Below are 132770 nucleotides of genomic sequence, written 5' to 3'. Positions count from 1 at the left end.
AAATCAACTAAAACATATTACACATTCATAAACGACATTCAAAAAACCAAAATATAACATGGGCAACTAAAACTAAAGTTAAAAAACATCGACACTTTAACAAAACACTATAATTTTAAATCAAAAAGGATCAATTAAATATAAAACGACGAAGACAAAGATATCAATTCAACAAACAACAATTTAACATAAAAACAAATATTCGAAACGACAAAAGATCCAAATTGTACTTAAATTTTGGAACGAAAGACATACCAAAAAAGAGGAGGAACGAAGAAGCAACAAAAGAAAAGAAAAGGGCAAATGACGAAATAAAAAGGGGTTTTAAGGTAAGGGTAATTTCGAAAAATTTCATTAAACAAGGGCAGGGCAAAAATTAAAGAAGGCATAAATAGGCAAAATATAAAACGCCCAAAAAAAAAAAAGAAAATTAGTCCATAAACTATTCCCATCCATTTTTTCCGGAGTGCCCTTCTTTTAGTGGTCTTAATTTTGCCCTCATATTTGGTCTTTAAATTATGCCCTCATATTGTCAGTCTTAATTTGCCCTTCGTTGTAACTTTGAGCTTTCGTCTGAAATAATGAGGTTCAGTTCGAACCCCGCTAGATAAATTAAAAAAAAAATCGCAATAAGATTTGTTGCGTTAAAAGCGGACTCGATACTTTTTTTAAGGAATTACACATTTTAGCGGACGCATACTCATGCCTTATGGGCGGACTTGGCATAAGTATCGGTCCGGGATAACTTTGATAATTTCCTCACAAAGTTAGCCCGGGGGCATACTTTTAATGGGCAAACTTTATCATCGCATAACTTTGTGAAGGAATTATCAAAGTTATGCGGGCCGCAAATACATGCGTCCGTCCATAAGGGAAGAGTACGGTCCGATAACTTAATCCTTCAAGTTTTGCTGGGGATACTTTAATGGGCAACGCATACGATCCGGGCATAAACTTTTGAACGAATTATTATCAAAGTTATTTTAATTTATTACCTATGCCAAGTTCCACGATAAGGCATAAAGATGTACCGCATAACTTTGTACCCTTCACAAAGTTATGCCGCGCATACTTAATGGGCAAACTTTTGAAATGAATTATCAAAGTTGTCTTTAATTCGCATAACTTGGTAATTCCTTCACAAGTGTATGCCGTCAGGCATAGGCGAAATTTAAACTTGCCTGCAATTTTTTTTTTAAAATTTTGACCGCGCGTGGGTTCGAACCTCGGAACCTATGGGTTTTAGCCATGGCAAAATTTAAAGATTAAATACGAGTGGTAATTAAAGACCACCCCACATCCATGGCAATTTCGCGAATTGCCCATTCCTATCCGGGTAGCCAAAATTCTGTAGCAGTCTTTTTGCAGCATTTAAAAGTCGCCACGAAGGGCCTGTCAGAAAATCAGGCTTTTTAGTGGCAATTAAAAAAGTCGCCACTAAAGGTTAAATATCCCAAAACATGTATAATATGTGTATATTTAGTAAGAAATATCCCAAAAAACTCTGAGGCGATTTTTGTATATAATGTGTATCGTTTGTGTGTAAAAATATGTATCATTACCTATTTGTAATGTATAGAAACTATATAAAATATGAATCACTACGGTATGTATCATTTTTGTATATAATATGTATCATTTCATGCAGATATACGTGTATTATGATTAAAAATTGTATCATATTTGTATATAATATGTATCATTTTTACAGAAAGTGTATATATAATTCCAAAGACATATATAAACTATATCACCTTTGTATAGAAAGTGTCATACGTATAAAAAGTATCATAAAAACCGTATCATTGTGGTATATAACATGTATCACTATTGTATATATTAAAAATAAATATCATATCATTATTATATAATATATATAATAAATGTATAATTAACGTATAATTTATTTATAATAAATGTATGATTAATTCTATATATGTATATAAAATGTATAATTTCAGATATAAAGTGTATATATAATTCCCAACATATATATATATATATATATATATATATATGTTGTAGCAGCCCTTTAGTAGCGACTTTGTCGCCACAAAAAGTTCTTTTTTTTTTTAAGCACCTGTTGGGCCGACCAGCCCTGGAATTATTTTGGGCCGAACGGACACCTAGTGGAATTAAGCCCAAACAAAAGGGTTAAATGAAATTAGTTTGAAATGACACACACATGTCCTTTTCCCTATTTTTTAATGGTAATATAATTAAGAATTTCATTTAATACGTGTCTATGATTAACCTAAACTAATTAAATCTCAACCCAGAACTCGGATCCACCTAATAACCCGTACCCGCCCCGATTAAAATCCAATGAACCATGGAGAAAACCTCCAATTGCCGGAGACCAGTCACTACCTCCGACGAACAACTCCGTCTCCTACCGCCCCATGACCGCCTTACAAGGATACTAGAATTGAAAACAAACTGAAGTAATGAACCAGAAACAACAGTTAATTGCCAACACCAGTATCTTTTATTTTCTCTTTTTATTATTGGGAGCTTCAAAATCGAGAAGTTAAACTTAGAATTTTTCGAGGTTTTATTTTGAGCTTATTTGTGTTGAAATTTAGTTGAATACTGGGAAAAAAATACTCTTTGTTTAAATTCATGAAACCTCCACAAAATCCAGACATCCACCGATGAACATTGATCTCAATTTGAAAATTTGATTTCAAGATTTGTTGGCGATTTGAACATGGTCTGTTGGAAATTGGTTCTTAAGGTGAAGTGTGATTGAGCATACTTGGAAAAAAACTCCACCGAAGAAATGAACTAAACCAGCGATTGAAGGAGCTTTTCGAAGCTTGCCTCGAAATTTCCAGATTTGTGAATTTGTGTGTTAAAATCAATTTCTATCTCGCCGAGTTACGGGCAGCCTTTAGGGGTTGTTTGGTAGCCAGTTAGAATTATGCAGACATTAGTTATGAGGAAATTTATGTACCATTATTTTATGCATATTTTAATTATTTATATATTAGTTATTTTATCTTCTATCATGTGTAAAATAATATATAGATTTCCTCATAAATTATACATTTATTAATTATTAAACTAAATACCACATTAGGTGTGTTGAATTGTATATATAATAAAAGAATGCTACCAAGCATAGTATTACTTATGAAGGATTTAATAAATGAATATATTAGCTCTTAACTAGCTACCAAACGCCTCTAATGGTAAATTCTTATTTTGGAGCGGTCTGGTCATGGTAAAGTACTCCAAACTTATTTTCCAACTCTATCTTCATAAATTTCAAATAGAGTGTTGTCTTCTTTCCCTTGCAAAAACTATAACCAAAGATAACTTCATCTTTAACTCTAACTTCATAAATTTCAAATAAAGTGAAAAATACTGAGAATCTATGGCCAAGCAGCTACTTTAATTTTCACCATGTTTGAGTATGGTTCTCAGTAGGGTTGTACATTCAGTTTTTCGAATTTTTATTTAATTTTTCAGTATTCCTGTTTTACTTTTTTGATTTTTGATTTAAAAATTATCATCCAATTCGAACCAAATTAAAATTGGTTTGGTTTGATTTTTTGGTTACTCAGTTGTCATATTTAAATGACGAAAAAAGAGTAACTATTATAAACCACGAGAATATTAATGTCAAATTTACTAAATATTTTATCTAAACTTAACTTATGTAATTAAAACAATGAGCACTACTGATACGACGCTTCGTATTACTTTTGTAGTTTCTTGTCCCTTGATTTCTTTTATTATTTGTTGTGTTATGTACTTCAATTGTCGAATGATTGTGTGGTAGTCAAGCACCATGAAGAAAAGTAGCAGTGAATGTAGCAAACTAATAAGATAATCGAAGTACAAGAGATAACAGATAGTAACAGAAAATCGAAAGACAAGAAACTATAAAGGTAATACCACGTCTACTAGTATAGAAGGATACACGAGACACGTTCTACTACCTACTAACCTTCTACCCTAACTTGCGTCCTTCACAACCTTGTTTCTAAGGTCATGTCCTCAATAAGCTACAACTATGTCATGCCCTGCCTAAACACTTCACCTCAATACTTCTTTGACCTACATCTACTTCTCCTGAAACCATCCATAGCCAACCTCTTACACCTCCGCACAGGGGTACTCAGAATTCAAATTTATCAAATGTTTTCACTTTTCTATCTCTCTTCTTGCTCCACACTTGAAAGATTTGAAAGAAATACGTATAACTACTCTTATTACCAAACATACAACTAAAAGGGGAAAGAAATAATAGAAAGAGATCCATTTGCCTACTCCGCCTCGAAGAAGTGAGATATTTTGTCCTCTTACAATTTGAATAAAAGAAAGTAGCCTTTCATCTCTTGTGTGTTTTTTTCGGGTCTCTTATGTGTAAAAAATGAAGACCTCTTGTAAAAAGATCATAAAACTAAATAAAAAAAAAAATTGTAATAGCTGAAAAGTCATTTCTCCCCTCTGCCTCTCCTGCTTCCTCCCTATAACCATTTTTTTTTTTAGCAGAGGCTCGAAATAAGACTATGATTATAAAGAAGAGAAAGCAAAAAATACTTCAAAGCTGATGTTGATTTCTCAGTTCTCCATATACTCCAAATTAGTTAAGTAACTCGCGCTTCGAACGGTGTGACATTCCTTTTATAAATTTAGTTATAAAAATTTATAATATTACAGTAAAACAAACTATACAATATAATTCATATATCAATATACCTATGCCTTGGTCCCAGCAACTCGAGAGAAAACACAAAAAGTATGAATAAAATATTCGAGGATTGAAATATATAAGGACAAAAAAAATCTCCTTGTTGTTGAGAACACTAGTTAGCCTTATGACCAAGTTTCCCGCACACATAGCAAGCTCCTTTCGCCTTCTGAATCTGACTCTTTCGTTTCTTGAAAATTGTAGTAACATTTATTAGTGACAATAAATAAAAAGAATTATACAAATTAAATATAAAACAATAATTCTGATATATCTGATAATAGAGTAAGAATAATACCCTCATCCTATTTACAACACACAATTATATAACGTATCGTGTATGCAATATTTGAACAATAGTTATTACTACATTTTCTTCCTTACTTCTAGCTCCATTTTGTTCTTGACTCATCGTTTCAAGTTCCACCTCTTTATATAATAATTACTATCAGAAAATTATAATAAGAAAATCAAAATTAATGCCGCTACTTCACTAAATAAGCATTATTATTGTCACCTCCGCTACTTCAATAATGATAGTTGGATGTATGTATAACGTTGACTCAACTTCACGACTAAAATCTCTTCACCGCTTATAGTTACATCCAATGATCTGTCTTGGATTTCCATGAACCTATCCTCGTGCATCTGCAACATGTCATGACAATAAAATACAATAGTACATTTAAAATATTTCAGGGCAAATTAAGCTCAACTAAAAACTAATAAGCCTGATTGAAAAACATTTGTCTGGATATATAGAATGAAATAGTCATCTATAACTAATTTTATGGGTACATATCACTTTTGACTTGCTATTTATTACACCCCGTATCTTAGAACTAAGGTTATACTCGTATCGTTAGAGTTTTAGTGGAAAAACTGAAAGTTTGAACGTTTTGCGAAAATGGTTGATAGGCCTACTTCGGGCAGCTGTAACCCCTTGATTAGTTGGGAATGTGGGGACGTACCCTTAATGAGAGTTGTAGTACGTGTAGTACGTAGAAATATCTTTCCAACCATATAAGGACCAGGCCAATCAGAGATCGGAGCAGTGAGATATGATCGTCGCAAGATGGTTAATAGTAAGGCGCTTAAGATTCGATAGAATCGGCTAAGTTTTCGATACGTCTGCATTCCAGCCCAAGTTAGTGAAAATCAGTTGAGAATTTGAGAAAACTTAAACATGAAAGTTGTATCTTTGAAATAGCTTTCCAACGATATGTTGTGCAGGCTGAACTGAGCTCTGTACAAGAAGTTATACCCATTTTACCGGACACTGTGCATAACCGACACAGGCCGCGGGTGAGGGCACGTGCGATGGCCCCGCGTAGCAGCCGAACACACAAAAACACCCTCTCTGACCAGGGACCTGCAGAGGGTCCCGTTGGACGTGCGATGTGGGCCCAATGCGGATGGGTCTGGTTTGGGTCAAAACCTCATATTTTCGCCTTTTTCTTATATTTAAGCTTAGGATTTATTTTCCTAACACCCCTAATCGCAAAAAATCATCCCAAGGCAAAAGAGAACAAGTCCCAAGAACCCTCCAAGGTAAGTTTTCCCAATGATTCTAGCATGAATTCAACTTCTAAATATCATTCTAACATGATTAAACCCTTCTCATACGTAGAACCTTGATTCAGACGTTGTTCGACGAGAAACCATAGCTTTCGAATTCAATTCTCGTGAACATCAAAAAGGTATGGTCTTTATCCCCAAATTGATTATAGCATTAGAGTTATGATTATAAACCATGGATTCTTGGAATAAGCTAATGGGTTTGATGAAGAAAACCTTATGAATTATTGTATGGGTTGGATTGTTGACTTAAGGTTGTTGAAATCATTTGGGCAATGAAGAATGATGTTAACTATACCTAATTAAGATTGTAGAATCACCTAAAAGTAATAGAATGAGAATTGGGTGAAGGAAAAACCATTAAAGAAGGTTGTGGAGCTTTATGCCCACCAAATGTTTTATAAAATGCTTATGTAACCAATGGATTGATATTATTGCTAATATAGAATCCCTTTGATTTGTGTTGCTAGAGTTGAAAGGGTTGACTAACGTTGTATTACGCTCAAAGGCCGGAATTAAGGCATGTGAGGCTAACTCTCTACGTTTGGGAATGTTGATGATTCTCTCTACGATACTGCTTATTGACTATTACGATTTGCCTCAGAATTACAGTTATACCTTAGTTCCATGAATAGTTACAGAACCTCTATTCTCTAGTTTCGTAATTCGTTCGTGACTTTTATTTTGAATGTTGTGAACTCAGAATGTAATCTATATAGACTCGTATTTGATACCCATGAGTCTCGGTCTAGAAACTTAGGATGCTTAGAAACAGTTAAGGCTTCAGACCTCATAATCAGTCCTTGAATACATGTCTCAGTTTAGCAATGTTCACTATTCCAGTTATCTCAGTTTTTTAATAATAATTAATGAATATTGAACATATGTATTCTGCCCGAGGGCACAGTCTCATGTATACGTATACTTGGCCGAGGCCATTGACTGACGCACTTACTTGGCCAAGGCCACTGATTTATGCACTTATATTGGGCCGAGGCCCCACATATGATTAACTCAATTAAAACAGGTGAATTCATATTCGGAACATGGAGTACCTTTTACTTTACTTCTTTTGTTCTGTTCAGTTATCAATTTCAGTTTAAGATTATATATACATGTTTATTAATTTGGGTCGCTCTTTTCCCGAGCACCCCACTTACGCTTCTTTTCCTTTAGTTGCTTTACACATACTCGCTAAATTCAAATGTACTGACGTCCCTTTTGCCTGGGGCCTGCATCGCAACGATTCTACTTGCTAGGACATTCTCGTATCGTTCGCTCGCGAGCCTGGGCTTCCTCGGGCGTTATCATGATTTCGCCTTTTTATAGTAGTTCGGGCCGGGCCGAGGTATGCCGGGGCCTTGTCCCGGTAAATGCTTTAAGAATTTAGTACTCTTTAGAGGCTTGGTAGACTATAGTCCAATGGCCGCCGATGTTGGGTGTTTTATGTGTTAGCCTTTTCGCTACTCGTTTATACTTGCGTACTTTTCGACTTTCCCGCATTTATGATATTTCAGTTAGACTCTTTAGTAGATTAGCATGTCGTGTGATTATGTTTATCTTACAGTTATACTACATGTTGATCCAGCCAGCCTGTTGGTTCATTCGGTCACATGCAGTCAGGCAACGAGTGCCGTGTTACGCCCAGGTCATGATTCGGGGCGTGACACTATTATAGAGATAGCGTTTATTTCCACTTATTCCCAGTTCTTCATCTGTATCATTTAAGTTCGAAGCATCTACATTCTTTACTTTCTTTCACTAATTTAGCGGCTAGGGACTCTAGTTCTAGGCCATTGACTTTTTGTTTTATTTGCCTTATTTCCTACTTCAAAAATTTTATCTCACCTTTTAGGTCTGATTTTTTTGGATTCAAATTTTCTAATATTCATTTCATACTAAATGGCTCTACTTTTTGTAGTGGATTGTTCCTGCAAGACAATATCTTTTAACTTTAATAGGTATTCTCTTTTAATGTCTTCATCTTCAATTTGATCTATTATTTCAAAGAAAAATTCCTTATTTTCTCTAGTTATTACATTAATGGATCCTACTTCACATGTACATATTTCTCCTTTACAGTCACAATCATTATCACTGCTCTCATTACTACTATTTTCTGATTCGTATGCTATATTTATCTGTTCCTCTTCACTAATTTCTTGATCTGGGGAGGAATATTCTTCACTACAATCATTTTCATCTACTACAGAAGATATCTTCTAAATTCAACATGTTAATCTTATTTTTCTTTTTCTTTTTTACTCTACATTCGTTTGTTCTATGTCCCCTTTTCCCACAATTGAGTTCAGTTTTAGAAGATGCACATCACATCACAATAATACTTATCAACTAAAAGCTCTACTAAATCAGGATGCACTACAAATTAGAGGCAAATAAAATCAAAAGTCCAAATATTTAAGAGGTGAAAAAAGTACGCGAAAGGAATCTCTAGGAAAGATTCTCGAAATATGCTATTGTCAAATAAAAATAATAATTATTGTTGGTGTGGAGAACTAATCTAAATTTACGAAAGAAACATAATACATAATTTGGAGTATGATTTTGTTGATATAGGTCCAAAGACACCATATAAAACATAACAGATTTCACATACGACTTAATTATATGTATATATCTTCTATTATTACTAATTAGTTTACACAATTAAAACAAGGAGGAGGTTTATATAAGTAAAATTTTAATTGATTTTAAATTCCCAAATAATAGGAGTTTCTACATAGTTCAAATAAGGAAAGTTGGTTTAAAATAATCAAAATTTTAGTTAATTTGTAAATTTTTAATATTAGAAAAGTAATTAAATTACAATTCTATTTCTAACTAATGTGAGATATATTTTTAAATGATAAAAAAAGGGGAATGATATTTCGTTATAAATAATTTTAAGTTCAACTTTGTATAGTAATGCCAATGATCAAGCAGAAAGGAGGATGAACGTGCAAATATAACCAAATATAAAAAAGGAAAAATTTATTTAGATAGTTAATTATTGCCTTTTGAAGATCGAGGGTGTTGTTCTTCTTACAATATCTTAATCATATTCAACATAACAATTGAATTTCTTTCATTCTTTTAATTTCCTCGTTGCCACTTTTTATTCTAGCTTATGGTTCCCTTTTAGCTATAAATTTAACACGACTTGAAGACGCAACCACCAAATAATAAGATTTCTCTATCACCAGACTCTCAAATATTTTTGTGATAGTGTTTTATATAATTAATTAAATCTTTTTCTTTTTGTTTGAGAATTACGTGCTAGTGAGAGATTGTATTTACTCGATAAAGTCAAGATGCATGCAACTGATCCAGACATCACAATCATAAAATACGGTATATAGAACAAAATATATATATAGTAGATAATTTTTTTCCCTACAGAATGATCATATCATAACATGAAGAAATCATTAGTAGTATTCAACGAACGAAAACAACATTAATTACACTTCTATACTTCTACAAATAAATGAATAGCCTTAGATTTACAAGAAATATCTCAAACAAGTTTGAACTCAAACTTTCTTATGAAAACAACAAATAACAACTTCAATCTGCAAAAAAGAAAAACACAGTCAAATAATTATAAACATATTATAAAGTACAAAACTACAAACTCGATTGATCCATTCTTGAAATACATAAAAATATGAAGTCAATTATCATAGAAAACAGGGCCATTGTAGTTTGAGTGTACAATACACAAGTAATGAATCTTTACTGTTGAAGAAAGGGGTATATTATATAGGGCTAGGAAAAAATACCAAAAATCAAAATTTCAGTTCTTCGGTTTCGGTTTTCGGTTCGGTTACACTTCTTTTTTTCTTCTAAAATTCAATGTTCAGTTCGGTGTTCAGTTATGGAGTTCCAATTTTTCGGTATTTGCTTTACCTGAACTTTTACAATATGAGTACAGTTGAATAAGATCACAACTGTTTGTCATCATCTTGTGATACCGAACGCCCACCCGTACTTATTATATACTCGTCTGCATCATACGTTATGATGACTAATTTATACTATATTAAAAGCACGAAAGACCTTAGAAATGTTGATTGAACTTTTTGTCCTTCATTAAAAGACTTTGCAATAGACAAAATTGTCATTTACTATTTTCTTCAAATTAATATACATATATAAAAACTAATAATATGTATTTCCTTTCAAATAAAAATCTGCCGTTATTTTTGATAATTTTTCCCTGTTTCCTTTTCTATTTAAACTATGTAACAAATAAACGTCTCATTATTAAACTACAATTCTATTTAAGTAAAACTTGGAAATCCTTTTCAATTTAAGCTATAGACGTAAATAAACTCCCATTATTGAACTACATTCTTTTTATATCTAACTTTAATTAACAGAGTGTTACAAGTCAATAAATTCCCCGTGCTCTCTTGGATGTTGGCCTCATAAGAACTACCACAGGAAATCATGTTTTTGGTGCTTTCAAGGTATTATATTTCCTCCTTTTGGCTTCCTTTCTTTATTTCTTTTAGTTAATGGCTTTTAAGATTATGAATTATGTGAGATTGAAGATTATGTTTTACTGATTAACTCACAATTGTAGAATGTCCAGGATATCTTAATATTTGTGTACATTGTAATTGCTCAATATCAATACTCTGAGAGCTTGTGTTGGCATGTTGTGTTGTAAAGTGATTTACTTTTGGAACTCTATGAAGTCAATGTAAGATGATTTGTCCATATCAATTGCTCTAATAATGCAAGTACATAACTAAAAATCAACAATTGAAAATGTTTTCTCCTCTTTTGATAATTTTTTGTATTTTTCTTTCAGTTGAAATCTTTTGATCAAAAAGATGTGAAGAAACAAGCAATGTTGCCAACAAATTCTAGATTTAAATTCAATTTATGGTTGACCTCTAAGATTTGTAGATTGAATTGTATTCTTTAGGTCAGGGCTCATCTACTATTTTTTTTTTTTTTTTATTTTTTTTTTTAGCATTTCTACACATGTTTATATTTAATGTCAAATATTGATTCGATTAACACTTGGTGATGCCGCATCCGCCTGGACGAGATGGTGTCAACTCACATGTAAAATGGAAAAATCAACCTAAAACTTAGGTTGAATAGTTCTTTTTGTTCGTTAAACCTTAATTATTTCTTTGATGTTTATGTACGAAATCATAAATTTAAAATTGTCATGGAATTTTTATTGTTTCTTTGAAATTTAAAAGATTCATATTAAATAGCTAAATCTGGGCACTTTTCCGATTCTTTATTCCTAGTTATAGATTTATATTGGTCATAGAATAAAAATCAATTAGTTACTATAATATAATTGTCTTCTTAGAAATAAAAAAGAGAAACCAAGAAGATTTTTTGGTGAAAGTTGTGTTTTGTAAAAAAGGAAAATAATTACAATTTCAACCATCTAATAATCTCTAAATATTGTAGGTAAATATTTATATTTTGGAATTTGACAGGTAAAAGTCTAACTATTGCTATGTTATAATTTCATTGATTAATTCACTGCTGTAAAACGTGATATTGAAAGACAATTATATCACTTTCGCTAGAGGAAAAAAAATACATTTTTGCTTTTGAATCAAATTAGACTTACTTTTAAAAGGTTTTAATTTAAAAAGGAACAGACTAAGGACTCTGTTAGATTTAGCTAAAAGATCAAATTCATCTTCATTTAGGACATGAATTTCATAATACTCCTTTTAGGTTTCTGTTAACGTAGTAATTACAGTTCTGAAAGAATTCTAAAACTAAAAACATTTGACTTATATTTTCAAAGGACATTGAGTTAATTAAGGACTCCTTTCAACTCATTATCAGGCAAATTAGGTTCATGTTGGAAACAAATTCGTAAAACCTCTTTGCACATTTATAGAACTCGATGGCTACATATGTTGTGTAAGCGCACAACAAATTTTTGACTATTTGTACTATTTAGAATAAGTTTTGTGTTTCTCTTTTTCTACTCAGTTTTTTTACCCCAACTCACTGTTTTTTTTTTTTTTTTTTACGTTAACTTAATCTCATGTGGTGTTGCTTTGTTATAGGTTATCAATAACTTCAAGCTATTCTTTCCCAGCTGCTTTCTAAAAAAAGTTTAAAAGCCATGAAGAACATATATATTGTTTTTTTTTCTATATTTTTTTCAAATGAACGCTTTTCTATAGTGTTTGTGTTGTCGCAAAGACATTGTGCTGAGTAAAGCTAGTTTGATTAAAAACCGAAAGACTCCTAAACCTAAATAATTTCAAATACAATTTTAATTAATTTAATAGTTAAAATATTAGGGAATATAATTATATAAGGTAGAAATTTAGTTGGTTTTAAATTCCTAAATATTAGAATTTCCTACCTAGAAATAAGGAAGGATTTAATAACCAAAATTTAGTTAGATTTTAAAGTCCTAAATATTAGAAAAATTATTAAATGACTATTTTGTCTATTATAGAGTATTTGAATGAAGGGCAAAAAGTTGAATAAACATCTCTAAGGCCTTTCGTGATAGACAGATAGATTAATTTATCCGTTCTTATTGTAATTGATTTAAAGAGAGGACAGGCGTCTAGGGTCCGTTTTGAACCATTAAAATGTTGCCCTGATATTAAACATAACTATTAAGCTCCAGTATTGATTTTGGAGCATATTTAGAAGATTTGAAACAAATCTTTGTTTGGACATAAAAATTTGACAGTTTTGAAGATAAATCTTCAAATCTCAAATTACGCTCAAACCTATTTTTGGGCCAAGATCTATATTTTGGCCTTTTTAAAACTTTTAAAAACTACCCCAAATTTTTATATTTTATAAAAAAAATCTCTGCGATTTTTGACCCAACTAATTCTATCTACCATGTTCCTCCATTAAAGCCATATCTTTCATATTTTCACAATTAAAGCAGTTTCTTTTATAAAGTGAACGAGCTAAGCTAGTTACTACCCTTTTTTTTTCTTGAACGGATGGATCTTTGTATTGTAATTTGAATTGTAGTAGCTAGTAAGTGTATTATTAGCAATTGTTATTAAAATATCATGTTCTGCATAATTTGAGATTAACAGGTATGTATGTTTAGTATGGTTGGGTAGCCTTGATAGTTTTTACCCTCTCCGGATAAAAAAAAGAGCTCACTTAGCCATTTGCATACCCCTTAAGAAATTACTAACTCCTAGATAAAAATAGGTAATTTGACTAAACTACCCTTAATTAAATAAGCATTGGGATTTAATCATATAACACTTAATAGGGGCAAATCTGAAAAATCAAGGTTAATTCTTTCTTGATTTGATAAGTGGACACTTTTTTTGATTAAAAAAAAGGGCTAAGTGAACACTTTTTTGATCCGAAGGGAGTAGAATTTATAGGGATAAGTAATGTTTCATGCTTTTGCAAAATAAAAAGTGAAATATATTATGAAAAACTATAGCCAAACACATTTTCAAAACTTGAAAAACTTCACCCAAATCAAGTTTTTCAATTTTTTTGGGGATCTATGGCCAAACGCTAGCTAAGAGTTCAAAAAAGAAAAAAAGAAAAAAAAAAAAAAAGTGGCTGAAACGTTGCGAGCAGGAATCGAACCCATGATGCTTACATAAGTGGCTAAAATGTAAACCACAAATACCAGCTGATCTACAAGAACATTTGGTATCGCCGCCTTTGTAACATATACAAGGCACTTAGGGTTTGTCTACACTCCATATTTAAGCTTGTCACACGTTGTCACTTGCGCCCCATAAACCCCTCCTTAAACCCCACACTACCAAAAAAACGGTTCTTTTGGGTTTCTTGATTCAGTTTTCTTACAAAAAAAACAGTTCTTTTGGGTTTCTTGATTCAGTTTCTTACAAAAAAACAGTTCTTTTTTGGTTTCTTGATCTCAGTTTCTTACAAAAAAACAGTTCTTTTTTGGTTTCTTGATCTCAGTTTTCTTGAATTGATGCAAGTGGAAAGATGAGGAGAACACAAGAGACAATACAAGTTACTAAACAGCCCTACATTGAAGATGTTGGTCCTAGAAAGATGTAAGTTGGTTGGTTAATTTTCTTGATTTTGTTTTCTGGTTTTTGAGTGTTATGGTTAATGTTTTATCCATTATTATTGATAAAAAGATTTGTTTTTTGTTGGAGAGGGATAAGAAGAGTTATGAAAACGAGGAAAATAGTGTAAAACAGATTATCTTTTATTTAGTTATGTACTTTGTCACATACTAGCATTCATTCATATGTTGATTCTTTTTTCTTATTAAAAAACTTTTTTTGAATGTTTGTTTAATGTTAATTTTGATTGCTTTCATAAAAAAATGTTTTTGTTGGAGAGGGATAAGAAGAGTCATGAAAACGAGGAAAATAGTGTAAAACAGATAATCTTCTATTTAGAGCCCGTTTGGATTAGCCGAAAAAAAGCGGCTTTTAAGCATAAGTGCTTAAAGTACTTTTAAGTGCTGAAAGTTATTTTATAAATAAGTAGTTACATTATTTTATAAATAAGCAGTTACGTGTTTGGATAAAAGTGCTTAAAGGGTTTTTAGAAGTAAGGGTAGTATTGGAATTAACAGAAAATATAAGGGATAAAAGGATAAAGTTGTTGGTCAAACCAAAATGGCTTTTAAGCCAAAAAAATAAGTTGAGGTTGAGCAACTTCTTGGTTTTGGCTTATTTTAAGCACTTTTAAACTTATTTTAAGCTATTTTCTATTGTTGCCAAACACTCAAATAAGTTAAAAATGGCTTATAAGCTGGTTTGACCAACTTATAAGCCAATCCAAACGGGCTCTTAGTTATGTACCTTGTCACATACTAGCATTCATTCATATATTGATATTTTTTGTTGATTTTTCTTATTAATAGAACTTTTGTCTTCTGGTATTTGAATGTTTGGTTAATGTTTCATCAATTAATTTTGATTGCTTTTTTGTTTATTGTTGGAACAGAAAAAGCATTCAATTTTCTCTGTTCTCAGAGGCTGAAGTTTTGAAACAAGCTGAAGTTGAAGTGTACAAAGGGGTTTATTATGAATCTACTAAAAAGCCTATTCCAAATGGCTTGTTAGACCCCCGAATGGTAACCGTCTTATCTTCCTTTAAATTCTAATTCACTTGTCCATTCGAAAACCAGCTGATTTCATGGACTAGTACCAATTTTTAGATTTTTATACATATAGGATTCTTACATTCTACAGGATGACGTTGGTGTCATCATTATCGATGGATTCTTACAATTGGTAAAACTTGAGGAAATAGGTTTTCGTTTGCAGTGCAGGGTGAAAAAGGGGGGAAATATCTCAAAATAGGATAAATGTGCTAAGATATAACATGTCTATTTGATTTTGGAGGCTAGCGTATGCAACCTTTTCGGAGACCAATAATTTCAGAAATGCTGAGAGATGTCTTTATATATTCTCTTTCGACCAATTACTTTTTTATGTCTTTGATGCTGATTTCCATATCGTGATTATAGGAAGTTTTGGATTTCAGGGGCCTCCAAACAAGAATGGATGTTGTGAAACATGTCATGGTAACTTTAGAGAGTGTCCAGGTCATTACGGGTACTTTGTTCTTGCTCTACCAGTTTATAATGTTGGATATTTAGGCGCTGTGGTGCACATCTTGAAGTGCATTTGCAAGGTGATATCTTGTTTGAACTTAACTTTTTTAATCTTATATACAACAATGTGCTATTTGTGGTTTAACGATGAAAAAAGCTATTTGTAGTTTTCAGTTAATCTTTTCTGGTATATCAACTTTTCAAGAAAGCACTTTGACTGGTACAGTGGCTGAAAATTTAATCTTTCTTCCACATCATATTGGTAGTAGTGAGGAAAATTAGTACCCAAATTATTAGAAGTTACTTTGGTTGAAAGAGAGTCATTTATAACTTTAAGTTTAAGTTGTTGAATGATTAAATTTTGTGATAGTTTTATTCTAAATTATAGTTTTAGGCGTGTAAAAAGTTTTTAGAGACATAAAATAGCATAATGAGAAAAAACACCTACTTCCCTTTACCCTCGAGACAAAAAAAGCAGTAAAAAAAGCAGTATATGGATTGACGCTCTAGATAATTGAGGTAATACTTGTACTGTAACCATTCTCAAAAATAAAATTAAAAATTGATGTAACACTTGTGCAAATTGCCAAATTACAAGCAAAATATTCAGTTTAGCATAGACAGAGTAGTAGGTCATTTATTAGAATTAGACCTTTCCAATTAATATGACATAAATATTTCAGATAATTGCAGTTGTCATAAACACTGCTATGTCCCATCAATACAGGAAAAAGATAAGAAAACATGGGTTGTTGTATAAGGAGAGGTTTAAGGTGAATTAATTTGGGGGCAAGGTAAAGGATGCCTGGTGCTGGTTAAGGTGGATCAACAATGGTGAAGGTTTAAAACGTGTTCTCTACATGTGCAAACACCAAATTGCCTGTATTATGAATATAAAGAAAAAAATACTGCAACGGATTTCATCTGCTGATGGTAAAGTTAGTATCTTCTGGTGGAGAGTTGTCACTGCAAAAGTTAACTCAGATTGAGATATAGCACCGGTCAGTAATAAAAATAAATATGAACAGTGATTAAGTAAGTAGAAATTGAACAATCCTAATAGGCTTCAAAAGCCAATTGGTAAGATTCCACGTCAGGACAATAATTTATTTGAGTCTGATAATTTCGCCTTGTTTCCTGTGTAATGATGGTTAGGTGATAGTAAACTAATGTTAGTGAAGTTTATGATGCTTTACTAGAGTTTTATTTTCTTTTGGCTCTTTTCCCTTGCACTTGCCTTGCTCAAGAGCTTGGTATCTACTTTGCTTGTAGTGCTTTAATTTTTTTCCTTGTGCAACTGCTTTCTTGATCAGTGCTGCTCCTCGATACTTCTAAATGACAAGGACCGTCGGGACTTTTTGAAGAAGATGAGAAATCCAAGAACTGAGTTTTTGAAGAAGAGTGAACTCCAAAAAAAGGTTGTGGATAAGTGTAATGCCATGACAAATAGCCAGAAGACTGTCAAATGTTCCAAATGCGGATACATGAATGGTTTGATATTCTTCTCCATCTCCATCTCCATCTCCATCATTTTGTCTAAAACTAGTCCTTTGTTCAATCTAGATTCCATCTACATTTCTATTGACTAGTCATTATCCATTTGCATTCCACATGTATTTCACGTGATTATAAAGAGCATTAATTTGAAAATATTTATGAAACTTGTTGTATCTATAACCTAATGCAGAATTCAAAATGATCGGATATTATTTGAACTCATAAATATGAAAAAACATTATTTGGTTAATATTATTGTGATGCACTTTTATTACAACTTTTTAAAGATCAGCCAGATGACCACAATATATCTTAACATTTCTGTATAAACACAAAATAATACTAAGAAGTAAAGAGAATGTGTATGAGAGATTTTCCCATTATTAATAAAATTATTTACCTTTAAAAATATATCAAAGTATATATAACGTTTGTTAAACCGTGTAACCATCTCACACAAAGCTTAAGTTGTTAGTCAGAACACACTTTTATTTACTTAACTATGTCTCTAGACGCCCTCTCACGTGAGGGCCTGATTCTTTTTTCATAAGCCAAACACGTTAATTTTTTTTACATAATGGGAACCAGTAAAACTCGAACCCAGGATCTCTATCTGCTCTGCTACCATGTTGAAGTATGCCACCATCTCATCTAAACGCTTAATCTGTTAGAAAGATCGCAATTATATTATTTTGATATGCACTAAGAGATTTTATAAATACGTGCACTAAGCCATTGCAGCAGGCGTAGTTACAAAATTGTGCAATCTTCTATTGTTTCTAACATTGCATCTATATTATGTACAATAATTAGTTTGCACCAAAAAGCTACCAAAAAATATACATCTAATACATCTAATATTTAAGGCTATGAATGTATTTCCTTTTGCTTAATTATGTCTTCAACAATTTCAAACGATTAATTTGAGACTTTGATTAGATAGTAGGGGAGGCTGCGTTGCTCTATGGTCTTTGCATGGTGACAGTACCCTCACAATCTCATTATTTGTCTTATTCTTTTATTTTTGTTAATTGTAGGTGTGGTGAAAAAGGGCCAGTTAACAATCATACATGAACGAGGAAATCGTTTCTTGGATGAGGTTGATGTAGCTCTCTCTCACAAGAAAGAGCTCAGGTCATCTGTCAGTGTGCCTCCAGAAATTGACCCAAAAGCAGTTTACTCCCTTTTTAAGAATATGTCTGATGAGGTATTGTTTAATATGTGTTAATTTGTACTTCTTCTACGCTCTTTCATTCTTCTTCTGAAGTAATTCACTTGGTTGTCTAGTCCTACATTTTTTTTTTTTTTTTTTTTTTGAGAAGGTAACATTTTGTATTAAATCCAAAAGGGGCTGTGAAGCCATAATTATAGAGATTGTAAGCAAACTGATCTATGCAAAAATTGCTCTATAAAGAAGACCTACTTTCTTATAATCTTTTCTACCATTGTTCTCTCATGGTTGTGCATGCAGGATTGTGAGTTACTCTACCTTAGTGATAGACCAGAAAAACTCCTTGTTACAAGTATTCCGGTGCCACCAATAGCTATTCGCCCTTCAGTATTTGTGGATGGTGGAACACAGAGGTCATATGCACAGCTTCTTTGTCTTCCCACTTTTACATTGATCTGGAATGTTTGTTGACAATGGAAGATATTTTATTGCACATGTTTTTCCACACTTGAAAGTATTTTAGTTATTTTCAAGTTTTGTTTTTTCTGTCAATTTTGGTCCATAGGTAGCTGCGCTACTTGTTTTGGGATGTGGACTTTTTGAGGTGTTGGTTGTTGGTGATCTTGTGTTTGCCCCAAATATAAGAGTATGACAAACAACCATTTAGTGTTGAAGGATATTTAGCAGGAATCAGGATATGGTTTCATATTTGGTGACAAATTGTTACATCGTTGACCAAACATAGGCTAAATAAGTTCTAATTTGACAATTCACATAGTTTTATTGCATTGTGATATTGATCAACAATTTTCAGTGTTAATTTTGATTCTATGAAAATTCAAACCCGATTATTGCCAATATTCCTCTTTTGTAGCTTTACATGATTGACATGTTGATATTCTGATAGATTATCAGTTACCACTTGAAGCCTTGCTTTGTCCTTTGCAGTGTTATTATCTAGCATGTTAAGATTCAAATACTTTTGATAAATCCCTGAAGTTGTTTAGTTGCCTGTTGCAGCAATGAGAATGACATCACGGAGAGGCTTAAGCGCATTATTCAAACAAATGCCAGTCTTCGTCAAGAGATGTCTGATACCAACAGCAATAAGAGTCTGGTATTTTTTGATTGACTCCCTGCTCTTTATGAAAGTCAATGATTCAGTGTTCTCAATCATCACCTTTTTGTAAATCTTTTTTTTTTTTGGTTGTTAATGAGATCGAATATTTAACATGTTTCTCCTGGACTTTATATTCAGTATGTGCTGCATAGCTGTTACGTTATAGTCGAATTGTGTACTTGATGAGATGTATTAAGGAGTCTATTTTTTTTTTTTTTTTAAGTGATGTTGAGAAGCCTAATAGTATTATAACTCCCGTTCCATAATTGTGGGTGGCTATGTGTGATTGTTTTTTCTTGCAACAAGTATAGTTTGGAGTTTTAACACGAATCTCAATTAGTCACACTCCTTATTGAAGTTTTTGAGTTATATAAAATCCCGCATTAGACATACGACCGAATGAAGTTCTATAAAGATCATGGGCCACTTCACCCTCTGCATGAAGACAACAACAACATACCTAGTGACCTCTGCATGAAGGTTTCAGTGAAATTGTTATGTCTTTAATGTGGTATCTCACCCAGTCTTTGTTGGTCCTGAAGAAAATTAACATTGGGTTTAATTCAACCTCAAAAGCTAATTAATCCAACGAAGATTGTACATGACACATATGAGAAGACAAACAACGAATTTTCTCACCAATGTGTAGCACTCTTTAACACCTCCTCCCCCGGGGCATGCTCGGGATTGGACATGTGAAGCATTTATAAAACAATATGGGGCCCAACATTAATGGGCCTGACACCTATACCAAGGGAAAAAATGGAGCTTGGGGCGTGATTCAACCCCGGAATTTAACTAATAAGGTGAGAATTGTCCAAAATGATATGAAGACAATGGCACATTCTCTCACCTAGTGTATGGTGCTCTAACATATTCACGTCTCCCATTTGTAGGTCCACATTCAGTCCACTCGTGAACCTCGAAAATCGAGTCTTGTGTGAGTAATATAGAGCCTCATATTTGACAAATAAAGGCATCCAAATGGGGCTTTTAAAGGTTTTGGGTTCGCTTCACCTATTGATTTGAGGTTTTAGGTTGGACATACTAGTTCTTTCACCCTCGATACGTGGGGTCTAGTGGCGTATCCAGGATTTTCACTCAGGGGGTTCGGGAAAAACAACAAAAGCTAAATATAAAAAATAATGTTGTCCCTTGAAATTGAACCTAGGAAGCTAGAGACAATTTTGAACACCCTGGACCGGTTGAGCTTACCTTTTGCATTTGTTCAGGGTATTCAAAAGTTAATATATGTACGTAAACACAGAAAATCTACCCTATATATACAATGTATTTTTTGGCCGAGGGTGTTAGTCTGAACACTCTCCACCCTCTAAATCTGCCCCTGGTGGGGTCATATACTAGCAGCACATCATGTCAAGGTCCAAGAAAAAGAATTAGACCCACGTGTTTTGGGGTGTGTTACATAGCTACCTAAATAATTTAAGTGTTCCTTTTTAGCAAACTAGATGAAGCAATTCACACTCTTCAAAAAAAAGTTGATGGAACATGCATTATTGTTTATGTTTGAACTGCGTACAGCTGCCGCGGGGTGTGTGCCGCAATCAGAATAGTAGAAGACCTCTGCTTAGTAACTCGTAGTAGATTAACTGGGAGATCATCTCAAGATATGGGGTTGTAGAGAAAGGCAGTGAAAAAGATGCAATCTTGTTAAGAAACCAAGAGCGTAGAAAATGGCAAGTTTATTCTTGTATTGCACATCCAAGCGACAGTTGCAGTAGTTAGTTGCTGGTTGCAAATTTCTATTTCTGCTTCTGGTCAGCTCGTTTTCAGTTTTCACCATGCCATTTCTGTCAATTTGTTATCAGGTTGTAGTTGCTGTGTTTTATTTTCTAACATCAGGTTTTGCCCACGGTAGAAAAGAACCAGTTGATAACTTTATATCCAAGTCAGACACGTTCTTTAAGATATTCAGGATGCAATAGCATGCACATTACAACTGATGGGAATACTTTCATATATTGTGCACTTCTTGCACCTTTTGGGTTAGTCCTTTTGTACTGTCTGTCTTAGCAGATAAAATTTTCCTCGATGGTGAATACTAATACTAGGATTACATTCTCCCATCCAAATTGTCCTTCTTACCTCCTTAATATGAATTGGAGAATTTATCCATATATACATGTGGAGAGGGCTTCTACAGTAGATTTTTAACCTATGGTAGGTAAATTCTTTGAGAATGTACCTATGTTAGGTAAATTATTGATCAAATAGTTTTCAACTGTTGAAATGGAAAAAAAAACTTGTGCTGTTGTTAAATCTTGGTATTTTCAGACACAGCATTGCAAATTACTGTCTCTTCAAGATTAAATGGCTAGGATAGTGTAGGGAAGATTTTTTTTTTTGTTTTTTTTTGAGACTGGTAACATGTATATTTATATATATATATTAAACCTGCACCATAACAGTGCAGCCATACTTACAAAAACCCCACCATGCTTAGGACTACTGCTTCACAAGGAACCTATCATATCAACTAGTGATTCAGCCTCCTCTACATTTCTTTACACCAAAAGTGAAACAAAATGACACAATTCATCTTGATTTTCTGCACAGAATTGCATTTGTCTTCAAAAACTCTATTGTTCCTCTCCTTCCAAATTATCCACCAAATAACTGCCGGGATAAGTTTCCACCAACTCTTTTGTCTTACTGCTCCCCCATTATAGTTCCAGCACTTCAATAGTTCACAGCTGTTTGCCGGCATAGTCCAACTTAGTCCTACCATGTTCAAGAAAAATTGCCACAATTGTATTGTGAAAGGACAATGTATAAATAAATGGGAGTTACTTTCTCTGGCTGCATCACACAGAACACATCTAGTACATAGATGAAAACCCCTTCTCCTTAAGTTTTCCTGGGTGAGACATGCTTCTCTTGCTACCAGCCAAGAGAAACATGAAACCTTATACGGGGCCTTAGTCTTCCAAATGGATTTCCATGGCCACTGATCGGATTGTGTATATTGCCTAAGCTGATAATTGTATGCTGATTTGACAGTAAAAACACCATTATTGCCATGGTTCCAGTACAAAGAATCCTCCGATGCTTTAAAACCTTGAAATTGTTCCAAGGTCTTGAATAATTCCACAGCTCTTTCCAATTCCCAATCATGTAGTAATCTTCTGAAAGTAATATTCCATCCATGTACTCCTTTAAAGTGTAGGGAAGATTTTGAAATCTAACTATTGTATTGTTGATTTTGACTTGATTTGTCTGGCAGTTCTGTTAGTTCTGATAAATCTTAGCACTACCCCATCCATTTTTCTTCTTTTGAAATATGTGCTTATTTCTCTTTATGGTCTTATTGAACACTACAACCATCACTGGAGAGTCTAGATATCAATCCCACTAATTGTGTGTTCCCTGGTGAAACACTAGAAATTGATCTTGAATTTTTTGACATTGGTTTGATATAGTTACTTGATGTTTAGTGTGAGCTTTTCCTGTGAGAGATATAATATGCCAGCAAACCTCTATTTAGGCTGCACTCAAGGTGTGTAACACGCAGGGTTTTTCCAAACCTCAGAGCTATTTGAAATTTATGTCCTGTGCATACTGCATCGATTATTGTCAATTTGCTGATGCATATGGACCAGATATTTTCTGTCTATTTATGCTACTTCATACCTGTTTTTTAAGCTTACTCGATGTTACAATATTGATATAGAGTCTTTGGGTTGATCTGCAAATGGAAGTTGCACAGTATATAAACAGTGATGTTCGTGGAGTGCCACTACATATGCAAACTCCTAGACCATTGAGTGGTTTCACTCAACGTCTTAAAGGAAAGCAGGGACGATTCCGTGGAAATCTCTCAGGAAAGCGTGTGGAATATACTGGCCGAACTGTTATATCTCCTGATCCAAATTTGAAAATTACAGAGGTCTGGCATGGACCTAGTGTTTGATCGATGTTAATCATTTTATTTCACTATGAAGGGAGAATCACAAATATATATGCAGGTTGCCATTCCAATACTGATGGCTCGAATTTTAACATATCCTGAGCGAGTTTCACAGCACAATATAGAGAAGTTGAGGCAATGTGTTCGTAATGGACCAAATAAGTATCCTGGTGCAAAGTTTATTAGGCATCCTGATGGAACTGAGATGTAAGAACTATGCTTTTTTTAACCTTTCCTGTAAATCGCATGCATAAATCTTCTAAAGTCTGTCTTAATTGTATAATGCAGATCGTTGATGTTCTCTTCTAGAAAGCGTCATGCTGATGAATTGAAATTTGGTTATATTGTTGATCGACATTTAGAAGATGGAGATATAGTCCTGTTTAACAGACAGCCAAGTCTGCATAGAATGTCAATCATGTCTCATCGGGTGACTATTATTTGATCAAAATGCGTCAATGAATATTTTGCTGACTCACGTATGGGCAGTGGAGCTTTGGATCATTCTATCTTTAAATTTTAAATTTTTATTTTTTCCGGCAGGCAAGGATAATGCCATGGCGCACATTGAGATTTAATGAATCTGTATGCAACCCTTATAATGCTGATTTTGATGGTGATGAGATGAATATGCATGTGCCACAAACAGAAGAGGCGAGGACAGAAGCTCTTATGTTAATGGGCGTAAGTTTACTCCTTCGGCCATCTTTACTTGACATATGTGGATAACGAGTAAAATGGTAGTATTTTGAGTTAGCTAGACAAGTGTGTGAAATAATAGTAATGTGTAAAATAGAAGTCCAGTTGAGAAAGTCCGCATCCTTGTTCATTGTGAGGGTAAACATTTGTTGCATTGCAAAAATGCCAGCCTTTTGGGGTGGACTAATAAATCAATATGGTCAATACTATCCAACCGATACAAAACTTATTTCGACTAATATTTTCACTTGTATTCAGATTTAAAAGAAGTAATTTGCTTGGTATAGTGTTTACGATCAAAATTTGCTTGGGATAGTCTTCAGTTCTATTTTATATACATTATGAAGTACTCCCTCCATTTCAGTTTATGTGGCAAAGTTAGGAGTGCGATGGTCAATGTACTTTATTTTGGGCATTAATTCGAACATAGATTCATCAATTTTTGGAATGAAAATTTACATATTTGGAAACTACATAAAAATAGGCGGAATGGCCCGGGAGACCCTTGTACTTGTTCTGGATTGTCATCCCGGTCCCTGTACTTCACGGGGTTTCATCTAGACACTTCAACTTGGTCAAAACAAGACTCTTAACCCCTCCTACATTGTGTGTAGCTCACTCGCCCTGACATAAATGACATGTCGCATCCACGTCACATAAATTAATGCCACGTCATAATTGTCTTCATTAACTTTTTTTAATCATTAACTCTTCTTCAACTGGAAAAGAGCTGACCTGCCAGATTTGGTTTATCTACTAAATTGCTCAATCGGAACTTCCAGTACATGTCTCAATTGGTCCAACCCCCTATAATTCACAAACAATAATTTGGATCAGGTTTCTCAAAGAAACGGTTGTAGCTGCTACATAAATATCACCATTAAATCTAGAAAGTTTCAACGTATGGGTTAAAAATTGGGGGTCAAGTAAAATGGTGAATTCTACAATATCACATCTTAAAACCATGGGCAAACACCTTAAAAACCAGCAAAACTCATTTTTAAATTTTATTAAATATTCTCCGAGTTGATGAACTCTATCCAAATTTGAGATACTTTCAATTTTGTTAAATCACTGATAGGATTTTTATGGTCAATCGAGCTTCTTTTAATGTGGGTTAATCTCGAGGGAGAAGAAAGTTTTCCGTTCGATGGTCACCTAAACTTTTGGTGTTTCACAATGGACTCAGATAGTGGAGAGAGAGAAGGGACGGTGATAACGGCGGTGAATGGATTGAAGTGTGAAGAGGAAGCTAGGATTGGAAGAGCTTGGTGGCGGCGTTGTGTTTTAAGTTTGGAAAGGGTGAAATTTAGAGATGGTGATTAGACCCGCATTGTTGTATGGGGCAGAGTGTTGGCCAGTCAAGAGCGCCCACGTTCAAAAGATGAAGGTAGTGGAGATGAAGATGCTCAGATGGGTGTGCGGGCATACTGGAGAGATATGATTAGGAACGAAGTTATACGGGACAAGGTGGGAGTGGCATCATCGGCAGACAAGATGAGAGAAGTGAGGCTGAGGTGGTTCGGGCATGTGAAAGGTAGTGCGAGGATGTGCCAGTAAGGAGGCGCGAGAGGTTGGTTGTAGCAGGAGTTAGAAGAGGTAGAGTTAGGCCGAAGAAGAACTGGGGAGGTGATTAGGTAGGACGTGACACATCTTCAGCTGACCCTAGATAGGAACGTATGGAGGTCGAGGATTAGGGTAGAAGACTAGTAGGTAGCTAAGTGTTGTCGCCTTCTGTGTGGGGAGGTAGGGGACGAGTCTCCTCCTCTCCCCTTTTCTTTTTAGTAGTAGTATTCCGTTATCAGTTAGTTTCTTATTTCTTGATGTGTATTACTATCTGTTGCCACATTTGTTTTGTATCTTGTTATTTTGCTATCGCTTTTCTGACATTACTGTGCTAGGTACTTTTTCTGAGCCGAGGGTCTACCGGAAACAGCCTCTCTACCTCACAAAGGTAGGGGTAAGGTCTCCGTACATCCTACCCTCCCTAGACCCCACTTGTGGGATCACACTGGGGTTGTTTTTGAAATTTAGGGATGAGGATATGGCATAGACGCTGGAGGAGGAACAAGGGTTCTTTTTAGCCCTTTTTCTTTTACTTCCCTTTTATTTTAACTTTATTATTTGCCTTTTCTTTTCTTTCTTATTTTAATCTATTTTCATCAAAATCACTTAGTCACTCTCTGTATTCGCGTGTATCACACACATTTTGTCCAACTCAGTCAAGACAATGCCACATAAGCCGGTCAAAGGTATCTAAAAGTCTTGTTTTAATCAAGTTGAAGTGTCTATAGATGAAACCCCCTGAAGTACAGGGACCAGGATGACAATCCGGAACAAGTACTAGGGTCTCCCAAACCATTCCTAAAAAATACTATAAGTCATAATAGTTAATAATTCAAAATATTTAAAATTAATTTAGAGAAGCATGGTTAATTAGCAACCTCTTTGACTCCCTAATATGGGACGACTTAATATATTCGAGCTGTATGCTGGTTTTGGGTGTTTTCTGCTGCATTTATGCAGCTTAGAGTCTACTGCTTAAGGTCATCTATTTGAAAGATTACCGTGATGTCTCAAGGGCTCCATTTCCTTGATGTAGTTTGCTTTGCTTTTTCCCTTTTCCAAAGCGAGGAAACTTTTCTTTTTCCCCTTTCTACTTGATCTCTTTGTGATCAGTACTCTCCTTTCTTGTTGAGGATACAACATAGATTTGCTTGTTCCATTGTCAATATTGTTGTCTCTCTGAAAGGTCCATTGGCATATCAGAATGGTGTCTTCTTAAAATCATGAAGACACCCCACCTGCTTATTAGCTGAAGTTATTTTATTGGATCTATAGGCGTATCTTACAAGATCGACGGGGTGGGATATCTGGTTCTGCTTGTATTTATTCCAATGAAGCATCTTATCTTCAGTTCCTTTATTTGAGATTCTTGCTTAAGGCTTTCTAAGCGAGGTCAAGGTTTTGTCATCTATGCTTTAGTAAAATGCTTTACTAATTTTACATTTCGGATTGAAAGTTTCCTTAAAGTCATAACAGGAAACCTGAAAAGCGGATCTTCCAAACTCTTTATCTTTTCAATGATATTTTATTGCAAAAATGTGGGAGAAATTGCATCTGTCTGTCCTCTAACTGTGACCAAAACAGGCTATGAAGAAATACCAAACTTGTCTTTAATTGTTTCCATGTTAGTTTTCTCCTTCATGTGCTTGTTGATGAAAATGCAGGTTCAAAACAATTTATGCACTCCGAAGAGTGGAGAAATTTTGGTTGCTTCTACCCAGGATTTTCTGACGTCTTCCTTTCTCATTACGAGGAAGGACACATTCTACAATCGTGCTTCCTTTTCACTTATATGCTCATATATGGGCGACGCAATGGATCCTACAGATTTACCGACTCCAGCATTTATTAAGGTTTGGTCAAAACCTTAAAAGAGTGTGAACTTTTACTTCCATTTGTTGCCTGATTGATGAAGTTCTCTTTTCTTTGATCCTCTTTCTATTCCTCTATGTGCTCCTTTCATGTCTCCAACTTTCTTGATGATTGGTCAGACATAAGGCTTTACAAGCCGATGAATTGTTCAGGCAGGACTTTAAAAAATCCAAAGTAGCACTTGCGCAGATTCAACATTTGAACAGTTGCGGTTATCAATAATAAATCAATTATGAAATACTTTTCTGGGGAAGTGCATTTCGCAAATATTAAGCATAAGTGAACCTGCATTTTTACATTATGGCAACGACCTTTTAGGGATTTGCTGCTTATGGCGCTTTCTTACCCACACCATAAGCTGATTTCCACTCTTTAGCTTTTGCAAGTATGTGTTGGCACCTCTTTCCATCTGTTAGTAAAGGTGAGGCCTTTATAAAAAAGGAATACTCTGGAATTAGTTATTTTGGTCCTGTGTCTCGTGAGGGCATGTAGGTGGCGGAATTTGTGGGTGGAATAGTCCACACATGACCATACTTTCTTTCCCCCTTAATGCTCTCTCTCTTACACATAGATTATGTTAGGCCAAGTAGTGGATAAGTGTCTAATTGAGAGGAAGAAAAGGAAACAAGGTGTTATTGGGGATGTGATTCTTGAGAGGGGTGCCTAGAGAAAGGATGGGTGCAGTTAAGTTGCTTTGACAATTTCTTTCCTTATTTTTTTTAACATCCTTTTGTTTATTTGATTCTTAGGCAACATAGAGTAAGTGAAGAGGGTTGTTGCCCTAATAAAGGAAACTATTAATGACATTTGAACCTTATGTGTTAATACTGCTAAAATTAAAAAAATATCATTTGATTGAAATTTTGATCTTTGAAGCCTTTTGGCCAAAGCAACAGAATCTTCTTTCTAGATTTTTGATTTGGACTGGAATATGGATAGTAACACTAACCAAAATCATCGCATATTCCCTTCTTTTTTTATTAGTTGGTGTGTTTATTGAGTTCTGTTTCCATCTTTATTGAGTTCTGTTTCCATCTTTCTTGAAATGCTGAAGCCAGTAGAATTTACTCCTTGTCTTGTCTTTGGATCTTCAAATGACTGAGATGGCCTTTTACAGCCGGTTGAGCTTTGGACTGGGAAACAACTCTTTGGTGTGCTACTGCGTCCATATTCAAAGATGAGAGTCTATGTAAATCTAACAGTCACAGAAAAGAGTTACAGTGGGAAAGGGGAAACAATGTGCCAAAGTGATGGATTTGTTTATTTCCGTAATAGTGAACTGATCAGCGGGCAACTGGGGAAGGCTACATTAGGTCAGTTTACCTTAAGTTCCCACTTGTCGAAACTGACATGATGTTTTTCTTATTTGCTAAATAATTTGATTCTGTTGATCCTCCTGAGGTACATGTGGCATTTCATGCATGGCAAGGAGCTTTATTGGTTTGAAATTATGATCTGCAAATGTTTAAATAAATGCTTTCATTTCATGCATGGCAATATAACTTATCTCTAATTTATGATATTTCAATACCATTGCTCGTGAAATTGGATCTTTTGGTGCCTTCACCTGCAAATCATTTTCTTCTTCTTAATCCATTCAAATGCTCATAGGTCGCTTGGTAGTACCTTAGATATTGTCTCAAGATTAAAAATTATATGCGTGATTAGATATAAATAATTCTATTTTTATCGAATCTTTTTTATTTGGGGACATTTGGATTGTTTTACAACATATCCAATTGCTAGTGGCTTGGGCTCAATTTTGGCTCCTAATTACATTTTAAAACAAATTTTAGTCAGGTTTTCTTTACCATTCATTGTCCATGCCATGTATCATACGGGCTGATCATCATTAAGCATACCATTTACGGGAAAAAGATTGCTTTTAACCTAAATTTACAGGGAGCCCATATATGTCTTAAGAAACCACCAGAATTACCCTCAAAAGCTCCAATTGTCTCATTTTGGATTTTACAGCTTTTTGATTGCAGCCACGAGCCATTTCATAATGGTGAATTGGCAATCTGCTTACTCCCGCATTTACCTAGTCTTCAATCTTGGCTAACCTACCATCCTTTTTCATGCATCTTGTTGTTCTTCTCTTAAACTCGTTTGCATCCCATGAGAAGGAGGTCATTCAAAGGGAGAAAGACAAGACCCAAGGCATGGGATGTAGCCCCACTAGCTCTAATGTGGGTTGGTGGGAGGGAGAGGATAGGAGAGTGTTTGAAGGGGTTAAGAGTGATTTTGTACATGCGAGGAATAGCGAGTCTATAGTTTCTTCTTGGTGCACCCATGAGGTTCTTGTTTGTATAGATGAGTAGGTGACTTTCATAGAGAATTATATCTTGTTGTAGGTTTTTCTACTTTTTGGTATACTTCTTGTATACAGGGATTCACCCACATTAATGGTTAAGAGTGATTTTGTTCATGCGAGGAATAGCCTCTTGTCTATAGTTTCTTCTTGGCGCACCCATGGGTTCTTGTTTGTATAGATGAGTAGGTGACTTTTGTAGAGAATCATATTTTGGTGTAGGTTTCTCTACTTTTTGGTATACTTCTTGTATACAGGGATTCCCTCACATTAATAAAATTATTTACCTTGTCAAAAAAAAGTAGGAGGTCGTTCATATATTTACTTGCAAGTGTGTGAGATGTCTTTCTATCTTGTTTCAAGAACTCATATCTGATTATGCTGAATTCACTTCTTTATTTTGTTTTGATATGAGAAGAATGTTAAAGGACACCTACTTATGCACTAATGTTACAGGCAGCACAGCCTTAATCTTTTCTCATACCCTTTGATTACTTTGGAAGGGGTGTATTGTCCAATTGACGCATGGTCTGTATTTTTTTTTCCGGATTTTAAGACCGTAAGCAATAATGAGTTAACGATAGTTGTTATTTGTGTGAGAGGACAACAGGAAATGGAAATAAGGATGGTCTATACTCTGTTCTGTTGAGGGACTACAAGTCCCATGCTGCCGCAACATGCATGAATCGGCTTGCAAAGTTAAGGTGTGTTAGATTCAGATCAGCCCTTTACTTCTGCTTTTGTTGTCAATTGAAATTTCTTTTTTAAGCTGTCATTAAAGGAGTATATTTCATCTTTGTAGTTGGTCCTCAGACTTTTGGAGAAATAAATGATTTAGAGGCTTTCAATTTTTCATGGACTAAGTTCAAATGCTACACGCACTTTATGTCCTTATTACTTGGTGTTGGTTCTGCATGAAGTTGAAACTTCTTTCTGGTTTCCATTGGGTTACAGTAGGTGAATGAAAAATTTCCTTAAGTGATTCTTTGGCTATTTAAGCTTTAAAAAGTCCCTTTCTCCAATATTGGATGCTGAAATTAGTTACTTTGATTGGAAGTTGACTATTCTAGCACTAAGTCTGTATGCAGTTGGTATTTTTGAATTTTCAGTAAATTGTGTGCTCACTTCAAAGAAGCACACACTTTCAGTTCTCTTTCCACTTCAAGCACCATGGACATTTTCGTTTTGTTGCGTTTTTCATTTTCTAGAAACACTGACTTTATCACTGTTCATGTCTTGTTAGTGCACGGTGGATTGGAAATCATGGATTTTCCATAGGGATTGATGATGTCACGCCTGGGGAAAACTTAGTTAAGCAAAAACAAGGAGAGATTCATCGAAATTACAAGAAATGTGAAGATTGTATTCAACAATTTAATGAAGGAAAGCTTGCTGTGGCACCAGGGTGTGATGCTGCACAGACTCTGGAGGCTGAAGTAACCATGTCGCTGAATAAAGTTCGTGACGACATAGGAAAAGTAAGAGATATGTATCTTTTAATTTGCTGCCTGTTTTCTCTTAAAGTCGTCACTTGCAGGGCTTTTATCTATCCAAAGCAGGTATATTGCTTGTGAACTCTTTCATGCTTAGTAGAACCTTCCTGTCTTTGATCTCTTCCTAGCTCTCCTGACAGATAAAAGGAGGGAAAACATGGATAAGGAGCGCTTAGCCACAATCTTCAAACATTTAACACTTCAAGGCTAACTTCTAAACTTGTGAACTAGAGTAGTAATTATAGAACGAAAAGAGTTACTCTTGGCTGCTGACTGAATTGCTGATCCTGTAATAGCAACTCGAATGGAACACCACTAGCCAATTTGCATAAACCATATCTGATGATGTTAAAGTTCAATTCATCAGTTACCTAAGAGTTGTGCTACCCATATAAAGTGTAAGGGAACCTCTGCACCAAAGCCTTCTTTCAAATTGTTGTCTATTCGCTGGATTAGATTCTTAACATCGTCTGGCTGCTAACAGACTTCCAGTTCTTTCCCTAACATCTTACGATCTGCTATTCAGGTTTACATACACATTTTCCCTCCACTTTGTATTATTTGCACTTGTAGGACACTTCCCTCTATAATCTTTGATGGCCAGTTATGGCAGAATAGCTCTTTTTCAGCTTCTAAAGTTCAATTGCAGGTTGGTTTTCAACTATTGATTATAACCTGTTTAGTGGTCAGCCTTCACTGTTGAATTCATCTTTCATCATCTGTAAAGAAAGCAGGTCGATATCATCATGCCATATTCTTGTTACAGATTCCTTTTTTTTTTTTTCTGTAGATTTTGGTTCCCGTTGATTTTACAAATTGGCAAAAAAGAAACATCTAGCATGACCCAATACAAAGTTGAAAGTGGAGGAAGCTCGTCTTATCTGCTATTATATGGCTCTGAAGCACATTTTCTATTATTTTAAACAACGATCAGTAAGACATTTGGGAAAAATCCAAACTACCTTTCTGCTAAAGCTCTAAAAATTCACCCTATTATGCGTCATTTGACTGATTCCATTGTTCTCTTCTAAATTCACATTTTACTTCAGATAACTCCTCTCCTATTTTTGCCAGGAAATATAAAAAAACTGAGCTGGATCCTCATCATAAACAAAATGCAAAGGAGATAAAAATTAAGTTTCTGATCTCCAGAGTGGGTGTGCGAATAGTTCGGATATCTTCACCCATTTCCCAATTGACACAGGCCTTCTGCTTACCATTACACTGTCTCCAGACTGTCTGTTTTTAATTAAAAAATCAAAAAACTAAGTTCCACAGTTCACTACATATCTCTTCCATTGAATTTTCACCCACCTTGCACCTGCATGGTCGGAATTCTGATGGTTCTGTTCATCATCAGTTTCTGTTGCTATGAAATGTCTTAATTGAAAGCTTGACCATATAACTTTTAACTTATAGGGAGAACCACTTTTCCATGTGTAAATCTGGCTTTCCTAAAATCTTCGTACTGTCCAGCATCTCCACCATTTTGAATTTGCCTTTCATTATAATGTCTGAGTGTCCATCCTGTCCAATGACTGAAGGCAGTAATTGTAACTTTTCTAAGAAGCATCCTATATTTTCTCCTTCACCCTTCCATCGAATTCCAGCTGTACTACATCCTGCTGAAACCTGAATGCTTTGCTGCTGTCTCACAATTTGTTACATCCCCACTGAACCTCCCTTTGCTTAGTAACCCTTTCTTTTTCATTTTCCATCTTCATTGTGGATTGCCTGAATTCTCTTTAATTGTTCTCTTAACCAGTCTAAATCTTCTGGGTAAACCCCAATTTCCCTGACACTGCGAAATCCTGTCTCGGTAAGTAAAAGGAAGTATCTTATCCAAGTTGTCATTCCTTTGTTCGAGATTCTTCCGCTCAATCTGAGCAATAATGAAGCTGTGAAACCTTTGCATCTTCTGGATGCCTTGAATAGAATCAATTACTTCATCAAAAATAAATAAATAATGAAGCAGTGAAACCCCTATTTAGAGAATATGATGGAGAGTTTGGTGCATTCAAACTCAACAACAACAACATACCCAGTGTAATCCCACAGGTGGGGTCTGGGGAAGGTAGAGTGTATGTAGATTTCACTGGAGGTAGATAGGCTGTTTCCGATAGACCCTCGGCTCTGGAAAAACATATCAAAGCAGCTTGAAAAAGGAAATGCGGCAATAAAAGAAGACATGACAACTAATAAGGAAAGCAGTAATAGCATTCAGAAAAAAGGAACAATAACAACATCGAAATAATGCAGAAACACAAGTGGTAACAGAAATTGAAGAACAGGAAACTAAGTAACTACGAGAATAATGCTAATACTATTGTAAGAAAGTGGAAACAGATACGACAGATATGATGCTCCAATCTACCACCAAGCATATCCCGCTGAAAAGCGAGACAACACTCAACTAACTAGTACCTTATCCGCAATCTCCATACCTTCTTATCTAAGGTCACGTACTCGGTAGCGGAAGATGAGCCATGTCCTGTCTAATGCGCCATGTCCTGTCTAATCACCTCCCCCCAATACTTCTTCGGCCTACCTCTACCTCTACCTCTCCTTACACCCACCTTTGCCAACCTCTCACACCTCCTCATTGGGGCATTAAGCATCTCCTTTTCACATTCCCAAACCATCTCAGCCTCACTTCCCTCATCTTGTCTGCATTCAAGCTCATTTTGGAAAATACATGCTTGTGTTTATTTGAATTTGGGGTTGGGGCAATTGGAACCCTTGCCAAATTGCATAAACGATTTTAAGATATCTTTAAATTTTGGCCAATTATATGTGGATTCTTACATGCAACAATATCTTTTTTGCATAAAAAAGAGAGCCCATCCAGTGAAAGTGCCAACTTGTAATGAGAATCTTCTTCCCTAAAACAAGTTGTCGTTTTATGGTCCCACCTATCTGAGGAAAAAAGAAATGAAGTGGTCATTTTGCATAAGGCCTATAGCAAATAATTTTGAGTGTTAGAAGACATGCTTCGTTGAAGTCTCTTTCTTTCCTCTTGAACCTTTCTCCCAGAAATATAGTTGTACTTCTTGTGATGTTTAATAATTAGTTTAATGCCACATTTTGATACGAGAAGATGGAACAAATTTGCCTGAATATCATTTTTTTGACAGATTTGTATGAGAGCACTAGACTGGAGGAATAGTCCTCTAATCATGTCACAGTGTGGTTCAAAAGGATCCCCAATTAACATAAGCCAGATGATTGCGTGTGTTGGTCAGCAGTCAGTCGGCGGCCGTCGTGCTCCTGATGGATTCATAGATCGAAGTCTTCCTCATTTTCCTTTCAAATCAAAATTTCCAGCTGTGAGTACTTCATGCTACATTTTAGTTTTTTTTTTTATGCTCTGGATCGTTAAGTCATTTGCTCTTATGACAAGAGCTCAAGGTTTTTCCTTATACGCCTACCTGTATTAGTTGGTGGAATCACTGAGAGCATCCCTCCTATTCCTGTCGTTAACCTTCTTTACTTTCTTCTTTTTGTTAATGTTAATCTTCTCAGTTCAATTAATTTAGCGGCATCAATGTATTGCTGTCATACAGTTATGATGGTTCCGTATCTAATTTTTCAGTTATGCATCTTCATCTATAGTTATTCCAGTGGACCACATGTTACAGGTGTTTCTCGCTCACATTGATGGTTATACTTGTACTATTAAATGATTGCCTGAATGCCTTAGGTGAGATATGTATTTAGCAGATAGTGGTAGTGACCATTTGTCTGTCTATTCTACCAATGTAGCTTCACACCTGCCTACTTGTTGACTATTGGTTTATCTATTCTACCAAAGTAAGTTCATTCCTGCATGCCTCTTTTATAGTAGTTACTTTGACTTGGCTGAAGAAAAAGTAATGAACTGGTAACCTAATAAAAGTGGATAAATGTGATGCTTTTGAACACATAATGTTGATTCGGGAATTTGACAAAGGAACATACTCTGTGTTGGCTGCCATCTGTTGTGGGGAGAACAACATTTCTTTGGTGGGGGACATATATCCTAGGGACTAGGCACATTTATCATGTTCTGCAGTGGAAGTAGATGGTTCCATGTTACAGCTGTTTCTACAATGAGATCCCAGACTATGCCCTGCAATAAGCCACTGTATGTTAAGTGGTCTTGCAGTGCACTATGTTTGGTTTCAGGACTGGGAAAGGAATGGGGACGAATTGAGAAAATGGCTGGTTTACTTAGGTTAAAGTATTGATGATGTTAAAAAAAGAGAGAAGCAGATACTTTGATGGTTTAAATTGATTTATGAAGAATGTAAAAAGTTACCACCTATGGACTTAAAATGCTCCCAGGCACTAAAATCGAGGTTGCACCTAAAATAACCTTTTCCGACACTCTCTCTCTTCAAACCTTCACGCCGACAGTAGCAACCACTGTTCCGACATGACCCAGCCTCCTCTCTTCTTTTCTCTCTCCTCCCTAGACTATTCCGACATAACCCAGCCCTTTTCTTATCTTCTCTCTCCTCTCTAGCATCGAGTCTGCCTCTCGTCGTCACTCTCTCTCTCCGGCGAGGCCTCTTCTAGGTTCAGCCATCTTTTGGGATGGGGGATAGGCTGATTTTCCCATCAGGAGAAAAATCTTTTGAGATTTTAGACATTAGTGAAGGGCAATTCCGATGGTTCCTTATTACAGAGAAAAGCAATCGTTTTGTTAGCAAGATTAAGCTTGATGAAAGCAACCTTCGATGGGTATGTGACTCTTTGAAGCAAGCATCAAAAGGGGCGGGGAATTTATATAGAAGATGGGGAAGAAAGCAGCAAAACATATTACATAGGGTGTACCAAAATTACAATATTTATGGGCGATTCACTCGAATCGAGAAATGGAATGGGGCAAGGAAAACCGCAATCATCCTTCCAGAAAAGGATTACAATGCAGGCTGGTGCGATTTTGCTGAAAAGGTGCTCAAATTTCTGGGCAAGTCAAAGCCGGTATTTCAAAGGTTTGTCTCACCGGAGATATCCTACACTCAAGCTGCTAGCATCCAATCTTGGCCTGTTATGAATGGTCAGTCCACTTCGGAGAGCGGAAACAAACACATTCTGAGCCGATGTTTGGTGGGGGCTTTCAATGACTCTTTTAGTGCTAATCCGACACTGGATGTTATCCAGAAATGGTTCTATAGTCGCTGGTCGATGACAGCTGGGTTGAAGGTCTCAGCTCTTGCTCACAACCTCTTCCTTTTCGAACTGCCATCGAGGCAAGAGGCTGAGCGGGTCAAGATTGGCGACTGGTTCTACAACGGGAGAAGGCTCTCACTCGACTGGTGGTCGCCGGTCTTGAGGAACAATAAGGTGGCAGAAGAGCAGGGGAGAAAATGGATAAGGGTCTTTGGAATCCCTTTGCATGAATGGTCTGAGGAAAACCTTAGGTTCATTGGTGGTAAATGCGGTGGATATGTCGATGCTGACGAGGATACCAAGAAAAGAAGCAATCTCCTATGGGCTCGTATCCTTGTTAAGGATTCGGATCTCGTTCTTCCTTGCAAATTGGAACTTCCGTCTGGGGATTGCTCCTTTGAACTTTCCATTATCATGGATAGCCCCTCGAAAGTTGTTGCTAATCGGAGTATGGCTGGAAGAGACAAAAGAACTTACCCTAATAACCTTTGGTCCATGGACCTTCGGTCCAAAGAAGGGGATGAGCCTGTTCAAATTTTGAATTCCAAAAACTGTCAGTGGGCCGGATCTTTATTTGATTCAGCCCAACAAGTGGTCAACTGTGAAGTCAATATTTCTAACTCCCTTAATAGGGACCACCCCTATTATTATTATAACAACAAGAGCAGCAAGCCCAAAAGGAAAAGGCCCAAATCAAGAGCAAAGCCCAGACAGATAAAGAGTTGGAAAGCAAAAGGGCCAGCCCAAATTCAACATTATCCCAGAAGTTTCATTAACGACCCCACCATTGAGAAGGCTGTGGTAGCCCTTTCTGATCAAAATACAGAGAACTTCGGAGCAGAGGATGCAGATGATGAAGCCGACCCCCCTCTTTACTCTATTCCGACATCACTAAACGACTATCCTATCGACAACTCCATGGATTTTGAAATCTCTTCCTTCTCTGGCAGCGAGACACACTCGTTAGTTCTACATGATGGGTTAAATAATGGGAATTGTTTAATCAACACACCTATGGTAATCGAGACTTCTCACTGGACCAAGCTGTTTATGACTAAGGCTTGCAAAGCCTTTGGAGTTAATTTGGCTGGATTCGAGCACGAGATGTTCGATATGATCCTCAGGATGGAACAGAGAAGACAAGCTCAATTAATGCTACAAAAAGAAAAGAAGAATGGGGGAAGGAGCTCTGCAAAGAAAGGGGTAAGAGAGGCCAGGAATATGGAATGCACTGTTACTTATGAAAAAGGGGAAGGATCAGCTAGGGGCAGGTTTCAAAAAGCTTTCTCTGAATGAAATTAAAACTTATTAGCTGGAACGTGAGGGGGCTCAACGATATGAGCAAAAGGAGTACTATCAGGGCTCTTATGCAAAAATGGAAACCAGACATTTTGTGCTTGCAAGAGACCAAAACAGATGGCTGTCCAGTGGCTACTATCACACAAATTTGGGGTTCTAGATGGGTTGGTTGGGCTGAATTGAGGGCTCGTGGTACTAGAGGAGGCGTAATTATTATATGGGACAAGAGACAATGGAACTGTCTTGACTCCCAGCAAGGTCAGTTTACTATCACAACTATGTTGGAAGGGGTGCATACTAATTTTAGGTTTTGCTTTACTGGAGTTTATGGACCCCACACTAATTGGGAGAGGGCTGAATTATGGGAGGAACTGGCTGATGTTAGAGGATTATGGGATGAAGGCTGGGTGGTTGGTGGGGACTTCAATGTTTGTAGATTCGAGAATGAAAGATACAATTGCATCAGGAGATCCAGGGCAATGAGTGCTTTCTCTGATTTCATTCAAGATATGGGACTGATTGACCTTCCTCTTCAAGGGGCATTCTACACTTGGACCAGGAATGCTGATTTTCTTCAAGCCTCCAGAATTGATAGGTTTCTTGTCTCTTCTGAATGGAGTGATCACTTTGGGGTTATTTCTCAAAAAGCTCTACCCAAAGTTGTCTCTGATCATTGCCCTATAGCGCTAGAATGTGGGGATTGGACATCTGAACCTTCCTACTTTAAGTTTGAGAACATGTGGTTGCAACATGAAGGCTTTGGTGATCTGGTGAAACAGTGGTGGCAGGGGTATGAAGTGAATGGATCCTCAGATTTTGTGCTCTCTCAGAAGCTCAGAATGCTCAAAAAGGACCTGGTCGCTTGGAACAAGGAAGTATTTGGTAGCGTCAACACTAAGATCAACAAGGCTTTGGAGGAGCTGCAAATGTTGGATCAGGTTGCTGAAAATAGAGTGTTGACTCAAGACGAGACTAACAAATCCTTGACACTAAAATTGGAACTTCAACAACTAGCCAAGGCTGAGGAAATCTCATGGAGGCAGAAATCTAGATGCTTGTGGTTGAAGGAAGGGGATAGAAATACTAAGTACTTTCAGAGAATTGCCAATTCTCATAGGAGGTACAACTGTATCGACAGGCTGCAAGTGGTTGATGACATTATTGAGGATAAAGAACATATTAAGCAAGTGATCTTGGACTTCTACCAAGAACTATACTCTGAGAATGAAGAATGGAGGCCTACCGCTGATTTTGAAGGTTTGAATTGTCTTGACAATGAAGACAAAGAAACCTTAGAATGTTCTTTTGAAGAAGAAGAAGTCCTCAATGCTATCAACTCTTGTGCTCCAGATAAGAGTCCTGGACCAGATGGATTTACTATGGCTTTTTTTCAGAAATGCTGGTCCACTATCAAGCAGGATGTCATGAACACCTTCAACCATTTCCACACCAACTGTCATATGGTGAAATCCTTTAATGCCTCATTCATAGCCCTTATCCCTAAAAGGAAAGGGGCAATTGAACTAAAGGACTTCAGACCCATCAGCTTGATAGGCAGTGTGTACAAGATAGTGGCTAAAGTGCTCTCTGAAAGACTCAAAAGGGTAATTTGGAAGTTGGTCTCAGGCTATCAAAATGCATTCATAAAAGGTAGACAGATAACTGATGCTTCCCTTATTGCCAATGAAGTATTAGATTGGAGACTAAAAAGTGGTGTTCCTGGTCTGCTTTTTAAACTGGACATAGAAAAGGCTTTTGACAAACTTAACTGGAAATACCTAATCTCTATTTTGAGGCAAATGGGATTTGGAGACAGGTGGATCAGATGGATCAGGTTCTCCTTTTCTACTGTTAAATACTCCGTTCTTATTAACAGGAGTCCAGTTGGATTTTTTTCTCCCAAGAGAGGAATAAGGCAAGGGGATCCTCTGTCCCCTTTCCTTTTTATCATAGCAATGGAGGGACTTAGCAGGATGCTTGACAAGGCAAAAGAACTTCACTGGTTGGAGGGATTTGATGTGGGCAACAGGATTGGTCAATCAATCTCTATCTCCCACCTCCTATTTGCTGATGATACCCTTATATTTTGTGGTGCTGAGAGGTCCCAGGTTCAACATCTTAATATTTCCTTAATGATCTTTGAGACTATATCTGGACTTCACATCAATATGTCTAAGAGTGTAATCTATCCGGTGAATATGGTTAATGGTTTGGAAGATCTGGCCAAGATAATGTGTTGCAGTACAGGGACCTTCCCAACTACCTATCTGGGACTTCCTTTGGGTGCTAGCTACAAATCTGTTGAAGCTTGGAATGGGGTGGTTGAAAATTTGAAAAAAGATTGGCCTCTTGGCAACAACAATATCTCTCTCTCGGAGGCAGAATTACACTGATCAACAGTGTATTGGACAGCATCCCAACTTATTTCATGTCATTATTTCCCGTACCAGGTGAAGTCTTGAAGCAGCTTGACAGGCTTAGGTGCTTATTCTTATGGGATGACAAAGATGAGAACCACAAACTTCATTTGGTAAATTGGGACAAGGTCACCATCCCAAAATCTCTTGGTGGGCTAGGAGTGAAGGATTTGGCACTCCATAGCAAAAGCATGCTTATGAAATGGCATTGGAGGTACAACCAAGAGAATATGGGATTGTGGAAGGAAGTGGTCCAGGCTAAATATGGAAATGATAGCCATTGGGTTTCTAGTCTCAGCAGATCACCTCATGGCTGCGGATTGTGGAAAGAAATTAGGAAGTTGTGGACTGATTTTTCTTCTAACTCATCTTTACATGTAGGCAATGGGAACCGCATTCGCTTCTGGGAAGACAACTGGCTAGGGCAGAATCCCTTGAAGGAGCTCTATCCTATGATTTTTTCCATTGCCTCTAATCCTAACTCTACTGTCTCTCAAAACTGGGAGGGGCATACTTGGTGCCCCAACTTGAGAAGGAACCTGAATGACTGGGAATTTGATGAACTCGCAGCGCTTCTGGGAAGATTGCATTCCAGTGTTGTTAACCCACTGAGAAATGACATGCTCAAATGGGGCACTAGCATGGATGGATCATACTCAGTTAAGGCAAATTATCAGCTCTTGAATTCCAACAAAATTCTGATTGACCAGTGGCCATGGAAGCTGATATGGAAGGTCAAATTGCCCCCCAAGATCAGTGCTTTCTGCTGGATAGCTTTGAACAACTCTTGTTCCACTATAGATAATCTTAACAGGAAAGGCTTCAATACAGTTAACAGATGCTATATGTGTTTGAACAGGCTTGAAACTGTCAACCACCTTTTTTTGCACTGCCCGATTGCTAGAGACATCTGGTCAATGTTTTTCTCCCTTTTTGGTCTCCAGTGGGTTTTGCCAAATAGCCTCAGGGAAGTTTTTGTAAGTTGGGGCAATTGGAAAGTTGAGAAGTCCATCAGAAGAATCTGGTCTATGGTTCCCGCTGTTGTTGTGTGGGGTTTATGGACAGAAAGGAACCAAAGATGTTTTGATGGCATCGCAACTAACAGCTCCAATTTTAAAGGCAGATGCCTAGTCTTACTTTTTAGTTGGGTTAACCATACTCCTTTGTATGACCCTGATCAATTCTTGGATTTTGTCAGCTCTCTAGTTTTATGATAGGTTTTTATTTTTGCCTTTTCTAGAGCTGACTTTCCTACTTTTGTAAATCTCGCATCCCCTGGATGCCTTGTTATTATTATACCACTTATTTCATCAAAAAAAAATTGATTTATGAATACAAGACACCTATTTATTGTTGTCGAACCAAGACTTCCAACTTCTTTGTTGTTTTCCCGTAAGACATTCCTTTTCAGATTTGGTTATTCTTTATTTTTATTCAATCATTTAATTAAATGATGGGTTAAAAACTGAGATTAGAAGAATATACTTCATTGGTTGGAATAGATTATATGACATTACATGAAACATTAATGACACAGAAGCCTGGTATGAGTGGGTTGAGAGAAGGAAAAATACTTTATGCTGCAAGGTAGTGAGTAGGAAGGTGCTTTTAGCGTTGTGGCAACTACTTCACAAAGCCTTGGATGGCTTGCTTAATAATTTAAGAGATGCAAGAGGTAAGCGATGCCATGAAAAATATGAGGATTAGAAAAGCTTGTGATCCAGATGGTATCGCCATAGAGGTTTGTAAGCATCTTGGGAGGTTGGAGTAGGATGACTTACCAAACTATTTAATTCTATATTTAGAAGTGGTATGATGACTGGTGAGTGGACAAGAGTACCATGGTTTCAATTTATAAAACCAAAGGCGACACTCAAAGTTGTGTGAACTGTCATGGTGGTAAACTTATGAGTCATACAATGAAACCAGTGTGTTGCGAAAAGCTCTAAAAAGCGCTCAAGGTCTATTGGAGCTTTAAGCGCAAAGTGCAGTTGAAGTGTGGGTTTTAGTGAAGGAAGTGCAATGAAGATATATATACATATATATATATATATAATTCAAGAAAAAGTAATAAATTCATTCATAATGTTTTCCTCAGATTCATCAATTGCAGTTGTTTCCCTTTTTTTTAGGAAGAGATGCTTAAAGTTAAAGTAACTATTGCAGTTACTTGCACACTCAGTTTTAGAAAATGCATATATGTACACTCATGGAGTGCTGAGTACACTTCTGTTTATGATCCAGGCTAAAGGGTTTGTAGCCCATTCCTTTTTTGACGGTTTGTCAGCAACTGAGTTCTTTTTTCACACAATGGGAGGAAGAGAAGGCCTTGTTGATACTGCGGTATGGATCTCCTCTTTCGAATTATTTGTTGGTGGTATTATTTTACATAATATATGTTTACGTGAATTCTTCATTTATTTGCCTTGACTTACTTCTATCTAACGGGTATGATATGAGTGTGGGATACTTTGGGTAGTTTCTTTGAGATACACCAAAAATTGACAAAAAGACTGCACATACCCGTATCGGATATTTAACACACCCGTATCAAATATGAGAGTGCATGTAACATTGGATTCCCTATATTGTTGCTGATGTCTCCTTTGAAGTATAAGGCTAAAGTTTTGTCAGTGTTGGATGTTCATCCATTTTGATTGCTACAGGTTAAAACTGCTGACACCGGATACATGTCTCGTCGGCTTATGAAAGCTTTAGAGGACCTTGCTGTTTATTATGACAACACTGTACGAAATGCTAGCACATGTATAATTCAGTTCATGTATGGTGATGATGGCATGGATCCTTCACAGATGGAAGAGAAAAAAGGACGTCCTCTGAACTTTAGCAGATTATTTATGAAAGTTAAGGTATGAACTTCAATTGAATGAAGAACTTACCAAAAAAAAATTCAATTTTCAATTGTCTTATGGTGAAGGTTAGAAAATTTTGATAATAATGAATATTTACAGGCAACATGTCCTCCTGGAGATGAGAAGAGTTTGTCTTACTCAGAAATCTGCGAGATAGTAAATGAAAGGCTCTCTTGTCATGATATGAGTCCCGAAGGGGGATGCTCGGAGGCATTCCGTGCTTCGCTGTCAGATTTTTTGATTAAAAATTTAGCAGAAACCTTGAAAAAATTATGGGAAGCCCTATTATTGGGTGAAGAGCAGTATGCAGGGGATGACCGTGAATATCTTGAACACATTGCGTTAAACATATCTGGTATTACTAAGAAGCAACTGCAGGTAAATAGCTTCACAATTTCCTTGTTGCCTGTTCAGAGGATTGTTGGTTAATTGCTTGCTCCAACTATAAGTGGTTTATTGACAGAACTGCATACAACAATTAAGTTGCTACCTGATGTTTTTTCCTTCATTTTTTATTGGTTATCCTTTAAGATAAGAAGTTTCGTTATAATATGTCGTCATTGAGGATGATGCAAATTAGTTATTCAGAAGTGACTTATTATTCTGATAGGAGTTCAATGACATGTTTTCCATTACTGCTAGACGTAAATTCTTATTGGTACTATAGTACTCGATAGATGTTTTCCGATTGACAAAAATAAAAATATAAATGAATAGCAAGGACAAGCAAGATTTAAATCTTTGTTGCTCCTTAGTGGAAACTTCATATAGTTTGATCTTAACATTAAGTGGCATGGTTTGGTTTGCCAAGTGGTGGTGAATTTTTATTTGCAGCACACTCTAATAATACAAAATAGAACATATAGATTCAAAATCTTTTTCAAAAGTATTATATGCTAATGAGTGATGAAAAATGTAGTATGTGCAATGGAATATAATAGTTCTTCTACACATTTAAAATATAGTTGTAAAGGAGATACAATTTTGACTATTGAGAAGAATTACATAGCACCAAATGAGACATAGAAAGTAGTTTATTTTCAATAAGTTCAGCAAACTAATTGGTCAGAAGTATGTAACAAGCTATCTTGCTTAATCGTGAATACTGAAATTCAAGATTAACTGGTTCAATCCCTGGGAGTAATTGCTTGATGGTATGTATTTGCTTAACCAATTAGATTTTATTTGTTCTCTATTTCAGAAAATGCTCCTCTTTCGAGTGAATTTATGTTTTACTTTCAGATTAGTAAAGATAAGTTTTTTTTTTTTTTTTTTAACTGGGGTGTCCGGGCCAGCTTGGGCGCACCTCGACTAATTCCACGGGATACCTGCCACCTAAGAATTAAGTTCTGCAATGAAAAAAAAACCAAAATTTAAATTTAATTGGTAATTGAATATGTGAATTGCGCCCAAGGATGTGACCTAGTTGTCAATGAAGTGGGTTGAGAATCATGAGGTTTCAGGTTCAAATTTTAGCAGAGGCAAAAATACTAGGTGATTTTATTCCCGTCTGTCAAGCTCTAGTGGACAGAGTTATGTACTTGAGTTGGTGGAAGGTAGCAAGCACCCCATGGAATATGAATATGAATTCTCAAATTTGAAAGTTATATACAACAAGCTGTTTACTTGAAGTGTGTCAAATATTTAGGGAAGTCCAAAAATAGAAAGTGTCATGTAAATTTGAGCAAAGGGATCATTTCCTAGACTTTGATACGTCACATTTGCTTCAAACTATCTTACATTGTACCTGTTCCGTCAGTATTTCTAAAATCCTAGCTCCCTCCATGTAATAACACAAGAATGTTTTCCTATATTAATTGTTATTCTAACGGAAGTTATTTAAATTGGAAACACAGAGGAATTCTATGTTATCCCCTGTAGTGTGACTACATAAAGCTATAAAAAAGGGCAGCCCGGTGCACTAAGCTCCCGCTATGCGCGGGGTCCGGGGAAGGGCCGGACCACACGGGTCTATTGTACGCAGCCTTACCTTGCATTTCTGCAAGAGGCTGTTTCCACGGCTCGAACCCGTGACCTCCTGGTCACATGGCAGCAACTTTACCAGTTACGCCAAGGCTCCCCTTCTGACTACATAAAGCTATAGTATGTAAAATTGACATGAAATCTGTGTCCGGTACAAGAATTACTAGCAGTACTTCATTGAGGAAATAATTTCAACGGGAACTTAGGAAAAAAGGGCAAAACGAAACTAAGGGATAATCTTTTCTACTTATATTGAAAGAACAAGATAATCTTAAATTATCTCCAGACCATAAAGTTACTAATAGCATTGTGCATATGTGTGGGTTTTTAATTTCCTTGCTTGTTTGTAGGTGTTCCTCAACACTTGCATCTCTCGATATCACCTGAAAAGACTAGAATCTGGAACTGCAATTGGTGCAATTGGAGCTCAGAGTATTGGGGAACCTGGGACACAGATGACACTGAAAACCTTTCACTTTGCTGGAGTTGCAAGCATGAGTATCCTTGTTTATTTGGAGCTTAAATTTGCATCATCAAAATGGTTTTTGGCTAGGCTAACTGAGTTTTTATCATATATCCTGTTTCTTTAACTCTTTGGTAGATGTTACACTTGGAGTTCCTCGAATAAAAGAAATCATAAATGCAGCAAAAAAGATCACTACTCCTATAATTACTGCAAAACTACTGTCTGCTGCTAATTTAACTGCAGCAAGAATGATTAAAGCCCGTATTGAAAAAACTCTTTTGGGTCAGGTAAGTTGCTTGTGTTTACGATAAATTTGCAAAGCTCTTATAATGGCGTTGAACTAAGTTCATTGTGAACGGAACATTTATTTCCTATGCAGGTGGCTAAGAGTGTAAAGATTGTGATGGCATCTCGATTAGCATCAATTATTATTTCACTTGATATGGAGACAATTCAGGTGTCACAACTGTGTATTGATGCTTATACTGTCAAGCGATCGATTTTGCAGACCTCAAAAATAAAATTGAAGGAACATGTAAGATAAGTTGTGTTTCTGTATCTGCTGCTTATCAATCAAAATGACTTCTTGTTGAGTGAAATTCCTATTTGCTGCAGCAAGTAAAAGTTTTGAATCCCAGGAAGCTGGAAGTTTTTCCTCAGGCTGGTAAAGATAAACTGCACTTTGAACTGCACCGGCTGAAAAATATGCTGCCTGCTGTTGTTGTGAAGGTATGACAATCATCAAGATTTAAATTAAATTATATTTGTGGGTTTTCAGATGAGAATGGACTAATCTGTTTTATCTGAACTAGTCTGTCGACTTATATTTGTAAACCTTCTTGGGATATCAGGGTATTACTACGGTTCAAAGGGCCGTGGTGAACAAAGAACAACAAAAAGATCGTAAAAGTGATGTCAAAGGAGAAACATATGAGTTACTTGTTGAAGGGTAAGTTTTATGCATAGCTTCTTCCACTTGCTACATCATTAGCTTGTGCTTAGTTTGGTGTAGCAAGCCTGTAATTTTCTACAATATTCTTGTAACTAAATGCATTCACTATCTCATAACTTATTTCTCTTTTATGGGAGAGATTCCAATAATTATCTAAGAGGGCTAATTAGGTTATCGAAAACGTTAGACTAATCCAGAGAATTTAACACCCCACTTCTCAAACAGTTGCTTAAAAGTGGAGTAGAATGGAACTTGGGAAAATCTAAGTCCTTGTAACTTCCTTTTCGGACAAATCCTTTACGAGCACGATGGCGTTTATGTTCGGATGTGGGTTCATATTCTCATTGGCGGCCCAAGACCATGTATGGTCTAGGTCTGTCCATGAGTTCAAGTTTAAGCACAACCTACTTGGGCGAGGGTAGAGTCACAGATCGAAAATGGCCCCCCTACCAATTTGATTATCTTCAATTATTTATAGCTGTATTTCTCAACAGAATAATCATTTATAACTGCAACATTAGATATTCGTCTAATCTTGTATGTATCAAAATAAATTGTTATTCAATAGCAAACATAATCTATTTATCTAGTCAATGGCTACAAACGCACATTAAGTCCAGTAAAGGTGTTTTGTTTCTTATTTTTAAATTTTGTGACCTACAAATGCATCCTATGTGTGCTTTTACAGCTTTTAGACATAAGCTCTATATCATAATAATACATCAAACTAATTGAAATATTAAAATGCAATTATGATGTAGAATATATGAAAAGAGGACCCCAGAGGCTGTATTTTATGTCTATGCTTGCAGCATAAGGCTGTCGGCTGGTACATGAAAATTACTTGGTATCTACCAAGATTCTAGAGGCTCTGATTCCATATTGAAGGGTATCACCTATCTCATCTAAAAGTTTAAGTTGTTAGGAAGAGGGAGAAGTGTAAAATATTTATTTTATCTATTTAGGTTGTAACTTTGCAACATTAAAATAAGGAACAACTTTGAAATTATCTTTTCAATCGGAAAACAAGGTATTTATGAACTACTATTTGAGAAACGCAACAATTAATGCAACAATATTAAACACAAGAACATGAGTTGGAGCTTTTATGACCGGCTTGTTGCAGGTAGATCATTTAAAAAATATTAGAAGGATTTTAAAAACATGCAGACAATCTGTATTTTATTGTCTCATTGAGAGGTTAATTGGAAGACTAGCGACTCATCTAATCAAAATGATATTGTCAAACTAATGTTGTCTGATATAGTTTCAAGGATTCTGTGAAGAAATGTACAAGAGAAATACAGTAGGACTGTAATTTGTTTTATTTTTTTTTTTAATTTTTTTTACCTCAAAGAAAATTACAGTCTTACTCTACTGTGTTGGTTCAGTTTTCAGCAACTTGGGCTTTTGGATTTCTTCTCTGGGATTTCATGCTCCAATGAGTTGCTATAAAATAGAACTTCTACATGATACCTGCTCTTTCCATTCTGCAGTACGGGTCTCCTAGCCGTAATGGGCATTGAAGGAGTTGATGGACGTCATACAAAGAGCAATCATATAATGGAGGTGCAGCAAACTCTGGGCATTGAAGCAGCAAGGGTCTCTATAATTGATGAGATTAATTATACCATGTCAAGTCATGGAATGACAATAGACTTGCGGCATATGATGCTTCTTGCAGATCTGATGACATATAAGGTTAGTTGTATTGTAATTTTTTCCTCATCCAAAAACATGCTAAATGCCTTTAATATCCGGGTATCGAGTTTAATTGACATTCTTTGTCACTATCGTAGGGTGAAGTCCTGGGAATAACCAGACACGGCGTTCAGAAAATGAAAGATAGCGTACTGATGTTAGCTTCATTTGAGAAGACAACCGATCACTTGTTTAATGCATCTGTAAATGGAAGGGATGATAAGATAGAAGGAGTAAGCGAATGTATCATCATGGGCATACCAATGCAGATAGGCACTGGGATGTTTAAACTTCGGCAATGGTATTTGTTTGACTTTTGGAATGAATTTTTTTTCTTGAACCTTAATAATATTCTCTCTGTGCGCCGTAATTATTTGAATAAGCTAACACATTGAAAGCTACAAAGGGAGAAAACAGATTAGTCTATGAAATTGCTAGATCAGGTCATGCAGGTGTGGTGGAACTCTTAACATCCAATGAAACCCAGACTTCTGCCTAGCGATAATGTCAGAATAATTTGGTTACTTTGATCCCACAAATAATCATATTTTATGCTTTCATTCGTGCCCTTTTTTTCTCGTCGAGTCTTTAAAGTTCGATGTTCATCTTGCCTTCCTAGATAACTAATCCCTTATTTCCTGGTGTTTTGTCTTCTCCTTTCTTTGTGCCAGTGTTGAGCAGGTCGAGCTGAATTATCAATCAGAACCTATGATATCCTAGGAGTTCTAAATGTATTTTCTGATTCTGCAAATTTATACTTGAGGCACTGCTGGATTCTGGTGTAAGGATAATAGCAGAGGTAAAGAATTTAATATGAGGAGAATAAGCACTCGTTTGTGGCATGAGCTGCTTGTTTTCTGCCCCCATTGCATAGTGTGCATCAAAATTTCTTCTTTTAGTTCCCAATCTGGTTACTTTTCGTCAAAATTTTAGTTCCCACCTTTCTTGATTAACCATCTTACCTGTATTGTCTTTGGGACCGATTTTACAGGTAGGCAACTTGCAAATATTTCTTCGTGTGGCGTGATTTGCAGATCCTAGCATTGACCATGCGAGACATCAGGCGAATATAAAAGAAGTCATTGAAGGAGACAGTCTTACCAACACCTGAAAGATTGGTTTCACCAACTTATAATGTTGGAAGTCACTTTGGCCACTGTTTTGTCATGTTTACGGGTTACATTATTTGTTTTCATCAAGGTGAAACGTATCGTCGAGCTTTCTGCCTCCAGCTTGTGTAACATATCATTATGTTGCTCCATAGTTTCTGATGCAGATTTTGTTGGTAGTTTTTATGATTCATTCATTTGCAAAAAGTCAATAGGGCATATTGATACCTCATATTGGCCATTCTCCATCTGGGAATTGCAGAATATTTAACTATCCAACCATTTGTTAAAGAGGAACTAGTATATAATATATATGCATAAAATAATATTTAAAGATTGATGTGAAACTTCTTACATGGTGACATGCTTTTGGCATAAAGTTATAATTTCCTAGTCTACCTTTTATCTATAATCAAATTTCCTAGTTTACGTATGTTATCTGTGGGATTTTTGGGTTTTTGCTGTTTTTTAAAGGTATATAGTATCAAAATATTCACATATCATAAGAGGTAAGTAAAAATTAAACAGAATAAATATATTGATTTAGCTCTTCATCCTAACAAAGTATTCCCATAAAGCAATTTTATAGAAATCAAGATGAGAAATATGGTGATCGTTTTAGGAGTGTAACGGGATATGAAGATAAAAGGTAACCTATGATACATGAAATTATACTTTTAATCCTGAGTACATTTTCTAACCTTAAATTTAGGACTCCGTCTGTCCCAATGTCATTTGGGATAGACTGAAACAGAAAGTGTGTTACATAAATTGAGACAGAGCAACACTTCACTCATGTTTGAAGAGCACGATGACTAACGTGTTGTTGCACTAGTCGGTTCTATCTCTTTTAAGTTCTTCCGATGAGAAGTAAATCGTGGAGCTACTGTAGCTTTACTTAATTATTTGGTACACTCCACTATAATTGTAAATATAGTTCTTCTTCCCTTTTTTAACAATTGTTGAAATTGTATTCTAAATGAGTTTACTTGTTATCCTAAAATTTTGAGGATCAAGTTATTAATTATTACATGTTATTTAAACAAATATTTTATATTTACTTATCAATCAACTTATAACTTAAAATGGATTGAGACAATAATTTGTATTTGAGTTAAATTAAATTTTAAAAAATTGCCTTATTAAATTATTTTTGGTGTTACCGGTATATGAGCATCTAAGTCATTTTAACAAATAAGGTGCTCATTAGCATCATTTTGTCAAACACATCAACCGTTTATTTTCAGCTTCAAACACTCGTGCTTAAAAACTACTTAAATTCAGGTAATCCAAATGTGTTCGTCTGGACATCAAAACATGCTTTCTTAAAGAGTTGTTTTGAGGAGGATGGATCCTTTAATAGTGAAGAAAATAGAAGAGAATTTTGGTGGATTCGAGACCAACAGGTTATATTGTTCCATTTTCGAGAGAAAATGCTACAAATTTGCAAAGTGAATGTCAATAAGTATATTTACAATACTAGAATCAATATTGGGCCGATTTTTGGTGGTTGTGTATTCAAGTTACTGCCATCTTTATACAACTAGATAGATTTGATTACGAGTACATTATTTTCTGCTACTCTGACCCTCTTTAGATAAATCATCAGACAAGCTGAAAATACAAATTTACAGCAGAAAAAACTCCACAATTGTTTGAAAGAATCACGGCATTTCATATATACATTGGTGTACAGGAGCACGTAACAAACCAAGATTGATATTATACAGTGTTCAAATCACTCTGTATAATCACAGAGAGCTAATTGTAACTCAGAATCAACCGTATATTGCTTTACAAATGATCTTTTCCACCAAACTTCAAAAGCTCTTTGGATATTAGGACAGTCATCACCTTTGTTAAGAAATCGATCGAACCAGTTAAGCAGAATAGTTTGTTGTTGAGCTAATGGCAGTGTCAGAATAGTCTGGCCTAGTCCTTCCTCAACCAGGTTCTTATCTATTGATCTACCAGCCCTTTTCATCCACCCAAAATCATCATATAGACTTTCTAGCCACGTCGATAACAGACAATATCTAACATCTTTTGGTACTAACAAATTTCCCCTGCCAATTGCAACACAAAGTTGTGCAGTGATCTTACTGATCTCATGGCGATACATGGTGGGAATTTTGGAGTGGAGAACCGAGAGTTCTTTTTGTTCTGCCCAAAGTTTCACAAACTCATCCCCCATTTTCCTGTCAATTAGTATATCAACTAGCCACTGCAGATTGTCTGCTTCACGAGCAATATCACCCATTAGTACCCCTCGGTCCTGCCTGTTATCGTCTACAGATGTAGCTTCGGACAAGCAAAGTATTAGAGAAGTGAGGCATTTGTGACAAAGATGATACAAAGTATCCCGGGAGATATCAAGGTTACTTTCATGACTCTTATTATTGCAACTGTTTTCTCTTAGCAAACGAGATATCACTTTTTTCATCTCTCTGCGGGCTTTATCATCCTTGGCCTGTAAAACACCGGTAAGTAGTCGCTGAAGAATGTCATCGGATCTTGAAGATGTTGATGGTTCAGCGACAAGTCTCTGAAGTATATTATCAGCTGCTGAATCAGGAAGCTGAAGTTGACTGAGATGAGATACTACTTTTTCCTCTTCTTGTTGGGACCAAGGAACAGCCTCCAGATACTCCAAACAAGCCAATACTCCATCATCAAACATAATTGCTGAAGCTACCTGTGATAAAACATGACAAAAGAATATATTAATACAGAAAATAAGATCATTAAAAGAAACTTTAAGTCGCAAGTTCATGGGTGTAGTTAAAACATTGCCGCACAGGAAGAATGGAGCTTGGTAACTGTTTTCTACTCATTCTGCTAGCTGCCAAGATATCTATTCACACATTTGCAATAGTTTCTTTTACAATGTTTGGCTCTGTATTCTGATTTTTCATTTACTGAAGGAGCACCCAAAACAAAGAAGAGAAGAAGATGATTTCCATAAGATTTCCTCTCCAACAGACTTAAACTTTTACCATGTAAAGAAATGAACCTTGGGTCTAATTCAATCCAAAAAGCTAATTCAGGAGAGGAAGATTGTCAAAGATCTTATAAGAAGACCACAATCCATTCCCTCAATTAATGTGGGACTACACTCCCTCACACGCCTCGGATTGGACAACACGATCGTGGTAATATAACACGGGGTCCCAACATTGCCAACACAATAACAAGAATCAATCGATCTGAATCTACACCATGTGAAAAATGGACCTTGCACCTAACTCAAGCTCAAAAGTTAGCTCACGAGGGGAGGATAGTCCAAGAGCTAGCTTATATGGTCTTGTTTACTTGTTCTAGTCATGAGAATTTGGTAGCGAGATTCTTTTCTTCTGTTTTCTTGTTGACTTTTTCAATGGGGAAAGAAAAATGAACTTTCATGAAAAACTTGCTAAGACAGAGTTATATTTGAAGACCTGTTTCCAAATGCCGTATTTTGTTTATTTTTTTTCCAACATGTCATTTTATAGCTTGGCATTGGTCTCTTACATAAATGATACTCCTAATTTATTGTATTCAACTCAAGTTCCTATGGAGATCATCTTTCCTCCTAATATCTTACTCATCAATCTAGACATTAATAAGATCTTGCAACTCATCAAACAAACTTAAAAATATGAATATACATCTGTAGAGTACAAATGTGTCTTCACTGGGTATGTTGTTTGTTGTTGTTGTAGAGTATAAATGTGTCTTAACAAGCTCTTTCATTGGCAGGTCATAGCTTGTCATAGGACAACTTGCAACTTACAAGGGGCCCTTAGCTTCACAGACTAATTATAAAGCGATTATAATTCTGGATTGTTATGCAGTAATAATAACATGGATTGACATAAGCTGACTTCCAATAGATACATTATTATGCAACAATATTGATACCAAAGTCAATAATTAGTAACAAATACTGACTATACCTTAAATTAGTACATAGATTTTCTTTATAAAAATTTTAAGTACTTGTTCTGCGGAACAGTGTTTTAAAAGGCGGGGGCGTAAGGCGAGGCGTTTTACGTCTGCCTCAGCGAGGCGTAAGCCCCGAGGCACGGGGCGTAAGCCTCATGGGACTTTAATTTTTAGTATTTCATAAAAGGATATAATTATAATAAATACTTTTAAATAGGTAAAATAGCGTAAAAATTTGAAGAAAACTATAAATATATGCTCCATCCCCACAAAAAACCTAATCAGAACAATCTATTACACGCTACTTACAAGCACAAGTGACTGCTCGTTACCTTTTTGAGATAGTAGAAGACAAGATAAATAATTGAAAAAGAACATATATTGGGCATTCTAGCAATAAAAAAAGGTCGTGACTTTTAAATTTAATGTTTCGGTTCCTTTTTTAAATATTTGAGTCATTACTAGTTGACTTTTGAGAATTTAGGCATTATATGAAGGACTTATTTAACAAATTTTGTTTTAATTTGAAGAAGTTTTTTGGGCTTACGCCCCAACAACAAAAACTCTCCCCAAACGCCCAGATGTACGCCCCGAATTGCTGGGCGTATGCCTTTTGAGACTTTCGCCTCAAACCATCGCCCCGGGGCATTTTTGATACGCCCCGCCCCGGGGCTCGCCTTTTAAAACACTGCTGCGGAATTATATACAGTATATCAAATGTTTGTACTTGTAAGTAGAGTATGCTGTATTTGTGATGTTGAGTTTTATACTGGAAAACAAACATCATTTAATAGTAGAGAATTCCATCCCTAGATTAAACTTTCATTATACAGCAAACGAAACAAGCCCAAAGTGTTCTAAATAGAGTAAAAATTGATGATGTTAACACAAAAAGAACTACTCCCTCCATCCCAATGTAAGTGTCTTAGTTTGACCGGACACAAAGTTTAAGGAATAAAAAGAGACTTTTGAAACTAAAATGTTTAAGGAAAGTAAGACACTTAAATTGAGACTGTTGAAGTAAAAGATATACCTTAAGCAATCCGAGGACCTTGGTAACATGCTCACCAATCAATCTCTTCTTCAAATCATCACAATACATAAGCACTAACGTCTCCACATAAACCTCTACGTCATCACAATCAAGAATCTCAACCGAATGTGACCCATTTCTCTTAAGCTTCTCAGCAAAAAACCTACTCCTTTCAACAAGCACGTGCCCGTGAACATCCATCGAAACCTTAAACCCATCACGCGCTGCTATCGTCAGCCTGACGTCACCCACTGCTGGAAATGGTGCATCAGCCAAAACCTATTGGGATCGAAAAAATCAGGGCGTCATGAGGAAACAAACAATTGCAAACCTTTGAAAGATAAATCAGAAACAACAAAAGAGACTATTCTAAAATATGCATAATAAATTTAATATGGTTTGCCAATTGGCCTACACATATGAGAATACTAGTAAAAAAACATACTCCCTCCGTTTCAAAATGTTTATCTTTCTTTCCTTTTAGTCCTTTTAAAAAAGAACGTCTCTTTCCTTTTTTGACAACTCTTTAATTCTAACTTTCCACATAAGATGTTTAAGACCACAAGTATTAAAAGATATTTTGATACATTATACACATCTTTAATTTAAGACCACAAAATTCAAAAGTCTTCTTTAATTTCTTAAACTTCATGCCATGTCAAAACCAAACAAATGTTTTGAAATGGAAGGAAGTAAAATAATTGAGAGAGAATCTCCCCCTAAATAAGACTCTTTAAACGACTACATTGTAAATGTTATTGTGTTGTGATTGTGGGAAGCAGGTTTTAAACTATTCCTCCAAAACAAGGAATACCCAAATATGAAGAAAATTACTCCCTCCGACTCAGATTATCTGTCGTGATTACTAAAAGATTTGTCACTTTAAAAATTTAAGGTACAATTAATTATTTTTTCTTCACTTTACACTTTATAGAATTTTGTCATAATGACGCATAAATAAAGTAAACATTTAATAAAAAGCGATAACAACTTACATAAATAAGAGTAAAGTTAGTCAAACAACCATCATATTTAATATTTTTCTAGGGGCGTGTAAAAAACAAAATTTGAGACGAAGGGAGTATATTTTTCTTTAAAATAAAAGTATAAAACAGTTACGGTCAAACTTTGACTTTACTCCGAGAGAAAAGTAAAACTCAAAGAAAATCAGGACAAAACCTTAAAAACTCTGTCGCGAGCTCTGTGACGCGATTCAAGCGAGTGTTTGGACTCGCGGGTCTGTTCCTCAGACATAATTTCAAAAAGGGTCGGGTTTGGATTAATGGCTCGGGTCGGAATTTGGGTAGGTGAAGTTGGGTTGGAGACACGTGGCGGCGAAGGAGAAGGAGAAGGAGAGTTATATGGGTTGGAAATAAAGCCTTGTTTGATCATAGTTGAAACTAATTGGTTCTTGGATTTGTTATTAGGAGAAGAAGCCATTAAAGAAGCTAAAATTTGAGGTGCCCTTTCTTTAATATTATGGTATATTGTATGTTGTTAGAGCATACAAGAAAATTTGAGCAATGGGGGGAGGTTTTGGGAAAGGAAAAACAGAGGAGAGTGGGTGTTGGATCTGAAGTTGGTGAGTGACAGAGTGTATAATGGGAAATCTAGTGGAAAAGTAGTTAATTATTTTTTGGGATTGAATAAAAAAACTATATTAACTGCTTCTCAAAAAGTGGGGAATTTTTTTAATCATGCTGAAAGGATTAAAGGAGCCTGATTAGGAGAAATTTCAATAATGTACAATTCAAAGATATAAAATTACATCCATGTAGCAGTATTTTTAATTTATATTTGCATACCCAATTTTTCGCGCTTTTACACTGATATACAATAATACAAACTTATATAAGAGGTGTTTATAGACACTTCTACACTGTGTAAAATTATATAATAATGTATAAGAGGTGTCGACCCTTAAACCGTTTACCGGCTACCCCGCAGCCGCCCCACCTCCCACAATCGCCTACCCTTATGCCTCACCACCGTATTACCAAATCTACCCTCACCCAGACCCTTACACAAAGACAACGCAACACCGACCGCTAACTGGGATCTCCGTTTTACTGCACGGAATCCCAACAAGAAGATTACCAACGGCTAACTAAAAATGAGTCTCAGCGGAGCAGACCGACAGCGATAGTGGGTAAAAAGAAATATTGACTTAATCGGATAATTATTTTACCCCGATTAACATAGAGTATAAGAATCCTCACTATTAAAGGACTGAGATGGTTCGTGCATGTGAAGATTAGTTGCACAGATATCCTAGTAAGTAGGTGGGAAAGGTTTCATATCATCATTATTTTCTACAACCGTATTTTCTTTTCGTACTGATTTTGATATGTTTTACTTGAGTCGAAGGACTACCAAGAATAACTTCTTTACCTTCATAAAGTAGGCTAAGATTGCGTACATACCACTCTCTATAGACGCCACTTATGAAATTACACTGAATATGCTGTTATTGTCGTAATTGATGTGAAAAATGCAACACTTTGTAGGATTGAATATCTGGAACATGAAAATATTACATGATGAATGTTCAATATTATAGTAAATTAAAAATGCCATTGACTCACATATCTAATAAAAATCCCAAAAAATAACTCATGAGATAAGAATTTTTCAAAACCATTTGAAAAATCTAATATTTAATCTCATAATCGATGTGAGAACTCAACAACCTTTCATTGTAAACTATGTTTGTACAATTAAATCTTTTGAAAAAATAATTCACGTTAATTTTTTTTATATTAAGTAAAAGGTGGAAATATTTTGTGAAAAAATATTTACTAAAAATTGATAATAATGTTAGTAAATCAAATAATTTTGTGATGAGATTTTTGAGTGCGAAAGATTGATATCAGTAGCTTTTTATAATCACTCGATATTTAAAATTGGCTCAACTAATACCAATTCACACCCTGTAGAACTTATTAAAGAAGAAATCCTTGCTATCAGAAAATTTTCCATTCTCAAGACTTCAATCCGAAAAATCTAATTAAGAGTGAACGAATTCTACCACACTTTTTGGTTATATTAATATTAGTTTATATAAGTGTTGGTTGGAATTTCAAATAATTATGAAGGACAATGATTTTCTAAAAATGAGGGAAGTCTTTCTCTCTCATTTGAAAGAAAGTTTTCCTCATAAACTATTTTCCGCAGTCACGCACCTAGAAATGATATTTATTTTGAGAAATAAACATTTTCCATCATAACTAACACATAGACAATGAATATATGACGTGTGTCTGTTACATATATTATCAATTAGCATATATTTTTTATATAAATTTATTACTTAATTATAAAAAATAATTTAGTGTAAATACAAAGTGTGAATATTTTTTTTTTTTTAGTTCATCACTTCTCTTTTACACGAAGTCAGAACATTTATGTTGGTTTGTACATTGCAGTAAAGTACTTTGCACCGAGCAAGTCTTATGTGGAAACTGGAAAGGATTTAAGGTTAAATTGTGATTTTCTTCTTCTTTTCTTTTCTTTAAGTTTTTTTCCTTCTTAAGATGAGGTGAGTGAGTGAAAAGTAATGGAAAGAAAAAGTAAGAGAATATAAACTTTGTCAGAATTGAAGTGACATATGTGAAGTTGCAATAATTGCAATTGCAAGTGCTTCCTTCTCATATTTCATAGATTTTGGTTCTCACTTTTCTTGGCCAAAGGATGTGGTGAAAAATATTTCAGGTGATAATGAAATATATTAGTATCTTTTTGGTGATTTTTCATCCGATGTCTGATATTCGTATTGGAGTCCGATTAAATTTGAATTCATACTATGAATACCCACATTGGGAAATAAAACGCTCTCTAACAAAGGCAATTTTATAGGACCCCAACCCAATACCTCTAATAAAGGATGAATGAAAGATACTTACAGCCACTCCACTACGACCATTATTGGTAATGTAGGTATTGTTATAATAATGCTAGAGAATGTTGTGTAGGTATTATTTACTTAAGGTTATTTTCATTTTTCAATATTTTTTAAACTGGATCAAATTACAGAAGTGCTTAATGTAATTAACTAAAAGAAAAGTACAATGAATATGTGCACAGTGAGTCATACTACACGAGATACTTTTCTCAAGGGAATTTGCTGTATTATTCGAAGTCGTTAATTCTTTGCTCCTCCAATTCTTATTTTATAGGTGTCCCCTACCCTCTTTATTGTTTTCTTTAAGTAGAATATGGTTTTAAATCAAATTGGTAAAAGTAAAAATAAAAGTAGCTAAGAAAAGATTGGAAATAAGTGCATTTAGGACACATGATTATTACCTTGGCAGTATCATGTTCCCCTTCTGCGAGGATTCTAAATTTCTAATATTGGAGTAAATGTATTTGCCGTCAAATTCAAGATATTGTGACGTCTAACTATCAAATAGTAAATTTGGTGAAGATATTTAAATCTGTCAATTTCATAATTATATCACTCAGAAGGCCAAGATTTTCTTCACAGTAATACTATTATTATTTTCTCGCAGTAAAAAGGTAACCGAGGCTTATATTAGAGAAGACTCGTTTATGGATACCTATTTGTATATAATGTTGAAAAAGCATTATAATATTGAATGAATACAGCAACAAGATATCCAGTGAAATCTCACAAAGTAATGTCTGGAAGGGTATATTGTGCGCAGACCTTACCCCTCCCTACCTTGGGAGGTAAAGAGGTTGTTTCCGGTAGATCTTCAACGCAAGGACAAGCAACTCAAAGAAGTGTAAAAAAGTCATGGCCAAAAAAGCATGATACAACTGTTTGAAAAAGGAGCTATAACTACCATGAATTAATACGACAATCAAAGTATAAAAAACAACAGATAGTAAAGGTTCGTTACCTCATTAGGATTAGTAAGGTAAGGCCTAGCCCCCCTTACTTGTACTCTTCTCTTTGAGGTTTATTTTTATTTATTAATAAAAAATAGCCCTAGGCACCCACCTAGTAGATTCGCTTAAAAAAACAACAGATAGTAGCAGATATAATATTGAATGAATAAATAGAAAATTGGAAATATTTAATAATTAATAAGTTGTGTCAGGGTGAGTCGTTGCGTTGAAAGAGATTTCGGTCTGATTAGGATGTAAATCGAATTGACCGAGCATTCAATGAGGTTCCACAACACTCCAAATACGTAGACTACGGGCTAGAAGTTTGGAATTTGCAAAAAATAATTGCACAAACATAATTGAGAAAAAGAAAAAATGAGAAAATGAGAGTTTTTTAGTTAGTGTTTGGTAACTCAAAAAGATAGTTGCTTTTATAGGCCAAATTGTTGGAGCTATTACAGAGAGGAACTTATGGGGATGAGTGGTTACATAATTTAAAGTAAAATTTACTTGGCATAGGTTCCATTATTACCTATTTATGGAACATAACTAAACTTTTCAATAATTATATTTAGTAGCTAAAATATATCATATTTACTTCACATAGCTACCATGTTTTTACCACTCATCTGATAACTTCCCACTCCCCTAAATTTAAGCAAAAAAAAAACGTGTCTCTCTCCTTCATCCTAAATAGACGCCATTATTCACCATATCCATTACTTTCATCCAATTTCAAATCAGCTTTTTCAATTATTCAACTTCCTTTTTTATCTCTAATTAACTACTCATTGATTTCTCTCACGTTTCAAATCTAATTCCCAAAATAAAGTAAGATTCTATACAGATTTTTATTTTTTACCTTGTATTTAACCTATATTTTGGGTGTTTTTTTTTTCGTTTGAATCGGGAATGCAAGTCTAAGTAAGTAACTATCAGTGTTTGTTCTTGGTTGTTTTTTCTTAGATTCAATTGGAATGACTAAAAAAGCTGCTACTCCGATGAGAAATACATATAGAACCCGAATGTGCGATTCCTAATTTTTCTTTGGGAATTTCTCAACATGAAACTTCCATTGCAGTTTATGCCGAGAATCGTTCAAAAAGAATTAACGATCCTAGGCGTTATAAGGAATATGTTGATTCGAAGAGTAAACAACAAGAAAAATTGAAAAATGTTTCTCAAACGGAGAAACAAAAGAAGAGAAAGGCTGGTGACAATGTTGTTAATGTTAAGGGCAAGAAAATTGCTAAAGCCAAACTATTTTTGTTATGATTGTGTTTATATATACTAGCAGTGCTATATTTGTTTTGGATTGATATTTTAATATTAGTTTTTCATATATGTTGTGGCTGTATTTTAATTGTATTTTGATTATTATGTTCATCGTTACTTATTCTCGGTTTCGTTTACTATATTTCGCATATTTACCATATATTTTCTCTATATTTAATCGAAACTTTTAACTTTTAAAGCAAAGATTATATATGTGTATATATGTATCCGTTTTGCTCTGATGCCTTTAAATTCATTTGAACCATGTTTTTATTGTTTTAGGTTGAGGGAGTTGGGTTGCCAATTAATGATCCGGTTTCTGTTGTTGATGTGGATAAAGAAACCGGAGTTAAAAGTGATGCACAAACAGATGGAGTGCCCATAACACCAATCCATTTAAATTTTGATGTAAGTACTGAAATGTGGCTTTTAAGTACTGAAATGTCATTTTGATAAGCAATAATTGACAAACACCAGTCGTTTTTTTCTTGTTTTTTATTTCGGGAATCTCAAAGAATCGGCGATATGGAGAATGCTAATGCCGAATTTACCGCATCGAGGAAATGGTAGCGGACTTGCTAATCAACTCGCCCTTTAGCATGTGTTATTCCTCTCGGTCCTCCTCCAAAGTACCACGCGATGATCAAACCGATTTGTCAAGTTTAAGGACTCTCGAACGTGGACAATAACCCTAAGAACCATGTCTCAAAGGATGATTCCCGATTCTCGATACCAATCCAACTTGGAGTACAACCAACAACCGACAAAGTTCAACTAATGAAACCGAACAACAAGTTGGAGTACAACCGATAGTTGGCCACAGCTCAAGTGATGAAACCGGACAACAAGTTCCCGTACAACCAAATGCGGGCCAAAGCTCAAGCGGTGAGATCGGCTTTTCAAACTCGAAAAACAGATCATTGTCCATCCAGTGTCCGCCCCGAGAAAGGAAACCAAGCAAATATAACTCCGTCCCCTTATTGTCCCAATTTTAGCTCGCCGGGTTCTTCTCGCCAAAAATATCGAGTCCTTGCATTTATCGAAAAACACCCATTTGTTGACCACCCTATAAATGCCCCGTTAGATACTTCGTTTCTTCAAGAATATCAAAAGTGGCTTGAGAACGATCTATTGAAATCGCATGACAAAAGGTACTTATTGTCACAACTTGTTTTTTTATTTTGCCGTAATTCAATTATCAATAAACTTAACGTATGTTCTTTCCATTGTTGATATACGGAAGCCAAATGAAAATCATTACGTAAAGAACAAGGAAGGACTCGATCTTGCGGATGCCGAACTTCGGTTTCATTTAGGCGTTACAACCGTAGCCGACAAAAAGCTCGGTTCTACTTGTTATCTATGGATGGGCAACTTTGGACTCGATGAGGTTTTGATATCTTTCTCGCTTGTTATCTAATTTTTTTATGTTTTATAATAGAATTACAATGTGATGTATCTAGAGTATATTTTTTACAATATTTGACATATATTGTAAAAAATATATTTCAGGCATATTTACCATATATTTTCTCTATATTTAACCGAAACTTTTAATTTTTAAAGCAAGATTATATATGTGTATATGTGTATCTCGTTTTGGCGATGCCTTTAAATTCATTTGAACCATGTTTTTATAGTTTTAAGTTGAGGGAGTAGGTTGAGGTACTTATTGTCACAACTTGTATTTATAGAATATTGTCATCATTACACTTGCACTATATTTAATATACAGACATTAATTTACTAGTTCAAAGACAAGATCGTCTGTGTATATAGAATTGTATTTTTACTATATATAAGAGTATATTGCACTATATTTACTATATATACAAGAATATTTGTTTTGAACATAGTGTTGATTATAGTCACCGAATTGATGTTTTTACAAAAGATATTGATGTTATTTTCTACTACCTACGCAAGAAGGGGAAGTATCACAATAACAAAGAACTATAGATTCACCTATTTTTCACACTTTAGTTGCTGAAATTTACAAATCTTGGGAAAACCCTGATTCATCCACATGTGTCGCCAGTAAGGAAGATGAACTGTGTGAGTACATTAACGGGCACAGTTGTTGGCTAATGTACCATGGTATACTGTTGACAACGTACTAATTCCCCGTCAACATAAAAGAGGAAAATCACTGGATTTTGGTTGTGATATCATTCACTGACAGGTCTTCTCTCATCCAATGAAAAGATCATTCATTTTTCTACAAATTTTATATGTTTGTTTTTTTTCTTATTTTTTCTTTTTACAAACAGGTCCATCTACGTATACAACTCATACCGAGCCACGAGGGCATGATGCTTTCGTTAGAGTCGGAGTGAAAATGTTGGCTACTCTAGTGACACACGGTCTACAAATGATCGATTTCTATGAGAAGAAGGCGGATATAGATTTTGCCACACATCCTTCTTACGTAAATAGAGAACAAACCGACAACTTTGACATTGTGAATGTAGACAATCTCCCGCAACAAGCTCCATCTAGCATGTAAGAATCTCTTCCAATAAAAACACAATAAATACATCTTTTTTTTCGTGGTTTTTTGATAAGTAAATTTTTTGATCATTTTTGTTCCGTGATCGTGGTGTGTATGTGGCCGCCTTCGCCGAATACTTGAGCTCAAGTGCGCTATCCCAACCGAATTCGATGCAAAGTTACTCCGTATGAGATACGGCGCCCTTTTATGCGACTATGCATGGGATAAGTCAAACAACAATGCGTCAAGTGATAACGAGCGCCTCCAAGACCAATTAGACCGGCAGCTGATTATGATGCGCTTGATAAAGAGGATCTTGATTAGGCCACCAATTCATTTGTGTTTTTTCATTTTCATGTTGAACAATAGCATAGTTGGTTGCGACTTTTGTTGCCGTTTTTTCATTTTGGACATATTGTTTCATGTGCGAATCTTTTTTAGGATGATTAATATTGAACACCACCTTATGGTTTTTATATTGTTGTTTCTTTCAAGTATGTTATCTTTTCAATGCATAAATTCCATTTTTCATTATCTCGTGAAATGTATTAATTTAACAAAGTAGTATATATAACCATTTAAATACAACATATATATACAAAATATAGCTCGATATATTCCATAAGATCATTTTTAAAATTACGCTTTGTTACAAAATTTAAAATTTCAACTAAATACACTTCAAATATATGTAAAATATATATCAAATATAGTTAAAATATAGCCAAAATATATACGAAACAAATATAATAAGTATTATCTACCAGATCATACAAAATACAACTAAAATATAGCCAAAATATATACGAAATACAACTATTAAATCATAAATCCAAAACAAAAGGTCTAATAAGTTAACATAGAGTAGACTTTCCAAATACCATTTAACCACCAATATAGCATTACATTGAAAAACATCGGATGTTCAACGATGTGAAATACAATCATACTAGAACGATATGAATTCAAGATGAATTCATTTTTTATTTTTAACCGAAATTTAAAGTAGAATTGTCTTAACAAATAAAATCAAAATGGACTTATTTATTCTTCTTATTGAGCGGCGGATTATCACACGACGCCTATTATGACCAAGACGTCCACATTTACCGCACGAATTTCTCGCGTTTACCAATCATCAACTCCCGTAATGGCTTGTCCCTCTTCTTTTTTGGCCTCCCAGGGGTCTCTTATAGATCGGTGGCATAACAACTTCATCTAATATACTTTTAGGAACATTCCACTCGGTCTCATCGGGAAGAGGATCAACTCGGCACATCATATGTGTTCACAACTGTTTCCGGCTTGAATAAATCGAACAATATACATCGGCGATAAATAAATTTTTATTCTTCAATACCGCCCATGCATGAGAACACGGTATCTCGTCTAGTTGGAACATCCCGTAATGTACCGCAAGTTTTCTTCTTCAAATCTATTATGAAACGCCTCGGTCCATCATTCACCGTGTACACATATTCAACGACGCTTCAACCCGAGAACCATTTAACAAATAAACAAGCATTACTCGAGCAGCTTTACCATATTAGGAATATATATAAATATACATTACATATAGTAAAAATGTAGATTAAATTTTTGTGTTGCAAACAAAGTTACCCTCATTCGTATTGATTTGTACTCATTGATCGACAACATCTCTTGATACCGCCTCATCGTTGTTGTGAATGTATAGGTACCATTTTTTCTATTTGTGCAATTCCATCTACCAAACATCTTCCTCACTTCTTCAAGGAAATCAAAAATATGTAACTCTCTTGCAAAGAACCAGCTTTCCATTAATACATTCGGCTATATTCGAAGTCATTGTCCATCCTCTATTAACAGTGAATAAAGCCTAGACCATTTATCTCTTCCAAGATCTTCTAGGTATCGTTTTACCCGAATATCAACATTCCCAATCTTCTCCATCAATTTATCGAACTCATCCCGTCGTATGCTTTCGCTAGTGAATAAAATATAGGACTCAACACCTCACCGTTTGTTGTGTATTGCTTTGTCACATTTTTCCACAAATGCCATACACAAGCCAAATGAGGAACAAGAAGATACACCTTAGAAATCGCGTGTATTATGCTTTCATGTCTATCGACACGACACACATATTTTGCCTAACACCATAAGCCTGCTTGAATAGTTCAAAGAACCACGTCCACGACTTATTATTCTCAGAATCTATCACACCATACGCTAGTGGTAGGATATTACCTACAAAAATCAGTTTATATTTATATTATATTCAAAACATATTTCAACCGAATTTGATCTCACACCGTATTTTTAGCACCATCATTTATAAAACAACAAGATATATATTTACAATATATTTACCTCATATTTACAAAAGTATTTCATCATATAATATTCACAAATTTACACCAGCAATACATCCAGAGTATGTTTTTAGCAGCTTTATTTGCAAATCAATATGCATAATGTTGTATTTATAAAAAAAAAACATTCGTAGAATAGAATTACACATACCTGCTCCATCCAAAGTACTTGCCGACACAAATGTACCATTATACGTTGATTTAAGGTGTGCACCATCCACTACAACTATTGGTCTACAACACTCGAATCCCTTTATGAATGCTTTGAGTGCTACAAACAAATACATAAACTCATTTTCCGGTGATTTATGCATTTTAACGAGCGATCCAGATACGTTTTATCAAGTATGTATATATATGCCGGCAACTTCTTGTATGAATCACCTGATCACCTCTCGAAATCTTTTATAGCCTTCTCTCTAGCTCTCCATGCCATCATATAAGAAACATCTACGCCGAATTCATTCTTAACATCATCTATTATATCCCCAGTGTGACCTTCCTTTTATGGTTAGTTATTTTCGCCTTCACAACCGCTTCTCCAATAAACCAACTTGTTGCCTCGCCTTTGTGAATACACCTTGTCCTTCAACGGACATGTATGTTCGTCATCGAAAGCTCTAACCCCGAACATTTCGTAATCCCCAATTCTCGACGCTCCGAATTTCCATTTACATTCGGCGACCAAAGATGCAATTAAATACGTAGAGTGTAGCTACATAATACAATTCAAATAGTACATATTGAATCAATTAAATACATTATAAATATATAAAAAAATATATCAGAATATATTGCATCAAACATTTTTAAAATTAACAGTGTGCTAAATAAGTTAACAGATCATATAAATACAGTACAAATATAACAAAAATACATCCGCACTTTCGATACCGTAATACATTTAGAAAATCATACCTTATAGCATTCGATCTCTCTCGTTTTGAAATTGAATCTTTCACGAATTGCGTATTTCGTCATCGCAATTTTCAAAGTTTCCTTATCCCGGTAAATTTGATCGACAAAAACTCCTTTCGCTTCCGGTTTCGAAATTATCAAATTGTTATCATTCCCAAACAAAACACAACAGTTGTTTACGAGAATCACAAACTTTCATATCATCCCGATTCTCGCTATATCCAATTTGCAAAGACATCATCTCCAATAATACGATTACCAATTGCACAATCCTCAACATCCAAATCATGAATACTAACGCACATTGGATACATCCCCAAAACTCTGTTTTCTCTCTTAAGCTCAACGTACACACGAACTCCCATATCGTTGTGTATTTCAATTGGTTGAAAATCGCCTTCAACAGTATATTTTATTGAAATAGTTTTCCTAACAAGATCCACGCCTAATTGATTTATAATCGTACAAACTAACTCATCGTAATTGCAATTATCAATGAACACAACAAAGATCAATTTTGTAATTCACAAAACAAGCTTCGATCGTTCCAAAAACCGTAATGACGATCAACGTAGTTACGCTTGTCATTATCCCGTTGTTTTCGAATACAAGAATGTGTTAAATTCAATTTAGCTAAAACAATTTCGGAAAAGACGAACAAAAAAAAAAAAAAAGTTTGCAAAAAAAATCGTTACCTCAATTATGAACTCAACTTGATGAAATCAAATATATATTCGTCGTGATAATCAAGCTATGTTCACTGTTTTGATATTGTTATTTTTCAAAGGTTTTTCAACCTTTTTATTTTTGGTTAAAAATATGATTGTACTGTTTGAATTCAATTTTTTTTGAATTTGTTAGCTGTTTGAATGAGATATGGAATCGTATATGGAATGGGAGGATATTTGCGTGAATCGTGGAACAATATAACCGATTCTAATTAAAATTGAAACAGATTTTGTTTCCATAAATATAGATCGTCAAGAAACTCGCGTTCGTATTTCCGCTATATTTATGCTATATTTTGGTATACCCGACTACTAGATAAATATAGGCTCCTCTAGTTACGAATTGTAAATATAGAATATGTAGTTATAGGTTGTTAGAAAGAGTTAAAAGGTAGCTGTTTGTGAAAATTTTACTAATTTAAAATTGGTTGTTACGGTATTTAACCAAAGAGCTATTTTAAAAATCAAAGAGCTGTTGCAAAATTTAATCAACAGAAAATATCAAATATGTCCTTAAACTATGCAAAATTGAGCGGATATACCTGTCATTAATACTTTAGCACGAATATGCTTTACCGCTCAATACTTGGTCTAAATTTGTCGTTAATTTAACGACACCCACCAATTAACCTATTAGAGGATTAATAAGCGTAAATGGACCAAATATGCCCTTAAAAGTATGGGAAATTGAACAAATATGCCTTTGTTAATAATACCCATGAATGATACTCAAGTAAATCCGATTTTCTCGAATTTAATCAAGTTAAAATTAGTTTTTTGGTCCTTTCCAGTTTCACAGATTTCTCATAACAGTATTTCTCCACTGATAATTAACTTTTAACGCAAGTTGCTTCTTTTTCTATATACATGATAGAGTAGAAAGAGCATATTAGAAGGTACAATCAATCAAGTTAAGGTGTTGAATACTGATCACAACATGCAATGAGTTAATAGTCATTTATATCGAGTTTCTTATGTATCTTAAAAATTTGAAAGAAAGATTATTATCTATACATACATATATATATATATATATATATATATATATATATATTGAGGCAGTCAGCATGCACTTGATGGTGGATCCACCAACAAACAACAAGCATCTTTCAATCCAATAATTGTCTAATCTGAATTAAATTAGAAAGTGACATCGGATGGAATAAATAAAAAGAGGAATGCGCACAAAGATCACGTGTTAAGATGACTGTGGGTGACCGCACCCAAAGGTCATGTGATGATAGAACCAACCTAATGAAATATGAGAATAAGAAATACTAGTACCTTTTCGAAAACATTTGTTTGTAAATCCTCCGTCGGATGGAATAAATAATGAGCTAAATTAAGAAAATTAGGCTTAACAAATTAATTTATCTCAACATCTACCGAAGAATTCATGAATTAGGATTACAAAATAACCAAACTATGCATACAAAACTAAAAAAAACACAAATATCAAGAACCATCAAAGGAAAAAACAAAAGAGAAACCATAATTTTCTTTTACAAAATCAACAAGTGAACTGTTGCAGGGAGGATCTGAGGACCACTTTTCTCCACTCATGCACTTGATTTGATTGGGATATAAAAAATTTCATATCTGCAGCAGATTGACTAATATATTATATTATATTCTCCAACTATAGATAATGTAGAGTTATGATGTATGAGAAAAAGAAATACAAGTACCTTTTAGAAAACATTTGTTTGTAAATCCTCCATCTCAGGGTTGATGTCTTTTGCTTCTTTTTCAGCTTCACTTCCCAAAAGAGGAGCAGAATCTAGTTTTGGAGGATTCTGAAGAATATGTTTCACATGTTATTCTCAAGTGTAGATGAAATATACAAACACATATGAAATAGCAAACAGCATCTTATGAACCTATACACAAACACACACACAACATGGTTCTACTTTGAAGCAAAAAACCAAACATGTCATTTCAAGAAGATTTTTAAGTTATACACACCGTCCTGTAACAAATTTTTTACACTATGAGGTCTCCTAAAGGATATCTATAGGTAAGCCAGCTTAAAATGTGAGATTTGTAATCTTCAAAATAAGGCAGGTTACCTGGTACAATAGGTAGTTTGGAAAATTTAGGAGGAGCCAAATCTAAGGAGGTGGAGGAGAGGAGAGGAGGGGACGAGAACTATATTTGGAAAATTTAGGTTAAAGATTTTCTTTCAAGAATTGAAATGACAATTTAACTTTTATACAGCGACAGAGGAGAAGAATTTTTATACTATCAGGCCATCTAAATGATGATTACAAGTAACCGTCCACAAAATTCATCACTGTTGTCTATGTTCACTGTTGATTTAGATCCTTCACAGGCTTGTTTCAGTAACTGTAAGTCACTGTGCCCCCATATTCATGTGACTTGTAACATTTTAAGAATATTTGTCACACAACAAATAACATGAAACGGTAGCTGGATTCATACATATGATGAAAGAAGAAAGATTCACAAGCTAGAGAAAGAGCTTATAACAATACCATGCAACGAATTAACGCCCAATTCACACCCCGGAAGAATGGATGCTGCTTGATTTCGTTAGCTCCTTCATGGGCTCCTAACCTGTTTTTGGGATCTCTATGCAACAATCTATACATTAACTGCTTTGCTTGGAGACTAGCCTGGAAAAGGAGAGGATAAACAGACAGTTTTAGAAATTGGAGGAAAAAGATGCACTCGCACGAGAGGAAATATGTTTATTTATCATCGAGGCACTTAAATTGGTTAGATTGAAAGATCATACCTGTATGCTACCTGGGAATTTTAAATCTTTATGCAGTATATTTGTGAAAGTCTTTTGCCTTGTCTTCCCCCTGAATGGTGTATAACCATACAACATTTCATACAAAAGAATGCCTGCCAAACAACAATTTGTTCATCAACAATAGCAGAAAGAAGCATGGTGTGAAAAGTTCTCAATGAATATTGAAGGATCAGGCAGTTAGCAGTATCAACACTCAAAAGAGCAAACGGTTTGTAAAGAATTACCAAGAGCCCACCAATCCACTGCGCTAGTATGCCCTGCTCCAGTTATGATTTCCTGTTAAATAAAGCGAAAAGAATAGTTAAAGAGCACAGTATACATGAATAACAACTTGACATATAATACAAACTATTAGGTGTGGAAGAAAAAAAGTAATGTTTTCTGAGAAAAATCTCACAGTGCGACATTTAAGAATTCACGATATTTAAAATACAGACGTTGATCACAATCTAGCGCTCCTTTCTAGAATGAGAACATCAAATTGGGAAGGGAAAGAAGAAGTCTAACCGGAGCTATGTATTCTTCAGTTCCAACAAAAGAATTTGATGCACGCATAGGTTCAGCCATGAAGATAGGATTTTGTTGACCTTTGTGATGCTTTTTCTTTTCTTTGATTTCTGGAAGTAGAAGCTGTCCAAACCACCAAAAACAGTGTATTGGCATTCATTAGTTACTAATTTTATTTGCAAAGTCACCTCGTGATTTTTTTGTTTTTTTGTAAATCTGGCAAGAGTTAAGTGTACCTGTGGCTTGCAAGACGTCAAACAAGAAAGATCAAAATCTGTCAAAGATACATGCCCATTGCTCTGTAGCAAGACGTTTTCAGGCTTCAGATCCCTATAAATTATACCTGTTGGCAAAAGATAACTCAGGATACATGGAGATGGGTTTTTGAACTCTTTAGATATGTTGCAGACGAAAGCGATAAATAGTACATATACTATTCTTTGCTCTGATTGATATGCCATCTACAGGATTGCCGCATTTACTCAAAGATCACTCACGATAACTATTCTTATTGAACATTAATCACTTCATACAACTAAAGTCAAAGGGAATGGTGGATATCGGCATATAGCTTGAAAGAAAGAACGGAAAGTAAAAAATAGATATATCAAACATTGATTCATGAACAAGAGTTCTCCTCATTCATTGATAAGGTATAGAAAATTGTTTGATCATGTTAGTCTAAAAGTTGGTAGGATTGGAGTAGTTAGAAAAGAATGAACATTAGACTTTCTTATCATTAAGATCTAATTGTATCTATAATACATGTGGGTATAAGGGCTACCTTGACAGTGAAGGTACTCCAATGCCACCACTACTTCAGCAACATAGAACCTGCACAAAACAAAAAGTTTTATGTCACCGGATACTGGTGTAGCAAAGTTAAGCTGGTGTAATATTGTCCATCTACGGAAATTGAACTACAGATATTAATGAAGAAGACAAAAAGAAAAAGAACGAAAAAATAGGGACCATCCTCCAGCACATGCTAGACTTATTTCTGGTGGGACTATCTCAAAATTTTCCATTTCAGTCTTACTCTGGTGTGAGTTATGGGTTATAATTGTATACTTAGTCCAGTATGATGTCTGATGAAAAAAAGATAATTGGATACCATTGCCTACAGGAATTAAGTGACTCAAATTGGCTAAGAAGCATCAAAACAAAATATATCAATAAATGTTCAAAAGACCATGTGAATATGAGATCAAAGTCTCAGAATGCTTCTCGGATAGGTAAAGTTGTATTTCATTTTTCAAATTTGGTATATATATGTTTTACCTTGCAGCATCCTCCTTCAACACCTTCTTTGGTTGTCTGTCTAGAAGCATGAACAGCTCTCCTCCAGGGTAGTAATCAGTTATTAGACAGATATGGGTTTTGGTCTGAAACATAGCAAAATTCAACAATTCAAAATTGTAAATATTACCATAAACGTACACATTTATTAAAGGGGGAGAGAGAGAGTAGATTATGCCAGAAGTAACAAGGGTGGTTAAGTTTTTCACCGCACGGTTTCAAAATGGAAAAGGCAACACAATAAAGTAAGTATATTCAGATGTCCTGGCCAAAAAATTATATATATTCAGGTGCATATTATCAGTTCACTAAATTCATGAAGCATCAAATGCTCTGGAGGATTCAAGTCTACGTGCGCTTGCATTTCCTACTCACAACAGTTTTCTGAACATATGGCAACTACAGAATTATGATCCATCTCATCAAATTTCATGTATCTAACCTGAAAAGATGCATAAAGTGCCGGAAGAAAAGGGTGGTCCAACATATCTAGGATTTCTCGTTCTGCACAAGCTCTATGCACCTGAAAAAATATATAAAGGATCCTTATTAAAGATGGAAGAATGAGAGAGTATAAGTTTACAGATTAGAATGCAACAGAGCTTCATATATACCAGAGTCAAAATTTGCATAGTACCCATCACATCTAATTATTGATATTGTGTAGCATCCGTATGAATAAAACAATTGAGAAACAGAGAAATGCCATTCCATAAGATGCATAAACTTAAAAACCAAATTCTATTGGAGAAGTCAGATGTAAAGAGCAGGTATTTTGTAAATTCAAAGGGCCACTATCTGTAGCACAGGTAAATCACAAACTATTTTTACAAAAAAAGGAGTCGAAAACTGGTTTAGAAAATTATGAAGTTAGGATTCAAAATGTTCTCTTTGCAAAGATGCGTAGGGGTGTAACAAATGACAAGTTTTACACGGCTACATAACTTTGTAGATGACACTGACAAAGGTGGCAACAACAGCATAATCTCTAATATATAAAGGTGCTGCAACATGTGTGATCTAGCTATTTAACTCCCTACCTTGTTTCGGTTAAGCATTATATTCTTGTCCATTGCCTTCATAGCAAAATGCTGGCCAGTTCCGCAAAGCTCCACTAAATGCACACTGCATGTCGACAAGTTATTCCCCAGTTAACCAAGAGAACGTAAACATTCATTTTTGGATGACTGTATGCAACATATTATAATACTTGATCCACTCTACATTTGGAACAGCCATGTTATTGTTCCTAATAAATGTACCTGCCAGTATCGCCCGATCCCAGTGGTTTAATTGGCTTAAAATGCTTTAATCCTATCGGTTCTCCACTCTCCAAAATCTGCAATTCACAAACCTCTCAGTGATGATTGAAAGGGGCAGTGAAACCTCAAACTAAAACTATTATCAGGGGAATATAAAAATTAGGCTACAGAGTTTCTATAATACTGACAATGGATTAGGAAATATTGATCTTCACGCAATTTTAAAAAACTCAGAAAGCCAACAAGGCAGATGAGCAACATAATCTTAAAGGATCACTAATCCAGACAGAACATTGCATAATCACCCTTCTGAGCAAGCACTTTTATGTGCACATATATACCTGTATATGGGAAGGGAATGATGAGTGTAAACTAAATTTTATTATTACCTTTTGCATTGCTTTCCAAGGTGCACTGTCCTTCCTGTGAGGCTTTGGCTGAACAACTTTTGAATGATTTCTCCATAAATCCTCGGGTTTCTGCAGGTAAATTCAGAAGTTTGTGAGCCTTGTATAATTCAACACCTATAAATAGCCTTAAACAGTCATGTTCAATATTTTGGACTGACCGAATTGGCATCTGGAAGCTCTCGAACTGCTTCATCGACATTTCCAGCAGTTTCTTTCACCTGATACGGATCCAAATGAAAATCATTGTCAATATAGGCCTCATCAATCAAACTGAAGACCAAATATGACACATCAAACATGAATATTGATCGTCAAGTGATCATTCATGAGTACTTGTGTATCTGTCATGTCTCTATGAGAATTGACCGAAAAGAATAGTTGAAACTTATTTAAAGGCAACTCAAGAAGATTAGAGTAGGACTAAGACCAGTTTTGCACTCTCTGTTGCCTTTTCCTCGGGAATACTGTTGTGAAGTGGCTCTACATGCTGACTCCCATCTAGTTGCACTCCAATGAAGTACTGTACCTCTCCCTGTTCATAAACACAAAAGGCACCAGATAAGGATTTTAAGAAAGTTTTTGCAGAGTTCCTTCAGAGTAGCTGCACTTTTATCTTGATACATACCTTCTGATCACGCATAGGCTGCAGGTGGAACAAGTTCCAGAACTTTTTGCCTGAATTTTATATGGAATATCAGTTGCTTCAACAATAAAATACTTTGCATTTTTTTGTATGACAAAAAAAATCCATAATTCTCATGATGTCCCTCATTGACATCCAGACATCAAACAACCAAAGTAGAGTAAACTAAGCTGAACAGAATAATTTTAAGGGAAACTTGATTGAGCAAACATAATAAATTCGTCGTTCTATCTCTTCAAGTAGAATGGACTTACATTTTTAAGTTCAATAGGGAAATAGAAACAAATGATATGTTACTAAATTTGAGCAAACAGACTTTTTCTTTATTTGATTTAAATTGCTCTTACATGAAATTAATCACTGCCTAACTACCATAAAGGGATTTTAATTGGTTGATCCATCCAGAGGATGTATGTTTAGGCATTTCCTGCCGTCAAATCGAAATATATACACACACGCTCTGCATGTACGGTCACAAAGAGTTGAATGCAGCCCCTGCACCCATGTAAAATCCTGGATTCTTCAAATGGATATATCCACCCCTTCTATGTCTTATTTTTTGTAAAAAAAAAAAAAAAAAAAAAAAAAAAATATGAGTGTAAGTTCTATGCACTGACGATGAAAGAAGTATTTATACAATCAAGTCATCTTAACTCTATTCAATAAGTAGTCACTACCAACCAATAGAATGAATTCTAAGTAACCTACTATAACTAGTTAAATTATACTAACAACATAAAAGTTCTTTGGACTATCAGTACATCTAAATAGTTTGATTTGTCTTTGATAAAATGGGGAGAAAAATGGAAAATTTATGGAAAACATACCAGTCTTGGTGTAGTTAATAAGCTGGACAGTAACATCAGTTTGATTATCAATTGCCTGTCTGATTTTTCTTACAGTAGCTGGATCAGTTTCTGGCCCTTGAAGAAACCTATAACAATTGCAAAACCAAATAGCAACAAAGAGTGAGTTATGTGAAGAACAAATTGTGATCAATCTTTCTTAGGAAGCCAAAATAGACAGCACTACTAAGCTCATATATGTGACATTATGACATATGATGTTTCCTTTTTTTGCTTTACTATGATTATCAACAAACTTTTTCTTGAGATTGCGTGTTATCTAACACCCCATCATTTTGAAAATGAAGGGCACTATATTTTCCAGGTATTACTCCACTAGTAAGAAATTAGAACTATAAATCTTCACGGAGTATAATCATAACTAAAAAGTATTTTGACTATAACATAGTTACTACTATATATTTTGGGTAGTTTTAAAATGTATAGTATTCTTTTTGACTGGGACTACTATTTTGGGTAGTTTTAAAGTAAATAGTATTCTTTTTGACTGGGACTAACATCAGCTCGACTTATTTGGGCTTGAAGACATTTTTTTTTTTTTTTGGGAAGTTACATATTTGGTTGCTCGGTCAAAAATATTTATATTGGCTAGCCAATATCTATTTCACTCTTTTCTTTTTGAGTTTTAAAACTTTTTACTCCATATCATTGTAAACTTCAAAGAAAGGTATATATACCTGCAGTTTCTTCCCAAGATGTCTTCACGGCTGTACTCTGTCAGCTCCAAGAAACTATCCGATGCAAATATCTGATTATTCAAACACAAACCCCACAACATCATACATATATAATTACAATCAATTTGGAGCTAAGAAAATTCAGCAAGTGCATGCATTTGATAATGATTTTTCAATTAAAAAGAGAGATAAAGTCTTACAATGGGATTATCAGGCAGCCTTGGATCAGTAATGACAAAGTTCTTCTCTATACGTTCGAGAGTCGTTGCTAGATCAATACCTTTCCTCATTTCCTTCTTCCTCACTTTATCATCAACACTATCAGGGCGTCCATCGTTGTCGCTCTCATCATCATCATCATCGTTGTTGTCATCGTTATCCATAGTCATCCTTGCCTCAAAATCATCATCAGCAGTGGTAGTACTAGAACGATTTTTCTTCTTAATCCTGTACTCAGTTACACCATTTAAAGTAATGTTACATTTATATATTGAACGTGCATGCATGCATACACTCGTTTATATACATTTATATACAGTTTAATTCAAAGAGTTCAATTGATTTGACGTAGGTACAAATAGTGTAATTTTTTTTTAAAATACAACTAGGTCACTCGGAGCCAGAAATTCATAAAGGAACTTAAAAAAACATTACCCTAAAAGTCGAACTTTTTAGTTTTACTTATATGCATAGTACGATTTTCGTGCAAATGAGACTCAATTGAACGTCACTTATAAGGTAAGGATGGTTATATATTATACACAGTACCATTTTTGTCAAGTTACCAATTAAGGCTTATCATAGAAATTTATGTGTAATTACCTTATTAATAACCTGATACAGTGTCAGTTACAAAACTTGAATTCATAAGGTAATTATAAGTAAATGACGAATACGGCGTGGTAGAAATGTTGACAACTACACTTATAATGCAAAAAAAAAATCTTTAAACTATTAACGTATATAACTTAGATCATAATTCAAATAGGAGTACTATGTATTATGAAAACAGAAGTATTACCCCATGAAAGATAGACGAGCAGATTTTTTAGGTTTCTTTTCGGGAACTTCGTTAATTTTCTCCATTTGCATGGCTGTCCTTGTACCAGCATGGGAATGTCGTCTTGGTGGAGCTTTGTTAACTAAATTTACCTTGTAAGTACCGATACCAATATCCTGTTCTCCATCTCCCTCTGACTTTCTCATCATGAAAGGTCGATTATTTGTCGATTCACTAAGGGCTCTTGCTCTACTTGGCTTTTTCATTACTTCCACTAGCTCACTCACTGAATTACTAGCCATCTCCTTCTGACGAGCTGCCATAAAAAACGATAGAGTATTTAGGATAACTTATAGTATATATTATTGATATTATCAATGTATTTTAACAAGGAAACTTTTTATTATTTTCAAGTTACGAATTTTTCTTACTATATATGAGCAATTACTTGTAGTAATCGTTTAAGTGGCCTAATAATGCAAAATTTACTTTATAGTGTTAAAACTCATAATAAGTAGTAGAAGTAATAACAATAAGGCTTAATGCATATGCAAGCCTCCTAAATTTGTCCTTTTTTTCATTTTGGCACCTCAACTAAGTGTTGTTCCTATTGAACCCCTAAACTAGTCCTCAAGTGTGTCTATTAAACCCTCTAAATCTTATTTTTATTAGAAGCAAAAATTAAATTGTGGTAATGAAGGCGAAGTAATATTTTAGACGTATGGTAAGCTATTCTTTAGGTCATGAATGTGTCGGTTTCTGCTGGTTCTGCTCTTCTACCAGCTTAATGAAGAGCTTACTCTTTATTCTCCTCTTAATTGCTGCTAATCTTAGCTAAAAGATGGCATAATTAAATTAGAGTATATATTAGCGTGTTGCTACATTGAAGATAGAATACTATGTAAGTCAGATTGTGTTTGATAGACACACTTGAGAACGAGTTCAGGGGTTCAATAGGAACAACACTTAGTTAAGATATCAAAATGAAAAAAATGGACAAGTTCAGGGGCTGCATATGCATTAAGCCTAACAATAATAAGTAATAAATAATTACAAAAGCGTATATATAATTCAAGATTTTTCAATACACCATAAAGTGATATAATTCCAAGGTAGTTTGAAGATTTCCATGGTGGCAAGCAAGAGAAATATTAAAAAACGTAACACTTCATTTAGTCTTAATTATTGAACAAATTCTACACTCGCATCTCCTTCATCATTTAGCTATCTTTTGGGCGGCCTACTATTTAAGTTAATTTTCCATATATACGTTCATAAGCTTCCTAAACTAAAAGGAGTACTAAAATGTCTTTTAATTAAGTCAGTAAGTACAAAAACTTGTGCACAAAAATAGAGATACCAATCTATAATTTTTAAAGCTTCAAAATAAATTATGATCTACTATATATATGCATTGTAATTTTTTTTAGCAATATACAATATGAAAGCAATATAATGTATTTAGTTGAGTTGAGAAAGAGTGAAAGAAGTTATAATTAAATACCATCATAGCGTATTAATGATTCAGGAAGCCCATTTGGTCGGACCATCTTGTCCTTGGCGCCTTCAGTGTGCTTGCTTACCTCCACTAGCATTCTGCCAAAAAAAATTATTATTAATTTCAATTGCATTAATTCGTTTAAATTTGTATGTATTTAATTAATTATCATATACCAATATTACTCGTAGGATATGTTTATTCATAAACACTTGAGTCTATTGAAAAACACATAAATCTCGTAGAATTATATGATCACGAGAAATCTAAGAAAGGGAAATGTATTAATAAGTTATTTCACTAGCTATGTCATATCAATAATAAAATCTAAGTAGGAAAATGTGAGTGTACACTGTGAGGAAAAGCAGGTAACAGAAAAGTAAAGATGCAACGTTGAAAAATTTGTGCATGACGTTTAACTCCTAGGGGTAGTATAGATAGCTATCATGTAATGAGAATGTATCTGTTTATTGTATTTTTTTTCCCTTTCATTTTGTGTTAGGTTATTCATGATTGCATAATTTTTGACTTCTTTCATAATATTAGAAACTACTCAATTTGGATTTGACAAAGTATCTGACATATCTTGTACATGTGTGTGGGGTACTCTTCTATTCTTCTACCTTTTTCGTTTTTGTTTTCCTTTTGGTGTGAAGAGATAAATTAAAGTTGCAACTTTACGAGTTAAGTTATCGCTCAATCTCTCTCTCTTCGCATGTGGAAAATTAAATTTAACTACTCACTATTTTTTTTGCATGTGAAAAATTAAATGTAGTTACTTTATGTAATGCATTTTCCTTTTCGTTTAAGAAAGAATGATATCTTTCTAAACTTAAAATTAAACTCAAGTTGAGGGAGAATTGAATCTAACAAGTTTAATGGGTGCATTAATGACTCCAATAGCTGACAAGTAAAAAGGATTTGAAATACTTCCTCCGAATAAATAAAAAAAAGAGTCCACTTAACCATTTACACACTCCTTAAAAATACTAACTTCTAAACAAAAATTGATAATTTGACTAAACTACCCCTAATTAAATAGAGATTGGGATTTGATCATATAACACTTAATAGGGGCAAATATGAAAAAATAAAGTTAATTATTTTTTGATTTGCTAAGTGAACTCTTTTTTTGATAAAAAAAAGGCTAAGTGAATTTATTTATTTTTATCCGAAGGAGCAGTAAGTAATAGTGAAATGCTACTTCATGCAAACATTGGTTCCCTATAATGACATCAGAAAAACATTTGCAGCCCAATCAAAGGGTCCAGAACAAGGCATTTTATTAAGGCCCACTATTTCCCATCTTAATCATGTAAATGAATCTTTCTATGGATTAGATGCGGACAATGTCCAGCTGGTTACCAAAGAAAAAGCAAGAATTGTTGAAGAGATAAGGGAACAAAACCCTGTTGAAGAGATAAGGGAACAAAACCCTCTTCATCCCACAGTACATACTACACTTTTTCAACATTTATAATTTGGACCATTATAATTTACCCCCAATAAAAAAATAAAATTGGACCATTATTCAAGTATGTCATTCTCCAAATTATTGTTTGTTGTATTTTTCTTAGCATTGTGTAAATTGGTAGAAACACGTATTTATGTACTCGTAGTTATACCTTTAATTTAACAGAAGAGTAGGTACATTGGTTATTTCTCATGACAACTTAAAATTTCATTCAATTTGAATTTTATTCATGTAAGAGTATTGACATAAAATTAGGCCACTAAATAAAAAATATATATAGAGTAAAATCTGTATGTAATTATGAATTGATACCATCAAGACTTATTATTTAGTAATAGCAATGAAAATTGTACAACAAAAGTATGAGTTCAATTGTCATTGTTTTCCCTTAAGCTTCTCCATCCCAAAAAAGAATAAAAAGGATGAGTAGCCGAAATTTATCAAATTGGACTTATGCAAATATTCTTCTACATTATCAATGGATAAAATTTAAGTTTCATAAGTATAAACTTACTCGCTTAGTATCGATTTACGCGAAGTGGTTTAACTCGGTATGAAGTTTAAAAAATAAAGAAAAACTTTTGAAACTTATGATCTTAAACATATCATAATATTGTTACACATGTCATATTTTTGTGTGGCTATAAAAAGTTTTCATTAAGAATAAAATGGAAAGGTTAATTTTATTTCAACTATAAAAATGTATCATTTTTTTTCCTAACGAACTAGTAAGGAGTGTGTATGTGTGTCTATATATATACTCCCTCTGTCCCATAATAAGTGTCTCTTTAACCAAAAACACGCATATTAAGAAATCAATAATGCAATAAAAAGTTTACCAAATTACCCCTATATAATAAAAATAAATTACTTTTACCTTTTGATTAGAGCATGTACAAGAAGTAAACCTTTTGACATTGAGAATCTAATAATACCAAGTTATTATGTGGCTTTTTCAATAATCATTTAAATGTTACTTTATTCTCTAAAGGTAGAATTGGAAAATACTAGTATTTATATCTTGATTTCCTAAGGTGACACTTATTATGAAATAATTTTTTTTTTTTTTGCTAAAATGACACTTATTATGAGACTGAGGGAGTATCATTTTAGATATTTGCAATTGTTATCAATAATTAAGGGAAAGAACAAAAAAGAGATTAGACTTTTTACTTACCCAATGAATTTGAGAACTTTGCCAGCATCATCTTTGATAGGTGCAATGGTGAGGAGATTCCAAAATGGGGTCCCATCCTTCTTGTAATTTAGTAGTCTTCCACAATAAGTTGAACCCGATTGCAATGCTTCTCGGATCTTAGCCACATCCTCAGGATCCGTATCCGAACCCTGCATGAACCGACTAAAACCCGAACCAACAATGAAACAAACAAAATTCTCATTTTTAGTTTACTGAAATATTACGACAGTTTAAATAAAATATGAAATAAAGTACTTCATCCGTTCTAATTTAAGTGTCTTAGTTTGACCTGACACGGAGTTTAAAAAATAAATGGTGACTTTGAAATCTTATGGTCTTAAATAAAAATGGATAAAGTAGCAAAAAGTACTTTGAATCTTGTGGTTTTAAACTTGCCACGTATGATGTTTGAATTGTCAACTTACTAAATATAGAAAAAGACACTCGTTTTGGGACAGTCCAAAATGGAAAGTAAGACACTTAAAATGGGACGGAGGAATTACATATTTTCCAAATTTATGTGATACTTTTTCCGTCCCAAAATAAGTGTCACCTTAGAAAAAATCGCGCCCATTAAGAAATCAATAAATACAATGTAGAGTTTACTAAATTATCCCTATTTATTAGATGTTTTTTTCTTTTTAGAATGAAGTAATATTAAAGAGGATTGTTTCTTTAATGCTAAGGGCAAAGTTGGAAACACTTGCCACTTTTTGTCTCAGCTCCTGGGCGCGATACTTATTTTTGGACAAATTTATTTCGCTAAGGTGAAACCTATTTTGGGACCGAGGGAGTATTTTTTCTGCTTTTCGAGGATCAAACAAGAATTTTTTTTTTGCGATTTATTCATGTACACTTTAAATATCTTAAATTGTTAATTATTATGACTTATATAATACTTTTTATGTTGTTTATAAATATGTAAATTATTTTTTAAAAAAAACTTAAAGATTGTGTGTCCAAAGTCACGGTCAGAATAAAGAAATTTAACTCCCAAATTTCGAACTGTATCACATAAATTGAAACAGAGGAAAGTGTAAGATTATTACCAATTCCTGCCTATAACCTCCTTTGATGTATAACCAGTCATCTTGAAAAATCCAGCACTTGCATACAAAATTGGGTAATCGGGTTTTGTTGCATCCGACACCACAAATGTTTGTTGAAATGTTGATAAGGCATCCCTCAAGTCCTCTGATACCCTTGGAATTCCCCCCTCTTTACCTGAATTTTAGTTAACAAAAGTGACTCATTAAAAACATATTAATAATAAATTTCAAGGGACTCAACCTGCAAAAGAAGTAAAAAAATTCATAGTAACATTTTTGCTGCTCAAGTACTATTATTACATTATCAACATGTAAAATTTTATCCGCAGCTGATACATAAGTAAAAAAAAAAATAAAAAAAATATCGACCTAACTCAACCCCAAAAACTAATTCGAAAGAATTGACAAGATCTTATATATATAAGGAGTTCATGAATCCATTAACCCTTCGATGCGGGACTCCTACATCTAGTTAAGTTAAGTGATAAATACTGTGAGAATATGTTTTAATTAATTATAATTTCGTGAAAATCATATTTCTAAAAATGGATGCATATTTATTGATTGGTTAAACACACGTATAACTGTACTGCAGATAAAATTTAGAACATACTTTAATGGCCAGATACTTGTGTTATTAGTCTACTTTGCTTTTCGTATAAGTAATTTCAGCTATCACAGTTTAATATTAATTATCACGTGATTGTGTAAAACAACCTGCAACATATCCAAAAAGTATTTTACACATATGTCTTAAGCGTATACTATAAGGGGACGTTTGGCTAGGGTGTATAGGAATAATGTTAAATAAGGTGCAGTAATAATGCTGGTATTAGTAATGCTGACATTAATTAATTGGCACGTAAAATGCTTACCAGCTCCATCATCAGAAAACTCGCCGGAACTCCTCATAGAGTTACCGGAATTCCTTCTGGAAGTCTCTGTTTTACCATTAGGATCATCTCCAGAAGTTCTAACTTTAACTCCCTGTAATTTCCCAGTCTTATCATCATGTTTCAACACTAGGCCCCACTCCGCCGCTCTCTGAGCAGCACCACCATTTTCATCCACCGCCTTCTGTTGGAAAAAATAATTCAAAGTTGTAGGAAATCAAAATTAGTTAGAATTCATTATTTTAATTCATATTTAAAAGGAATTTATAGTTAGAATTAATATAGAAATAAATTTTCCTGTTTTGAGTAAAAATTAGGCTTCTGACTACTCCCTCCGTTTTAAAATATTTGTATGGTTTTGACTTGATACGGAGTTTAAGAAAGTAAAGAAGACATCTGAATCTTGTGGTTGGTAACTAAAGACATGTAGAATGTAATAAAATGCTCTTTAATCTTGTGGTCTTAAACATGTCATGTAGAAAGTTGAAATTAAAGAGTTGTAAAAAAAAAAATATTTTTTTTTTAAAACGGATTAAAAAAGAAAGTAAGACAAATATTTTGAAATTGAAAAAATATTGTATATAGGGATGCTGCTAGCTAGTATTTTTGAATTGTCGAGAATAACAAGAGAATTGTGGAGATTGCAGAGAACATTCAAAATTAATGAGTTTATGAATAAAACATTCTCCTTCGCGTACCTTCTGACTAACCGGAGAAGCCAATTGCGTTGGCATCGGAGTAATTGCATCTTTGATTGCCATCCATGAAGTCGTAATAATTTCTTCTTTTTCATTATTCGATTCGGGAATTGCAATTGGTTCTGATGATTCCTCGGGGATGCTGCTGCTTGTTGTAATGGGCTGTTCAGTGGCCCAATTTTTCCATGAAGGCTGTGATCGGAAAACTGTATTTGTTGGCCGGGAAGTGTAAGTTGAAGGACTGAATACTTCTAATGAGCCTCTTGGATCTCTGGGTAGTGGTGGTATAAGAGGAGATTGCTTGTTTTGTTGCTCCATTATATCTGCGTATAAGAACAGTTTTCATGTCTGTATCAACACTATATATGTGTGCTCAATGTGATGTTATATACAGGATATTTATCTCATTTACTAACACAAGCATGTTCATTGGACATAAAGTTCAATAAAGAAAAAAAATGGTCACACGCTAAAAATATCATTAAGGGGTTGTTTGGTACGTTGGATAAGCATAAATAATCCTGGGATAAAAAATTAATATTGTCTTATCCCTTGTTTGATTATTAATCCTGGAATAAGTTATATCATGATTACAAATAGCACCGGACTAAGTTATTCCTACCAGATGGTGGAATAATAGTATCGGGATTAGTTATCCCTGAATAAACAATAAAAATGACAAGATTACCCTTGAGGTCTCTCGAACTCTTTTTCTACTAAATAAAGTGGAGGGTACTTTTGTAAACAAATAGCCTCTTCTTAGAAATCATGCAATGGATATTATTTTTAGTACAACAAACTAATAAGAGATACTAGCAGGATAACTAATCACAGCATAACTAATTTCGGTATATCTAATCCCAACATAACTTGTCTTCAAACCAAACAGAAGTTTATCGCTATTTATTTAATGTGAGACTAAAATATGTTTTATCTTATATTTTGTACGTTCCATTAAATAAATCAAACGTATATAGTATATCAATTAAATAATTTCGTCATTATTTACTCTCCGTAGTTATTCCGAGATTATAATTACGCTATAACTTGTACACCAACCAAACAACCCCTAAGAGTATAATTAAGGATAAAATAAAAAATTTAAAATTAACAACTTCAAATATAGAAATGCATATTCATTTTTAATAAGCTAAGCGTCATACACAATATAGCAGAAAGATAAGCTGTCAGCATATAGAAACTAAACTACAATGAAATCAACTTATAAATTTGTGTTACATAAGATTCATGATAATTATGATCTCATAAAGTTATATACTCTCTTTGTTAATTGATCTTATATGATAGTATTTTGACTGGGCTCGAGAATTAATAATAAAAAAAAGAGTTTTGACAAGTAAATTAAACATATCAAACATGCTAAACGATTACCTTTTAAAATTGTGACATTAAATATGTCATGTTATTTATATATATACAAAAAAAGTATCATTAAAAGATAAGAATAAATAATGAATGTTGCAAATTAAGTAGTTTTCGAATGTTAAAATTTGTCAATATAAGGAAAGAAGAACAAGATGTAAAATAGAACACAGTAACTATACATACATACATGGACAGATTAGAAGTCATTGTAGCATAGCTAAGATATTAATAACAGTTGAATGGCCCGTGTGACAGAGGACAATTGAGCAAGACTTGGTAGCTTGAAAATGATATTTTGTTTACAGGTACGTATGACAATAACAAGACTTGAGAAAACGATTATGTCGGATGAGATTTACGTGGGTGAATAAGACGAGTCACCAACAACTAGAGTTGTGGAGTGAATAATTACTCCATTTTTTATTGAATAGATTTCAGGTTCGAGCTCTGAATATGAAGTTGTTTTTGTTAGAAAGCATTATATATGCTTCCAATGTGGGACTTTACGGTGGAATTCAGATTTAGTCGAATTCCAATACGGGTACCGAATTGTTATGAGTAGCGACAATTTGAGCAATAATAACCAAATAAAAAAAAAACAAACAATTTTAACGTGGAAATCCTCGAGGGGAAGAAAGAGATCTTATTTCCTCTCTTTAATTATTCAATGAAAGATGTATTTATAAGGATACATAAATCTGAAGGAAAGCCATGTATATATAGGCTGCGAATTGAAAGACCCTAAATCAGTAGTAATCAGACCACTTTTCTGTATAGGAAACAGACTTTACATTAGTTCCACAAACATAACACGCACAACAGGTAGGAAAAAAAAAAAAAAGGAAGAATAAAGACATGAGTTAAGGGCAGAGTAGGAAACTCAAATGCTAACTTTCAAATAGCATGTGTCCATTAAAGAACCCTTCATGGAAAGAACACTTAAGCACCTCACAATTGGAGGGGCAATTTTGTCAATGAAGGGCAAATCAGGGAATTCACCAAAGAGTCCAAAGAGTCCAACAATAAGAACAGCTAAAAGTTGCTAAAAAACACAAAACTTAGTTCCAACTTCTATTACATGTCCAGTAGTTCGCTATTTAAAGCATTATAGCCCTACCTTTGCTGTCTTGACAATGACATTGGACTAATATTAACCTCAACAAATACTTAGTGAAGTGCTTATTGCTTACCAAAAATCTTAAGTTTAGTGCTTTTCGTGCAGAAGATAGAATGTAATATCTCTCATTGATGTAACATATTAAGTTATTACAAAAGAGTCGGTAAGAGATGGAATAAATAAGTCATTTAATTTTGACGTTATTTTCACTTTCAGTATAATTAGATTTTCAAGTTTACCCCTATCCAAGCTCATCCTAAACCAAATAGCGGGACTAAGCAAGGGGCATGGCAATACAACATTTATACTCCAGTATGTCAAGCTTTGATGGGAGGGTAAGAACTATGAACTAACAATATAAGCAAAACACAAAGCAGGCATGCAATTTCTTTGAAATAATGGTTCAAATAAAATATCCGGTTTGCTTCTTTGCACCTGGCTAGCTCTGAGCGGAACTATAAGGGTGAAAATTATATTACATATATAGGTGAAATTAAATGCTAAATTACCTTTTTACATAACATTAAACGAATAAATGAGAATTCATACAGTCGATTTTGACTTGTTTGGGATTGAGACGTATATCTATAGTGTAGTTACTTATTGTTGATACATACACATTAAATGTTGAATATTCTTAACAAAATTTAATTCCTGGTTCGCTACTGGCGCTAGTCAAACTTTCAGAGGTGTACGTAATCTCTCTATTATATCTAAAGATTTGATCCACAGTAGTAGATGAATATTATTGTATTCACCAAAACATATACTCCCTCCGTCCCATAATAAGTGTCATCTTAGCCAATTTTTTTTGTCCCATAATAAGTGTCACCTTAGAAAATCAAGACATAAATTGACTAGTTTTTTCCAATTTCACCCTTAGACAATAAAGTAATTACATCTAAATGATGATTGGAAAAACCACATAGTAACTTGGTATTGTTGGATTCTCAATGTCAAAAGGTTTACTTCTTGTGCATACTCTAATCAAATAGTAAAAGTAATTTATTTTTATTATATAGGAGTAAATTGGTAAACTTCACATTGCATTATTGGTTTCTTAATACGCGTGTCTTTGGCTAAGGTGACACTTATTATGGGACGGAGGGAATATAGTATAGTAAGAGTACTCAAAATCAACAATTTAATTTTTATATTATTTATTAGCAACACCAAATGTCTCCATGCACCTTACTAAAAATACCTAAGCAGATTAATAGTTGTATTTTAGCCTATAACCTCTGAAATGGAGTAGTCAATTTCACCAAAGAAAAGGTCCCTAGAAGAAAACACAGTGTACATACCAGGAAAAAAAAGTAGGATACTGATGCTTTTGCCTTGATTTCAGCAGGAGTAGCAGAGTTAAGTATAAGTAGATATCCTGCAGACTTTACACAGAAGCTGATCTTATATACTCCATAAATAAAGAAGCCTCCAATGATATAAAAAGAGATAAATATTGAGCTTCGATAAAAAGTTATGTGTACAACTTTTTACTGGCAGAAAAGGCTAAAGAAGAGGGTAATTAAAAAGAAAAGCAAGAAGAAGAATGATTGTCATGAAGAAATTTTTTTCCCATGCCTATACACCTAGACTTTCACATGGCTATACACCCAGACTTTCACATGGCTATACACCCATCCCTATGCCTTCATTCCAATCATCAACACAATACAAAAATAGTTCGAATCAAAATGAAAAAAAGAAATAAAAGAAGAATGTTTGAGATCAATTTTCTAGCATATAAATTCTTGTTTCTGCTTAGGTCTCTCTCTCTCTCTAAATAGTATATCACTCTCTCACTTGCAGTGATTGTTCCACTGATGAGTTGTGAGCTTAGATATTTTTGTAGATTGGATTTGAAATATACGTCATAGTGACAAAAGATTTTAAGGGTGTGTTTGGTATGGCGATTTTTTTTTTTTTTTTTTTTTTTAATTTTACCATTTTTGGTTGGTCAAAACACCACAAGAAAAAAGATATTTAACAACAATTTTTTTTTGTTGCCATAGATTGATTATTGTTTAACGAAAATGTACTTTTAAGAATAAAAAAAAACAAAAAAAGTTGTTGATAAACTTTTCTCTAACTACGTTATTGCAACGATGTGCAACTTTTTTTTTTATTGCCAAAAGTACTTTTTGCAACAATAATCAATACTATAGCAAAAAAATTAAATTGTTTGGCAACAAAAAAATTTATTTAACAATAAAACTAAGTTGTTGCCATTTCTATACTTTCTTGTAGTGAAATTTTTTTCTAGGAAAAAAATTTCCTTAAAAATAAGAAAAATGACTTCCTTAGTGAAAGTAGGAAAATAAGTCTCGTTAGTGACATTTCAAACGCATTGTCTCTTCCCCCACCTCTCAACGCCCTCTATAGTGTTCTCTTAGATATATATAAATGTTTCTTTAGATAATATGATTTTTTATTTGCTTACATAATACCAAAAAATAAATCGGAAAAGGGTCATATATACCCATGTACTAGCAGAAATATATTGTTTAAATATACCCATCGTTATACTTTCGGTTCAAACATACCCCTCTCGTTCAATTCGGCACAAATTTACTTTTAATTTTAATGACGAGACACGTGTCAAACTCATAATTCAAATGACTCACCTCCAATTTTAGATATTAGAATCCACCCGAACCCTACCTGACCCATTTTCATCATTATCTTCTTCTTCGGATTTAAACTATCTCTGATAGTTCAGAAAAATATTTTCCTCCGTACCAAACAAATTAAATCCTAAAAGGAAAAAAGAGGTGAACAAGATATTTACTGTGTGATATGTGAATATCATTTTAGGACGGGGGGCATGTGTGGCTTTCTTGTTTTCTATCGTTTTTGGAGTTGGAGGTCCCTCAAGTAAGCTTAGGGCTACTCACCCTATTTCACTATTTATTACTCTCTTGTTTTTGTGTCTCTCAAATAGAGAAATAAAAGATTAGGCATTTTTGGTGTCATGTGCTTTTGCTTTAAGGTCGTTTGATAAGGAACAAGTTATGTCGAGGTATAAAATAGAGATTAAATAACAATGGGGTTATAGTAGATATAGTTTTATAGATATATAATTAGCTTTCATTGGATTAAAAATAAGATATATCGATATCCATATCTATCTATATTATTTTAAAAGCATGAATATAAATGTTAGTTGACCAAAATATCATTCAAATATTGAACGACTTTTATACCCTCAATAAGCTAGAATTATTATCCTGTTGCTACTAGGAACTTCTTAATATCAGAATAAATGCAAATTCATATGTGCTTTTTGTATGGTAATAATAGAAAGCATCATATATGAAAATTAGTATGATAGATCAAAATTGTATGTTATTGAGTAACTGTTGTGCGATTTATTATGGGAAAAAGGTGAACTTATCAAAGAATAAAAAGCAACAAGTCATATTACTAAAAATTTAAAGTTAAATATTTTTGTAACTCATAAAATAAATGTATATAATTATAAATAATATTATCTAATAGTATTTTTTACTATGATTGAGATTGTTTGAGAATAACGTGCAACTGCAAGTTTATAGAGACTAGTCTACATTATTACAAAAGCATGAATGACAATGTTGATTGACCAAAATACCCTTCAAATATTAAACGACTTTTATATCCTTTTAGTCTAATTCTACCATATTTCTATTGGTTATTTTTGGTAAATTAAAAAGATATCACAAACTAAAAATAGAAATTTAAACGAATACTACTTCTAAACTAAAAAGTCTTTGCAATCACGTTCGAATCCGTCTTGCCAATTGACTACAATTGGGAAATTAGGAATCCTAAACTAAATACTTAACTTTTCTCCCTGATGTGGCAATCCAAAAACGTTGCACTAATTCCGTAGAATAACTTTAACAATATTGTTGAGTTATAGACGAAAGAGGGGTAGCTTTTTTTATTTTCTAATTTAAGCGCCGTAAGAATTTCAATCAATATTTTGTATTTACGGTTCCTTATTGGATAAATTGTGGTATGCCTTTGGATAAGAAATGCTAAATAATACTCCTACTATTAAGTAAGTTTGTAAAATAACTAAATCAACAGAAAATGTTATGCTAACTAATCACTAATTTGACTATTACATGATTCGAGGTATTTCTTTTCAAGTTGCTTATCAGTAGAGAAAAGAAAAGGATGCTTTGTAGTATACGATCACATAATTAGAAAATTAGAGAACTCAACTTTTAAGGTTCTAACAACGTCTAATTATGTTAAATATTAGATATTAGGTGATCACTCAACATGCAGCTACAATTTATTGATTCGACATAAATATTATCATAAACAACGAAGGATCTTATAGCAAAACACGATATAGTAGAGGATTTATTTTTAAAAGCATTTAATACAAATGTTGGTTGACCAAAATACCCTTCAAATATTGAACGACTTTTTTACCCTTATAAGTTGAGTATTCCTTAAAAACATAACTTCATGTTGGATAAAATTGTAACACTAAAAACTTTGCCAATTAGTAGGATGAGTTTGCATCGGATTCCCATTCTAATCCCAAGCATGTTGATTCCAAATCAAAGTCTAATCATTGTAGAAACTTTAACATGCACTAACCGTAACTAAGAAGTTTTCAAACAAATTTAAGACATTAGATGTCGAACATTAGCATTACTTAATCGTAGATCCAAGTACTATAAGAATTCTTTAGCAAAAAAATAAGTCACTTATTTTGAGGGTCCTAATTAGGATGTAATATAAAAAATTTAAGAGACCTATAATATTTACAAATATTTTACACTCGAGCAGTCAACCAAAGAGCCCGCTTCTAACCCTATTGATATTGGATACTTCCATTAATGGCCAAACTTAGTGTTACGAAGAGCAATCTGGATAAAGGTCTCTGAAATTGATCCATTACATTTAATATTTTATTAAGCTAACTAATTATTTTAGAGTGTCATGTCATATTTTCAATATAAAATATAAGAATTCAGCTGAGATTCACTTTTTAGTTAACTTGGCCAAAGTTGGATGACTTTCAAAAATAAAAATAAAAAGATTTTGGATAATAAACTTTAATTAAGTTGGATGATTTTTATGTAAAAAAAAATAGAAAAGTCTTGTTCGGATGATAAATTTTAATTAAGTTGGATGAATTTTGGGTAACAAAAATAGAAATGTAACTTTTATGTGATAATTTAATTAAGTAGGATGGCCTTTATGTAACAAAAAATTAAAAAGTTTAAATTTGATGACATTTGTGTGATAAATTTTAAGTTGAATGATATTTATGTAATAACAATTTAAAAAGTGATTTTGTGTACACTAAGTTGAATGACTGTCCATTAGGATATTATTGTGGGAATCAATATGGATATGCTTAAATGAAATAGGAGGACGAGAAAAAACAAAAATAGCTATCTAAAATTGATTGATTATCTTTTGCAAGTCAGTAGGTATAGAATTTTATATTGAAAGAAAAAAATAATTCAAATTGTTTGGACGTCTAAACATTTCATCATAAAAACTATCATGAAGTTAGAAAATTTACGGCAAGGACTTGATTTTCTTTTGTGATCAACTTAAATTTATACATAAATATTAACTAAATATTCTTAAAATTGACAGATATTCTTATAATTTAATTTTGTTTAGAAACAATTTTAAACTCTTTTATATTTGTAATTGACAATAGATAAATATAGGCTTAATACATAAGCCCCTTTAAGTTGTCAGGATATTCCATTTAGACAGTCAAACTAAATCATGTTTCAATTAAACACCTCAACTCCTAAAAAAGTGTTCCAATTAAACATTTTCGATTCCAATAACAACATACCCAATGTAATCCCGCAAGTAGGGTCTGGAGAGGGTAGAGTGTACGCAGACCTTATCCCGTTGTTTCCTGGTAGACCCTCGGATCAAAGAAAAGCAAATCAAAGCAGTGCGGAAAAAGAAATAACAGAAGTAAAAGGCCATGGAAAAAGACTATATAAAGCATGACAAAAAATCTGAAAAAGGAACAATAACATAACTACCAAATCATAGAAACAACATATAGTAACAGAAATCAATGAATAAGAAACTGCAAGAGTAATACTTCCAGTTCCAATTGGAAAAAAAGAAAAAGAAAAAAGAAACTGCGTGTTGTTTCATTCGTCTATTAGGTAGTTACGTTAACGCTAATGTTAAATTATCTTACTCATAACATGTTTTCCATGTGGGGAAAAAGAGAAAAATATACAATTCCAAAAGAAAATCATTTTTAAAGAAATATTAAGTAGATATAATCTTATACTATAATAAGATTTTTGTACCTCATAAAATAAATGTATTATTTATAAATAACCGCCTAATATTTTTTGCTATAATAGAGGTTGACCGGAAATAACGTGCAAAGCACGTTTATAGAGACTAGTATTATAAAATGTGTGTGTGTGTGTGTGTGTGTGTGTGTGTGTGAGTGTGATTAAAATTGAATAAATTGGAACAAACTTCCATATTCAATTTTAACCTTATTTTTCTTAAAAAATATTGAGAGAGAAAGCTTCGAAGAGGGGCAAATGCGTCATTTTATTATTTTATCTCTGGATTGTTATCTAACACATAGAGTCTGCTATAAAAATAATACCGTAGTTGAGATATAAATAATCTCTGGATTGTAACTTCCAAAATAAAAAATTGTAATCCTACGTTTAAAATGTTTATCTTACTTTCTTTTTTAGTAGGTTAAAAAAAAATGTTTCTTTCCCTTTGTGGCAACTTCTTTTCCATATGACATGTTTAAGACCACAAGATTAAAGGACATTTTGCCACATTCTACACATCTTTAATTTAAGAACAAAAAATTTAAAAGTCTTTTTTGCTTTCTTAAATTTCGTGTAAAGTCAAAACCAGACAGACATTTTAAAACTGATGGAGTATCAAATAATGTCATAAAATAATCTCACAATTTATATCGGGATTATAATCCCTCATCTTAGCCGCTTCAACTTCTGTTTGTTTCACATAGTATTATGACTGGTTGCGTCCTTGTTTATACCTGTCAAACGAAAAGCCCATACAATGGTAGGGACAATATTAGCCAGAGAAGAGAGTGTTGGGCCTTAGGGGCATGTGGTGATAAGATAAGTCATGTTTCAATGTTGGCACTAAGAATATGAATGAATTTATCTTTCTTTAAAGTTTTTCTTTGTTTCTAGTATTTATTAGGTTTTTGAGTAGTCAATTTACACTTCCATAGTCCACGAAATGTCCAACTCCTATCTAAGATATTGTATGCAGAAAAATAATTAAGGGCAAAAGAAGACATTTCCATCAATAGATAGGATCAATTTGTCTAAATTCAACTCTCTTGTCGTGCCATAAAATTTGAAATAGTGTAAGTTCAGGGTTTGAGCGTCACAATTAATTTAACTTTAAAAGGTAAGTCTCATTACCTTATTGTGAAGTACCGACTATTTTTACAATTTTTTAAGTCTTCTGCGTACAGTCATACGATGAAATTTTATGCAAATTAAAGATTGAATTTGAAGTCTTAAGTTGGTAAAATTAATTTATGCGAGCACAATTTTCAAAACGTATAAAAAATGGGAGACTGTTGGATGTCAAGTGTAGGAAACAACTCATTTACGCCCTAATACGCGATCGTTAAGAAATCTGAAATTTGGTCAAGTGTTGAAAACAACTCAGTTTTTTGCTCCAATACGCGACCACCACACGGTTTATAATTTGGCCAAGTGCGGAAAACAACCCAGTTTCGCTCTAGTACACGACCGCCACACACAGAGGCGGATCCAGAATTTAAACTCTATGAGTTCATTCTTAAAATTCTTAGTATTGAGCCTATTATATTTTAAAGTTATGGAATATATAATGATACGATTCCTAAATGGGAAACTCTAAGAATCAAACACAAGGTAATTGCGGAAATTAAAATAGCAAGAAATTGGGGATGAGAAGAGAAGGATAGAAGCAAGACACAATTAGTAGTCCATTTATGAGCAAATTTGGCAAGAATACCAAACCCTCTCAATCTAACCCACTAAGGCACCTATATATAGTACTATTTGAAATCAAATAAGAGCAATTCAAATGAAATCCACAAGTGAATAACTCTAAATGAAATCAAGGACAAGGTTCATTCAACAACCATGAAATCACACTCTACAAGCTAAGTCTAAGAAACTAGGGCTAGTAAGCCAAACCAACTATGATATTCAATATCGATCTCAATTCATCCAAATCTCCTCTCTAAAGACTAAGTGGCACTATATATATGTTTGGTATTATTACAACTAAGACCCGAAAGTGATCTTTGCAAATATAGCCTCAATTGAAGACCTCTCCCGTCGTGACCTCTTTTACGGACCGTAAACATTTATACGGTCTGTACTTCGCGTCGTCAATCCGTAACAGAAGCTGAAATTTCCACAACTGGTTTACGGTCACATTTACGAGCCGTCAATAGTTTTACGGGCTATATAATGAACAAAGACACTTAAACAAAATCTGCCAAACGGGCCAGCTGATTTACGATCACAATGACGGGCCGTCGATTGTTTTACGGTCCGTCAAATGGGTTTGACGGGCCGTACTTCGTCTTCACTGCTCTCTTTGTCTTCAACTTCACTCTAAGCAATCATCCACACATTGTAGACCTTTGTAAGTTTTTCTTCAAGGGACTCCAAGGTCTCCTTATGCATGAACATCGCTTGCAAGACTTGGAGTTCCTTGGCTTGACTTCGAGTGAACGGCCTTGATGCGCCCTTTGATATCATATCATTTACTATTTATTACAATTTTAGTATATTTTTTTTTTTACTAATGAGATTATGCTCCGCGTTGGAAGTTAGGGGTTCAATGAACACTGCGCGTAGTGTGCTAGATGCGCCTCTGGGCACACAATCACATATAGGTATAAATTTTGGATTTCGAAAATGACTTTTAATTGAGGATTTTGAGCATTGGGTCTTCTCCCACAAAGCAAATGCGACGTTGGGAAAACTCCCACACTCAAAGGTAAGTACTTTATGGATGGATAAGTACATAAATTGTCAACATTCAATCATGCTCCTAACATCAAATTACTTAGCATATCCCTAAATTTCAAGAAACGTCTTCAAGAACTTAAGTGGGGAAAACTTAGTATTTTGTTAGAACTTTGCTAAAGGTAATTTTGCTACTCCATATCAAAGTTGATGATTGACTCATTCCGTACTAGAAATAATCGCAGGAAGTTCTTTGATAAAGTCCTACGAATATGCAAAAATGTTATTTTGTGAATGGAGACCAGACACAATTGCTTTAGCAGGGAATGAAATCGTAACTATATATTCATTTGAAAAGAAAATAATCATCTACATGGAGTACTATTTGTCTACTTCTTGCATTAGTCACGTCTAATTTGCATTCTTATTTAACTCGTTCGATGTGAAGACCTTCCACCCCTGTATAAAGCATCTCCTCTCATGATTCATGCAATTTATTAATAAACTTTTTCATTTTATTTATTTATTAATTATTAATTTTTGGTCTATCGTTGAGTAAAATCAACGTTAACGTTAAAGTTAGAATCTTTTAATCATGTTACGATTATAGAATACAAGAATTGATGGAGTTTGATGGTGGAACTAACTATAAGTCCTAAATGGCTAAATAACACTTTGATGGAGGAATTAAGTTGAAAGGATAGTTTGGGTTAACTGTTTTAACCACTTAAATTGTGGATTACGAAGAGTTGACTACGCGATGTTGGGAGAAGACTTGGACAGTTGTTTTGATGTAAGTTGATGGTTTTTATCTAAGTCAAGAGCTAGATTGGGATGCGCAAATTAAGGGTTCAGTAAAATACTAAAGTATACAATTCAAGCTCGTATGTTTGAATATTATAGTGGGCATATAAATTTTTGTTGTTAAACTGTTAGCTTTACACGTCAGAATTCATTACATATAAGAGAACTCAGTTATGTGCATATGTTTATCAATCACTCAGATCAAGGATAGAAAATGACTAACTTCTATGATGTGTTGTAATTACTTATTTATGTGCAATTGTTTAGTATTGCTCAGACTTTTAGCTTGGATTCAGATTAATGTGATCATATTCAGAAATAGAGAAGTAGCCAACCTCCCCGAGTATGAGAGTCACAGTGGCCAGAGATAGCTACCCATTCTTACATATGCTAATTGTTAGAGGTGGGATATAGGCCGACCCCGTGCGTGTTTTCAGATCCTCACGTACGCAGGCCACTATGCGTAAATCTTTTTCAAAAAAATTATTTTCTTAAAATAAACTCAGTTTAGTTCCAGTTTTAGTTGTCGATTTCAGACTAGTTTTCAAATTCAGTTTCAACTTATAGATTTACAGTATTTTATTGTGTGAATTGCTTGCTTTACTTCTCGCATTTTAGTTGTCAATTTCAATCTCAATTTTCAAATTCAGTTACATTTTTAGTTGTCGATTTCCAATTATTTTATCTCCCAATTTATTTAAAAAAAAAAACCGTAAAAATTTGGAGATAAACAGAAACTTAGAAATATAACTACATGATAAGAGGACATCTACGAGTGAGGAAGTACCAAGTAGGATTGTTTAAAAATTTGATAAAAACCACATTATATTTTCTACTGAGTTGTTTGAAATTTTACAACAACAACATACCCAGTGAGTCCCACAATGTGGGGTCTAGGGAGGGTAGATTGTATGCAGACCTTACCCCTACCTAGGTAGGGGAGGTCAAGTTTCCAAGACCCTAGGCTCAAGAAAAAGCATAGGAAAGGTTAGATATGGGTAAACAATTCAAAGCAATTATGAAAATGAATCAACGAAAGTGAATAATCCATGATAAACCATTCTGTGCAAACAGATACTCGCACAGATCAAGGGGCAAGAAACTAAAGATCAATGCAACTACTCGCAAGAAAGGATAAACGCGACTACTTACTAACCTTCTACCCTAATCTGAGTCCTCCATAACCTCCTATCTAAGGTCATGTCCTCGGTAAGCTGAAGATGCGTTATGTCCTGTCTAATCACCTTTCCCCAATACTTCTTCGGCCTACCTCTACCTCTTCTGAAACCGTCCATAGCCAGCCTCTCGCACCTCCGCACTGGGGCATTTGTGTCTCTCCGCTTCACATGCCCAAACCATCTCAGCCTCGCTTCCTGCATCTTGTCCTCCACCGAGGCTACTCCTACCTTATCTCGGATAACTTCATTCCTAATCCTATCGCTCTTAGTGTTCCCACACATCCATCGCAGCATTCTCATTTCCACCACTTTCATCTTCTGCACGTGAGACTTCTTGACTGGCCAACACTCCCCCCCATACAACATAGTCGGCCTAACCACCACTTTGTAAAACTTACCTTTGAGTTTTGGTGGCACCTTCTTGTCGCACAACACTCCGGAGGCAAGCCTCCATTTCATCCACCCTGCACCAATAAGGTGTGTGACGTCATCATCAATCTCCCCATTTCCTTGTATAATAGACCCAAGATACTTGAAACTATCTATCTTCTGTATGACCTGGGTGCCAAGCTTCACCTTCACGTCAGCCTCATGCACTATATCGCTGAACTTGCACTCCAAGTACTTTGTTTTGGTCCTACTCAACTTGAACCCTTTAGACTCTAGAGTTTGTCTCCAAACCTCCAGCTTAGCATTAACTCCGCTGCGAGTCTCGTCAATCAGGACTATGTCATCCGCGAATAACATACACCATGGCACCTCACCTTGAATTTTTCGCGTCAATCCATCCATTACCAAGGAAAATAAAAATGGGCTAAGAGCTGATCCCTGGTGCAACCCCATCATAACTGGGAAGTGCTCCACGTCTCCTTCCATAGTCCTTACCCTGGTCTTGGCCCCATCATACATGTCCTTGATCGCGCTACTGTACGCCACAGGTACACCTTTAGCCTCTAAGTATCTCCATAGAACCTCTCTCGGCACTTTGTCGTATGCCTTTTCTAGGTCGATGAACACCATGTGTAAGTTCCTCTTCCTCTCACTATACTGCTCCACCAGTCTCCGTACAAGATGAATAGCTTCTGTGGTAGAGCGCCCTGGCATGAATCCGAACTGGTTCTCTAAAATGGACACGTCTCTCCGCACCCTCATCTCCACCACCCTTTCCCACACTTTCATAGTGTGGCTTAGCAGCTTGATCCCTCTGTAGTTGTTGCAACTTTGAATGTCGCCCTTGTTTTTATACAATGGAATCATTGTACAAAGATCACCATTCTTCGGGCATCTTAGCCGTCTTAAAGATGACATTAAATAACCAAGTCAACCACTCTAGACCTGCCCTGCCTGCAGTCTTCCAAAATTCCCCAGGAATCTCGTTGGGCCCGGTCGCTCTCCCCCTACTCATCCTATGAACAACACCCTTAACTTCCTCAAACTTTATACTCCTACAATATCCAAAATCCCGGCACCTCTCGGAGTACTCCAAATCTCCCAACGCAATGTCTCTGTCCCCTTCGTCGTTCAAGAGTTTATGGAAGTATCCTTGCCATCTCTGTCTAATAAGAGCGTCCTCTACCAGTACCCTGTCATCCTCGTCCTTGATGCACTTCACCTGATCCAAGTCACACGCCCTCCTCTCCCTCGCCTTAGCTAGTCGGTACAACTTCTTATCCCCGCCTTTGTCCTCTAGTTCTGCATACAGGCGTTCAAAAGCTGCTATTTTTGCCGCCGTAACCGATAACTTTGCCTCCTTCCTCGCCATCTTATACAATTCCTTATTCGTCAATTCAACTCCTCCTCCGTTCCTGTCCCCGAAACCATAACCTCCATGCACATCATCATATCCCCCTGAAATTGACCCGATGTGTCCATTGAAATCTCCTCCTATGAATAGCTTCTCAGTGGGCGGTATACCTCCCACCATCTCATCCAAATCCTCCCAAAAATGTCTCTTCTCCTCCTCTCCCAAGCCCGCTTGGGGCGCGTAAGCACTAATAATGTGCAAAATAAACCCTCCAACGACTAGCTTAATCGTCATCATCCTATTATTAACCCTCTTAACCCCTACCACGTGGTCTCTTACATCATTATCTACTAAAATGCGTACCCCATTCATATCCCTCGACCTACCTGAGAACCATAGCTTATACTCGTCCACATCTTTAGCCTTGGATCCTACCCATTTAGTCTCCTGGATACAAGCTATATTAATCCTCATCTTCGTAAGAATCTTAACTAGTTCAATGGACTTCCCCGATAAAGTCCCAATATTCCAAGACCCTACTCGCAGACTAGAAACTCCCTTAACTTACCTACCCCCTCTAACCCTCACCCCGGTCCGAGAACATGACCCTAGTCCACCATCGTCTACCAAAGCCAGTAAAGCAAATATAACCTACTCAAATAGGCAAGAATCAATACTAAAACACAACTTAGCAATAATCTAGATGAAAGTCTAAATACTACGACAAGAACAATATAAGTAATGCAAAAATGTAAATTAGCTACAAGGATAAAAACATAGAATTAAGAGATGCAATCGGATGTAAAACTAAAGGTCTGAAAATGAAGCAAGCATGCAAAAGAAATTACGAACTACAACAAATAAAAATAAAGGCAAGAATCTCAAATGAAAAGCAAGCTGGCAACTTCTACCGTGTAAATAAAGTAAATCAAGCAACAGAGACAATCAACAACTTATTGTAAAGCAAAACAATCTACTGGCAATATTAAGTCTAAGAATTGATAGATAGTACCAAATTATAAAATAGTAAAGATGGAAAGATAGAACCTCTGGGTAGTTCACCGGATCAGTGGGCTCACCGAAAAGCTGGTGGGAGACTGCCGTACTCTTCGTCGGCGCTATTGTTCACAGACACGAGCACGCACACACACCCACGCAGAGAGAGAGAGAGCAAGCGCTAGCGAGAGAGAGATAAAGAAAGAAGGGGAGCAGCGGTGGATTGTTCTCCGGCGCCGGACGTGGACTCTGACCAGAAAAGGGGGTACAAGATAGAGAAGGATAGAAGAGGAGGGAGAGAGAGAGAAAGTGTGGAGGGAAGCGGATAAGGGTGTGGGGGAAGAGAGGAGTGGGATCCCTTACCTGTGCTCTACATTGCCGCCGGAATGGCTGTCAGAGAACAAGCTTCGCAGTGGTTGTGTAAAGTTACCGTTGGAAGAGAGAGAGAGAGACGATCTTTAACAAAAGCGGTTTCGAGTTGTTTGAAATTTTAAATATCGAAAAAATTTAACCCCCCTCTAACTTTAGTATCAGAGCAAGAAGATTTTGGACCATAAGAACTATATTTTTGATGAGAAGACCTTTCACTGCTAGACAACGAAGATCATCAACCACTATTAGACAAATTTCTATGGACAACACAGTTTTAGTAAATATATAAGTTTTCATTATCGTATGATAGACCTTACCCGACAAAAACTAGGAAAAACAAGAAAACTACTAAATGCAAAGACTTTATACAATATAAGACAGTTCTCAAGTACGGCACAATTATATAGACATTATAGAGAAGAGCAATTGTCAGCTATAGGAACTAAAGTTACCACTATAAATTTAATAAACCCAGAGGCTGTAAGACAAATAAAAAAATACTAGACTAAGTTTAATGCATATGGGATTAATAGTAATAGGATTAAAAGGATTAACTAGCAAGAATCTCGGAACTAAAGTCCTAATAGTAATCTATCATGATAGATGGTCAGATATGAAAAAGTCAATAATAGGAATAACAGAGGTAGATATGACAAATAATGGAGGGATTTTTTATATTAGCCAGACTTTATAATGAATTTGGCAGAATTTGAAAAACATATTAAAATAGGAATAGAGACCAAAGGATACGAAGAAATGTGTAATGGTAATAATTTATTAATGTGTGTAGGATTTCTAGGAAAAATGACCAATAATAGTAACACAAAATTTAAAATTAAAGTAGAAGATGTAGTAGAAGTAATGGGAAACAGAGGAATAAAGCTAATAAAACCCATAAAAATAAATCCTGAAGAATATGCAGGGTTAGAATGGAATTTAGAAGATTTTAATAGAAAAAAGATTCTACAGCCAAAATCTCACCTAATATATACTAATTCTAGGGGAGAGATATCTATACAATTTACTAATTATAATTACACACCACATAGAGACATAGAAGAAGAAAGTACTTTAGATGAAAATAAAACTACTGAGTCAAATTTAATGAATATAGAACTAATACAAGAAGATTTTGAAGTAGATATTGCTATAGAAAAAGCAAAAGAACTCCATAAAGAAGATAAAAATAAAACTTTTAAATGTAAAGGATGTAAGTTAGAACATCTAACACTAGAAAAAGCTATAAGCCATTTTAAAATATGTGAATTTAGAACTGATAATTAGGGATATAGAGTAGAAAATATGTCTCAAAAGAAATCAGACGAATTTGATAAAATATTAGAAGATATACAAGACAGTGATGAAGAAATAGAGTTAGACTCAATAATAAGTCAAAAAGAATTAATGGAATCTAGTGTGTCTAGTTCTAGTCCATTTCAAAGAACAACCGTTGGAGAACAATACACAGTAGAAACGAGTACAGGAAATGTACCTAGGTGAAGAGTTTTTAGAACAACAAGAGAACCCATAGACAATGTAAAACCATCATGAAAAAGAGTGCCTATAGAGGAACCTATTATTCTTCAAGAAGGAGGAAATAAGGGTAAAATACTGAACATAGCGGCTCATGATCCACAGAGATGGAATTCAGTAATAGACCTTTGGAAAGGAATAGTAGTAGCAGACTACATAAAAACTTATAACGACACAGATCCAGAAACAATGTATAAATATCTAGAGACATTTTTAGGAGAATCAACAAAGGCTTTATGGGAAGCATACAAAGAAAATTTCCCAATGGAATTTCAACACTTAGTATCCATGGGAGCAAACCCATATAACTTTACTAACAAAATACATACTTTAATTACAGGAGAGGACCCAAATAGTGGATTACTAGTATTACAAAGAAATGCAGTAATAAAATTAGAACAATTAAGTATAAGTAGTTGGTTTCATATTAAAATAATTTTGAATGATTATTTTTACTATTGTACTATTAGCGGAAATGCTTTTGACCAAGAGTTAGGCAAAAATTATTTAATAAATTACCAGGAGCCTTCGGAAGAGAAATAGAAGACAGATGGAATAAGAGAGATGGAGTAGTACAAAACCCTAATCTAAAATGGTCAATAGGACATAGAATACAACATATATGGATATATTACAAGAAAAATGTACACATATACAAATACAAAAACAATTAAAACAAAATGAAATGAGTTTTTGTAAAAGCGTGGTCTACACTACTCAGAGCTATGATAAAGACAATTATAAAAAGAAAAAGCATAGAAAGTATAGAACTCAATATAATAGAAATTATCCTCAATAAAATAAAAAAAATATTATCTTAGAAAATCAGCAGCTAGAAAACCTTATTTAGACAGAAATAGACATGTAAGAAAATATAGAACTGAAAGGAATTATAAAAATAGACTGGAATGTTTTACTTGTGGAAGTATAGAACACTTAGCAAATACATGTCCAAAAAGAATAAATAATAAGACAAGAAATTCACAGCTGATTGAAGATTTTCAAGAAACTTTAATAAATGTAGATGAATACATGTCAGACACAGAAAGTATATATTCCATAGTAAGTGTAGATACTGAAGAAAAAATCAAAACAGATTCATCAGACTCAGAAGCAGAAGAATTAATTAATGAAATAGGATTAGAAAAATTAGATTTAGAATCAATTCAAGTAGATAACCTAGCAAATATATCTGAAGACTGTAATCATGAGTTTGAAAGAAATAAAGGATTAGATAGTAATGCATGTTTCTTTTGTAAATGGTACCCTAGTAGAGAGAAAAGAGCTAAATGTAAAAATTGTTATATAGAAGGATGTATAATGTGTATAGAAAAAGAATTTTTTTAAAAAAAATAATAAAGAGGAAAAACATAAGAAAATAGAAGACCCTACTATTAACCTAAGAATGATAACATTAGAGACAAGAATAAATGAATTAGAAACTAGATTATATAAATTAGAAAAAGGAAAACAAAAAGAAGAAGATAGTGAAAATGAAGAAATAAGTCTATCTAATATACAACCAATAATGAGACCATTAAAAACAATACCAGAAGATTTTCAAGTAGAACTAATGAGTGTAGAGGATCATGAAGCACTAGTATGTAATGAAGATAAAAAATTAGGAACAATAAAGATACTTGCAAGAATTAAAATAGATGATTATGAAATAGAGACATTAGCATTAGTAGATTCAGGATGCACAAAGTGTATAATAAATAAAAGGATAGTTCCACCAAATTTAATAAAAATCCTAGAAAAATCAGTTGCAGCCATGCAAATGGATGGAACTCATAACATATATAGACATTATGTTCATAAAGCATACATTAGCTTCATAAATACATGTTCAGAATTTTACAAACCCAGCTATAAAATGGATAAAATATGGGTAAGAGACCTTAATATAAATGTAGATTTTGTCATAGGTTTAGACTTTATGTTACATAATAATGGTAGTTGTATGATTACAAGAGATGGAGTAATTTTCTTAAAAAATATTACTCATACACCAATGCAAGCTCTCAAGATTGAAACTAGAATCCGACATAAAAGATCCCTACCACGGATCAAATAAACCTGCAAAAGAAAGAAGATAGTTGTTGTAAAGACTGTCAAGAAAATAATACATGTTGTAAAAGTAAGATAGAAACAAAGAATTTAATTCTAGAAGAAGAAATATTAGAAGATGAAGATCTAATAGAAAAAGATTATACTCTAATAGATATAGAAACATAATTATATAATTTTAAAACAGGGATAGAAAGGATAGGAGTAATAAAAAATCAAAAGAATCTAGATAATATAATAAAAATACTAGATGAGATAGAAATTATAGGAGAAAAACCTTTAAAACATTGGAAGAATAATAAAATTGTATGTAAATTAGATATCATAAATCTAGAATATATAATTAAAACATCCTCTATAGAAGCAACTAACCAAGACGTAGAAGACTTTAAGATACAAATAAAAGAATTACTAAATATGAGTAATAAGGAGATCCACTTCTAAACATAGATATGCAGCATTTATGGTAAGAAATCATAGTGAAATAGTAAGAGGAAAAGCTAGAATGGTAATAAATTATAAAAGACTTAATGATAACACTAGGACTGATGGATATAAATTACCAGATAAGACAGAATTGATAAATAGAATACAAGGCCAGAAAATATTTAGTAAATTTGATTGTAAATCAGGATACTGGTAGGTACGAATGCATGAAGAAAGTATAGAATGGATTGCATTTACCTGTCCTGAAGGACATTTCGAATGGTTAGTAATGCCATTTGGATTAAAGACAGCTCTACCAATTTTTCAAAGAAAAATGGATAGTATATTTGGAGAATACAAAAGGTTTGTATTAGTATATGTAGACGACATATTAGTATTTAGTAGAGATATTAAAGAACACCTAGGACACCTACAAATGGTATTTAGACTATTTGTAGAACATGGAATAATAATTAGTAAGAAAAAGATGGAATTATGTAAAAATTATATAATTTTTTAGAAGTAGTACTAGGAGATGGTAAAATAAAGTTACAGCCTCATATAGCTAAAAAGGCTTTAGAGATGCCTGACAAGCTAGACAATGTTAAAGAATTACAAAAATTCTTAGGAATAGTAAATTATGCTAGAAGTTTTATAAAAGACTTAATTAAAATAGTAGCCCCATTGTATTCAAAGACGGGATCTAATGGTAAAAAATATTTTAATATTAAAGACATTAAATTAGTACAAAAAATTAAAGAAAAAATAAAAAATATTCCTTACTTAAATATGCCACTAGAAACAGACTATTTAATTATAGAAACAGATGGTAGTTTTGAAGGATGGGGAGCAGTATTAAAAGCAAAACCAAATAAATATAGTAATAAAGGTGAAAAAATATGTTCTTATCAAAGTGGTAAGTACAAAGAGAAAGGAAATATGAATAGTATAGATGCAAAAATTTTAGCTCTAATATACGGATTAAATAGTTTTAGATTATATATCTTAAACAAACCAGAAATATTAGTTAGAACAGATTGTGAAGCTATAGTTAAATTCTATCAAAAGATAAATGATAAAAATAGTAGTAGACGAAGATGGATAAATTTTATAGATACCATTTCAATTTATAACTTAAAGTTTGAACATATAGAAGGAAAAGATAATAATCTAGCCGACCAATTAAGTAGATTAAAGATTACTACTAACTAATAATATGATTTCCTATTTGCACAGCATGAGACCATCAAGTTCTCAGACAGCAGACAAGGAAAAAGGCATAGCCTCAACCCAAGACACCTACAGACAAAAGGTATTAGGTAACCTTCATTTTAGACCTACATCTTCATTAGAAAGAAACACCTTAGAAAGAATACATTTTGGAGCTAATAATTTAGTATTCTTTCCGCCATCCAATTGGACTTTTAAAGTATTACAGAATATATAATAGACAAACAACAGACATGTTTAGTAGACAATTTGTGGATATCACATAATAGAAAAGATTCTAAACATTTTATAGCCACCTTAAATGCACTTTGTCAGTATTTCACAGACAAAAACTTAGACAAGAAATTTAAATTTTATGTTGTAGTCCATGGTAGAACTAATGGTGTTTTTCAAACTTGGATAAAAGTCTTAGACTCTATTAAAGACATAAGAAAACCTCTTTTTAAAGGATTTAATGATTTTACTGAGGCATTAGATTATGCTAGAGGAATGTTGGGTCCAAATTACTATATTTCTCCAGCTCAAACAAAATCCCAATAAAATTCCTCGGATAACATACAAAAAGACACGATAAAGTAATTTTTTGTGATCATTGTTCTTCCATGACCGAAGCTTTCAAAAGACTTAACCAGCAAAAAGAGACACTAGTCCAAGAAAAAATGAAACTCTTGGAACAAGTAAAGATGTTAGAACAAAGACTACAAGCAGTTAAGTTCGAGTTAGCACAATCCCAGAGTTTTCCATCTCAGACAAAAATGGATGAGACGGGTGTGCATTCCCCAATGAATGCAGTTAGATCCACTGTATCGGATAAAGATACAGCTAGTCCGGTTCAAATGGTAGCCGGTAAAGACTTATCAAATCCGTTGATGGCTGTCACTTTGCCAAAAAGTGAAGATGAGGGATGTTCATCTCTCCAAACAAGGAGAAGACTACCAAAGACACTTACGCAAGGAGCTACTTCTACAAAGAAAAGCACACTTGCTAAAAAGAAAAAAAATGAAAAAATAGAAAGTATAGTTAAAGAGACATTGGAAAGATTTTTTCAGAGAAAAGAAGAACAAGACAAGCATATAATAAAAGAATTCTAGTCCAAAGATTATCTCCAAGTCCAGAGATGTCACCAGTCCATAGTTCAGATGAAGGACATATGGTAAATTTTCAGAACAGTGCATTTAAAGATTCACAAGATCCAAACGACGACGATTCGGGAATGAGTTTTGATTCTATCGCACTGCATAACCTAGACACATAATATATATATATATATATATATATATATATATATACACACATATATATGTGTGGAAGAAGTAATCATGATAAGATAAAAGACGGAAAGATTCGTTGAAAAAAGCAACGGCTAGAAGACATTTTTTAAAAAAAAAGAGACTTTATTAAAAGTAACTTTAATAAAGCAGCTACAGTAAATGGACACATCAGCAAACGAACAAGAATATAAAGTTTCTTTTGAAAAGTTTCACGTGACAATGGGGCCCAAAGAGCACCCGGCTGAACTCAAAAGATTCTTTAACATTTTGAAATCCGAAGTTGAAGTTCGCCAGACGCCTATAAATATGAGCATTTGTGGAGGAGCGAAGACATCACCAACAAGAGCCTCAACAATATCTCTCAAGAAAAAATTCATATTCCCCTTCTCTTCATCAAATGCCTCAATCCCTTTCCCACTCCAAAACCTTTGTAATATAAATTTCTGTTGTAAAATAGTATTAAGTTTTCAATAACTATCCCCTAGTGTGAAGTAGTTTTTAGGGTTCCCCGAAAGGGAAACCTCCCTCCATCTTCGAGTCATGTAAGTTTTATTAACTATGTTTCTATATTACTCTCCCTATTATGTAAATTATTCCATGTTTATATGAATATTATGTTTAAGTAATTACTTACTCGTTATTATGAATCTGTTACTCTTGGTATATGGTTAATCTCTTAATTTCTTAATAAACTCGATGGATTAACCTGTAAATTCCTAGGTGTTAAGGGGCCGTTAAAATGTCCAAACAAATGATAAAGGACTAACTATTGGCCATGGTAACCGGGGTGTGGTTAAAGAAGAAGGATATTAAGAATAAAGGTTAAGAGAAAGAGATGAACAGTGTAACAAGATTCATGACTGGACAGAGTCCAGATTAGTTAAAAAAAAAACGTAAAAATTGAGAGATAAACAGAAACTTAGAAATATAACTACATGATAAGAGGACATCTAGGAGTGAGGAAGTACCAAGTAGGATTGTTTAAAAATTTGATAAAACCACATTATATATATAATATATATATATATATATATATATATATATATATATATATATATATATATTAGCGAAAAAAAGAGGTTACTAGATACTTATTGGGTATTTTCAGAGGTACTTAGAAATATAACTACATGATAAGATTGGACATCGGTGACGAAGCACGTGGCTAGAGACAGACATTCTAGACTCTGTTTATTCATCACAATGGTATCGGATCTTTCGGAGTCCTTTACTTATTTTAAGACATTAAGGTTATTCTTGAGAAATGCCACAAAGATTCATGTATTCAAATTTTATTTAGAGGCTCATGACTTGACAGTGTATTTTTCTTTCAAACGTTCTTATGTATTTGTGATTCAATTTTCGAACAATTAATTAAAAATGTTAGTAGCATTTATTATTATGTTATGTTTATTAATAGTCATCATCAAGCTAGAATATGATTCACTCAATGGATAGTATAGATTGGGTGTCAGTCACGTCCACTCAAGTTTGGAGGCGTGACAAGTTGATATCAGAGCAACCACGTTTAGTGATCTAGGAAGTACTGACTTATGTCTTGTAGAGTCCTACATATGGGTGTGTATGTAGCACACCATATCCAATACTTAAAAGGCTACGGGACATATGAGAAAATTTCAATCCTAACTTCTTATATCGTGCATTGAGACTGACTTTTCAGAGTTCTAACAATCGCTTACCTCTAATTACGGAAACACTATAATTAGAACAAGTGCTGATCTATCGGAAGCCCCCTAAGGTCAGCAACATTTTTCACTTAAACACCTCAATTAAGACTTGTACCATTTAGATACCTGAAGTAGGGTTTGACTGTGTCATCTAGACATTTTTCACTGACTCAGCCAAATATGTAAAGAGTGTGTAACACACTCGCCGATGACATGTAAAAGTGACAAATTAAATGAAGACACGTGGCATTAATAATAGTTAAAAATGAATTATGAGAAAAAAGAAAAGAAAAAATAATTTTCAGCAACAACTAAAAATAAAAAAATTATTTTCCTTTTTTTCTCAATCCACCACAACTTCCATCATTTTCCCTCATCCACTTTCACCATTGTTGTGCCTTCACCATTGCCTCCATCACTTTCAAATTTGGAAGTTCAAATTTGCTATTTAAATCTTGATTAAAGTGAACGCTTATTGTGTTTTTATGTTGAAATTCATGATTGAAATATTATTTCGATGCTTTAAATTGAAGAAGTTGAGCTAAAATTTCAAAACTCCATTAAAACCTCTTGAAGCTTTCACGAATCAGTCCACTCATCTTTTCAGAATAAGGGCTTTAGTTGAAAACGTACTCCATCTAAACAGAGTTACTTAGAGGAGTTGATAGGAACATGATAAGTAATCCCAACACCTGATTCCATGATACTCCATAAATGGGTCTTCCCTGCACCACTTCTCCAATCTAACCTTACATTCTTCCTCTTTTCGATTTCTGTGTTTTTAGTTGATTCGTTCTCAATTTCTCATTTCCAACGATAAAAAATTCAAAATTATCCAATGAGCCAATCTTCTTGGTGGCGTTCCTCACACAATTGGATAAAAAAATGGTGGAAGGTTTGTTAATAGTAGAATATTAAGGGGAGAAGAAAGTGAAACAGAATAAAGAAGAAAAATAAGAAGATGAAGAAGAAGAAGAAGAAGATGATGAAGAAGAAGAAGGAGGAGGACATAAAAATATTTAAAAAATAAAAAATAAAAAAAAATCTGTTTTTTAGGCTTTTCACGCGCCTGTGTGGTGTGAAAATCACACAACTTGCCAAGCTAGTGAAAAATGTCTAAATGACACTGTCGGACCCTACTTCAGGTGTCTAAATGGTACAAATCTCAGTTGAGGTGTTTAGGTGAAAAATGTTACCGACCTTATAGGGCTCCCGATGGGTTCAGCCTTAGAACAATGATAGGGACAATATTAGCCAGAGAAGGGTGTGTTGAGCCTAGAGGCATGTGGTGATTAGATAAGTTATGTTTCAATGTTGAGCTTTCTTGTTTCTAGTATTAATATTAGGTTTTTGAGTAGTCAATTTACACCCTCATAGTCCACTGATGGGTATAAATTATTCATGTAATTTTATACATAAAAAATAAGTTTTAAAATAAAACATGAATAGTTATATCTTAGTCTCTCATATTTTCTAACAGAATCTTGCAGGAAAAAGAATACCACAGAAGAATGAAAAATAAGCAAATGCCAAAGAGATAAGAAAATATTTCATGGGTGCAACCACAAGTCCATGGTCACAACCGAGAACTTTCACATGTGGGAATTACATAAAGGCTATATTTAAAGAAGTTGCAAAATTCATGGATGTGACCGCCATTTTCATACTCACACCTGTCAAGTGTTGGGTTCAAGGGAAAAAATTATAAAGCTCATGGATGTGATCACCACTTTCGTACTCACACCCGTCTAGTGTTGGCTTCAAGAGAAAAATTATAAGGCTTATGGATGTGATCACCACTTTCATACTCACATCCAGCAAGTGTTGGCATCAACAAAAAAGCTACAAAGTTCACGGTTGTGACCACCACTCCAAGAAATGCATTCATGGGGAGATACTATATTTTCCTATAAATAGAGGCATCATTTTGCATAGAGATTATCGAATCCAATCCCGGAGAAAAACATAAGAAATAGTCTTTGCTCTATTTTCTCTTCTTTTTTATTTTATATTTGTAGGAGTAGTATTTTATTTTTAATTTCTTTCTTATATATTCCTTAATGGAGTAGTTTTTTTTTTTTTTTTTTTTTTTTTTTTTTTTTGGTTGGGATAGTTGAAGAAGCTTGGTATGATGTTATAATATTTATCTTTACTTTAATTTTTTCATGTCTTGATATTCAAATCTTTGATCTTGCTTCTTTTAGTCCCTATTCTCACGGAGGTATTAATTCAAGCTAGTTTATCGATTCAAAAACCTCAATGTTATTTCTTTTAGTCCTAATTTTCACGGAGAGATTAATTCAAATAATTTTATTGGTTTAAAATTGTTATCTTATTTCTTTCGGTCCTAATTCTCACGGAGGGATTGACTCAAATAAGTTTAATGATTTGAGGGGTCTCTATTTATTTCTTTCAGTTCTAATTCTAGCGGAGGGACTGACTCAAATAAGTTTATTGATTTTAAGGGCTAATCGCAAGAGGTCTTTATTCCTCATAACACAAATCAACCTCATAACACAAATCAAGTCAAATAAGTTTTCCTATTCTTTTGTGGAATTTACTAGAATAAGATTTTATTATAATTGTACCAAGTGGATTCAACGACTCCCAACTCTTTTCTTTTTAAATTTTCTAATAAGTTGTTTGTTTTATTTAAGTAATTTATAATTTCAAAACCTCTCCTTTCATCAATTTGATTCTCTCAAATAGTACCCAAGACAATAAACATTTGTAGCCTAGGTGGTTCCAATCTCTATGGGACGATATCTTAAATTATACTAGAATTTGCCAGAGTACGAGCGAATTTTACTATGCATACGAGCGAATTTTACTATGCACTTTGGCCTCGTGATCCACGAGAAGTCCAAATCCTAATCTAAGATGTATGCACAAAAATAATTAAGGACAAAATAGACTTTTCATCAATAGATAGGAATAAGTTTTCCTTTTAGGGGATTCGATCCATCAAAGATTTTATTTAGGAAAATTACATATTGACCGGTCGGTAAAAAATAATTACATTAGCTAGCCAAATATACATTATTACTTACATAAAATGAATATTTTATGTATATTATACATTAATATACAATATATTTTTACTGGCTATTATTTTAGTAGGCGATTATTTATGTCAAAGTTATGTGTTGTCTATGCGTTGTTCCACATAATTCACAGTTAAATAATAAAATAACGAAAATATATAAATCTTGAATCCACCGTTAATCTTATGCCTTGGAGAGTAGTATGAAACAATTAATTATTGAAAAATAATTTACATCTCTTATTTCCTTTGCAGCAATTTAAAATAGACTAAACAAGAAAGAAAAATAAAAAATAGGACCAATAGGTAGCAAGCTCATAAGAAAGGTGAAAAAAAAAAGAAAATATGATATGTATAGTATGAAACAATTAATTATTGAAAAATAATTTACATCTTTGATTTCCTTTGTAGCAATTTGAAATAGACTAAACAAATAAGAAAAATAAAAAATAGGATCAATAGGTAGCAAGCTCAAAAGAAAGGTGAAAAAAAACTCAAAAGAAAGGTGAAAAAAAAGAAGAAAATATGATATGTATACTATGAAATTTAAAATATGGATGAATATATTTTACTTTCCTAGCAAGAATCAAGAAGCAGTGTGAGCATACTTTTAGAATTCAACTTCCAATAAAAGATACATCACACCTTTTGATTTTGGTACCAAGTTTTTAGTGTGAACACTTAAAGAATTCAACTTCCTATTTCCAGCGGCTTTTTTTTTTTTTTTTTTTTTTTACTTTTTTGATCTCTTGATAACAAAAACATGAATACAACTTCAGGTCTCAGGGGGTTTCACAAATTACAACTAGATCTGAAATCCAACAACATAACTTTCATTCACAAAATAAAGAGAACAAAGAGCCCAGAACAAGTGAACAACACTCAAAGTTACTATTCACATTACCGTTCACTGTGCGGATTTTAAGTTTTTCTATTTTTTTTTTTTTGGTTCAACAAGTGAAGATCAAACCCTTATAACTCAACATATGCTCTGATACCAAATGATGTGAAAACCAAAACAAAAACACAATACAACCCAAGAACAGATTTACAATAAGAAAAGAAAGACGGAGTTGAATAAACAGGCTGATGTTATACCAAGGTTATATCTAACCAAGACCACAAGGTGAGTACAAGTTAAGAACACAAACTATCAAGAAAGGGATTTGATTACCACAAAGGAACTTCACCTTGGAGCAACCAGTACACTACTAAAAAAAATGGCGTTTTCGACCAAAAAATTTCGATTGGTCGAAAAAAAATCAACCATGCGCGGTCGAAAAATCAAGAATTTAATTTTTATTTTATTTTCAGTAGGATTTTGACCACACGGGGTCGATTTTTTAAAATGAAAATATAATTTCGACCACGTGTGGTCGAAATTAAATTTTGTATAAATAATAAATGGCAAACGTTTAAATTAAAAATTAAAAAAAAACCAATTTTCGACCACATTTATACGACCACATGTACATCTGCTGACCACATTTACACGACCGCATTACTTTTCATATTGAAAGGTTTTTTCTTTCTCTCTCTTTCCTCTCTCCCTCTCCTCTCTCTACCCACACACACCCTCTCTCCTCTCTCTCTACCCACACCACAACCCACCGCCCCACCAGCCCAGACCCTCAACCCACCGCCTTCCGACCACCGCCAGTCCACCGTCGGCGGCGCAGCCCTTGCATTTTTAGGTACGTTATTTTTTTTTCCAATGTCATGAACACTTACCAATGCATAATAATCTCATGTTATTAGCTACATTACCTTCTATATTTAGTAGATTTAATAACTTTATTTAGTGTTCAATATTTGTTTTAGGGTTTATTTTATTTTATGTTTTTTTTTTTTTTTTTTTGGATTTTGAGTTGAAATTGAATGTTATTTTTTGGGCTAGTTTGGTCCCTTTTTTTGGGACTATTTTGATTCTTTATTTATGTGCTATTTATTTATTTTGGTTCTTTATTTATGTTCTATTTATTTATTTATTTTATGTGCTCTTTATTTATTTTTTCTTTCCATTATGAAGTGCTAACATTATTGAGGCTACTGTGTACTTAAGCACGTATTGTTTTCCGGACAATATTATATTTTTTTGAAGTAATATCAATAGTTTAAGTCTTTAATAAGGCAAGACAGCTTATATGAACCACATAGTGCTAATCATGATCAACCATTATTTTGTTGGTTTACTTTGGTTATGTAGATTTAGACACAATTAATTAGCTCTTCTTTACTAATTGTTTTTTTCCCCCTAGTTGGTTATACGTATTCTCCATCATCTCGTATGTCAATGGAAAAAAATAGAAGTATATTTCAGTAGCAAAGTTTAAGTTGTCATTCTTTTTAGGCGCTTAAGTTGTCAATTAGCAAAGTTTTTGGACTGTTTTGGTCCATTTTTTTGAGAGTATTTTGGTTCATTTTTTTGGGACTGTTTTGATTCAGATTTTGGGACTGTTTTTGGTCATTTTTTGGACTGTTTTTTCGGAGTGTTTTTTTTGGACTGTTTTTTGGGACTGTTTTTGTGGACTGTTTTTTGGGACTATTTTTTGCGGACTTTTTTTTTTTTTTTGTTTTTGGTCTTTTTTTTTTTTGTACTGTTTTTTCTTGTTGTTAATATATGGGTGGTTATTATGTAGTTATTAATTAAAGTTAAAAAGATTTAGGTACTTTATCTATCTAGTTTCAAACTGCGCATTACAGGTAGGAAGGTTATACTTTGAAATAAAATTCTTTTACTAATCATATAAATTAAATATGGTTTAACAAGTTCAAACTTTCTGCAATTTGTGTAGATGGAATCTCGTAGTTGGATGTACGATAGAACTAATCCTGGTCGATTTGGGTTGAAGAATGAATTTGTAGCCGGCGTTTATGATTTTGTTGACTATGCTAAAACACTTGAGGATTTTACAATTCATGGTGTGGTTAGGTGTCCTTGTTCTAAATGTGAATGTATGAAATTCAAGACCCCGCAGATTGTTAGGCGACATCTAATGGAAAAAGGTTTTAAAAGTAATTATACGGTTTGGACTAGTCATGGAGAAACGCGTAACAATTTGGGTAGATTTACGTAACTTTGTTGTGGGTGAAAGTAGTAGGATGGTAGAACCTACTGTCCGAATTCTGAATGCGGGACATGGTTCGGGATGGTTATGGCATGCACGTTTCGGGGTTTTTGAATCAAGTGGCCATGTTGAAGAACCTCCCAATGAAGAGGCCACCGTTTTTATAAAAAGTTAAAAAAGCTAGTCGGCCCTTACATGATGGTTCTACCCACATCTCAATTATCTCGTCGTTGTTAGATTATTGAGTATCGAAATGAATAACAATGTTCCCAGAGCGGGCAATGGATTCAGTGATTGATCCTTACGCAATAGAATTGGTTGACAGGACTCTAGAGATACCCGATAATTACTATAAGGCAAAGAGATTGGTATCTAAGTTGGGACTCTCCGCGAGAATTGATCTTGTGAAAATGTTGCATGTTATACTATAATGATGACGTCGATCTAGAATCTTGTAAGTTTTATGGTAGTGAACTGTTTGTGGATACACGTAATGGGAAGAGAGTGGTAGGCGATGCATTTTGGGATGTTTTAGTTATTTTGTTGGTATGTTTGACTGGTTTTGGGAATTGTTTTTTTTTTCTTTGTTTTTTGGGGCTTTTGGTCTTTTTGGGTATTTTTTTTTTGACCGTTTTTTTGGACCGTTTTGGGGTTGTTTTTGTGTTTGTTTTGTGCGGAGTGTTTTTTCTAGACTTTTTTTTTTGGACTGTTTTTGGGGACTATTTTTACGGACTGTTTTGGTCATTTTTTGGACTGTTTTTTGGGACTGTTTTTGTGGACTGTTTTGTGCAGACTGTTTTTGGTCATTTTTTGGACTGCTTTTTGTGGACTGTTTTTTTTTTTGGGACTTTTTTTTTTTTTTGGACTATTTTTGGTCATTTTATTGTCCGTTTTTTTATGCTTAATCGTTTTTGTGGACTTTTTTTTGGGCTTTTTTTTTTTTTTGGCAGCTTTTTTGCGACTTTTTGTTGGGACTTTTTTTTGTTGTCGTTTTTGCGGACGGAGTTTTTGCGGACTTTTTAATTGTTAATTTTGATTTGTTTGTAGGAGCTCAGGAGGGGTCGGGCGGTACCTACGAGACGAGATCTTTAAGATGACTCACACGATAAGGAGAAAGACGCTAATGGTACGTAATCAGATGGGTTAAGGCAAGTATTGAAATAACTTGGGTAAGTCGTTAGTTAACAATAATAATATATTTTGTACTAAATTAGACTATTAACATTGTATCCTTTAATTTGGGCGAATTTCAATAACACTTGGGGAGTTTCGAGCCACTTAGCCAAGTACCACGGATAGACCGACGAGTTAATACAAGAACAACGTGATCGAGAAGGTTGCTCCCCGAACAAGGCATGGGACGGTTATGGGATGCTGTGTCGAGCCTTTCGTCGATACCCGGCCACTTCGGCTCGTAGGTGTTACCGGGATGATGGGACAATGGATCCTAAGGAGTATGAAGCTATGAAGCATCGAGTTGACACCCTAACAAGAACACTTAATTCCTCGGAGGCCGGGATGTTGGGTATGCAAGCCCAGTTAATAGCTTACTTAATTGGCGGCGTTTCCGATTCCCCCGTGTCCACGGGGATGCTCGTAGGTCATAGCCTCCTAGCCAACCCCGACCTTCCCAAGGTAGACGACGTTGGTCACAAGCTGACATAAATCATGCTCTTGTCGATGAGTCTAGTGGGGAGGATACGGATCATGTCTCTAACACCGAACATTGACCTTTTTGATTAATGTGCTTTTGGATTCTAATTACCTTTATGTTTAAATGGATATGTATATTATGTTTAAGGCTTTGAATGTAGTTTTAATTTGAACTAGAAGTACTTTTAATTTTAAGATGTTTAAGTGTTTGAACGTAGTTTATGATGTTTAAGTGTTTGAATGGACAATGTTTAAGCGTTCAAGTGTTTGAACATTGTTTATGGTTGTCGTGTTGAATTGTTGATGAATTGGATGGCTACGTTTTGGTTGATGAATTTGGTTATTTGAAAATTGGCGGGTGGGATGTCAAAAACGGGCAAATCTTTGGAAAAAATATTCCGATTTTTCGACCACATGTGGCGAAATGCGGCAACCCCTATTGCTAAATTTCGACCACATGTGGTCGAAATTGCATGTGGTGGAAATTGTGAAAATATTTTTTTTTATATTTAAATATAAATAATGTTTTCGACCACACGTAGTCGAAAAAGTTAAATATATAATTTAATATAAAAATAATTTTTCAGCCACATGTGGTCGAAAATAATTTTCCCTTAAATTCGGTAGAATGTGATTGCGACCACGTGTGGTCGAGAAAAAATTTCGACCTACCGATTAGCGACCTACGCGTGTGGTCGAAAAATTGGTCGAAATAAAGTCCTTTTCGACCTCGTGCGGTCGAAATTTTTGGTCGAAAATCCCGATTTTTTTAGTAGTGGTAATTGTTCACTAACGAACATAGGGATCTATCCCTGAACCTCTCTCACAAAGAGTCTTCAAAGATCAACCTAAACTAGGGTTTACAACCTCCAAAATGATGAGCTATATAAAGCTAGGGAAATACTAAGTTCAGATGGGCTTTGGCCATTAGCTAAACAAGTTGAAAATAACTAAATAAGTGGTTGGTCTTTTCAGCACGCACCAAAGGCCCAAAAGTATCCTCTCAATCTTGGTCTTCACTCGGGAATATTAATGTCATGTGGACCATCTTCAAGTCCTTCTCTAGATCTGCTTTGTGGGCTTCTAGTCCTTGTCCCACGAGCTTATTTGTCAAGCCTTGTATTTCTTTTTGAATCCTCCTAGCTAGAGCTCGTGTTGTTGGACCACTTGGTATTTGTAGTTCTTGAGGAGAGTCTTGCTCATTCATGCTCACATCAACTAGTCCGAGTTGTTCATGAATTGTTTATGTCGAATCAATTGACATGACTTGATGTTGTCTTCATTCTACCTATCTTGTTAAATTGTTCACAAATCCTTTGTTTGTGTTCTTCAATGGTTCTAAGATGAACTAAAGCATTTTAAGTCCTTATTTAAACCAAAATGCATGCATGCCTATGCTGCTATACTAATGTTCGCACCCGCTTGGACCATTTGGCTGAAAAATGAGGAAGAATTCAACAAAATGCTACCGCATTCTTGTCATATTCTAGTCTCCCTATCAACAATATTATTATTTGGTGAAATTTACCTCTTTTTTTATTTTATTACAATGGATGACTAACAAGACTTGAAATCAAGACCTTTGCGTACTTTGATATCATTCTGAAGTGTGTGACTATCTCATCTAAACATTTAATTTATTACTATAAGAACATACTTTTATGTACTTAAGATATTCTCAACACTTTAATAGTGATACGAAAGAAAAAAGCAGAAGTATATTATTATGTACATTAGACTTCTTGAACTCGTGAATACTCAACAAATATTATGGACTAAAGGGGCCAGTAGGTTTCGAATATCGGATCGTTAAACCACAAAACTAACATTGTTCTTTAATTTATACAGCAGTTTTAAGGCTATTTTTCAAATGGCTTAATTAATCGTGTTATACTCTTTGATGCTCCCAATTTATCTTCGAATTCTTGAATCCATTTTTATCCATTTGTTTGTAAGTGAATGCAGAATTTTGGGTTGACGTCCCATAAAATTTGAAACTGCGTGTAAGTTAATATTTTAGTGGCACAACTTATAGCTTCGAAAAGTCGTCCCATTACTCTTTTTTCCCTTGTAATATTATTCTAAGCTGACAATTTAATTAATTAGTGGCTTATTCAGAGTTTAAAGTCAATGGGTTTTACCATTTATTACTAGTAGTATGCAATTTTTTTTTCTCACACAGAGACACATATACGATCCGAGTTATACGGTGTGAGTTATAGTCTTATAGAGCCTTCTTTGATTAATTGGTTATACATAGTTGATAAACTTTAAGTGCATATTGAAACTTATTTATTTAGATAAATAGTTACGCGTTTAGATAAAAGTGCTAAAACTGGAATAGATAGTTGGTATGTTTGGTAAAAAGGTGTTGATCAGTTGTTCTCTTTTGTTAAAATGACTAAAATACCTTTAATTTTTTTTACCAAAAAAATGAATCTGAAAGTATCTTGGTAAAGAAAAGGATGAATAACGGATATGGGGTGAAGAAGAAGTTTAGGATTTTGTCAGAAAGGTATTATAAGAATTTAAAAAAAAAAAAATTAGGATAAAATAGTAAAAAACTTAGTTAAACTAAAAGTGTTTATAAGCTGAAAACTCATAAGTTGAGGATGACCAACTTATGACTTATGATTGAATGTTTCGAAATGTGTAAATAAGCCAAAATGTGCTTATAAACCAGTTTGATCAGCTTATAAGTTTAGCCAAACATCCTCATAATCTACTATTTGTTTTTACTGTATTCAACACAGCTGGCCAAAATACGAGAATCCTGCAATTTGCTTTCATTAGGTTGGTTGGTAGAATGTTTGGATAGTACTGTTAATTTAAATAGCTTGCATTTAACAGAATATTCTTGTATATAACTACATGAGGTACAAAAAGCCATGCATACACAATATTTATCAATCAGACTATATAATGGAGTAACATTTATTTCTACCTTTCTTTTTTACGTATACCCCTTTTTCTCCGCTGCCTCCACACAATATATGTAACTTAGGCCTTTAGTATCATATCTCTTTCCATCCAACAATTATTAAGATCTCGAATCTTGACAATTAAACCTAACTCTTGACAATTAAACCTAACTACTACACTGTCAATTCCATAATGGTGATGTGATTTAGTAGGCGTTTGGCCATGAAAACCAAATATTTTTCACTTTATTTGAAATTTTGAAGTTGGAGGTGAAGATGAAGTTGTGTTTGGTTCAGTGGCGTATGCAGGAATTTTTATAAGCGGAGTCGACATTTAAAGAAGTGGACAAATGAACACATCACTATAACAACATCATATTAAGAAAATAAAAAAACACAATTCAAATAATATGAATTAAACATATTCAAGTACTACCTCTGTTTCCTTCACTAGTCCAATATTTCAAAAAAAAAAAAAAAAAAAATTATTTGTTCATTTGCTAAAATCAAGAGAGATTTTCTTTTTCAACTTTATACCTTTATCATGTAATTATTTCTCAAAATTTTTTAGGATACTAGTAATCAAAGTTAGATTTCCAAATTAAAAAAATGCAACAGTAAAATAAGTACTTAATAAATGATTTTTCAAAAGGAATACCGAAGGTAATGTGGCTCAGTCCACAAATTCAGCAGCTCCTCGTAATTGTCAAGCCCAGCCAGGGCATGGTGCAACTAAGTGCACGGTAATGCAGGCGGAGGTCGAAACCGCTTGTATGCTTTAGCGTCTCGTCAGGATACATAAGCACGTGCAGATGTTATCACAGGTACACTAACAGTTTTCACTTTTGACATCTATGCCCTTATTGACCCAGGATCCACCTTATCTTATGTAACCCCATTTATTGCTAAGAAATTTGGGATTGAACCAGAAAAGTTGCATGAACTCTTTGAGGTGCCCACCCCAGTTGGTGAATCAGTTATAGCTAGATGTATTTATAGGGGTTGCCCAGTTTTAGTCTATTACCGCAGAACTATAGCCGACTTAGCAGAGATGGAAATGGTAGACTTTGATGTAATCATGGGTATGGATTGGTTATTTTCATATCATGCCACAGTAGGTTGTAGAACCAAAACAGTGAGATTTGAGTTTCGTAACGAACCAGTTATATAGTGGAAGGGCAATTCAGTAATACCCAGGGATAGGTTTATTTCTTATCTAACAGCCAAAAAGATGATTTCCAAGGGGTATATTTATCACTTAGTTCGAGTCAAGGATACAGATGCCCAGACTCCAGCCCTCCAGTCCGTACCAGTCGTTAATGAGTTTCCAGAGGTCTTCCCAGAAGATCTTCTCGGAGTTCCTCCTGACAAAGAGATTGACTTTGGAATTGGTCTACTTCCCGACACTCAGCCGATATCTATTCCGCCATACAGAATGACTCAGAGTTGAAAGAGTTAAAAGCCCAGTTGAAAGATCTTCTTGACAAGGGATTTATTAGACCAAGTGTCTCACCTTGGGGCGCGCCAGTTTTGTTTGTCCGAAAGAAGGATGGTTCCTTATGCATGTGCATTGATTACCGTCAATTGAACAAAGTCACCATTAAGAACAAGCATCCTCTTCCCAGAATAGATGATTTATTTGACCAACTTCAGGGTGCCCAGTGCTATTCCAAGATTAACCTCAGATCAGGTTACCATCAATTAAAGGTTAAGAAAGTTGATATTTCAAAGACCGCTTTTAGATCCCGTTATAGTCATTTCGAATTTCTTGTCATGTCATTTGTGTTGACAAATGCACTAGCAGCTTTCATGGACCTTATGAACAGGGCCTTCAAGTTGTATCTTGATTTATTAGTCATTGTATTTATTGATGATATTTTGGTGTATTCCCATAGTGAGACTGATCATGCAGAATATCTCAAAATAGTGTTTTGTAGACACTTCAGGATAGTGAGCTTTATGCTAAATTTTCAAAGTGTGAATTTTAGCTTAAGTCAGTGGCACTTCTAGGCTATGTAATTTCATGTGAAGGTGTGAAGGTTGATTCTCAGAAGATAGATGCCATAAAGAATTGGCCCAGACCCACCTCAGCATCTGATATAAGATGTTTCTTGGGTCTGGCGGGTTATTATAGACGTTTTATAGAGGGATTCTCCTCTATTTCAGCTCCGTTGACTAAGTTGACTCAAAAAAACATTAAGTTTCAGTGGTCAGATGCATGTGAGCAAATCTTTGAAGAGTTTAAAAGAGAGATTGACTTCTGCTCCAGTTTTTACACTGCCAGAGAGAACCGAAGGGTTCGTAGTTTATTGTGATGCTTCGAGAATTGTTTGGGATGTGTCTTAATGCAGCATAGTAAAGTTGTAGCTTATGCATCTTGTCAGCTTAAGGCTCGTGAAAAAAATTATCTGACTCATGATCTAGAGTTGGCAGCTATGGTTTTTGCTTTTAAGATATGGCGTCATTATTTGTATGGAGTGCATGTTGATATTTTCACCGATCATAAAAGCCTGCAGTACATATTCAAGCAAAGAGAGCTGAATCTTAGACAGAGAAGATGGCTCGAATTGCTTAAGGATTATGATATAGATATTCTCTATCATTCAGGGAAGGCAAATGTTGTAGTCGATACTCTTAGTCGGCGTTCCATGGGAAGTTTAGATCATGTTGAGGCAGATAAGAGAGTTATGACAAAGGAAGTTCACCGCTTAGCTAATCTAGGTGTTCGACTCTTGGACTCCGAAGGTGGTGGCGTGTTTGTTCAGAACAGAACTCATTCGTCCTTAGTGGTTGAAGTTAAAGAGAAACAGTTTAGTGATCCTTACTTGTTACAGCTAAAAGAGGGGATTCATAAGCATAAGACGACGGCTTTTGAGCAAGGGGGATATGATGGTACTTTGAGGTACCGAGGCAGATTATGAGCCCGTTTGGATTGGCTTATAAGTTGGCTTATAAAGTTTTTTTTTTTGAGTGTTTGTTTGGCCGACTTAAAGTCATTTTGTGCTTAAAATAAGCTCAAAAAAATAATTGGACCCATTTAACTTAGTTTATCTAAAAGCGGCTTATAAAGATGTTAAGTTGGCCTACTGAGCTTATTTTTTAATATAAAGAGACCGACTTTAAGCTATAAGCCAATCCAAACGGGCTCTATGTGTCCCAGATGTTGATGAGCTTAGAGAGCAGATCATGTCAGAAGCTCACAATTTCAGGTATTCCATTCATCTCGGTTCCACAAAGATGTATCATGACTTTATGGAAATTTATTGGTGGAACGATATGAAAAATAATTTAGCGGATTTTGTGGCTAAATGTCCAAATTGTCAATAAGTGAAAGCCGAGCACCAAAGGCCTGGTGGGTTGGCTCAGAATATTGATATTCATGTTTGGAATTGGGAGATGATAGATATGGACTTCATAACAAGTCTACCTGGCTCATCCCGCAGACATGACTCGATTTAGGTGATTGTGGACCGACTTACTAAGTCAGCGCACTTTTTGCCAGTCAAGACCACAGAATCAACAGTAGATTATGTCAAGTTGTATATTCTTGAGATTGTCAGATTGCATGGGACCCAGTGTCGATTATTCAGATCGTGGTGCTCAATTCTCAGCACAGCTTTTCATCCGCAGACAGACGGATAGGCAGAGCGTATTATTCAGACTCTTGAGGACATGTTGAGAGCATGTGCCCTAGATTTCAAAGGTAATTGGGATGACCACTTGTATTTTATTGAATTTTCTTATAATAACAATTATCATGCTAGTATTAAGATGGCACCGTTTGAAGCTCTTTATGGGCGAAGATGTAGATCACCCATTGGTTAGTTCGAAGTTGGTGAAGCAGAACTGCTAGGACTGGATTTGGTCTATCAGGTTGTGGAGAAAGTCAAGTTGATTCAGGAGCAATTGAGGACAACTCAAGGTCGTCAGAAGTCCTATTCAGATATGCGGTGCAGAGACAGAGAGTTTCAATTTGATGACTGGGTATCCTTAAAGGTTTCACCTATGAAAGGTGTGATGAGATTGGGCAAGAAACGAAAGTTCAGTCCCAGATATATTGGACCATCCAGAATCGTGCAAAGGGTTGGTCAATTGGCTTATGAGCTTGAGCTGCCACAAGAGTTGGTTGCTGTTCATCCAGTGTTCCATGTATCCATGTTGAAGAAGTGTGTGGAAGACCCGTCGTTGGTTGTTCCTGCTGATACTATAACGGTTAAGGATGGCCTAACCTATGAGCTAGGTCTCACTTAATGTGAGTATACGAAAAAATATATACGGAATTTTGGAAAACTTCCTCCTTGAAAGTTGTATATATTTGAAATACCTTTCTAATTATATATTATGTAGGTCAAACGAACATCTGTACAAAACGTTATGCGCGTTTTACTAAAGAACTATCAGTGGTGCTAGTCCACGGGCATGCAACGCGTGTAAACTGACGTCCCAAGGCCATGTCTCGTGTAGACGGGCAGCGAAGTGAGGTCCATTGTGGGCGCGTACAGGCAGCGCACACTGCTAGGCACGCAAAACGTACTCCTTGACGTGCGATCCCTACAACCTTTTTAAATGCTTTTTTCCTAATTTTTCATTCCATTCTTCACTTCTTCAAAACCTAGCACGAATTTTCTCTCTTCTCCTCATCCTCATAAATCAAGGTAAGTCCCTCCCATGTATTCCCAACTGAATTTTAATGATTATCTATGAATTCTAAGCGAAATCCTACGTTAACAACCTAGGGTTTTCAAGAAAACCCATCTCAAGGTTCAAGATTCAAGATTATGGAATTCTTCTTCAAAGATTCAGACTTTTCTCAAGTTTTTAGAGCGATTAAGGTATTTAGGATTTCTATCTTCGTGTGGGAACATCATTGTTCTTCACCGCGCCATGTTCTTCCATGATTATACAAAATTTCACCAAAACTAGGGTTCTAGACATGTTTATGATAACCCTAAGCTCATGTACCATGATATACCATGTTTGTATTGATAATTCATTATTGTATTCTTGATATTCCATTTTGGTTATTGAGAATCATCCGTAATCCATGAAAACCCATACTTTGCTTTCCATGGGTTCTTACATGCAAGCTATGAACTATTATGCTTATTTTCATGAAAATCCTACACGTCTCCATGTTTTCATACAAGTATATTATGTAATTATGTATTCATGTTATATTATACTTACAATTCATGTCTACAAATCGTGTTTAAGAAAATCATGGGCTCAGATGCCACCTATTTTCATGTTCATATTTTTGGGAGTTGTACAGATTACCGAGAAGGCTCAGATAGCCTGAAACTATGCTTGCCACCGTAAGATAAGGATCGCTCCGCCCAGCTAGGACGATTCCTTCATGTTTTATTGATTGGATCCTTTCATGTCATGTTTATATCTCATACCCCTGGCAAGGTATGAGATTGTTCTGCTGGTCAAGCCAGGTATTAGACTCCACGCACCCACGTGGTGATTCATGTTGTCGGTTATATTAATGCTCTCCCAACTAAAAATGTTTTTACTCATGTAGTCATGTTATATATATATATATATATATATATATATATATATATACTCATGTTCAGCTTACAGATACAGTTTCTTTTTCAGTTTTATGATTTCCATGTGTCATGTTTATTCCATTCAGTTGCTTTACATACCAATACAATTCGAATGTACTGACGTCCCCTTTTATTTGCTTGGGGGCTTGCATTTCACGATGCAGATTTACAGGACAATGGATCAGCTCATTAGGACATTGCTCGTATTAGCTTTTTGGTGAGCCCCATCTCATTCAGGGTTTAGTTAGTATGTATATTTCATGTTAGTTTTGCAGTTAAGGTATGCCGGGGGCCTTGTCTCGGTAAATAGTTTAGTAGTCAGACTCATGTCAGAGGTTTCATAGACTAGTCAGTTATGTCATGTCAGATGTTCAGAGTGATATAGCCAGTGTTGGCTCAGCATTTATTATATTTTCAGATTATTTCTGCATCATTTTTAAACAATATTTTTATTAGTATTGTGATAACTCATGTTATTCAGACTATCCATGTTTTAAAGTTATATTCCGCATTCAGTTCATGCCCATGTTGATTCAGCAAGCCATGTGGTTCGCTCGATCACATGCAGTCAGGCACAGAGTTCCGTGTTACGCCCAGGCCATGGTTCGAGCCGTGACACAATGGTTGTGTATGCGTCTTCAAAGTTATGGGTAAATGTCATAAACAAACCCATAGACTGGCAAAAGCACTAAGCCAAGCCCTACGCCAAAGAATCCGCAACTTAAATAGCACAAAAAAAAAAAAGTTGAACCAAACTAGTACAAAAAAAAAAAAAAACAGAAATAGTATTCACGCACGAATTTCGTGCGTGAAAGGACCAAACTGCAAAAACACAGTTTTGGCCTTTCACGCACAAATTTTGTGCGTGAATGGGGTCATCCAAAAAAAAAAGGAATATTAGTAGTCACGCATGACTTTTGTGCGTTAATGTTGGGGCCTCTTTTTTTTTTTTTTTTTTTTTTTTGCGTTACCTTTCCAATCACGTTTTTTTTCATACTTTGGGCAAAGATTAGTCATGTTTTAAAATCCCAAAATATCAATATTTTATATAAAACTTAATATCTTTTTTTGCGTACAATAATGTCGGCTCATTACATGAAGTCCACCTAAACGTTTGGATCGTCGTTTTAGGGGTTCTAAAGTGCTATCAAGTTTTGAAACTTGTAATATTTATAGGGTTTTGATTTAAGTGTTTTATTATATTTGAATGTACAAATTTAAATATTTGATTTAATAATAATTCATCCAATACGAGAGGTCTATACTAATTAAAAAATAATTCATTCCATTTAATTACAATACTAATTCAAAGCAATACAATAATAAGTAGTACACCTAAACCTTAAAATCTGTGCGTGAAAGCGGAAAAATATATTTTACACTTTCACGCACGTATTTTGTGCTTGAAAGGGTAAAATATAATTTTTTCACTTTCGTAGGTATTAGGTACACACAAAATCTGTGCGTGAAAGGGTAAAATATATTTTTCCACTTTCACGCACAGATTTTAAGGTTTAGGTGTAAGTTGTTGCACTTTCACGCACAGATTTTAGGGTTTAGTTGTAAGTTGTTACACTTTCACGTGACGTAAAGTTGTTGTAATTTATTATTGTATTGCTTTGAATTAGTATTGTAATTAAATGGAATGAATTATTTTTTAATTAGTATAGACCTATTGGATGAATTATTATTAAATCAAATATTTAAATTTGTACATTCAAATATAATAAAACACTTAAATCAAAACCCTATAAATATTACAAGTTTCAAAACTTGCTCGAACCCCTAAAACGACGATCCAAACGTTTAGGTGGACTTCATGTAATGAGCCGACATTATTGTACGCAAAAAAAGATATTAAGTTTTTATAAAATATTGATATTTTGGGATTTTAAAACATGACTAATCTTTGCCCAAGCGTGATTGGAAAGGTAACGCAAAAAAAAAAAAAAAAAAAAAAAAAAAAAAAGAGGCCCCAACATTAACGCACAAAGTCATGCGTGACTACTAATATTCCTTTTTTTTTGGATCTTCATTCACGCACAAAATTTGTGCGTGAAAGGCCAAAACTGTGTTTTTGCAGTTTGGTCCTTTCACGCACGAAATTCGTGCGTGAATACTATTTCTGTTCTTTTTTTTTTTTTTTGTACTAGTTTGGTTCAACTTTTTTTTTTTGTGCTATTTAAGTTGCGGATTCCTACGCCAAACACAACCATCTTCATATTCGGACAGCCAAACATTGGCTCTGATGCCATGTCACGCCCCAAAACACACCCTAGACGTGACCAGCATCCGACGTCATGAACAACATCAGAAGAACCTAAAAGATGCAATAATAACACTTAAACCCGCCAGGTTCAATAATCACCTCCAACAGTTTATAAAATAAATGTAACAAATCATAAATGTTATACCCCGCGTTTTCAGAGCATAAGTATGACATGTACCTCATCGTAGTAATGGAGTGTCGGAGACGTCCCATGATGTTTTGAAAGGCACAAGCCATGGAAAGTGCGTAACAACAAAGAAAAAGGGTGAATTACGACCTCGTAAGTCGTAATAGGGAAAGAGTATTTTGAAACACGAGAACATGGCAATTATTAGTATAATAAGTGATAAATATCATGTATGGAGAGTTTCGAATATTTCGAGATCGAGTAAATTGAAGAAAATAAGTTCGACAAAAATTTGGGAAATCTTTGGGCAAAATTTTAGTCAACTTTGGAGGCACATATCTCATAGTATATGTGGAGTTTTAAGGTGTTTCAAAATTCTAAAATGAAGTTCGTCGAGTCTAGTTTGTAATGCAATAAACCGTTCATTGATAGGACATCGAGTAGAGAATTATAGACGTTACAAGGCGAATCATGTCATCGCAGGAAACAACATTTAAATCTTTGCTACGGTACCCTGCTTTTGATGCGTAGCTACGGTGAAACACGACTTTGGCATTTTTTTAAAAGGACGAAACTTCATTTTTTCGGCAAAAATGTCCCAAAATTTCCGAAACTTCAGCCCCCAAAGGGCTCTTATTTTCACATGGAATTGAGGATTTTGCACAAAATTTCAAGCAACCAAATGCTAACCGAGGTCAGACAACGCATAGGCGCGATTATAATTTTGTTTTGTGTTGAAGTGAGTTTGAAGACAAGAAAATGATGAAGATTTGGCTACTTTCATAAAAGCAAGGTATGAATCTTCAAATCCCTCTTTTTATTAAGTTTGATTAAGGAATAAATGCAAGAATAGAGTTATAGTTTGTTGTGTTGATGTTGTTGGATTATGGATTGAGGGTTGAAGAGAAATTTGGATGGAAATACATATATTTATCTTGTAGGATGTTGAGAATGTTGTTAGTATTAATTTCGACTTCTTTACGGAAGTAAAGTTATTAATTAGTCGTATTCCAAGTTGGTTGGTTGGGAAATTTAGAAAACAGTGTGTGGGCTGTTTTATGGCATATGTTGGTGTTGGAAATAATGTTATTACTATTGGTTTTGATGTTGATGTTGTTGGTTGTTGAATTGGAATTTCGGGCTAGGCACGTAAAAACGGAAATCTTTAGCCTAATTTCGACGAATTTAAAAGGACTTTCATTAAGTATTTAAGACGAGCGTATGACGATGATCCTAACGATATTATGGATGGTTCTATATGTAGATTACGAGGCTACGAATAATTCTTAAGCGAATTGCAAGACAGGAAATAGGTCGAAAGTCGAGAATTTGTCTTTCGGTATGTAAAGCATCCTTTCCTTTTGGCATGTCTGAAGACGAAGTAAGTTATGATGTATTATGAGCTTCGAAGGGGAATTCTATTCGTAAAATCCAAGCATGTTTACGATGCTTATTTGCTTCTTGATGTTGGCATCCTTATATGGTCAAGCTATGGTTTATATGTCTTTGTATGATTGGTTTTCAAATGATTGCATAAAAAGTTTTGTTTTCAAAAGAATTTTGTAACTACGAACGTCCGTAACTTTCACAGACAGAACCGGATGACTTTGATATGTTCGCAAATGATTCTATAGCGTATAATGACTATGACTTTCGTAGGCGGGCCCGGATTGGGTTGACGCTCGTCCGTGGGTCCCGCGACTTTCTTCTGTATAGTTCTGATGGCTTTTTGAAAGAACTTAATACGACTATCTTTCCGACCCCCGAGTATGATTACTTATTTATACGTTGAGTCGAAATAAGGATTTTTATGTATGTGATTTTGATACGTGACTATGGTTTCGAAGTTCGGTTTGATATGTTCCCGAGTGATATTCGGAAGAAAATACGGTTGACTCTTTGTTTTGGCTTATAAATGGTGGTTCGTTTTGATTAACCTATTAAGTCTTTGAAAATGTTTTAAAAGCTGTATTTGGTTACTTATGATTCTGCTCGTGCATTACAGTTGTTACATTTTCGCGAGTCCGGGCCGGTTGTGTGTTATCGTGCGCATATGTGATATTGACATTTGGATACTTGACCGCGGTATGTGTGATATTGACCGCTGGATACTTGACCGCGGTATGTGTGATATTGACGGATATGACCGGATACTGTGTGATATTGACCGGATACCCCGCGCGGTATGTGTGATATTGACATTGGATACTTGAGCGCGGTATGTGTATATTTGATATTGCCTGGGTATTTAGGCCGCGGTATGTGTATATTTGATATTGCCGCCGGGTATTTGGCCGCGGTATGTGTATATTTGATATTGCGTGGGTATTTGGCCGCGGTATGTGTATATGTGATATTGTGCCACGGGTACTTGACCGCGTATGTGTATATGTGATTTTGACGGTCCGGGATTATGATCGGTCGGTTAATGTCGGCCATATGATTTGTCTTATTTTCTATATGTATGAGACAGAAACGTTTTACAAAAGAAAGCTAAGCATTTTGGCATTCGGATTATCACGTTTGTCTTCTTACCGCTTTATGTATGATTTGGACTTCGGAGTGCGAAGCCACTTTGGTATTACGGATTTTTATGCTCATTTACACTCCGTACTTTGTTTATGACCTCGTTTTACGTGTGCCATGCTTTACATGCTCGGTACGTAATCTTGACCCCGCTTTCTTCGGGGGCTGCGTTTCGTGCGCGCGGTACCCGCGATGAGCGAGATGATGTTAGCGAGAAGATGTTCCCGAATTTGGATTGGCGAGCTCCATTTCTCGAGTCTTCTTGGGTACGAGTGCTTTCATATGGTATACGAGATGTTGGTAGAGACTTTGCGGAACGGTGTCGTGTGTGTGATATGTCGGTTTGTAAGCGGCTATGTAAGTAGACGTATTATATGCATTGTGTTACGAACTTCATATGTTTACGATTTCTGTACGATGCTAGTTTATTTGATTTGACAAAGATGAAAAGCATGCTTGTTTTTACAAAAAATTTTCGTTATGTACTTATGTCATGTATTGCGGGCCCAGTACGATTATGAGTATTACGAAAGTCTGCGGGTTCGCTCGGCCCTAGGTAAGGGTCGGGTGCCCATCGCACCCTATCGGATTAAGGGTGTGACAATAAATATATGAATTAAATCAGTGGAAGTCTTTATTCATCAAATACTTAGTCAAACGTAATAACGTGCCCGAGAGTTAATCAATAACTCAACAACTACCCACAAAAACGTATACTATGGAGCTTCTAAGATAATGAGCAATGTCTAAATCATTAGGACGTAGCCCGAAACTAAAAGACGAAAAGTACCCCACGAACAATCACGTGGGCTCACCGAATAGTCTCGAAAACAGCAAGTTCTCTTAAGTCGTAGGCGTATCACGAACCTGCTCCTCACTGATACCTAACATACCATAAAAAACAACAATGATATGCCTGAGTACTGAGTACTCAGTCAGTGTCTAAGAGGCAATAGTTAACAAAACAAGATATAATGAATGAAATCAATAAAATGATATCAATGAAAATAACAGTTCAAACCCAGGAATAAAGTGAGTCAGCAACATTAAAGAGTCATCAAAGAATCCAACAATGACTGACACATTAACTTAACTCTTTTCCATTTACCAGGCCAAGTATTTCACTGACGAATTCAAATCACTATAAGCCATTCATAGGCAACAAGTTATAAAACAAGCCACTCACAGGTAGATCAATCAATCGATACTCCGGGTTAGAAAACCGCGGAGGCTAATCGTCCTCTGAACTAGCACAGCAATAGATACTCCGGGCTTGGAAGCAACGGAGGCTAATCGTCCTCTGAACTAAGGCCATGGATACTCCGGTCTAGGAAGATCCGGAGGCTAATCGTCCTCTGGACTAGCACAACAATAGATACTCCGCACTAGGAAGCAACGGAGGTCAATCGTCCTCTGGACTAACATAGAAATACTCGTATCGATATGTTAGGGTCCATAACGGCTAATCGTCCTCTGGATTAGCACAGCTTGCCCATACAGGCCCAAACACCAACAAAATACAAATCATGGCATATTACCGAGTCATCAATCATGGCTTAGAGCCGAATCTCACTTCTCAAGTCATCATCTCAAAATAGAGGCATTTCAAGTCATAACCAATTTAGAATCTTATTCAAATCTCTTATTCAAGTTCAAGAAACCCATTCAACAACAAAACAAGTTCAAGGTCCAACCTTTAGAAGATTAAGTTCAATCATCCAATAATGGGAAAAGTGAGTTTCACAAAGTAGTATAGTTCGTATAAGGTTCGATGCGGGCTTGACCCTACACGCGATGACCTTGTCTAAAATAAATCATCTTTAATTCAGAATAAATTCCACCAAACAAGAGTTATAACTTATACAAACAATCAGGAAGGATTCTCAATACAATTCATGCTTTCACAATATAAGCGTACTTCACAAGTAGACCTAGTTGAAAAGATGATATTTGGAATATAGACATACTTTAAGAAAGATTTTTGGGAAAATCTAGACATACATGAAAAGACGAATTTTGAAATATAGACATACAAATCACTTTCATAGTCAAAAAGAATTTTTAAAAGAGACATACCTTAATATGTTAAACAAAGTTTAACAATTCACTTTCCTAATGAAGAACACCCAAACCCTAGCTTGAATCACTTTGGGAAGAATAATGCTACAAAACCTAGGTTTTGGTCACAAGAATCATGTTAAGAATCATGGTTTGATGTTAGAATAGATTAGTAATGTTAAGGGTGTTCTTACCTTTGATTTGAAGACTTGGAGGGATGATTTTCGTCCCTAGGGTTTGGAAGGATGAAAAAAAATGGGAACAAAATAAGACCATACCCATTTTAAACAACCATCTTCCACCCGTATTCATCAAGAATGGATTCGTATAGGTATAATATCATCTTAACACTAGATTTTTACATATTCACACCTAACCCGAATTTACGGAGTGTTACATACCAGTTGTTAGACTAAAACGGTCCAAGAATACTCTTAATACGATGTGATATTGTCTCCTTTGGACCAAGCCCGCACAATTTTATCCAAAAGGTCTCACACCATTTAGAGTATTCAATACCTTATAAGTAGCTCATTTTTCTTTTTCATCTACCAATATGGAATTTTGATTGCACACCGAACACATAAGTCACATTGATTTGGATTTTTCATTTATCAAATCAATTATATTGGTTAATTATATCTATAAACCAAACTGGACTAATAAGTTGGATTCTTCATTCTCAATTTCTTTTTAGATTTTTCGGTTTTCTCTATTATTTTGGGTTTTTTTATGGTTCAATATGAAGCATTCTATAACAAAATATGCTTGATATTTGTGAAATATGATATAAATGCTACATTATTTCCTACAATCATGCCTAATCCAGTTCCTTGTAACCAGTCACACATAGAACTGTCAACCACAATGCTACAAAAGAAAGGAAAAATCATACTCCCTCCGTCCCAATTTAATTAGTGTCTTACTTTTCTTTTGGTATGTCTCAAAAAGAGCGTCTCTTTCTATATTTAGTAAGTTGACAATTCAAGCATCTTACATGACAAATTTAAAACCACAAGATTCAAAAGACATTTTAGTACATTACACATATCTTTAATTTAGGACCACAAGATTCAAAAGTCTCCTTCTATTTATTAAACTTTGTGTCTAGTCAAACTAAGACACTTAAAGTGGGACGGAGAGAGTATCATGTTTGGTAGATTCAACTTTTAGAAGTTGGGCTCTTTCAAACTTTACAAACTTCATATACATGAAATTTTTTGATTAAAAATGGATAAATTGCTTCCCGGGAGAAGGAAAATATTAGGAGTGTAACGATTTCATTCAAGTTATAATAATGGACAAGAGAGAACTAATTTTTTTTCCTTCTGATTTGGGCTTAGTTTATGTTAAATATATACGAACAATCGGATAAATTGGAAGCCCGGAACATGTTCCTAATATGTCAAGAAACAAAAATCATGACAAAGTTAAAGAAATATTTACAAAGTAGATCATAATAAATATTTTTTGTATAAAATAATTTTAA

At 34.5% G+C, this 132770-nt stretch overlaps 3 protein-coding genes across 4 annotated transcripts; 1 reads left to right on the top strand and 2 right to left on the bottom strand.

Annotated features, from left to right (window-relative positions):
- Positions 1-14234: 14234 nt before the first annotated feature.
- On the top strand, positions 14235-49788 carry LOC132065676 (DNA-directed RNA polymerase III subunit 1). Its single transcript, XM_059459177.1, has 28 exons — positions 14235-14307; positions 15215-15344; positions 15758-15907; positions 17141-17318; positions 18362-18531; positions 18796-18908; positions 19516-19612; positions 23307-23522; positions 23602-23750; positions 23832-23973; positions 24087-24227; positions 27473-27661; positions 28798-28993; positions 30605-30698; positions 31238-31472; positions 34622-34813; positions 42602-42700; positions 43024-43227; positions 43330-43608; positions 45564-45711; positions 45815-45966; positions 46059-46214; positions 46295-46408; positions 46531-46628; positions 48128-48332; positions 48431-48633; positions 49004-49131; positions 49324-49788. Exons 1-27 carry the CDS (start codon positions 14237-14239, stop codon positions 49050-49052), a joined length of 4170 nt encoding a protein of 1389 aa, XP_059315160.1. The 5' UTR covers positions 14235-14236; the 3' UTR covers positions 49053-49131; positions 49324-49788.
- A 1265-nt stretch (positions 49789-51053) lies between these two features.
- LOC132065675 (BTB/POZ domain-containing protein At5g60050) lies at positions 51054-56004 on the bottom strand. The gene is made up of 3 exons (XM_059459176.1): positions 55578-56004; positions 54399-54677; positions 51054-52136 (listed from the first exon to the last, which is right to left on the bottom strand). Exons 1-3 carry the CDS (start codon positions 55836-55838, stop codon positions 51180-51182), a joined length of 1497 nt encoding a protein of 498 aa, XP_059315159.1. The 5' UTR covers positions 55839-56004; the 3' UTR covers positions 51054-51179.
- A 12332-nt stretch (positions 56005-68336) lies between these two features.
- On the bottom strand, positions 68337-87218 carry LOC132065674 (phototropin-1). Of its 2 annotated transcripts, none has more exons than XM_059459174.1 (26): positions 87079-87218; positions 83272-83594; positions 82556-82757; positions 81681-81855; positions 80611-80793; positions 77966-78057; positions 76483-76777; positions 75662-75908; positions 75462-75532; positions 74746-74852; positions 73901-73950; positions 73703-73807; positions 73434-73493; positions 73255-73344; positions 72866-72942; positions 72644-72728; positions 72046-72126; positions 71586-71689; positions 71089-71138; positions 70541-70647; positions 70305-70427; positions 70022-70073; positions 69777-69889; positions 69514-69654; positions 68704-68811; positions 68337-68614 (listed from the first exon to the last, which is right to left on the bottom strand). In XM_059459174.1, exons 2-25 carry the CDS (start codon positions 83587-83589, stop codon positions 68707-68709), a joined length of 3033 nt encoding a protein of 1010 aa, XP_059315157.1. In that variant the 5' UTR covers positions 83590-83594; positions 87079-87218; the 3' UTR covers positions 68337-68614; positions 68704-68706. The 2 variants fall into 2 exon arrangements, with proteins under 2 accessions (XP_059315157.1, XP_059315158.1); XM_059459175.1 differs by having other exon boundaries at positions 82556-82754.
- Positions 87219-132770: the final 45552 nt, after the last annotated feature.

This window comes from Lycium ferocissimum, chromosome 7 (genome assembly GCF_029784015.1).
Source record: "Lycium ferocissimum isolate CSIRO_LF1 chromosome 7, AGI_CSIRO_Lferr_CH_V1, whole genome shotgun sequence".
In the NCBI taxonomy this organism is placed as follows: Eukaryota; Viridiplantae; Streptophyta; class Magnoliopsida; order Solanales; family Solanaceae; genus Lycium; species Lycium ferocissimum.
This window is presented reverse-complemented; position numbering and strand designations above follow the sequence as displayed.

Coding starts and splice junctions, on each gene's coding strand:
- LOC132065676 (XM_059459177.1), top strand. CDS start 14,237: ATGAGGAGAACACAAGAGACAATACAAGTTACTAAACAGCCCTACATT. Junction 15,908..17,140: donor TCTTGAAGTGCATTTGCAAG/GTGATATCTTGT, acceptor TTTCTTGATCAG/TGCTGCTCCTCGATACTTCT. Junction 46,629..48,127: donor TATGAGTTACTTGTTGAAGG/GTAAGTTTTATG, acceptor TCCATTCTGCAG/TACGGGTCTCCTAGCCGTAA.
- LOC132065675 (XM_059459176.1), bottom strand. CDS start 55,838: ATGGCTTCTTCTCCTAATAACAAATCCAAGAACCAATTAGTTTCAACT. Junction 54,678..55,577: donor CTCGCGACAGAGTTTTTAAG/GTTTTGTCCTGA, acceptor CGATCCCAATAG/GTTTTGGCTGATGCACCATT. Junction 52,137..54,398: donor AGGTCCTCGGATTGCTTAAG/GTATATCTTTTA, acceptor GTTTTATCACAG/GTAGCTTCAGCAATTATGTT.
- LOC132065674 (XM_059459174.1), bottom strand. CDS start 83,589: ATGGAGCAACAAAACAAGCAATCTCCTCTTATACCACCACTACCCAGA. Junction 78,058..80,610: donor AAAGTTCTCAAATTCATTGG/GTAAGTAAAAAG, acceptor TTTTTTTGGCAG/AATGCTAGTGGAGGTAAGCA. Junction 69,655..69,776: donor AATTCCCAGGTAGCATACAG/GTATGATCTTTC, acceptor CTCCTTTTCCAG/GCTAGTCTCCAAGCAAAGCA.